Below are 144,179 nucleotides of genomic sequence, written 5' to 3'. Positions count from 1 at the left end.
CCTCAGAGTCTCCCATTTGCAAATCTCAGAGCAGGGGCAAACCTCTCCCACATTCACAGACAAAGGAGTCACTTCTCTACTGGGCACTTCTGATAGCCAGTTTTCACTCACTCAGTCTTTCTTGGTCTTTTGACCTGGGTGTCTCTCTAGGAGACAGTTCTTGCTGGGCCCTTCTTGCCCCTCTCAGGAGAGCTTTAGGAGACAGAACAGAAGAGCAATAGCATTTATTTCAATATTTATTTTTATTTTGACTTATTTAAATCATTTTTCATTTTGCCTAAAATAACATTATGTTCTTACATAGTCTTACTCTTGAGTCAGTTCAAAAATTATTTGAAAATCTGATTTTTGTCAAAGAAAGACAGTTATTTTCTTTTTTAATGTCATGATATTAATCACTTCTAGAAGTCTCTGATATTAACATGTGGAGAGTATAATGGAGATATTATAAATCTGTATAAACTTACAGCAACCTATCAGATGTCTTACTCATATGTGCTCCAGAACATTCTCCAGAATCCTTATTGTATTATGTACACACTATTTTAATGTGTTTGTTGGGAGTTTACATTTTTTTCTTTCCTCTTTCTTTTTCAGCATTCCTTTCTGACATGTCATATGTCAGGAAAAACACATGATGTGAGTTTTAATTCTTCAGTAGCAGATGTATGTCCACTGGAGACCTAAGGTTTTGTTTTGTTAAACATTTATGTGACATTCGGCCCCGGGGTGCAGCCGTAGCCCCCAAGGCCGAGGAGGCGCTCAGCTCGCTGGGCCCGAGGAAGGGAGAAAAAGAGCAACAGGAAGCGATTGAACATATCGAGGAAGTACAAAATGAAATAGACAGACTTAATGAACAAGCCAGTGAGGAGATTTTGAAAGTAGAACAGAAATATAACAAACTCCGCCAGCCATTTTTTCAGAAGAGGTCGGAATTGATCGCCAAAATCCCCAATTTTTGGGTAACGACATTTGTCAACCATCCGCAAGTGTCTGCACTGCTTGGGGAGGAGGATGAAGAAGCGCTGCATTATTTGACAAGAGTTGAAGTGACAGAGTTTGAAGATATTAAATCAGGTTACAGAATAGATTTTTATTTTGATGAAAACCCTTATTTCGAAAATAAAGTTCTCTCCAAAGAATTTCATCTGAATGAGAGTGGTGATCCATCTTCAAAGGCCACTGAAATCAAATGGAAATCTGGAAAGGATTTGAGGAAACGCTCAAGTCAAACGCAGAATAAAGCCAGCAGGAAGAGACAGCACGAGGAACCAGAGAGTTTCTTTACCTGGTTCACTGACCACTCTGATGCTGGGGCAGATGAGCTGGGCGAGGTTATCAAGGATGACATTTGGCCAAATCCTTTACAATACTACTTGGTTCCTGACATGGATGATGAAGAAGGGGAAGGAGAAGATGATGATGATGATGATGAAGAGGAAGAAGGATTGGAAGATATTGATGAAGAAGGGGATGAAGATGAAGGTGAAGAAGATGAAGATGATGATGAGGGGGAGGAAGGAGAGGAGGATGAAGGAGAAGACGACTAAAGGAACACAGACGGTTTCCGATCTCTTCTCATTTCCTCCAATCCCTGGGAGCAAGTTGCAGCCTTTTTCTTTTCTTCTCCCTGCCTGGCCCCTCTTGTGCTCAGTCTCCCTGTTTTCGAGGTCTCTTTTCTCCTTTATGCCATGGTTCTCAACTTAATTTGGGGAAACCTTGAACAGAATTGAGTGGGGGAAAAAGATCTCTACCGCTTTCTGTTCCAAATTCGTTTTATCCCTTCTTGTCTCTGCAAAAACTATGGAATCAACACCACCGTGCTCTGTGGGAAAAAAGAAAACCCTCTGCTCCCTTCGCTCTGCTGGAAGCCGGAGGGTGCTAGGCCCCTGTGTAGTAGTGCATAGATTCTAGCTTTTTCCCTCCTTTCTCTGTATATCGGGCTCAGAGATCACACTGTGTCTCTATGTGAATATGGACAGTTAGCATTTACCAACATGTATCTGTCTACTTTCTCTTGTTTAAAAAAAGAAAAAAAAAACTAAAAAAAAAAAAATAAAAGGGGGTTATAGAACGGCAGCAAAAGGGTGGGTTTGAGATGTTTGGGTGGGTTAAGTGGGCATTTTGACAACATGGCTTCTCCTTTGGCATGTTTAATTGTGATGTTTAACGGACATCCTTGCAGTTTAAAACGACACTTTTAAAGATAAAATTCTCTCCTAATGATGACTTGAGCCCTGCCACTCGATGGGAGAATCAGCAGAAACCTGTAGGAACTTATTTGGAATTGACATTCTCTATTGTAATTTTGTTCCTGTTTATTTTTAAATTTTCTTTTGTTTCACTGGAAAGGAAAGATGCTCAGTTTTAAACGTTAAAAAGTGTACAAGTTGCTTTGTTACAATAAAACTAAATGTGTACACACACACAAAAAAAAATTTATGTGACATTCACACCACAAACCTAACTGTCAATAGGTAGCATTGATTTTCCCTCCACCCAGATTTTATGTAATAAATATATTAACAAATGCAGCACCTCTTGGGCACTTGCCCAATGTTGCTTCAATCCCTGGCACAATTTATAGTCACACAACACTGCCATTCTTTAATTCCAGAGCAGAGAATCACAAGTAAGCCCACAGCATTATCTGTTTGGCCCAACCTTCATCTCAAATGCAATTACTCTTTATTGTGCCAAATATTAATATCAATAGAAATAGCATGAATGGTTACTCTTTATTTTTTAACCAAAATAACCACCCAGATATTCTCAGGACATAATCCTGACTCTCTCAGGATCCCCCTGGTGAACCTCAGGGGACTAAATGGGGATCAAACCCCAGCTTGACCATGTGCAAGAGAAGAGCCCTTTCTTTTGTATTATCACTCCAGCCCACTGATTTTAATTCTAAATGTTTGGAACAAAAATTAGTAAAAACAAGAATAAGTGTGGCTGGAGTGGAGGCTCAGTGGTAGGGCATTTGCCTTGCATGCCACTGACATAGAAAGGATCATGGTTTGATCTCCTGGCATTCTATATGGTCCCCCAAGTCAGGAGCAATGTCTGAGTGCATAGCCAGAAGTAACCCCTGAGCATCACTGGGGATGGCCTCCAAAAACAAAAACAAACAACAAACAAAAGAATACCATTTTCAAAATTAGTGATATTATTATTAATGTTATGGAACATATTAAAACTCAGGTCACGTTTTTTCACAAAACAATTTCTATCATCGAAGTTTACTTACAATATATGAATTAAACTAATATATAGGCATGGAGGAAAGTGTCATGAAATTTTTTAAATTCTTATTTGGAAACAATAATGGATTTGGGTTGCATCTGGCGTTATTGAGGGACTACACCTTGCTTGTCCAAGAATTTCCCTTATGGGTGATTGGCAGGGGAGGTGAGTATATTTATGCTAAGGGATCAATTTGGTATCTAATGCACTTTATGCATGTACCTTATCTCCTAAACTATCTCTTGAGCACAAAATTTTAAAATTAAGATCACAAAAATAATACTTGTCAAGCTCTAGTTAAATTGATTTCTGATATTAAGAGTTAAATATATCAAGTTTTCTAAAAATTAATATCAAATAAGGCAAGTAAGTAATTTATTTCTCACAATAAGTTATATTTTCTGAGAATTTACACTACAGGACATTTAGTAATAGAGGATACAATAGTCTTAAATATATATAAAATATATATTATTTATAACATTAAAGAAAATTCATGAACACTATTTAACTGTTCATTTCCTCAAGAATCCTACATAGAAGGTATGTACTAAATCAACAAAGCAAAATAAGACAAAATTAAGACTACTTTTTTGATATATAGTCTTAACAATTATTTATTTAATATTTTAATTGCTTAAACTCAGAAAACATTTTGCATCAGAGAATAAAAATAAGGGGCTGGAGCTATAGCATAGTGGTAGGGTGTTTGGCTTTCACGAAGCTGATCCAGGACAAACTTTAGTTTGATCCACAGCATCAAATATGGTCCCCCAAGCCAGGAGTGATTTCTGATAGCATAGCCAAGAGTAACACTGAGCTGTCAATAGGTGTGGCCCATATATATATATATATATATATATATATATATATATATATATATATATATATATATATATATATATATATATATATATATATATATATATATATATATATATATATATATATATATATATATATATATATAAACCCTCAAGAGAGGGTTTAATAGACTGAGTTCTTGCTTTACATGCAGGAAGTGGATTTGGAACCCAGTATAATCCCCCCAAACAGCACCAGGAGCAATCTCTGACCAAAGAGTATTGACAAATCCTACACACACCCCAAAAAAAGAGCCCTGGCAAGTGTTGAAGATAGCCAGTAAGTGACCAACTCTTCTAAATAATATAGTTCTCCAGAGATGTTACTAAATAGGAATTCACAGGTTTTTAAAGCAGAAGCAAGAAAAGAAATGTCATCATTATGCTTTGAAAATTTTAATCATGTATGTGGTTATAAAACAGATCAAAATTATGTAATCATTGTCAATTTGATGCAAACTTATGCTTAAGAAATGACTGGATCTTTTTTAAAGGTGTTGTGAGAAAATGTCATAAGTGCTAACTTTGAACAATAGACAGGATAGTGTGTTAAATTACAAAAGCATATTGTGTTCTGTTTAACTCATAGAAAGTCTTACCTGTGTGAAGTTTATATCAAACAATGATCTGTTAACTTATAGAACTGAAAGAATGTTTTAATGCTGTAACTTGTCTACTGGTTAGAATGTTAAAGAGCACATATGGAATGCAATCATTTTTGATTAAGTGGAGCTGGTACTGATATGTCTTTCCAGACCTGAATCAGTCAAATCCAATATGCTGCATAAATTCATAGGCTTTTGTTACAGAAATTCACTAAAAAAGACACATGATAATTAGAGGAGAGTTTTTTTTAATTTGCTTTGTTTTGTTTTTGCTTTGGAAGACATTTTTATTAATTCACTGAAATTTCTACAGAGTGATTACAAAATAAATAGCAAAATACAGTAAGACAAAGATTGTAATTAAATCTGTTCATGATAGATATGATAACATATAGGATAAAAGATAGTAAACACCAAAATGATAAATTCAAATATAATCATAAATAAAAGGAAATTAATTGTGAATCAGGGTTCTAATAGTTTTCTTAAGAAATTGTCCTTATGACTCTCAAAAGATTACTTTTAGGAATTTTTGGATATTTTAGCTAGTTCTAAAAGTTGCTTTTTGTATCAACTCTAAACTTCTAACTTTTAAAGGACAAAGAAAGTATACCTATCCATTAGTCTAGATAAAACTATGTCTGCTTGAAAATGACTAACATTTAGCTGTGAGACTCATTTTTCATGATTTTATTTTATGATAAAATAATGTTTACATTTTGAGATGTGATTACTCAATTTATGAAGATACTATTTTATAAAAAAAACAAATCAAGTTTAGGCATAGGCTACAATTTAAAAAAGATAAATTTAAACATTTTAATGTCAGTTACAATAAATTCTCAGTATTTTTCTGTAAAAATAATATTGGATTTTTTTCTTATGTAATTTTAATTATCTTGGTGTCAACTGTTAGTTATGTGATTATCACACATTATTTTTGTTAGAAAAGAAACATAACTATTGCATTCATATTATTACCAAGAAAATAAATCATGATTTAAAAGTAATATTTAAACCCAAGTATTGTATCTATGTAGTCTCTGACAACTGTGACTACAATTAAAATATAACACAAAAATTATTCAAATAAAAAGGAGAAAGAGCTAAAAAATAAAAGGGCTTAAAAATTAATATATTATAGTCTAGTATTTGTGCAAAGGAAAAGAACTAAACTAATCCAAAGAATATGCATTAAAGAAAAAAGGTAGAGAACGCGCCAATGTGAGGGTTAGTCAGTGAAGTGAGCAGTGACTTAAAGCAAAGAAGGTTGGAAAGTTGCTCTCTTTTTAAATTTAACATTTAAATTTAGTATTGCATAAACTTTTGTTCATCAAAATATTTATTTGTTGCCATATTCACTGGTAGGATTTATCTTTTTCCTTTCTTTCTTGTTTCTTTTTCTCCCTGTGGTTTCTTTTTTTAAAAGGGAACAAGAAAATCTGCACTTGAATTTCCTTTCTCCAGTACACCCAGTATCTACACTAGAAACATCCTTAGGGAAATCCCAGTTGCTGGAACATAAATTAAATTTGAGCAAATGGATTTATCATGTATTACAAAATAAAATATACATGTTTATGAGCTTAATAGCCTGCACTACAACATTAGCATCACTTCCTTGATCATATTAATGGCAGGGACTACATTGTTTCAACAACCACCTTAGTTCTAAAGCCAAAAGAATTTAATGCATAAGATGGCTGTATATTTAAAACAGATAAATGTGCAGCACATTTGTGCTTGTACTTGATTGAAAAAGACATTGAATTATATGTCATTCGTTGGAGAAAATTTTACTTTTAGATTTATTTTGGGGAAAATCGAACAGCTGCTTTTAGTTTAAATAGTTTATTCTTGCTAAAAGCGATGGCAGTCCAGAAACATTTTTCTATCAAGGTTTATCTCTACTTGTTAAGTTTAGATAAGAGACAGCCAGATTTTCTGCTTCAAAAGAGATAAGAACAAATGTAGTCACAGACCCTACTCATTTATCACTAATATGTATGACTTCACAGAACAAAGTAAAAATGCATCTATCTCTGCTTATAAAGAGGAGACATTTGAATTAGGATGAGGGGAACATCAAATATTTAGTTTCAAAAGATAGTGTCTCAATTTTCACACAAGAGGAGAGAATAATTTGCAACTAATACAAAAATAATACTTAAAAATGAAGATGATCAGTTTTGAACTTCACTGGACTCACATGATTTTAAAATTTTTTAGAGAATATATATATGTCAAAACAATTCATTATTATTAAATGTTTAGTATCAAAACAATTATTTTCCCACATGAGAATATTTGTGAATAATTTTATGCCTATAGAATAAACTTATTCAACCATTAACACTTAAGAGCATAACATTTAGGCATATAAGTAACATTCAAAACATTGAGTAAACAAATTATTGATACACAGTGTCTGATTAGATGATCTAGTCGTGATGTTAAACATGAAGTGGTTAGAGCTAAAAAGAAGAAGAATTCCAGAGGCAAAGATACAGCATAAAAGGAAAAACACTAAGAAATTTTACATTGGGGATGGAGCGATAGCACAGCGGTAAAGTGTTTGCCTTGCATGCAATCAACACAGGACAGACCAGGTTTGAATCCCAGCATCCCATATGGTCCCCTGAGTCTGCCAGGGGCGACTTATGAGCGCAGAGTCAGGAGTAACCCTGAGCACCACCAGCTGTGACCCAAAAAACAAATAACAAACAAAACATTTTACATTTTCTCAGCATGTAGTAAATAAAAAATTTGAAATAATAATAAAGAAGAAAATTATGTGCAAAGCCAGATTCATGGAAATGAGATTTTGAACCTAAAATTAACCTAGGTTTGGAACCTAGGATTTTTGGAAATAGAAAATGAGAGAGAAAACAATATTATATTTAAAGGTCATTGAAAGGCAATGAATATAAAAAGTTATTAGATATTTGGACGAAATATATATTATGACTCAATCACAACCTACTAGTTCCTCATAATGAGGAACAATATGGGAATATAGATTTAAGCCAGATAATGTAAAATATTTCTATCATGGGAAATAAATTCCTACATCTAAAATATTAGAAATAACCAAGTTAAATAAAGTACTACTGATTAAATCAATAATCAGAATCATCATCAATAGTATCTTAAATTCCAGAACTTCAATAAATAAAAAAAATTAAATTAAAAAAGAAAAATAAAGGGGCCAGAGAGATACAGGAATTATGATACTTTTATGTAAGAGACCAACACTGGTTCAATCCCCAATATAACATGTAGACCCCAATAATTTCCAGGAGTAATCTGTAACCGTAGAGCCAGGAATGACCCCTGATCATCTTTGTGTGTTCCCAAATGAAAGCATTATAGGTGAGGGATCCCTCCCAAAACCCAAACTCAGATTCTTTCTCTAATTACTGAAATTAAAAGTATTTTGGAGGGTAGAGTTGAACAGTTACTGGCAGTGCTCATGGGTTACACTTGGTGGTGCTCAGAGGACTCTGCAGTGTGAGTGTATGGATTGAGAGGAGGGTTTAAAGAAGATTATCTGCATGCAAGTTAAAGGTTTAACTTGTACTTTCCTGAGTTCATAAAATCCAGAATTATTTTTTAGAAATGGTGGTTCAAAACATGTGTGGATAAACAAATTATAATATATAGAGGCACAATGGGATGTCATTCAGCTATGAGAAAAAAAATGCAATGCTAAGTGAATTAAGTAAAAAAAAAGACAAATATCAGATAATGTCATTAATATCTGTATAAGGAAAAAATGAGGGTTATATAATCTCCAATGCAAACAACCATGAAGACATGATATAGAGAATTTGAAACTGAAGTGGCTGAGAAGTAACCCAATAGAGAAAGGACCATAAAACAATAGTGATTCGATGGGATGGTGTAAAAGTTCTCAACTAAAAAGCAACAACTTCAATACAAGTATAAATTATGATGGCCCAATTAAAAAACAACACTGGGAGTTGTAGGGCAGGGGAAGTGGCTGTCATCACTATCCATCTTTCTTCAGGCCAAATCCATTTCCTCTATCCTACATGTATGTGTGTGTATCTATTTGGGAAAAGACTGGCTATTAATTTTTTCTTGTAATTTATTTGGAAAGTATGGGACTGTCCCATATGTCTATTTAGACTTTCCATTCAGTCTCTACCCTCATCAATTCTAGGAAATTGGTAGATACAGGTCTTGCCTCTACCCAAAGGGAATGACAGAAGAGAGGAAGGTTGGGTTCATCTCCTCACAAAGACATTGGGATTGACAATTAACATGGGGTAAATATATTTTCTCAAAGGAATATTAGTGTATGAAAAGAAAAGTGAAAATATAAGAGAAGGTGCAATTTTCTTAAATCATTCATGGTTCTTAGTACATTCCATATATTATACACTCAAATGTTTTTGAAAGATATATATACATCTGTCTATACTTTTTCTTATAAAATATATACATCTATCTATACATTTACTTAGTAATTTATAATTTATTCAACATCTGTTTCGTGCTCTTTGCTATGTTTTTATGTTTGTCTTATCAAGGTAATTAATCTAGTCTTTGACCATGATATAGCAAAGAATATATAATGTGCATATATTCATTAAGTATACATTTATGTATATACAATTTTGTACCAGAGAGATAGTAGGGTGAGTAAGATTCTTGCCTTACATGTGAAAGACTCAGTTTCAATCCCCAACACCACATATGGTTCCCTGAGCTCTGCCAGAAATGATCTCTGAGGGCAGAGTCCAGAGCAAGGTGTATGTTGTGAGCACCAACAGGTGTGAACCCAAATATATATATTTATATATTTGTGTATATATGCATATAAATGTATATATAAAATATATTTGCCATTCTGCCATTACATATATGTATATATTCTGCCATGTATATCTATATATTATATAATTATATATACATTTATATGTATATATAATGGCAGAATATTATAGAGGCATAATTAACTGTTGCTACCTTTTTTAAGTCCTCTTAAAATATAAAATATAATTTTTAAAAATAATATTAAAAATAAGCTACTAAATGAGCATCAAAGCAAAAGAAAGAAAACAATGCACAAATACATATAATTGTAGAATTATAGGAACAATAAATAATCAAATAAATTTTATCAGTTTTATTTCATTGCCACAAATTATTTGGTGGGATTTGTAATCAATGAGGTCAAAGACAAAGGCAGAGAGTAGATTATAAAGAGTTTTGCACATTACTAAAATGGATATTTATTCTATGGAGGCAGTTAGAGTAGTAAAACAATTGAAAAAAAGCTACCACATCATTTTTGGTTGTCTGTTTAGAAGGTTAATACTACTGTAAATAATTTATAATCCAATTTGGTCAAAATAAAAATTATTAAAAAATAAAAGAAAGTTAATTTAAAAACGGGGCCGGAGCAATGGCACAAGTGGTGGGCATGCTCTAACCTAGCACAGCACAGTTTGATCCCCCTGAGTCCTGAGGCCAGGAGCCATATCTGAGCATATAGCCAGGAATAACCCTTGAGCATCATCGGGTGTGGCCGAAAACAAAATAAGTTAATCTAAAAAGGCATATGTAGATAAGAATTAGAGATAGAGATGGGGGAAAAGACAGTCCAGGTAACATATTTTTCAAGCATCATCATTAAAAATTGTCAGGACACCTACACTAGTCTTTGATTAATGATATACTTCATCTCAATGTGTTTTAAAATTCAGATATATGCATAAGAAACTGTCAAAATAAATTGTCATAATTTATTTTTACAAACAATTTAAAATAATGTGCTTTAAGTAGCACATAAACAACTTGACAATGTTCTTGTCATTCCCAGTATTTACAAAATAAGTTCAGAATATACCAAAAGAAATATTCTCCTTAGTCTGGTAATTCATTGGTGATGGTATACTGTTAATTAATTTTAGTTTATTTTAGGATGCCACATATCAGTTCTCAGGATACTCATGGCTCTGTATTTAGGGGATTTCACAGTGCCAAAGATTGAACTGAGGTCTACCACATACAAAAGAAGCATCTTAAAGTCTGTTGAGGCACTCCAGATACTAAACTTACATTAGACATCTTACATATGTTAAACACTATTGTAAATATTTTACCCCCTGAGAATCATATTGGCTCAAGTTTGTATGATTTTTTACATTTTAAATATAAAATTATCATGAATATAAAAGGAAGGATCTTGGGAGTTTGTTTTTGTTATACAACTGGCAGAGAGTGATTAGGATCACACCTGAACATGATCTAGAAATCATATGAAGTATAGCGAATTAAGCTCTGGTCAGACACAGGCACCCACTCTCTGGCCCAATTCTTAAGACTGTTATCCCATTGAATTTTCTCTACAGATACAGGTGACAAGAAAAGAGAGAATAAACTTCTATATCAATGTGAATGTTAATTTTGACTAGTAATTTGCATATTAGTATTAGTGTTTTGCTCTAGAAAAAAAGCATAAGAACAAATGAATAAAATAGAGGGGCATTAATGGTGTGAACATAAGTTGTGAAGAATATCCATCCACCATACTGGCTGAAGAACAGCTACACAGAGAGGGAAAAGGAGGGTAAAGTAACCACAGTTTTTCAGGAACCTCAGATATATCATTAGAAAGAACAGTGAGCATGCACAATTGAGAAACATACAAAGAACAATCTTGGCCTGTACAGAAAAATGATGAAAAAACATTATTAGGGGTATGCACTTTTGTATAGTAATAAAGACTAAGAAGACTAGAGGTAAAAATGAATGTTACCGGTACATAGTTTCTACTAGCCAGTGAACCCAGGGCCCTGGGGTCCTTATCAATGCAGAACTGTTCCTAAGGTTTTATGTTGGTAAGATCAGGGCCAACAGAAAGTAATGGGCAGTTTCTCCTAGAGAGAGGTTCTCAGCTTCTAAATTATAGACCTAGTTTTAATTTTTTGTTTTATTTTTTCTTTAAGCCATGAATTTGTTTTGTTTTGTTTTTTTAACCTATGAATCTTTCTAAATTGGCTCATCTAAGGGTAGGGTGTGGAAAGGATGGGAGAGGGGAGGTTGGGATGGAGAGAAGGCACAAATTAAAAACAAAATTTAATATATAACATTTGTATTGGTTTGGTGATATTAACTTGAGGAGTACAAATAACATATTCTCCCCAACTTATAAGACAAAACTTATAAGAAAAAGCTCTTATCTCCCATTGATACAAGAATTTTCTTTTAAAACTATTCTTAAAGTATGCATAAACTAATGTATTCTTTTTATCAATAGTCCATAATTCAAAAGGTGGAATTATAGATATTGAATTGAAATATTGATTTAGGCATTCTACTTTCTACCAATTTTTATTTTTAATTTGGTGAGTACTAAGCACCTACACTTTTAGTAAATGTTAGTATTACAAGTCTGAAATTACATGTCTCTACCTTTTGTTCTAAGAGAATAGTAAAATAGAAGTTAAGAGTGTACGCGGGAGTCCTGAATGGAATGAGAAAATGAGCAGGAAAACAACAGTGAGATAAAGCACTGGGAGTGAGGTTTCTAATAGAGTAGGCAGAAGGACTCTGACAGCAGCACACTTTGATGAAGAGCTGAAGTATCTCACCATAAAAGCATTGAAGTGAAAGTAATCTATGCAGAGATAGAGAGTGAGAGCTAGAAGTTGATTAAAATCTTATGCACTCCACTGCCTACTGAGAAGAAGTGGAAGACAAAGACGCAAACACCGCCAAATCACATTTTAAATGAGAGAGATCCATTTGCTGGTCACTCTGCTTTATCATATGCTAAAGGAGAGTAGGCAAGTTACCATCTTGCTTTTACTTTGGGGAGGTGGGAGTAGAAATGGATTTAACAGATGCAGGCAAGGCTTAAAGCATCAAAAGTTTTCTTCCTACCCTGAGATATAGATTACTCCTAGGTGAATAGAGATTTTTTTTTTGTCCCTACCAAAAAAAAATGCCAGTTTGTGCTAGGTTGTGTTAAAAGTATTGCCTTTTCACAATCTTGCCTTTGTTATCATTGATCATGTAACCACCTTATTGAATTCATGACTGAAATAACCAATGCTAAGCTCATATACATAACAGATGTTTACTAGAATATTATAGAATAATTAAAGGTAGGAAGGTTAAACATTAAAAATGAAATTAAACACTTTTGGTTAACTCTACCACTTAAATGAAGTCATATTTCAAGAAGTTATGGATTCAGTTTATAAAAATTAGAAGCTGGTGCTGGAGAAATAGCATGGAGGTAAGGTGTATGCCTTTCATGCAGAAGGTCATTGGTTCGAATCTTGGTATCCCATATGGTCCCCGGAGCCTGCCAGGAGTGATTTCTGAGCATGGAGCCAGGAGTAACCCCTAAGCACTGCCAGGTGTGACCCAAAAACCAAAAAATAAATAAATAAATAAATAAATAAATAAATAAAATAATAAAATAAAAAATTAGAAGCTCATTAAAAATAATTTTTATTGTACAAATAGGCATCCAACTAGCAAAATTGTTCAGAAGAGGAAAACATCCTCCAAATAAAATCTATTATAATAATGAATTCCATGGATCTTCAACTAGGATGGTTGTTTCTGAAATCACAAGCAATGGACCTTATGATAAGTGAATATTGCACAAAAGCTAGTAAAATAAAATAACAAATGCTACTTGACTTTCCAACATTAACTTTCTAAGAACTAGAAACTTACATAGAGATGGGTTATTAAGCTGCACAAAATTCTCATGCTTTTACAAAGTACTGCTATAGGCTGAGCAGAGGGTTTTAAGGACTGGAACTTATATTTTTTTAAGCAGGATACCTTGGTTGGGTTTCAGATCTCCCTGGTCCTTCAAGTACCACAGGACTAACTCCTGAAAACTGATCTGGAAAGAATTGTCCAGGTGATTTCTTCCCATCTAAAACAGGGAATAATATTAGAAATAGCTAAGGATAGTCAGGGAAATAGCACAAGATCTTTAATTCAAAGCTTTAGATCACAAAAATTAGATTAAGTTAAAATAAAGAAGAATAGAGGAGTTGTTATTTAGAACTTCTTGAGCCCAATTAAAGGATACATAGAATTTGAACTTTGTATTATAGTGACATCTAGAAACATATTTTGGATCATGTGAGTTTCCTTTTAGTGGCAAGAGAAGTCTGTTCTGCCTTGTAATCTTTTCCTTATCAGCTTTAAAGTAAAATAGGACAGTATGACAAGGTTTATGTCATAATATCATCAAGAAAGTACAAAAATAATCACTATGAAACGATGTAGATGTAGAATAGAGAACATCAGTTTTCTTTTTGTATAGTTATAATTTATTTTCTTTATTATTAGGTGCTGCAGGTGTCCTGCGTCTCAGCAGCTCTAGTGGGGATGAAGTCCTCACGAGAAAAAAGTGGGAGCACGGGCGGACAAATGGGATAATTTTGAAATAATAACCACACACACACAGAATATGTGGGGTCAACACATCTTCCATCAGGAGTGTGATGACTTTATTCTGGAGACAGAGGTTTTTAAAAGGGTAAGCCAGTCAGAGGTGTTAAAGGTATTAGTTATCGTAATAAAACAGTTTTTTTTTTTTTAAATCAATTTAACTTCAATTTTGCCCCAGAACTTCAGCTGCAAGAAAGAAAAAACTTATAAGGTCCTAAAAGGGGTTTTATTGTAATCTTTGGTGCTGGAATTTCTTTAGCTAATTATTTAATAGAGACCACATTTTGTCCATTAAGATTTATAAAGGAGAGATAGTCAAATAACTAAAAATGCAATACCAAGCATCTCTAACAAAATTCCTCAACCATCCATGCAGAGGAAAAAGGCGTCCACAGCTGGCCTTTTGAGGAATCCCGTGGGGGGATATTTTAGTTTACCCCACCAGGAAAATCTAATGATACATCTGGTGGGCTGACTTCCCCTAAAAATTTATGGGGGCGTGGCAATTAGGAGTTATTGGTGGGCACCCTATTGTTTTGGTACTTATTCTTCACTCTATGCTAAGAAATCAATCCTGGTGGGGATATAGGAACAATCTGTGTTGGCTGAGTGCAAGACAAGTTGCCTTAGCTAAACCATTTCTCTAACCCTTCCTTGTGTTCAGAATTCATATAGCTCTGAATTCTCCATACTTCTTTGTCTTGTTATTCTCTTCAGAAAAAAAATTACTTAACTTCATTTCATAACATAACATAACATAACATAACATAACATAACATAACATAACATAACATAACATAACATAACATAACATAACATAACATAACATAACATAACATAACAACATAACATAACATAACATAACATAACATAAACATAACATAACATAACAAACATAACATAACATTAATTAACATAAGTATGTCCCTGTAAATTAATTTAAAAAAAAAAGAAAGTGCTTCCATTTTAGCCAGATCCACCCTTTTTTATCCTTCCAGTCTACTGGTATAACCTGGGGGACACTGGTATAACCTCAAAGTAAGCTTTTTGTGTTACTTCAACTTGAATTTCTTGAGCACTGAAAGTTTGCCAGGTAATATCCTAGTCTGTGAAAAAAAATATTTCAAGCAAATTTTATTTTACAGAAATTTGTATTCTGATGGAAGCAAACATAATTGTAATGTAATATAATATGTGCAACTATAAAACAAATACAAATTGTTTTAGTGATGAAAGATAGAAGCTATTATGCTCTCTGATGAAGTTTGAAAATCTCAGAGATGATAGCATTTTAATTGAATATCAAATAGGAATATAAGTTCAATACATAAATCTATAGAAGAGGTTAAGCGGTTTGAAAGTTATGATACTATGCTATGTGATGAATAAAAATAAACAGTTTGATTGTCTTTTATACATTGTATTTTGAGACTAGATTTTACGAAAGGTTTTCTGTGTTTTTTTTTCTTTGTTCGTTTTTGTTTTTTGGACCACACCCGGTGACACTCAGGGGTTATTCCTGGCTATGCGCTCAGAAATCGCTCCTGGCTTGGGGGACCATATGAAACGCAGGGAGATCGAACCTCGGTCATCCTGGGCTAGCGCGCACAAGGCAGACACCTTACCACTTGCAACACAGCTCCAGTCCCTAGATTTTAAGAAAGTTTTAACATATAGGAGAATTTGAATTTAGTTTTATATTTATTTATCTATTTTTATTTATTTATTTATTTATTTATTTATTTATTTATTTTTGTTTTTGGGCCACACCCGGCGGTGCTCAGGGGTTACTCCTGGCTGTCTGCTCAGAAATAGCTCCTGGCAGGCACGGGGGACCATATGGGACACCGGGATTTGAACCAACCACCTTTGGTCCTGGATAGGCTGCTTGCAAGGCAAACGCTGCTGTGCTATCTCTCCGGGCCCTAGTTTTATATTTTAATAGGGTAATAATTGTGTGGGTTTTATTTTGTAGGTTATTTTTACCTTGTTTTTTATGGTTTTATTTTGTTTATTTATGGTCTCACAGATTAAATACAGGACCTATCTACAAAGCCTACAAAATCTATACTCTCTCACTGAGCTACATCTCTGACCTTATAATTGGAAGTTTATTAAATAAAATTATAAATTTACTTTTATAAAGATGAAATGTGAGACCATGTGAAACTTTAATTTAATAAATGATTATACATATCCAGTGAAATATAAATTTTCATAAAACATAAATATTTTATGTATAAAGTACTTTATATAAAGACATAAATAGATATAAATATTAGTTTACAGATAATTATATAGAGATATTTTCTAATATCATTTTCAATTTCATCTATACTTATTAATTTCTTAAAAAGCAGTTTTTCTTTCCTTTTATAAATCAGTGTTAGTATATCAAACTTCCCTAATATTTATACAACATTTACACACCAATAAATTCAACGTATTGGTACATGATCATGTACCACTAATTTATCAATATTCACAGAATTGTAATGATAAAATTTATTCATGAATTTTAGGGTTTCTTGTTTAAATCTTGACATATTTCATTTTTATATTTAATATTATTTTAAAATAAAATAAATGAACCTCTAATAATTCATGAGAAATAACACATTTTAAAAGTACCACAAGAACATTAATGGAATTAAATGTTGTAATTGCAAAATAAAGAAGAGGGGATAGTGATAGTTATGATAGACTTCGTTGAAAAGTAAAACTTCTCAATTTAAATATCCCTAAAAAGGTATGGGATGATTTTAGTATTGGAAAGAGCAATTCTATAAATATTTCTATTTCTGCTTCTGTTACTGATCATAGAATAACTCGTGACAGTTTTAAGTTTACAAGACAAACTAATATGTTGGCTGGTCACATTGTAGAAATGAAATGCATAGTATTAATTGAAAACTATCTGAGTGATATGTCATTTTTAATGTCACATTAGTATTGTATTTTTGCATTTTTACTTATATTATAATATTGTTCTTCATTCTTGAATTTCTTATAGACATGCTAATCTACTGAATTTTTATTACACATATAAGACTTTGCAAGACATGCATCACTCAATGAGCTTCTTGTTTCTATTCTATTATGCTAACACAAAGAGAACATTAAAAAAATAACCAATTCTTTTGACACAGGAACTCAGCGCACAAATATGCAAAAGGGAAGTGGTGGCTTTACCTTAATGGAGATAAAGCTGACATTGAGCTAGTCCAGGGAACGTGAGTGAGAAGGAGTGTTGAGGTATGCCTCATCTCATTTATGTTTACTGAACATTCAGCAACTGCTTGCATGGGCAGCAGAGGCCATCTGTGAGGCTTAGAATTAAGTAAATAAAGATAAATCTTTCCTTTTATTCCATACAAAATTGGAAGAAAAACAAGTCACAGACCAAGGTGATAGATAGCATAAAATTAAATTCCAGCATATGACACCTACAACCACACAGGGTATGTATCAAACACTCCAGCCAGAGCTAAGAAAAAGCATGTCTTTCTAAATGATAAATTGAAGGCACAGATTATGAAAAGAATAATATGTAGTAAAAAAAGCCCTCAGTATAAATTTACACAAAGCAATTGGCAGTGTTCTGAGTAGGGAAATTCTGTTTTTCATATAGAGAACTCATACTTACTCTTTCAAATATTTAATGAGCATATTTTATTTGTATGTAGTGTGTTTTCTGCTTACACAATCCCAAAGCCAAGAGGGAATATTTGGAAAAACACAAACTAAAATTACTTGCTAATTCAATATATCATGCTTAGTTTCTTGTCTCCCTCAATTCAATATTGTATTACTAATATTAACCATGACAGTGTACCTGCCAAATTCTATTGACTGCATTTTTCTATATTAAATGTGTGTTAGTATACATTATAAAGTAATTAAATTTAGCTAAAAGTAGCAAAATTAATTTAAAATCTCCATCAGCCATCATTCTGTGACTACAGATGTTAGCATTTGATTTCTTATATAACCAAGAGTTTTCTTTTAGCTTCATTGTGTAGTACCTGTTTTTCATATCTATTTATTAATCTTTGTATATGGAAAGCTATATGCAAATTGAATATTTATATAACACAAGCATTTCACATTTAGTCTTAACAATATAACATATTTATAGAAAAAAATATATCTGTGAAATTTTCCTATATATTCTATATATATATATATATTCCATATATATTAAACAACTTTAATCCTCTAGTGATGATAGGCTAAGGTCCAAAGTAAGGATCTTCATCAGAGAAAAGTGTCTTAAAAATGGATAGACATTCTTGCAATAATAACTTTCAGACACAAAAGAGAAAATAGCTAGAAGTTACAGCTCACCTCATGAAGCTCACCACAAACAGGGATGAGTTTAGTTAGAGAAATAACTACGTTTTGAACTATCCTAATAATGAGAATGTATGAGGGAAATAGAAAGCCTGTCTAGAGTACAGGTGGGGGTTGGGTGGGGAGGAGGGAGATTTGGGACATTGGTGATGGGAATGTTGCACTGGTGATGGGTGGTGTTCTTTACATGGCTGAAACCCAAGCACAATCATGTATGTAATAAATTTGTTTAAATAAAAAAAAAAGAATGGATAGATATAGACCTCCAGCTAACATCATGGAAGAAGGTAAAATCCAAATGGATTAAAGACTATGATATCAGACCTGATACCATAAGGTATATAGAACAACACATAGGTAAAACACTCCATGACATTGAGACTAAAGGCATCTTCAAGGAGAAAACTGCACTTTCCAAACAAGTGGAAGCAGCGATAAACAGATGGAAATACATTAAGCTAAGAAGCTTCTGCACCTCAAAAGAAATAGTGCCCAGAATAAAAGAGCCACCCACTGTGTGGGAGAAAATATTTACCCAATACCCATCAGATAAGGGGCTAATATCCAAAATATACAGGACACTGACAGAACTTTACAAGAAAAAAATCTAATCCCATTAAAAAATAGGGAGAAGAAATGAACAGTTTGTCAAAGAAGAAATACAAATGGCCAAAAGGCACATGAAAAAATGCTCCACATTACTAATCATCAGGGACATGCAAACCAAAACAACTATGAGATACCATTTTACACCACAGAGATTGGCACACATCACAAAGAATGAGAACAATCAGTGCTGTTGAGGATGTGGAGAGAAAGGAACTCTTATCCACTGCTGATGGGAATGACATCTAGTCCAACCTTTATGGAAAGTGATACAGAGATTCCTCTAAAAACTGGAAAGTGAGCTCCCATTCGATCCAGCTATACCACTCCTAGGGATATACCCTAGGAACACAAGAATACAATACAAAAATCCCTTCCTCACACCTATATTTATTGCAGCACTCTTCACAATAGCCAGACTCTGGAAACAACCAAGATGCCCTTCAACAGATGAATGGCTAAAGGAACTGTGTACATATACACAATGCAATATTGTGCAGCTGTCAGGAGAGATGAAGACATGAAATTTTCCTATACATGGATATACATGGAATCTATCATGTTGAGTGAAATAAGTCAGAAAGAGAGAGATAGACACAGAATAGTCTAACTCATCTTTGGGTTTTAAGAAAAATAAAAAACATTTTTGAAACAATCCACAGACGCAAAGAGAGGAGGGCTGGAACTTCCAGCTCAATTCATGAAGCTCACCACAGAGTGGTGAGTGCAGTCAGAGAAATAACTACACTGAGATCTATCATAACCATGTGAATGAATGAGGGAAGTGAAAAGTCTGTCTAGAGTATAGGTGGGGGTAGGTGGGTTGGAGGGAGATTTGGGACATTGGTGGTGAGAATGTTGCACTGGTGAAGGGGGGTGTTCTTTACATGACTGAAACCTAACCACAGTCATGTTTGTAATCAAGGTGTTTAAATAAAGATATTATTTTAAAAAAATAATGTATAGGGAAATGATTATTGCTGAAAGAAAAAACTCAAAGGGATAGGGATAGACATAAAATAATCTCACTTATTTGTGAGGTATAAGAAAAAAAAAGATAGTATAGTAATAGTATATCTAAAGTCTGGAAAACCAATCCATGATAGGAAGCTTGCCACAAAGAACAATGAGGGCATTTAGGATAGAGAAGATTCCACTATGACAATGAAAGTTGGAATTGATACTCTGGATAAAGCGATATGCATCGTACAACTTCATTAACAATAGTTATTGGAACAATAGTTAAGCAAACCACAGTGTCATAAAAGAAAATGAGAGAGAGACAGAGAGAGAGAGAGAGAAAGAGAGAGAGAGAGAGAGAGAGAGAGAGAGAGAGAGAGAGAGAGAGAGAGAGAGAGAGAGAGAGAGAGAATTTCCTCCCCAAAACAGGTGGGAGTGAAATAAACATTGGTGGTGGAAAAAGTGCACTGTTGAAGTTTGGTGTACATCCTACGACAGAAACTCAATCATGAACAATTTTGAAACCACAATGCTTAAATAAATTAAATATATAAAAATTAATATTGTGTTATTCTTTATAGTAAAGCACAATGAAACAAAGACAATAATTATTTATTATAAACTAATAAAAAGTGTTTATAAAGAAAGATTCTTAACAAAACTGTGGCCCACAAATATTTCCTGACATAGTCTTGTCTTATTTGCCTAGAAACCTTTTCTTCTAATACATTCAGATTTTTGTTTTGACATGCAGGTCTCTAATTCTCTCATTCTCCAAGTACACATTTCCTTTATTTTCTTCATGTATTTCATGGCCTTTGACTTTTTTCATTTAATATTTCCTCTCTCAACTCTACGAAAACAACTTTTCTTGATCTCACTACTAGTTCCTCACATGCTTTTTTCATTTTTTCTCAATTCTCAAAAGATTGGTTTTGCTCATTTGGAAGCCATATTTGGAGCTAAAGGAGCTACTTTTGACTTAGTGCTTGAGGATTATTCCGGATTGAGCCTTGGGGGGCTTTGCAGTCCTGGGGATCTAACCTAAATTTCTTACTTGCAAAACTTGTATTTAATCTCTTTGAACTATCTCTGAGGCTGCTGAATTTACTCATCTTTTAAATGTGTTTACTTATTTGTCTGCAACATTCACCGTGATATTCTTGGTGCATAATGAATATCTCACACATATCATCTGTCCAATAAATATGGGCATGTTAAATTCATTAACATGTATCATAATTTATAAAGGACCAATTTGTACATTTTTAATAAAAATAGTTTATTGTCTTGCTGTAAGGGGTTTTTGTATCAACCAGCAATAGTCCAGCAGCAACACTTGCATATAAGTCAAATTAAATATTTTGGTTATGTCATACTCAATTATAAAAAAAATAGGCCATGGGGACAGAAATGATGTCACAGTGGTAGGGCATTTGCCTTGCATGCAGCTGACCTAGGACAGACCTGGGTTCAATATCCGATGTCCCATATTGTCCCCAAGCCAGGAGCGATTTCTGAGAACATTGTAAAGAGTAACTCCTGAGCGTTACCGGGTGTGGCCCAAAAAAACAAAAAGGGAAGGAAGGAAGGAAGGAAGGAAGGAAGGAAGGAAGGAAGGAAGGAAGGAAGGAAGGAAGGAAGGAAGGAAGGAAGGAAGGAAGGAAGGAAGGAAGGAAGGAAGGAAAGAAGGAAGGAAGGAAGGAAGGAAGGAAGGAAAGAAAGAAAAGAAAGAAAGAAAGAAAGAAAGAAAGAGAAAGAAAGAAAGAAAGAAAGAAGAAAGAAAGAAAAAGAAAGGAGTAAAGAAGGAAAAAAATTGAAGAAAAAAGAAGAGAAAAAGAAGAGAAAGAATAAAAGAATATAAGGAGAAAACAGAAAGGAAGAAAAAGAAAGAAAGAAAGAAGAGAGAAAAGAAAAAGAAAGAAAAGCAAGAAAGCAAGAAAGCAAGAAAGCAAGCAAGCAAGCAAGAAAGAAAGAAAGAAAGAAAGAAAGAAAGAAAGAAAGAAAGAAAGAAAGAAAGAAAGAAAGAATAGAAAGAAAGAGAAGAAAGAAGACAAGAAAGAAAGAAAAGAAAGAAAGAAAGAAAGAAAGAAAGAAAGAAAGAAAGAAAGAAAGAAGAAAGAAAGAAAGAAACAATGAAAGAAAAAGAAGGAAAGACAGAAGAAAGAAAGAAAAAAGAAAAAGAATGAAAGAAAGAGAAAAAGAAAGAAACAAACAAACAAAGGAAGAAAGGAAAAGAAAGAAAGAAAGAAGAAAGAAAGAAAGAAAGAAAGAAAGAAAGAAAGAGAAAACCAGATGGTGCCGAAGAGATAGCATGGCAGTAGCGCATTTGCCTTGCATGCTGCTGACGCAGGACGTACAGTGGTTTGAATCCTGGCATCCTATATTGTCCCCTGAGTCAGCCAGAGCGATTTCTGGATTTCTGAGCGTAGAGCCAGGAGTAACCTTTGAGCGCTGCCAGGTGTGACCCAAAAGCCCACCTACCCATGCACCCCCAAAAATAACATGGACCAGAGAGATAGTATAGTAGCCTACTCATGGATTTTTAGTTGTTTAGTCTTAGTTTTGTAGATATAGATCTAAACTGCGAAGCAAATGTCAACCATAACTGTTTGAAATTACACATGATTTTGTTTTCTTTCCTATTAGCCACATGCTAATTTTTTGTTTGCTTTGGGCTCACCTCGGTGGGTGTTCATGAATTACCCCAATTTCTGTGCTCAGCGGTCACTTCTAGTGCAGCTCATAAGATCACATTCAGTTCTAAGCCATAGATAATGTCAGGGCCAGCCACTTGCAAGCCAGTTGCCTTACTCCTGTACTACTCTTTTCAACACATGCATGTCAACTTCAAAAAAAATGTTACTATTTTTATTTAGAGGGTTAAGGAGATAATATCAGCTTCAGTGGGGCATCAGGGAACCACATGCAGTACCCAGAATTGAGCATGCATAGGCTATTTTCAAGGAAAGTGTCCTCTCCATTCTAGTGTTTCCCTAACTTCCCCAAAAATGCTACATTCTATTTTAAGGCCCTGTAATAAATTTTCCCATACATTTCAATTAATTTAATAATTAAATATTATTAAATAAATAATAATAAATAAACATTGCAATAGTAAATAATATTAGTTTATTTTGTAATTAAATAATATTAATTAAATAATATAATGATAATTAAATAGCAATAAAGATATTTTCCATATATTTTAAATGTTTAAATTAATAATTTTGTAATTAAATAAATAAAGTAATAAATTTTAAATAATGTTATATTTTCAATAATTCCAAAGTAATTCTCATAAGTACATAATATGTACTTATGATTCATATATAATATTACACATTAGCCATTCATTTTTATGGGCAGCTTTATCACAAAAAAAGAAATATATTTTATTTAAACAGAAATTATTGTTTCATTATATAAAAATCACTATTTCTTTTACTTCGGTATAAAATTTTACTGTCATTAATACACAGTAGTTCATCAAACACATTGGTTTTACCTTAAGTACTCATGTCTAGTTAATAAATACAATTTTGTCAATCTAACCATAACAAAATTGTTAGGTTTCATTATGTTTTTTTTACAATCTTCATGCTAATTTTTCCAATATTGATATTAAATTCTTTCCTTGTGTTTTCTGTTTCATTCAGTGGAGGGCATAGTTCTCTTCTTTTGTTTTCTGCTATGTGGAATACAAATGATGTTAGAGCCATATTAGTCATTTAGACATAAATGGAGTTGAGAATGATAATAAATACTAAAAAATAATAACCTGGCGTCTGAGTTTCTGTTGAATTCTGAATTTATCAGGTTGTATCTGAACTCCTATCTTCAGATTACTTTAGGATAAGAAAGAGGGAATAAAATTATTACTTGATTTTTCTAACCGATAATCAAAATTAACTGATAAATCTTGACTCACTAAATTTTATTTTATATAAGACACTATCAAAATATTTAAGATTAGTCACAAATCTGCAAAGGTTTAGATTGCTTAACATCAAAAAGGTGATATTAAATAGTTAAATAGAGAAGAAATTTAAATGATTCAAACTGCTACTGATCATCTGAAAATATAAAATTAAAATTATAATAAGCTAAAGCTTATAATTATTCTTAAAGCCATATAGGTATGTTGTTTTCTAATTCCATTTCACTGAAAGAAAAAAAATGGTTCTATGGTTCAATGGTAAACTCATTGCCCCTGCAGGTAATGACTGCTTTAAGTAGCATTTGACGTTAAAGCTCTAAGAAAAAGGGACCAACACTGAAAATGTCATGGGAGTTTTATATATGACATTTCTATCTGTAAGGGTCCAATCACATACACAGAACTAAAATCTTGTTGCCTGAAGAAAAGTAGGTTCTTTAAGGATATTCATCTTCAAACAGATGGAACAGATCTAGAGCTGTGTTTAGCTCCCAGACAACAGGCCTGGCAGGGACTGAACAAGAAAGTGAGACCCAGCCAGCCAGCTGGTTGGGATAAAGGCCAAGAGGCAGCCATACCTAGGGTCAAACTCCAAACTAAGTAAAATTTAGTAACGAATGAAGATGGTAGGCAGATCTATTTCAAAAAGACAGAACACCATGGTGAACTTATTGAAGCAAAAATAACAAACAAATGAAAACAAACTATAAAAGGAGGAATTTGTGAGCCTTTCAAGGAGTTTCCATGGTATCTGTTTGCTTAAAGCAAAATTAATGAAATGTGTATGAGGGTGAGGGAGGGTGGTGATAATGGATAATATTAAAGTCATTGAAAAGCTTAAGATTCTATACCCTGGGCTACCTGCTTCATATGTCCCTTTTATTGATCACCCTTTTCTCTTTTCCCGTTCTTAATATTGTTGTGATGATTGGGAGATAACAGAAACTCCTGGCTCTGGTGCTCATGATTTCAGTTGTGGTAAGCACTTAGGGTCACACATCAGTTTCACAGTTACCATACAGGATCAGAGTACCTGCTTAGGATTCTTACATAATGTTTTTTAGAATTTCAGACCCCAGTCATGATGCTCATCTTTTAGTTGTGCACATTTTACTTATTTAAACACATTCCAATTTTATAGATTACAATCACTTGTTACCAGAGATGGTTTGTAGTTCCATTGAGCTCAAACAGCAGAGCTGCTAAACTGTACCCTATTCATGCAGCACCCATAAAAATTCAACTTTTGCAAGACAGGTGTTATATGCCATGAAGTGATGTCACCAGACCCCATGTGTACCTTTTAAATATACCACATTGATAGTATGAGAGACAGTGACTCAAAGCTAAGGTAGTTGTGAGTTTGCCTTTTAGAATATACAGCAATGATAAGAAATAATGACATTAAGCAGGGCAAAGGGAATGTTCATTTTCAGTTATGTTGCAGTTCAGTGGCAAAATTAGTAACACCAGAAATATGTGTAATAGTGAAATGGAAGATTAAAGTGTGATTAACCAGAGTTTTTGAAATTCAGAACTTAGGGTGGTTTTGTAGTGAAATTACCATTATTAGACTAGAAACTTGAAAACACAATAGGAAAACCATGTTGAAGAGCAAACATGCTTTCAAGATAGTATTATAAGTACCAACTGGACAGTCACCTGGAGAGAAGGAAAATAATATAACTTTCCAAATTAATTGCAAAGAGTATTTGGAAATCTAAATATAAGAGGAATCCAGAAAAGCAACTTAATTGAAAAAAATTGGGCCCTGTTATAGAGACATTAATTTAAATAACACTTTATCAACTTGTCTTTATAATCACATACACACAAAAACCCACAAACATTTTACTTATTCAACTGGATAATCTCATGCTGAGTTGACAAAGATTTAGATTATCAGAGGTCACATTGGTGAAATATATGTCATACCCCACCAAGTTTATTATTTGAAGGAAAAACTTGCCATTTCTTGGTAGACTAACATGGACTTTGATAATGCTCTTAGACATATGCATATTCTGACAAAATTTGTGACTGTCTAATTACATGTACATGAAGTTTAAAGATAAAAACTAATGATTCTTGGAGACTATGGAATATATAAATTGTATTTATTATATTGGGAATATAGTATTTATGTAATAATTCTTCAGTTCTAGTTATAGTCTTGTGTTTGGAGAAATGTAGTACTAAAATTTAAACTCATCTTTTCATAGGTTGTATAACAAAAGAAAACAACTCAGTACTATCTGAGAAACTGAAAATAATTCTGACTCTGAAATAAAACAAAGATAACCTTTTAAAATCAAAATCATATCTGTAGGTCAGAAACCCTTGCAGATTTTTTAATTGATTAGTTCAGAAAGGCTTATTTCCCTTCGGGCTGCAAAAGATGAACTAAGTTTTGTTTTCCACCTTATGCTGCTTCTTGATAGCCTGTGCTTTTAATTTTTCTTTGCCCTATATTTAAATTTTATTTAAACCAAAATAATAAGATAAATATTAGTAATGACCTTTATTGGAATAAACTTCTTTACATACAGGATTAGGGTTGAAGAAAGAAGCCAACTGACAGCCACTCTAACTCTTTTCCTGGAGAAGTCTGTTAAATTTTTGAGACGAGTCTATTATCTACTCTGTCATGATTCTCTAATCCTATCAAGGAAATTCATCCTCTTTTACTTGGCCAGTGTTCAGTTCTTTTTTAAAAACTGTTTATTCTTCTTAAATCTATTTTAAATTCTACCATTTTTAGGAGATTTTACTACTTTCTTTTTTTATACTAAAATTTTTATTATGGTATCATGATTGACAATCCTAATTCTTTTGAAACTATACTTACAGTGCTACTGTACCACACCCACAACCAAAGTGCCAATATTCCTCCACAGTGTTCCTCTGTTCCTCCCTTGGCCACCTCAGTTTTCAGTTATGTTACCAATATCTCAGGGTTTATTTTCAGTGGCCATTGGCCATTATCTAATCCATCTCCCTTTATCTTTCTCCTTCTGACTCATTGACATAGAAAAATATTGTTTATATCTCTTCCAAGCTGAGCTGAAATCCGTGATTTCATATTTTCTCATAGCTGAGTTTTAGTCTATTGTTGATGTGTACCATATTACCTATATCCACTCATCTATGTTGGGACACATGGATTATTTCTAGATCAGAGAACAAGGATACTCATTTATCTTTGAGTATTAATGCTTTAATGTTCTTAGGATAAATACTCAAAAGTGGGATTTTCTACATCAGGTGAAGCCTTTTTCAGAGGCTAAAGAAGATACATTTCCATCAGCATTGAACCACAGTTTATTTTTTATCACAACCTCACTAGCAATTACTTTTTGTTGCAAAACTGTTCTTGCTGGTATGAGATGTTACCTCAGTGGTGTGCTAATTTGCATTTCCCTAATAATAAGCTTTGTTGGAGACTGTTTAATATGCATATTGGACAGCTGTATGTCTTCATTATCTAAGTATTGGCTCTGATATACCCTCCATTATTTGATGGGCACATTTGCTGCTGTTCTATTATTGAGCTCTGTGAGTGCTTTTCTGTTTGGGGATATTAGCTCTTTATCAGATATATGGTGTGTGAATATTTTCCTCTGAGTCAGTGGAGTGTCTTTAATTTGAGACACTACATACTTCTGCAATGCAGGAACTGTTTTTGTTTGTTTGTTTGTTTGGGGGGGTCACACCCAGCGGCGCTCAGGGTTTAATCTTGGCTCTGCACTCAGAAATCGCACCTGGCAAGCTCAGGGGACGATACGGGATGCTGGGAATCGAGCTGTGGTCTGTCCTGTTTTTGCTGTACATAAGGCAAACACCCTACCACTGTGCTACCTCTTAGGCCCCAGAAACTGTTTTTGAATTTAAACACCAAGATTATAAAGTTGTCCATGACTGAGTTTCAGTCTTAGAATATACACCTCCCTTCACATATGAATGTTCCCCACAACTAATGTCCCTGGTTTCCCTCCCACCCACCTCTCTGCCTGCCTCTGAGAAAGGCATTGTATACCTTTATACATTGTATACCTTTATATCTCACACCCTATCCCTTTCTCTCCTTTTCTCTCTGTCTTTATCTTGCATATACTTTATCTTTATCCAATACCCAGTTATTGACTTAAGTGATCAATTCCATTTATCATTATCATAGTGGTTCCTTCTCTCCAGAATTTTTTTTAATTTTAAATGGTCAGTCTCCCAAAAGAAATATAAAACAATTCAATAGGAAAAAAAAAAGAGGGCCTTCATTACAATGAAAATAATTTAAAGTGTGAAGATTTCTACTATCATGGGCTAAAGAACAGCTTTAAAAGCAGAGGGATAGTAAAGAAGAGTTTCATTTTCCATTTCTAAAACGGGATTTTTTAGTAGTTTTTCTTATAGGTAGAGACACCTTGTTTTTTAGGCCAATGGTATTTTCTTTCTACTTTCCCCCAAAGTTTCCTGTGCCTATATATATATATATATATATATATATATATATATATATATATATATATATATATATATATATAATTCTGCCACTTATCACCCTTTTAAAATTCTTTTATTTGTATTTTCTAGATAGAAGCCCTCACCTTTTTGATAGACCCTTAAGGCATGAATTATTTTGTTTTACCTCATATTTCTGCATTTTTCTAAAAACTGAAAAAAATAAATAAAAAAATATGGAGTCATGAGCCAACTGGTCTCAGAATGGATACTTAATTTGATTTTAGTTTGTCTAAGTATTTTGTTAAATGCCTCAAAAATGAGTCATTATTCTCAAATAACATTTCATATCATTTACTCACTTGCTTGGGAGGGTTCTATATATTCTAATCTATACCAACTTTACTAGGTTTATTATCTTTTATAATGTTCATCCTCTATTATCCTATTAAAGTTAATCCAAAGTGGTCTATCTACTCTATAAGTAAAATATTAAAGTTTCTATCTATTATTGTTTTTATCCTATTATTACTGTATTATATCTATATACTATCTTCCTTATTCCATATATTATTAAAATGTTTTTGTAGTCCTACAGGAAAAAATAAAAATAAAAAAGACATAACTAAATACCCAAGTCAAAGTCAATAACAATAATATCAAGAGACCCAAACGATAACAGTCTGTACTTAAAATGGGCCTGTTACACTGGCAAGCCAGTGGACTAAGGGTGGAGTTATTGGGAACTTCGGTGGAAGGAGGTCAACACTGGTGATGGGAATGTTATTGTATGCCTGAGATTCAACTATGAAGGACGAGTAATTCACAATAGTTTTAATAAAAACATATTTTTAAATAGAACAGTCTTTTAACAGTCCATAGTTATTCCAGTAATATTTTAGGAAGCTGACACAGATTCATGAGGGAGCATGTTGATAAAGCAATACAAAAATGGTGGAGAAATATCATCTGGAGTATTCATTTTAGTATGGTAATGAAGAAGAAAGAGACTGAATGTTTAGATGGGCTACACTGCATGGTCCAGGTATCATTAGACCCATCTACCTGGGATCCTTATCAGTGATAAAGGAGCAGAAACTGTGAGGGCTCTGTGGTCATCCACAGTTCCTACTTTTTCAATAGTAAAAATATTAATATTTTCAAAAGTAAAAATCTTGAATATTAATTATACTCAGAATCAGAGTTAAGAAAGAAGAAAAGTTCATAGTAAAGTATGGGAGAAAGAAACAGAGCTGCAATATGGCTAGTGTGGCAAGGGCCGTTATAAGAAAACTGAGTCTTTGTGCAGGATTTAAAAGGCTCTTTTCAATCCTATCAATTGATAAAAATGTTACAAAGAATTCAAGTAATCTACAGACCTATTTGACTGGTGTGAATTCTTGAGGTTTGGCCATTTGCTTTAGGTCAAATTTACATTTGCCTTTGTCTCATCCTCCTTGATGGTAAAGAATTTTATGGGCCCAACTGAAATGTTACTGGGTGAATTGGATCAATAGGGACAGAGAAAAGAACTGGCAAGGGGAAACTGAGGCTTTCTTTTTCACTTAGGTCTTAGAACAAAAGTGAGCTTCAAGTTCTGCTTAATGTAATCAGGGATGATAGAAAGCTAGTTGAAGCTTCTCACTCTAAACTGCAAACTTCAACTTCTCCTAACCACAGAAAGTCCTCTAATATTTTTAGAAATAGAATGGAGGCAGGGAGGAGAAGCAGGAGTAGAAAAATAATATGCAAAGTTGCAAAAAAGTATTTTATTTCTTATTTTGTGTGATTTGCCAAATGCATCTTCTCATTGAAGAATTAATCTGAAGTCAATACAGTAGAGTGTTCCTCAATATATTTTTAATTTAAGACTAATATAAAAGCCTTTAATCCATATTTAAATTAATTTTATATATAGTATAAGAGAAGAGAAGGCTTAGTCCCTCCACTATCTCCTTCTTTCCCTCCATTCAGTCCTTCCTTCTTTTTTTCTCCTTTCTATTTTTTCTTTTTTCCTTTTCTTTCTTCCTTCATGTCTTTTTCCTTCTTCTTTTCCTTGCTTCCACCCTCATTTTGTACCTTCCTTCCCTCCCTTTCTCCCTTTCCTCCCACTCTTCCCTTTCTTTCCTCCCTCCCCTCCCTCTCTCCCTTCCTCCCTTCCTTGCTTCCTCCCTTCCTCCCTCCCCTTTCTCGCTTCCTCCCTTTCTCCCTTCCTCGCTTCCTCCCTTCCTCCCTCCCCTCTTTCTCGCTTCCTCCCTTCCTCGTTTCCTCCCTCCCTCCCTTCGTCATTCCCTCCCTTCCTTCATCCCTCCCTCCCTCCCTTTGTCTCTCCCTCCCTCCCTTCCTTCCTCCTTCCCTCCCCTCTTTCTCGCTTCCTCCCTTCCTCTCTTCCTCATTCCTCCCTCCCTCTTTCTCGTTTCCTCACTCCCTCCCTTCCTCGTTTCCTTCCTCCCTCCCTTCCTTTGCCCCTCCCTCCCTCTCTCCCTTCCCTCCCTCCCTCCTTTCCTTCCTCCCTCCCTCCTTTCCTTCCTCCCTCCCTTCCTGCCTTCCTTTCTCCCTCCCGTCCTGCCTTCCTCCCTCCCTCCTTTCCTTCCTCCCTCCCTCCCTCCTTCCCTTCCTTCCTTCTATATTATATTATAACTTATTTTACCTAAAACAAAAATAATCCCAGGTTTTTTTGTAAATTTGTTTACGACTTAAAATTACCCCAAAACAGAGATTGTCTTATTTGTAAACCTAGGTGGTGAGACTGGCTCAGGATAGCCTAAACTATCTGTATTTACTGACTCACCAAGGGGTGATGTCTGCATTCAATAAAAATGGCAGTTCTAGCAGGCAGTTTTCTCTTTATTCTAGGTAGAAGACTGTCAGACTACAACTATTTCTCCCTTAATCAGGTTTGGATTATTTCATGTGTGCACCCTGATTTAGACTCGTTCACTTGGGGTTGGAGATATGGAGCACTTGGTGATTTTACAAATGGACCCAGAGACCCAACAAAATAGCATCGATTGTAAGTGACTTGACACTTAGTGAATTATTACCGTGATGGCGCCCTAGAGCTGGAATGAATGTGCCACGACTTTCACTAGAACATCGGTGAATATGACTCCTCTTCTGAATGACTTTATGTTGCTCTGGTCCATCTCACTGCATTTCTCTCTGGACTGTATGTGCCAGGCTTCCTAGAGATTCTCCTGCACACATGCCGCATGAGTGGAAGAATGCCTTCTCAGTGTGATGAGTTCCGAATACAGAGGCCTTCTCAGGGCTGATAATTTATGGTTTATTACTGGCACTGACCACAGAGACCCTCATCTCCCAAGAATGATGAGCCAGCTACCATCTCTTCAGACTTCAAGTCTGAAAAAATGGCTCAACCAGATACTGCCATGCCCCAAGCACTAAGTCAAGTAGACAAGCCTGTGTTGGCAATCCATGTTCTGGGCACTGTCAAATGGTTATGGATTTATCAACAGAGATGACACCAAAGAAGATGTCTTTGTTCACTGGACAGCTATTAAGAGAAACAATCCCAGGGTGTTTCTGTATAGTATTGGTGATGGGAAGACTATGGAGTTTGATGTTGTGAAAGGGGAAAGGTGTCCAAAAGCTGTTAATGTATCCAGACCTGGTGTAATGTCAATGAAAGGTGACAGACATGCTCCCACTAGACATAGGTTTTGTAGATTGTTTCCCCAGTCTCGCTCAGCTGCCCCACCACCTATGGTGGTAGAGGCCCCCTCAGGAGGAACAAAAGCAGGCATTGAAAGGGAAAGAGTTGAAGACTCTGGGCAGCGTCCCAGAGGCCAATATCTACCATCTTTCCTCTACTAGACGAACTTATTCCCAGGACCATGGCCCCCTAACCTGCAGCAGTTTATTGAGGAGACTCCAGTAGCCACCACAGAATATGGAGAATCTAAGCCCAGCCAAAACCCAACAGAAGAGAAGCTGCCTTCAAAACCTCTTGTAACTTTTTCTTAGGTTAATCTCTTGACTCTTTTTGCATCAGTCACTATATTGTTGGCTAAATTGGTGGGTTTTTTAGGAGGGGGGAAAACCCGGTGATGCTCAGAGGTTACTCCTGGTTATGTGCTCAGAAATCACTCCTGGCTTCGGGGACCTATCTGGGACACTGGGAAATAAAACACAGTCAGTCCTAGGTTAGCTGCGTGCAAGGCAAATGCCCTCCAGCTTGCACGAACACTTAAGTCCCTAAATTGTGTTTTATCTGCATGAATCTTAATAGAAATGTTTTTCTATACCCATCTGCAAACAAAAAAAAATGTTTCTAACATTAGTGGTTTAATATTTGTGCAACTCCAGGGAAATGCATAATGTTAGATTTTTAAAAGTTCTCAGTTATCCTAGTGAAAATTTCCCAATTGCCATGATGTTTTATTGTGAATATTATTTAGCAATTTTTTCTCAAATTATGTTTGAACATTGTTTTTATCTCTTTGTCCACAGAAGTAAGTGGAAAAGAAACTTGGATACTATAGACTCTATAACACTATAACATTATAAGAATGTTTAGCAAACTTATTTTTAAAATGTATATATATAGATATATATCTGCAGAAATTTCTTGTGATTTTGTTTAAAAAAGTTTATGGATAAGAACTAATATATTCCAGACTTGTATTACAGTGATTGGTGTAAGACTGTTTAAGAATTTTCAAATTAAGTGTATATGCAGAAAGTTTTTAATGTTTATATTTAGAGAAGTTTATGAAAAATTGTTGTGATAATAATAAGACAAAGATATGGAATATGCTGATTGCTTTGAGAATGATACAGTTTAAACTTTGATGCTATTACAGTCAACTTTTACTGTGCCTATGCAAAATAACAACCACTTCACTTTTTTATCTCTTTTTATATATTTTAATATTTTTATTTAAACATCTTGTTACAAATGATTATATTTGGGTTTCAGTCATGTAAAGGAAACCCCTCTTCACCAGTGCAACATTCCCATCACCAATATCCCAAATCTCTCTCCTCCCCACCCCACCCCTGCCTGTACTCTAAACAGGCTTTCTACTTTTCTCATTCATTCACATTGTTATGCTAGTTCTCAATGTAGTCATTTCTCTACTGCACTCATCAATCTTTGTGGTGTGCTTCATGTTGTGAGCTGGACTTTCCAGCCCTCCTCTCTTTGTCTCTGAGAATTATTGTAAAAATACCTTTTTTTTTTTCTTAATACCCATAGATGAGTCAGACTATTTTGCCTCTATATCTCTCCCTCTGGCTTATTTCACTCAGCATAATAGATTCCATGTACATCCCTGTATAGGAAAATTTCATGACTTCATCTCTCCTGACTGCTGTGTAATATTCCATAGTGTATATGACCACAGTTTCTTTAGCCATTTATCTGTTGAAGGGCCTCTTGGTACAACCACTTTTCTAAGTTCTTATCTGGGGTTCCTGCTTCTTTCAGAGAACAATAGAATACAAATTATGTACCTTCTCAATTTTTTTGAACAAAGAAGGGACAGTTGTTAGGTTATACCTATTTTACCTAAAACAAAGATTATCCCTGGTTCCTTTGTATGTTTATTACAACTTGTATTTACCCCAAAACAGAGATAGTCTTATTTGTAAACCTGGGTGAGACTGACTCAAGATAGTCTGAGCTATCTGTCTTTACTGATCCACCCAGTGATTGTGTCTGTATTCAATAAAAATGGCAGTTCTGGCAGGCAACTGCTCTCCATACTAGGTAGAAGACTGTCAGACTACACGTTTTTCACCTTTAGCCAGGTTTGGAATATTTTATTGATTCAGATAGGGTTGTAGATATGGCACATGGGGTAATCACATTACATTACATTTCATTACTTCACATTACATTTCTGATTTGTGCTCAGAAACTATTCTTTGCTATGTATTTCTAAGAACCATGAAGTGCTGAGAAATGAACCCTCCTTTCTACATGCAAAGAATGTATTCTAATCCTTCAAACACAGCACTTAGTATCTAAATTTCAGTACCTTACATATTATATTCATTAATGAGTTAAAAATAAGTAAAAATAATTAACCCAAGGTTTTACATTTTAAAAGTAGATTTTGTTTTCAGATCTGAATGCTTCTAGAGATGTGACCCTAAGCAAATCATTGCAAGTTATTTCTTTCCTCTGTAATCAGAAGCAATTTTTAATACTTTGCAGCTGTACAAGTCTATGGTTTCATGTAATATCACACATAAATAAATATCTAATTAAATAACTCCAGAATTGCTGCCATCCTATGACATGATTACAATTTCCTTTAGAAGTGTTTCTCTTTCATAAAACAGATTTTTGTATCTAGAATAAAGGTCAAGAACCATTGTTGTTTTTCATTCTTTCAAAATAAAATCTGAGCCCCTCCCTCCCAGAATCCCTTTGAATTCTTACCACTCCATTCTTCTCTCCAGTTCTTATTATCGTTATTTCACAATTCTGTTGCTTTTTACTGTAAATAGCTATTTTCTTCCCTCAAAAAAATAGAAAGGAAAAAAGGGGAAAAAAGAATAGCTTTCTCTGGGAAAACCTGCCATTAAACCTTACTAACCTTGGTTAGAGTAATTAGCATTGCAAGCAACTTTTATTTTAGCGATTCAGTATGTTTGAGGATAAGGGGCCAACTCCTTAACCAATGCCTTACAGAGCTTTGGGCAAAGCTGCTTGTGAAAACAATTTGATCTCTGAACAGTTTCTTGCTCATATCCTGCCCAGATGATGACAGAGCTTCCTTATTTAAATAGGAGTTTTCTCTTTTTCTACTCTTCTGGAAACTAACCAAGTGGCATAGATCAAAAAGAGCTAGCAGAGGTAATATTAAAAATCTACCTTGGTTATCAATTTCTTATCCTATAGAACCTGCTTCAACATTAAAATCATGCTTAAATGAAATAAAACAGATCATGGTAAAAAAAAAAAAAGAGAGAACACTGGATTAGAATTATCAGTTGTTATTAGGTCATCTTCAAATATAATTGAAAACTTATGACGATAAAACATTTTCAATTGCACCAGCAAAATGAACTTTAATATAATTTGATTTTAAAAATTCCTAGTGTTCTCACCATTTGAAAAATTACACTAATCCCTCTATATATCTACTAAAAGTGTCATGAGATTCTTGGGAATATAAGGAAGAAAGATTAGGAAGATGGGAAAATCAAATGAAGAAAGTAGATAAAAGTAACTTTATACTTAGTTAAATAATTAGTAATATGATGGTAGTGTTCATAAAAGAAAAATAAATCAACTTGGCAGAACCTCGGTCTATATCAGATTGAAAGATTATGGAAAAAATGAGCTAAAGAGTTCAGTAAAATCTTGCTATTTATATGATCCAGGAACTATTTAATCTTAGTTAAAAGTTTTATGTTTCTTTATTCTTCCAATATTTCATATCTACCTGTGGTGTTATAAACTAAGGTTAGGGACCAAGTTTTGTTTATGTGCTATTGAATTTCTAGTATCTTTTAAATAGCCCTTTTTAGTAAGTGATCTATGAATATGTGCACACAAAAAACAAAAGTGAATGACAGAAGTAGAAACCTCCCTCATACTTTCAGCAAGGAAGTTTGGAGATTAAAAATTTTAATAGTAAATTTAATTTGGAGCTAATAATCGGAGTAAATTTTTGGAAGGAATTAAAATAAACTTTAATCGATGCATTGTTGATACTATTGTTCAAAAAATAGTTATCTTAGTTATCTTGTAGTACTCAGTCAATGTTGAAAATCTTTTTGTTTTGTTTTGTTTTGTTTTGTTTTGGGTTTTGATCCACACCCAGCAGTGCTCAGGGTTTACTCCTGACTGCTCAGAAATAGCTCCTGGCAGGCACGGGGGACCATATGGCCATATGGGACACTAGGATTCGAACCAACCACCTTTGGTCCTGGATTGGCTGCTTGCAAGGCAAACGCCACTGTACTATATCTCCAGGCCAATGTTGAAAATCAATATCAACTTTTTTTTTTTTTTTTTTTGGTTTTTGGGTCACACCCAGCTGTGCTCAGGGGTTACTCCTGGCTCTATGCTCAGAAATTGCTCCTAATAGGCTCAGGGGACTATATGAGATTCCAGGATTCGAACCACCATCCTTCTGCATGCAAGGCATGCTATCTCTCCGGTCCCGATATCAACATTTTAAACAGGGTTTATCCTCTCATGAAATTCATAATATAACAGAAGGGATTATACTCATATGCACTAAGAACAAATATTTAACTGAGGTAATTTTTCTGAAATAGAAATGCATCATTGAGATGTGTAATTCATCAGGAGTTCATTAGAATTTGTGAAATTTAAACTGAACTATGAAGTAGGCATTAGTCAGAACAAAACTTGTGGGTGGAAGAATAGTTCCAGGAAGAATAACAGACAGAATTTATTTTTTTTTAACTTAGTAAAATGGGGTGGGTTTTTTTTTTGTTTGTTTGTTTATTTTTGAGCAAGCTTGTATTTTGCTTATTTGGTTGGTTGTTTGAGTTATTTTGGATGGAGAATTTTAATTTTTTAGAAAATGCTGAATTCTCCAGAGAGCAAGGGAGAAGAAAGCTCAAGCATATTCAAGCCCTAAAGGCCATGAACAATTGTTGAGGGATGGAAAACTGTATCATAAAAGAGATTAGGCACCCACTGTTGGGATGATGCTGGCAGCTCCAGAATTGAGAACCATAGATGGGAAGTTCTGACAAAAGGAAGTCTGGCCTTTTAACAAAGTGGAAAGTCAGATGTCGCTGAGATATAGAAAGCAAAAAGAAAAGAGGTGTGATGAATGAATGGAACAAGCCAAAAAACAAAACAAATATAGAGAGGCTAATTGTTATCATTGAAGAATATCGTACAGGATGACTATTATATATTAAAAGTCATGCTATAAAAATGAATAATAAATGGATTGATATAAACATGGGGAAATTACTTTTGATACTGTTGTACTGAAATTAGAAGAGAATTATGTCAGACTCAGCTAGTCACTGGAATTGAGATATCTGATAAAGTCATGATATTCAAGAGGTAAATTGTTGTCCTTGCATTTGCTAGTAGTATACAAGAACTAAAAAAATAGTTTGGGAGTGGAGAGAAGTACAGCTGGTAAGACACTTGTCTTGAATGCAGTTGACCCTGTTTAATTCTAGAAATTCAACTGAGTCCTCAAGTCACTCCATGAATAATTTTTAAATACAAAGGCAGAAGAAACTCCTGAGAATTTCTGGGTATTGTCCCCCCCACCAAAGAAGAGAAAAATATATGGATAGAAAAATTAAAGGAACTTTTTAGAACTTTTTATTTTTCTTAAACCAGATCTATATGCCTTTCATTCAAAAGAATTATAGGGGAAGATAGATTGAGGTGCAGTTTTGGACATATTTACTCTAAATATAGCTGTCGGAAATTTGTAGAAATATTAAGTAGACTGCGTAATTTTTAATATTTCTCATGACTCCACCTGGTTCTTCCATTTCCATTTGGTTGCCTTGCTGAATTTTCTGCTATGTTATGTCAAGCAATGCAAAGTTGCACAGACCCTTAAATGTGAAAAGAGTATTGCATGTAATCTTTTAGAAAGCAATATAGCCAGAATATTCCATTGAGTCACAAGTTAACTATAACTTAAAGAAACAAATATTTAAGGAATGGGAAAGAAAGAATAAAAACAAAACATGGGCTATAAATGTGGATGCTCTGTGCTTAGTGTCTTAGGATATCTCTCCTTGAAATAAAATGACATCCCCAGAGTCATGTGGAAAGGATTGGGTGGGAGAAAAGAGGCATTAGAGAGCATGAGAGAGAACGGGGTACATTGGTGTTGAGAAATGTGAACTGGTGAAGTTTTAATACATTTTATGACTGTAACTCAACCATAAACAACTCTATTTGAGGGGAAAAAAACTGGATTATGAACAACCTTGTAACCACCTTGATGGTTTAATTTAAATTAAATTTAAATTAAAAATTAATTTAAATTTAAATTTAATTTAAATTAAAATTTAAAAATTTAAAAAAACACAAGGGAATTTTGGAAATCCAAGTATTGTGACTAAAAAGTCAAGAGGCTAAAAAACAAAAAGCTTTCCACGTTGTTCACTTTACTTCTAGGAGACATGTAAACAACTCCAGAAAATTGCTCTCTAGTATAAAAAATTCTGTTAGGAAGTAGTGTAGATAGGGAAATTATGAAAGACCAATGGTGAAGAGAAAGGGGCACTTTGTGCAGAGGATAGTGTTCAGACAATCAGTGTATACATGTAACCTTTTCATTGTTAGTATTATAAATCAGAGTTACTAAAATAAATTTTTTTTTGTTTGGGTTCCACATCCAACAGTATTCAGAGGTTGCTCCCAGCTCTGTGCTCAGGAAACCCTCCTAGCAATGCTCGGAGAACTATTTGGGATGCTAGGAATTTAACCTAAATTGGTAAAGAGAAGCACTTTAACTACTATACAATCTCTCTGGCCCTAAAAATTGTTTTAAGTATATACTGTCCTTCCATTATTCACTTTTCCTTTTATAGTTTTTTTTATTTATCACACTGTGATTTACAGACATATTCATAGCACAGTTTTTTCATGCATTTCATCTTCCAACACCAATCCCACCATAGGTGTAACCTTCCCCCACCAATGTTCCCAGTCCTATATGTTTCCACCCATCAATTTAATACACATATATTAATTTTACTTTATAATGCTTGCAAAAAATAAATTTAATTATCAGAAAGTTGATTACTGGGGGTCAATTTGTGAATATTGATGGTTATAGCTCACAATGGAGTTCCCAAAGTCATTATTTGAGTAGATACTGAGCTAGTTGGTACTAGTGGAAATTTCTGTTATTGTTTTCACTCATTGAGTTTGATGAGCTTCCAAATAACTTTCCTTTCAAATTTGCTGTGCTTCCATTAGGCCTTAAGTATTGTGAAATTTGGAGGAGGTCCCGAAACCACATAAGCTGCAGCTTGCTTTAATTTCTATAGAGCTGGACCTGAATGGTGAATTGGGGAGTCTGCTACCCCCATTTCTTGTGAGATATATGTACCTGGAATAATTTCACAGTTTGTTGCATTGTTTTCTGTGCAGCAAGACCCTTTTAAGTGGCAGGCATGGCTGCTAGTGGGAGTAGTTAAAAGGGAGTTCTTACTTATCTTTTTGCCCCCTCAGTCCCTCATTTGCAAAGATGGAAATTTTAATATGTGTAGAAATATTGTAAAGACTAGTAAAATAAGAAAAATTAAAATTACTTTGTGCTCTTTTTAACTTTAAGTATACAAACAATTAGTATGACTTTATGATCTTTTGCATAATCAATTTTATCTTTATACTTATATCATGAATGGTCAAGTAGATGCTAAATATACTTTAGAAAAATATTCAAAAATAACTCATTTCTAGGGATGGAACAGTAGCATAGCAGGTAGGCCATTTGCCTGCATTGGCAGACCCTGTTTCAATCCTGGGTTTGATCCCTGGCATCCCATATGATCTCCTGAGCCTGCCAGGAGTGATTATATTATGTGTAAAGTTTACCTAAATAATCTATCAAATGGAAAAATTGCCAGATGATTCTATAGAAAAAAAATGTATTGCTGAGTATAAAACATCTCAACTATATAATATCACTGTCTCCTATTCGATAAAAATGTTAAACAAGTTTTAGTAAGTTTCATTTAATATAAATTTATACCAAAGTATAAATACAATGTTCATGATGTTCTGTTGTTTTTTTTTGTTTCTTTTGTTTTTTGGGGATCAAGCTAGTGGTGTGTGGGATTTACTCATAACTCTGTATCAAGGAACACTTCAGGAGGTCTTCTGGGGACGTTATGTGGTACCAGGAATAAAAACTGGGTTGTGGCATGCATCATGAGCTCCTTAAGTCTTATACTATCTTCCTCCTCTTGTCTTTCTAATTATTTTTGTTTGTTTTTGGGCCACACCCAGTGATGCTCAGGGATCACTCCTGGCTATGCGCTCAGAAATCGCTCCTGGCTTGGGGGACCATGTGGGTTGCCAGGATAGAACCCAGATCTGTCCAGGTCAGCTACGTGCAAGGCAAAAGCCCTACCACTGCACTATCACGCTGGTCCCTATCTTTTTAATTTTAAGAAAATTATAATATAAATTTGAAGAACTTAAAAATGCTCATGCATAATGTCCACAAACAATCAAGATGTTCGAACCAGAACAGCCCATAGACTCACTTTTTTTCTTTGACATAGATGTAAACAAAGTCATAAAAGATCCTGGAGACACTTCACCCAGCAGAACACCAGTCATCTCTGGAGAAAAGAGAAGGTCAAGCCCTGCCTTGCTGAAGCCACTCCTGATGTCTCCATCACTCAGAATCACTATTTTTCCCATGGTCCTGCCTCATCACCTCTGTATGATTCCTTTTGAGGACACCAATCCAACCAAACTTGAGGTATGCAAATTTGGGGGCTGAAATAACCAAGGTATATTGGCTTGATTGCAGGCACCCTACCCCTTTATCTTCCTTCTTCCAGGAAGCCTGGCAGCTGAGGTCATGCCCCTAAGAGCTGCAATATCAGTAACGGTGCTTTGAATTTCTGGACAACTTCTTTTACTTTAAGCTGTCATCTCTATAGAAACAGACCAGTTTAACAGATCGGACAGGTGACAACAGTTTACTAAACCTTCAGTGATTGTATTAATGTTTTCATTGGAGATACAATAATTTTCACCAATTTGCTTGCTGCTGTATACTTTTTCTTTTCCTCTTTTTTTTTTAAACTTTCTTCTCTTCCTTGTTCTTTTTCATTTATTTTCTATTATTTTTCAACAACTTACCTAGAAACAAATGTATTATGGTCAATTATGTGATGTATTTTCATTAAATAAACTACAAAAATGCTCATGCATGCCGCAGAAAAACAGTTCAACAGGCTAGAGTGCATTCTTTGTATACATGATGCAGTTTTGTTATTTGTGACCACATTGCCCTGAGCACGACCCCAAAAAATTATAGGTGTGGCAAAAAAAAGCAAAAATTCAAAATACACATGTATATCTGAAGGCTGTTAGCAATTCAATATAAAATTGTCTTTTTATTTAATGCATTCTAGTAGTATTAAAACATATTCAAGACTTTAGTATGTTCTTTTCAGCATAGCTTTTGGTTTGGTTTTGATTTGTGCATGTGTGTGTTTGTGTATGTTGTGTGTGCTATATACACCTGGAGGATCAAAAGGCTTATTTCTGTTTTGCACACAGGGATCACTCCTGAGGTGCTCTAGGGACCATAGGGAGTGCTGGTGATTTGAAGTTAGGTCTGTATGCAAGGCAAGGACCCTACACACTGTACTATCTCTCAGGCCTGAAAGATAATTTCAGATATTTTTACTGCTTTCTTTTTATTTTCTTTTGGGGTCGCACTCTGAAGTTCTCAGAGCTTAATAAAGGCTCTGCATTCAGGTGTCACTTCTGGTTTGGCTCAGGATATCCAGTGCTTAGGAGCTAACCTAGGTCATCCTACTACCTGTTAATTATTTTTTCTATTAAGAAAATTCAAGGGGCCAGAGCGGTGGTGCAAGTGGTAGGGCATCTGTCTTGCATGCACTAATCTAGGATAGACTGCGGGTCTATCTCTTGCATCCCATAAGGTCTTCCAAGCTAGGAGTGATTTCTGAGCACCTAGCCAGACCCCTGAGCATCACCAGGTGTGACACATTCAAAGATGCTCAGGGCTTATTCCTTTGAGCTCAGGGATTCCTCATAGCATGCTTGGACAAATCTTATGGAGGACCTGGACCAGCTACAAGGCATATTTATATGCTTTAGGTACTTCACTAGTGCTCTGGCTCCTAGAATTTCCTGAAGTCAATAAAATCCCAAGTTTTTGGTCACACTGATATATCTTCTGGGAAAAGGCTCAGGAATGAGAATATGGTTCAATGATAAAGTACACACCTAGGACATCTGTTTCAATCCCTAATAACACAAAAACAAATAAAATGTAAGGAGAGTGGATAATTGAATGTAAATAATTATAAAACAAATAGAGTAGAATTATGATGACGTTCTGTGTAAGATAAAGAGTAGAAAAATACTACTGGTGTCTACAAGTAAACAGCTTAATAAGAACAATGTAGAATGAGAGGTAGAGCACATGTCTAGCTTGCAGGAGTGTAAGTTCAATGCTCAGACCCTTGAGGCCCTCAAGCACTTCTATACAACACTTTCATGTAAAATTCAGATAACTTAGACTGTATATTGTCTTTTATAACTATCTCAATCTCTTATTATGTAGATAAATGCAAATGCAATGGAAATTAAATTTATTTTTAATTTTGTAATTTGGAGGCTAGTGGGCTAGTTCAACATGCTGAAGCTTATGGTTTGTATGTAAAACCCTGGATTACATATCCAGCTCCACATGGACCATCCTAACCATTGTGTATAGCCCTGGTCCCTAAGCACCAAAAACCCACACACTGAACCAACCACATTATCTTATAGGTCCACATCATTCTATAGGTCCACATTATCCTATATCATTGGGAGAGGTAACACAGGGATTGTTTCCTTTAATGTCCCAGCACGTCTATGTTATCTCCCCTTTATAAAAAGCTGAATAGGAGTTGAGGGTGCTTGCTCAAAGGACTAGAGCACAAGCTTTGCATAAGAAAGGCATTAGTACAATATTAGCTTTACATGATCCCCTGAAAGCTACCAGGAGTAACTCAGAAGTTCAAGAAGGTCCTTATATACTAGTAAATGTAGTAGTATTTAAACATTTTAAAATATTAAAGAAATGAAAGGAGCTTGCCTGGGACCATATATGGCCCTCTGAACAACACCAGTGCTCACTCCTAAACACAGAGCCAACAAAAGAATTGTGTATCAAGCCAAATCACTCCTAAATAATATAAAAGCATGTCCACAAATAATAAAAATAAAGTAATGGAAATTCAGGAGCATTTGGGAGGAAAGTATCTGAAGTTAGTTTGGAGTGGTTATCAAAGATGTGTTTTGTTTTGTTTGATGCTGTTGTTACTTACATTGTAAAGCATAATACGTATACAGAATTAAATAAATGTTGTATAATATGTAATTTTTGGTATTTTCTGTTCTTCTTAATATACATTAGGCAGTAGTTTTTATGTTTTGAGGGATGGGAGGTCATACCCAATGATTCTCAGCTACTACTTATGTTCTTTGCACAGGGGTGAAACTATGTGGTACTCAAGAGACTAAATGTGATAAAAGCAATGAAGGAATGGAACTCAGATTTGTCTTATTCAAAGAAAACAACATAATCCTACTATTCCTCTAGCTGTAAGCAAAGCATATTTTTGTTAAAAAAATTTTTTTGGACATCTAGGTCTTGTGCTGTTCAGGGTATGTGGGGCTGGGATCAAACTTGGGGCTCCAACATCCAAACTATACAATCTAACTCTTTGAGATATTTTCTTCACTTCTACACATTTTTTGTTTGGGGGACAAAAGCCAGTTCTGATCAGGGTTTATCCTGGCTCTATGCTCAGAAATTACTCCTGGCAAGACTTGGGGAGTCATAGGGGATGCCAGTCATCCACATGCAAATCAAGTGCCCTATCTGCTGTGCTATCGCTCTGGCCCCTCTACACATTTTTAAAATAAAAATTTCTTTAATATTTTACCTTTCCTAAGTAACACATGAAACAAATTTCTTACAAAGAGCAAAGAAATATGTAGACTTTTTAGAATAAAATTTTTATGAGGTGTTACAGTAAAATGCTGTAATTTGAAGAACAAGTTAAAGAAAGCACTTGTACAATCGTTTTGATTAAGGTGGTGGCTTTGAACCAAGTCTGTACAGGGTCCAAAGAAAGACCCTTATTTAGTTAATGTTCATTGTGATAGAGCAGAGGTTTTTATCTCCTTAATCTATGAACCAGCATCAGTCTGTGTTGAAAAACACTGGATTATGGAAATGTGCTTGATTAGCAGAATAATAAAATTAAATTGTTATAAAATTGCAAAAAGCATAGAGAAAATGCAGGCCAAGGTGATTTGAAAGAATGGTCAATGAGCTCTTATTAAATCAATCCAGATTTCTTAATTGGATTGTTTATAATTACATTTGTAGAATATAATGACATGGTAAAGGGACTTATCATTAATGATATATATGATGTATTATATATAAATATATATAAGCAAATTAAATCATGACCAATTTAGCCATTAGGGAAAGTAACTAAATTATTATATTTTACTGTGGTATGTGAAGATAAATGTCTTACTGAGCATCATTGTCATTGCTATTGACTTTTTTTTTTGGATGGCTGGAAGGTTTTGGGCCACATGTCGCCATGCTCAATTGTTACTCCTGGCTCTGCGCTAAGAAATTACTCTTGGCCGACTTGAGGGACCATGTGGAATACCTGAAATAAAACCAGGTCAGCTGGGTGCAAGGCAAAAGCCCTACCCTCTATACTATTTTTCCAGGCCCTAAGAGTTGAGATATTTTTGCCTGAGTTTTAGTAATAACAGGCTAGATGACATTTATTGTACCTAATTGTATTCAACTTTTATTAATGAGATCATTGGTCTTTTCTACTTTAAACCATAGAGCTGACTCATATAGGTCCCACATATACAATTACAATATGAGAAAGGGAGCATTTTGATAAAATATTTTATTGTTATTCATAATAATAATATAATCATGGCTATAAAAATAACAACTTTATTAACTACAGAAAATGTATATACAAGTCATAACCACAGTGTTCCCTTTATAGGTAATCATCCATCTACACCACACAATAGTCAGCTTATCCATTTTCTATTTACACATAAGAAAATATCCACAGTATTCCATTTTAGTTTCCTAAAGACAAACTTTCTGTGTAAATGGAAATGAACCTACTTAAAATTACACTGTCAAAGTTTCTTGGAAAGAGAATTTTAATTTTTTACTATGTCCTTAATTTAAGATTGAAAGTTAAATTCTTTCAAACTTTTATTGTGGAAAGTCATTAATAAATACACTTTCTCTATTAATTCTATTTATAAGTTACTTTCAAAGAGAGATATTGATTGAAAATCATTATTTTATAATTAAAAGCTTTTAGTATGACAATTTATTAAAAGAAGATATTTTATCTCTTTATCTCCATTTTGCAAATTAAACATTTATTTTTTAAGACAGTCAGAAATAAAAGAAATTGTCTAATAGCAATTTCTCACTTCTCCATGGCATTTTCCCCCCAAGAGAATGTTGTGGCTATTCACTTTGTACAGTACCATTGGTACCAACAAGAAATATTCACAGGAATAAGAGAAATACAATTTTGCTATCACATGCCTTTATTGTTATTTTTCTTGCCATCCAGTGTCACATATTTCTCATCATCTGAAACACTTAGATAGCAAGCAAGAGCCTGTTCAAACTAGAGGTTGAGTCAATATAAACCATTTTACTGAGGACCTGCCCACAGCAAACAGGTAAAAGTTATTACATAATTTACAATAAAATTAAAGTATAAAAAGTATTATCATACTTTCTGCACAGCAGAGACATTATGACACATACTCTAATTTTACATTTCTATTTGAAGACATAAGAAAACGCCCACAATTATAAAAACAACAATCATTCAAATAGCCCAAACAAAAAAAAAGCATTGGAAACTTCTAATTGAAATGAGTATTTTGTCTATATGCTAATAAAACACTTTTTAAAATAAATTGTATCTTTTGTCTTTGTAGTTTAATAAGAAAAGAATGCCCTAGAAATAATTTATTTTGCAAGTAAAAGGGATGATTATACCCTATCTACCAGCTAAAATAGTATGAGTTGTTCACCTCTTATTGCCAGTTCCAGTGGTTTCATAACGCAAAGGAAATCTGCCCATGACAGAACTGCTTTCTTCACTAAATTTAATGATTTTATTGGTGGTTTTATTTTAATTTTTAAATAAAGAACACTGAGTTCAAAATAAAAAATAATTAGCTGAATCTTGTAAATAGATCATCTTTATCTCCCTATAAAAATTTAGAAAAGACAAAAGCAATATTTTAAATATAAGTACTTGAAAGTATGACATTTTTATGTTTTATAAATGTTATTAATCTGACAATTTAAAAACTAAATTTTGATAGTTTGCCAAGATTAAACCAAAAAATATTTTATTATCAGGACATATGCCTTGAAAAGTTTGCTTTGATTTTAATGCTGTATTATAAAGAAACAGAAATACAGAAATACAATTCAGTAAGATGGTATGGACCAATAGTTTGCTGGATGTATTTGTTATAACTTTTTGGTTATACATATCTTCTTATTGAAAAATAATATTTCAATGACAATTTAAGTGACATTCCTGGGATTAGGATTTTATATTCTGTATAGTGTGTTCTTAATTAAGTTTTAAAATCATTTTACTTAAGATGAACAGTGTTCTACTGTGCTTTGAAGCACCCTTGAGATTCCTATCTTTAATAAAAATCATTTTTAAAAACCAATTAGAACAATAGAAATGCTGGATTCAAGTTTTTGAATACTTTTTTTTTTTTTTCTAGGTCACACCCAGCAGCGCTCAGAGCTTACTCCTGGCTCTACGCTCAGAAATCACTCCTGGCAAGTTCAGGGGACCATATGGATCACATAAAGCTGGGATTTGAACCACCGTCCTTCCACATGCAAGGCAAACGCCTTACCTCCATGCTATCTCCTGGCCCCTCAAATACCTCTTATTTTTTTTTAAGATCACTTGTACAAGGATATCTTGTGAAAATTCAGAACCTATTCTATTACTCCTTCTCCTTTTTTATTTTACTTTATTAAGGAAGAGGGGTTGTTGGTGTTCAAGGATCAATCCTGGCAGTTCTCATGAGGTGCAGAGGAATGAACTAGATTTGGCCACATATAAGGCAAATACCTTAACTACTATGCTATCTCTCTGACCACCCTGTAATCCTACTTCTTACAATCAGATGCACTTTAGAAAATACAAAAAGAATTAATGATAAAATTGATATGACTATTACCATACAGAAAACAATATTTAAAAACATGTATCACATGATATATTAAAAAGATGTATGTAAAATGAAGTAAATAAAGATGTTTGAAAGGTTAACTCATCAGATTTCACTTCTTTTTAGAAAATAATTGAATACGAGATTAGATAAACTAGTTTTTTTATTTCTTTAGTATTTTTAAATTTATTTTATTTATTTATTTTTAAATTTATTTACTTTAATGATTTTATTAGGCTAAAAGATTTTCAAGTTCAGAAATTAATATTGATTTTTTAATATGTACCTTAGTGCATAAATTGATGAAGCTTAGTTGTAATTTATTAAATACATGGAAGATTTTAATCTTAACTTTTTTTTATTTTAATGAGGCTGAGATAGAAAACAATCACAATATTGCCTTAAAGTTAATCTTCCTAAATATATTTTAAAGGCATAATTTTAAACTCCTTCAAGGAAACAGTTGTCTGAAAATTTAAACTATACTTTGGAAAACAAGTTATAATATTTTGTTTATATTTTCTAAAGTTGTAGAAAATAATACTACTTATATAATTATCCTTTCTTTAATAATTAGAAATTACATAAAATAACTAGAATGATATATTTATATACACATCTAGATTTGGTGTTATCAAATTTTTGAGTCATAGCCTCACATATCTTTAATGCCAGCCAAAAAAAGATAATTTACCAAGTATTTACGAAGAATGAAATACCATTTTATTTCACATTAACTGACTTTGCTTTTAATATTTTTACTGATTATTAGAAATTTCTCTTTTTACTTTTATTTAGAAAAATATAGGTACACATATTCAGAATATTTAGGGGTTACATTAGATACTCTACATTTTTTTGACTGTTCTGCATGCACATGGATAGCCAGGCAAGTGTATAGGGTATGTGTTGCTTTTCTAAAAAATATGTGTACCAGCATTACAGCACACAGTGCAGTGAAAAGAATGAAATATATTTATGAAATACAAAAGGTAATATAATTCAGTATAGAGTAACAATTTAAGGACAAAGCATAAATTTTGAGATTAAAATGTTTAACTTATGATCTTTTAATTATTAAGAAACTAACCTTGGAAAGCAGCAGAAATATTAATTGATCTTTTCCCATTAAATCTTTTATCATCCAGCAATTATACCTTTGCATTTTTTATTCCATTCAAGTATCTTCAGGAGATTTGTTACTATACTTGCATGTACCTTAAATCACTTCAATATTTACAAAATAACACTGACAAATGGAACAACAGAAAAACTCATAAATATCAATGAGTATCTTAACAAACTTAACACTCAAGTAGTTTTCTTAGGATGGTCTTAAATGACATTTTAATTCCATATTCTCTGAATATCTTCATGTGAAGAAGAGTTGTGTTGAACAAACTTCAGCCACACGCCAGCTATGATTGTGTTATCTTATAGGTTAATATGATTTTGTGTATCCATTTTGCATAATATGCTACTCGGACAAAAATACCAGGGCGATTAGGAATGGCACATCCACGACCAGGAACAATGACACCAAGGACCATTCTCATTTTATGTTGTTCACAAACAAGTGGGCCACCATAATCCCCCTAAAAAGAAGACAGGCAACAGTAGATTATTGGCTGTATCAGAAATAATCAATGATATTTCCTATATAAATTTATATTTAAAAGGTGTATATTTATATAAATGCATACATATGATGCCATAGAAAGAAAAGTGCTAATTACATTCATAATTAAAGAAATCAAGATGTGAGTAAAGCAGTTAAAAAAAGGAAAATTGTTTATTCTAACATTAATTGTGACATGAGTTAATTAATCTAACTTGGGAAAAAGAATGGGAAGGAGGGATCCATGAATCCACACCTTGTGGTGATCAGAGGCAACTTCTTGATCTGTTCTGGTATCATTTCCAAGAGTACTCAAGGATCATGTGGAGCCAGGGATAGTGTCAGTCGCATGTAAGAAAGGTACCTTAATCCCTCTGCTATCAACTGTCCAACCCATAAACCCAGTTTCAGCCAATAATTACTGATATAATCTCTCAAGAAAGCTATATGGAAGGATCACTCTCTGGGATGTTACTGCTGTTAAACAAACATTTGGAGGATGTTTTGAAAGATTAAATACTAATGGTCTCAGAGGTTTAAGTGCTCTGTTTCAAATATCAGTGGTATTAAAAAGAAACACTGTGGAGGAGGATTGCATTTTTGAGAAATAGCAGAATCAAGTTGAAGTCTTGTCAAAAAGGATAAAGATAACACGCATATGACAATGTAATGAAGACATTAAAGTCAAACCAAGAATGTCTCTACAATAAACCAGATTAAAGGCTACTGCTAAAGAGCAGTTGTAAAAGAATTTTTAGTAATGGTCGTAGTAAGGCAAGGATGGATAAGTGAGTTGCTTCCTAAATGACCTTTAAGATTAGATTTGCTCAAGACATTGTGTTTATAGAACTCTTAAGATGATAAACAAAATAAATGATGGAATAAACAAACATAAGTAATCAAATCTTTCTCCTAGAAGATTTTGACTTGTTATAATAATATATAATATTATATAATGATAATAAACTCAGCAATGTTAATTTACTGAAAATACCAATTTTGTAAGTGGTTTTAAACATAAAAATCTGTTTCTAATTATATCGTTTTAAATTAGTTCTAAAAACATTTTTACTTAGTAACTCTTTTCTTTTCAGAAATAAAGATTTAAGAGCCATCTTTGCTAATTATGTATAAAACATGCATTCCAACAAAATTTTATGTTCCATAACTTAGGATATTTCCTAACATGATAAAAGACATTTCACTATAATTGTACTAACTCTATGCTTTGCTAAACATAAGATCTACCAAACCACAACTCGTAAGTTTAGAGACCATGTCTTTTTTTATTCATAATAACTCTAAAATAACTTTTAACAGCTTGTCTGTGTAAAATAGAACTAGGAATGCTGCCAAGTTGAAACAACAGTTGTCTAACAAATGAAAATGTCCAAGCTCTTAAAATCACAAACTTTGACCTTTTATATTTTGAAGATAGGATTTGTTTATACACACACTACACAAACATGCTTGTTCTTTGCCTTAACAACTAACCCATTAACAAGTTTCAAAAGTAGGCAGTATTTTAAATAATATTATTAATAAAGTATATTCTTTTAGAGAAAATTTGGGAAGTTAAGGCACATTTAGAAAACATCAGAAAAATGCAAGATATTATACCAAATTGTATATTAGATACTTCTATTTGAATAGTTCCCTATTAGATTTCTGCTTGTATTTATTTAGTAGGATTTTTCTTCAGCAGATAGGTTTGTCATAGTTTTTTGCATTAATACAACAGACTGCCTCAAATTCTTCAAATAAATGTACAAGGATAAAAGGGTTTTTTTCTAATTTATCTCTTAAAACAAGTTGGTAGTCATTTTGATATGAGAAAAAAATAATAAACATGTAAACTATGTTATCTACCACATATTTTTTATTTTAAAAAATTTATTTTTTTACCTCACATGGTCCTGAATTAGTGTTTTCAGCCCCAGCACATATTTCAGATTCATTCAAAGTCACCTTCCCTTGATGATACTGGCTACATTTCTCATTGCCCATAATATAGAGATGTGCCACTCGTAATAGACCATCAGAGTTGATCACTAGAATGGTGCAAAAAAGTGGTGAAAGTGATTACCACAGTGCAGGGTAATGAGGACAAGAAACAAAGAATTTTGTTTCTAAAATAATCATAATACTTCTATGTATTTGTCAAAATTGCTTACATCCAGTGTAACCCCAACCATAAACACTGCAAGTAGTTTTTTCAGGGATTGTGCATCCATAATTAGGTAAATCAATGGTATTAACAAAATCATCCAGGATTGCAGGTCTGAAAAGAGAAAACATTATGACAGGCATTCTTTATTGCAGAGGCCCTCCAAACTAATTTGGGCTATCATTGTTATTCTAGACATAAAATTACTAAGCACTACTCTAGAAATTGACCTTTTTATGGCACAAATAAAATGCTCCCCAATCACAACTGATGCCTGTACAAGCCCTCTGGATCTTTCCAGTGACACCTCTTCCCAACCAACCCCCTCACACAACATCTTAAACCAGGGAAGTATTACATACTTTAGAAACACTGCGTGCAATAAGATCTTCTACTCATTACTAAATTAGCATACTAAAAGTTAGTATTTAATATATATACAAAAAATAAGAAATTTTAAATTTAAATTTTATTAAAATGACATTGCAATATATTTCAGTTTTATATCATTAAAAAGTTAACAAGAACCTATACTGCATCTACTGTTGTTCTTCCCCATAAACTAGACTGTATCTTAAAGAAACACTACAAAACACTGTCTACAAAATGATGTAAATATTGAAATAGGTAGTTGATAAATGAGTAACTTACTTGCCAATATTTAAGAAGTGGCCTCTGTTATTTTTAAATAATGATTATTTTACCTATTAAATATATAAATCATTTACTCATTAAACTTTAGTTTTAAATCTGGCTGATCAGATTATTGGTACTTCATTTATTCATTTTTGCATATATGAAAAAACTTCAGTCTGTGTCTTAGATATATACACATACATAAACATTACGTGCCGTGTATTTTTGCAGTACATTTCCATAAAGAATGCTTGATGAAGGTAATGCTTCAACAATTATAATTAAAATTATAATCTTCTAAAGGAACTAACCGGGCAAGCTTCAGTAAAACCAGATCCGATCCTTCAGGCCCATATACCATCTGGGAAATATTTAGAACCTGTTTTCTTTTCTCATCACCTCTTCCATGGACATCATGAATTCCAAGCCAGGCTTCATAGTCTTTCAAGTCTTTATTTCTAGGTTAAAAAATTAACATGGGTTGTGATTTTATTATGTAATATTCACATATTTAATAGTTATTTTAGTTTGTAAGGGCAGATAAATAACCAAAATTTAAAATAAAGAGTAACAATATAGGAAATTTTGAATAATAATTAGACAGATAAGTAGGAAGAGCATATTAAATTGCATAAACTGTGCTGGAGAACTAGTGTGAATATATTCGTTAGGTACTAGAGGCCTGGGCTATATCCCCAGGTATGAAAGCTCCTCTGAAACACTGCAGGGAGCAATGCTTCCCCAACCCTTCTGCACAGCAATGTTTAGATTATAATACCTAAGTAGCACCATGTATGGCCTAAAAACCAAAAGATTTAGGAAACATTTGTTATAGCTAAAATCCTAAGTGTCTATTTTTCTAAAAATAATTTTTATTTTTGTTTGTTAGACAGTATTTTGTTAAAAAATAATTTAAGCCAAACATACAAATAAAAATGTGTTATAATTTCCATTTTATCTCAGCCATGTAAGTATTTGGTTTGTTAAAGGACAGCATGAAGATTCATACTTAAAATCTTAAAATTATAAAAAAAATCATAAATATTATAAATACTATGTACTTATTTTTCCTTAGATTAATTTTAATTTCTTAGGATAAATCTAGAGGTTACTGTTTTATAAGAAGTATTAAAGAAATGTTTGTTAAGCAGGATAAAAAATTGCTGACAATTCAGAAGTATTTCTTTCTAGGAGCAATAGAACAGTGGGTGGGGCATTTGCTTTGCATTTAGCCAACCCAGGCATTTCCCATATGGTCCCCAATCCAGCCAAGAGCAAATTCGGAACAGAAAGCCAGGAGTAACTTCTGAGCACTGCTAGGCATGGCCCCAAAACAAAACAAAACCAAAAATTCCATTAATGAAAACATCCTAGATAATAAATATTGACAAAGTACATTTTACAAAACTTACAAAATCTAAAATATTTTTGTCCTATGCTAGTAGGACTCTGTTAAATGAGTACACATTCTAAGACTGAAAGGTAAATTGTACCCATACATATTTTTAAGACACAAAATAAATAGTGGTTTTAAAAACACTTTACCGAGAAGGGAAGCATTGTCTTGCAGTAAGAATCCAACTTTCCTTTATCAATGATCCTCCACAGATATGTTTATTTCTATGCAAAGGAGGGAAGAGAAACAAGTAAAGATCTGTGCAGAAAAAGAGCTTGCCAATTAATGCAGAACCTATGCTTCCCTTTAATTAAACATCAAAAATTTGGAAAAGAAATTATGGCAATTAACCCAAATGAAGTGAAATGAGAAGTACTTTTTGAAAAATGGCATTTTATAACCATACTTTAAAAAATAATATAATTACAACGTTATAAAATCAACTTTTGTATTATTCTACACTCGGATAAAGAGTACCTTCCAACATGTTCATGTGTTAGTCTATTCTTGTGAAAGAAAGCATGTGTTAAAATTATAGTGTAATAAGAATGAACACAAAACACCAAAGAACAAAAAACAATTATCACCAATTTTAGTTCAGTGTTTGATTACAAGAAAGTGAATATCTAAGTTTTCTTAATGAATACTTAGAGCTGTATTCTTCTTTCATTGCCAAAATTTCATTTTGATATATTAACTTAGAAAATATTTGATAGAAGGAGCTGGAGCGACAGCACAGCCTTAAGGTATTATTCCTTCATGCAGCCAACCCAGGACGGACCCAGGTATGATTCCCGACATCTCATATGCTCCCCCTAGTATACCAGGAGCAATTTCTGAGCATAGAGTCAGGAGTAACCCCTGAGCACCACTGGGTGTAAACTAAAAACGAAAATAAAAAAGAAATCTGATAGTATAGCTGCTAGGGTGCTTGCATTGCATGCTACTGACCCAGTTTCATTCAGAGCAGTCCATATGGTTCCTCTATCCTTAAGAGCAGAACTAGCAATAACTTCTGGTTATTGCTAAATGTGACCCAAAATTTAAAATCAGAAAATAATAAAATAACTGTTTTGATCATCTCAGCTATGTCCAGCAATATATTTTATGTATAAAGTCAAAACAATTTTGCGAGGCAAGTAGAAAACTATAAAACATATAGAAACACAAATTAGTACATTTATTTGCTAATAACTAAATTCTGTAAATTCATTATTGCTTGGCAAAACAATAGAAAATGTACAACTCTTTATAATTTACATTTCCAAAGAGTGCAGATGTTCAGTGTTTCCAAGGGTAATAGAAGATACACAGACTAAGATCACAATTATTTATTGCCTATACCACACAGGAAGATAGAATTATATATTGATTTTTAATTCCTATCCCTCTCAGTATATGTTTTGAAAGAATAAACAGCTGCTGTTGCTAAGAACTAAAAGGAAAATGTTTCTTTATTACAAGTTTAGAGTTCTCTGGTGAGTTTCTTTAAGATGGAGACTTTAAAAGAGACTGTGTATCTATATAAAATATATCAATATTTTCCCTCTCCTCCAAAAGAGGCCAGATATAAAGGAACAGGGGAGATTTCTAAATAGAAGTTTTTTGTTTTGCTAACTAAAGAATGGGAATGATGTAGGCATAAAACATGGAGGGAGAAAGTCACTAGATGCAGAGGACTCAAGAGTACAGAAGTGTAAAATTAGAGACAGTTCTTAGAAAATAAAGTAAAAAGATGCTAGATCACATGTGTATTTAAAGCAATGTCACTCGGTGAAGACATAGTTTCCAAAAATTTAGTTTTTATTTAACATATCTATAACTTAGTGTCTTATATCATATTTTAAGTTATCTTATATTCAAGATATAATTCTTATAGCTACTAGGCTTGATTTTTCAGTAACATTTATTTCAAAGTGCTTTTATACAAAACATGCTATTCGTTCTTGAAAACATTAAAAAAATAGACATGCCAAATTGTTTTTGCTTGTTTTTAGAACCCACCTAGCACTGCTCAAATCCAATACCTGACTCTATGCTTGGAGGTCACTCCCAGCTGACTAAGTAGTACGTGCAGTTCTGGGATTGAAGCATGGTTGGCTGTGTGCCTGCCAAGCAGCTTAAACCCTGTACTATCTTCCAGCCCTCGAAATAATTGTTTATCTTCAATGAATAGTTAAGTGGAAAATTGCACGGCTCTCCAACTGTCAGTGACATTTTCCTTAATGAGAATGTATTTTAAAATATAAATTCTTGCTATCTTTATTAGAATGGCAATGAAAGAAGTCAAAAATTAAGAATATTAAAATGCTGACATAATCATACATAGCCTTATTAAAAATAAATTCATTCTTTATCTCTTAATCTCTCTGTGTCTCTCTCTCTCTCCCCCCTCTGTTTAGAATGAGAGTGAAGTAAAAAATCTGCCCCAGAAGCAGGCAAGGAAATGTGGGTGGAAGGGAAGATGATGTAGGAAGGGTACAGGCTTTTTGTTATACATTGTATGACTGTAGCTCAATCATAAACAACTTTATCTGTGGAGGCAATTTGTACTATGAACAACCTTGTAATCATGGTGTTTAAATAAAACTTTTTAAAAACAGAAATCTTTGCTAATTATTAAATGAATAAGATTGATAACTTAAGATTAAGTCTGCAAAGAGAACTTACCATCCATCTAAAAAGGATGGTGTATAATGGCGTATCTGAGACTAAAAAAGAGATGCTACGTCTCAGAAACTGTCTGAAGAGTCATTTCTCAGAGAAAATTACCCTATGGAATCATATTCATAAAAGTCATATAAGCTCAACAAAACAAGTGCGATGATTAACACGTGATGGGGTTAGCAAGAAGAAAAACTCCCCAGCTCTGTATGCTCAACATGTAATACTAAATCTGAATACTGAAGAAATAAACGAGGGATATATATCTTTAAACAGAACCAAGTTCAGTACTATCTCATATGTATTAGAAAATCTTCCTAGTCCATGGGGCCGGAAAGACAGCATGGAGGTAAGTAGTTTGCCTTTCATGCAGAAGGACGGTGGTTTGAATCCCAGCATCCCATATGGTCCCCCGAGCGTCCAAGAGCAATTTCTTAGCTTAGAGCCAGGAGTAACCCCTGAGTGCTGCCGGGTGTGACCCAAAAACAAACAAACAAACAAAAATCTTCCTAGTCCAAAGAAGGGCTACTGGGAGAAACAACTTTAATTTTTTAACCTGTTAAAGCATAAATAGGAGCCAGAGTGATAGCGCAGTGGTAGGGCATTTGCCTTGCATGCTGCCAACTTCTCACAGACTCTGGTTCTATTCCCAGCATCCCATACGGTCCCCCTAGCCTGCCAGGAGCGATTTCTAAGCACAAAGCCAGGAGTAACCCCTGAGCGCTGCTTGGTGTGACCCAAAAAACCAATAAATAAATATATAAGCATTCCTCTCTCAAACTGAGGTTGAAAGCCTCTAGAAGGAATCCGTCCATTTTCAGCTTATTTGATTTTTTATCCCATTCTATTGCTTTTCTTTCCTTCAAACAAAACCACATAACTCAAACTATCTAGCTCCGCCTCTCAAATAAAGGGAGAAACAAGGGAGGGTAACAGGACCAAACAGATATATGATCACTAGTAGTAAGCTAGACACAGAGGGGACCACTACTTACTCCTCGGTGGGGTTATGGGTTGTAGGAAGGGAATGGGGGTGGAGGGAGGACATATTTGGTGCTGGGTATTCCCCTGATTCAATGTTAATATGTACCTAAAATAGTACTGTGAAAGATAAGTCAATATGGTCAAAATAAAAATTAAAAATATATATAAGCATAAATAAACATAAATAAAAAGAAAACAAAATTATAATTTCTGAGTTTGGTAAATTAAAAACATGAGTTAAAACATCTTGAGTAATATAAGGTATAAGAAACTTTTCTGTGCAGTTGTCTTTTTCTTAATCAAAATACAGTTTCATTATGATAAGGACTATGACACATTTAGAACCTTTATGAACATGAAACATTATAATTCTCAAGGTCTAAGTTGCAAAATTCCAGGGGAGAGTGTAAAATGGATAAGACACTTTCCTTGCACACAGCCAAACTGGGTTTGAAGCCTGCCATTCCATAAGTTTACCAAGCATTCTAGGAGGTTTTGTGAGTGCAGAGCAAGAAGTAACCCTGAGCATTGCCAGGTGAGGCCTCAAAAGATAAGAAAATAAAAAACCACAACCATCATCAAAAAAGAAAAAAAAGTTGCAAAATCTAGATTTCATAATACTAGAAGAAAAATTGTGAGTCCCTCATAAAGTTGTTTGAACCAAGGATACATCCATTGCCACGCATGATCATATTTCTGGGAATATAACTCTCTAATAATCCAAATGGTCTGCATATATTAACAATTACCTGTATTTCAAACTAACCATCCATCCTACATTTGTTCGTGTTGGAATCCCATTTACAACCCGCAATTGTTTTGTCTTGGCACATGATATCACAGGATCTAAAAGAGGACCACAAATAATATTTTGACAAATTACTTTTAAATAATCAGTGACTGCCAGCTTATTTCAAAGCAATGACCACTAAACAAGTGTCCCTAATATTATTGTGTACAGATATTCAATCATTGGCCTGTGATATTGTCCCCTGAGACCTCCCAGGATGATTCCTGAGCACAGAGCCAGGAGTAAGCTGAGCAGGAATAGCCCCAAAACAAACAAACAAACAAACAAGAAAGACAAAATTTGGTAGGTAAAAGATAAATATTATGCCAAAATGCCAAAATATTATGGTTGCAATGCCAAAAAAAAGCATGATCCACATCTAATCAGACAAATTAACATTAAAAACTCTAATAAACTTAATGCTAACATATTTCCATGACAGTACTAGTGTTTTGCTCACTAAACATGTGGCACACATTTGTCTTTCCTTCACTAACTTAAGCATAAAGTGACTAATATTAATAGTTATAATTTCTAAATATTAATGGAAAACATTCTAAAATAAAAACAAGTACTGTATAAAGAACTTTGTTTATACTTCTAAATTTCTACAGAATTCACACACAGCATATATATATATATATATATATATATATATATATATATATATATATATATATATAAAATGCATCCAAATAATGTAATTAGTATGTCAAAATAATTATGTCTAAGGGACATAAATCAGAATTGTGTGAAATAACTTTTTCCTGTATTTTATTCCTTAACTTCTATGTTAAGGTTTTCATCCATAGTTTTCCATTTGCTTCCTTCACTTGAGACATGGCAGGTGGTCTCTTAAATCAAAAGAGTTGAGAAACTTCCTAAAGCCCAAGAATAAGAAATATGTGAAAATAAACTAGAAGCAGCTCCCAAAAGATTTTCTTGATTTGAGGATTAACTGAACCTCTTAAATTGTGTCAACTTTGCCGAGTGGTCTAGAAAACAAGCAAAAAGCCTTAATGACAGAGCACGATAGAGAGCCACATGATTTTACAACTATATGTCTTCACACTTTCTAAATTTGCTTCCCAATTTAATATAAAGGGTAGTGAATTCTCACTCTGATATATGTCACTGAAATATAAATTCTTTTAAAATTAAATGTAAATTTATATATATTTTAATAAATAATTCAATTTTGATATGGAATATATACTTTCATATTCCTTTATATATATTCATAGGCAAAAGTGATTAAAATTTTAATGTAATTAGATGATGGGTAGGAGGTAATGTTAACATTTTTTATGAACTAAATAATAACACATAGGAACTCAAATATGTTCTACATATTTGAAAGATTACTTACGGTCTAAATTGACTATTGTGGGTGTGGTATCACCCTCACCTGTAAAATGAACATAAACAATATATAAATTCAACCATATAATTTTATATAGAATGAAATGTTTGCTAAAATCTAAATATTTATGGATTTGATCATTTTTGTATAAAGTATTGACATTTTATTTAATTATAAAATTTAATAGTACTCCTGGGGCCGGAGAGATAGCAAGGAGGTAAGGCATTTGCCTTTCATGCAGAAGGTCATAGGTTCGAATCCCAGCGTCCCATATGGTTCCCCATGCCTGCCAGGAGCAATTTCTGAGCATGAAGCCAGGAGTAACCCCTGAGCACTGCCGGGTGTGACCCAAAAACCACACACACAAAAAAAAATAGTACTCCTTTGAATAATATATTTCTTTCTTACTAGACAGTATACCAATTGGATATAAGTGATGTAAGAAAAGTTATTCTTCATGATTCTACTGGTACTCTAGGTATAGTTTGATGGGTGTTGACTTGAGTTATACAGCTGGGATTAAAAGCTAGCTCAAGGGACCGAAGAGATAGCATGGAGGCAGGGAGTTTGCCTTGCACGCAGAAGGACGGTGGTTCAAATCCAGGCATCCCATATGGTCCCCCGAGCCTGCCAGGAGCGATTTCTTAGCATGGAGCCAGGAGTAACTTCTGAGCGCTGCCGGATGTGACCCCCCCCCCACTCCAAAATAAAAATTAAAAAAAGCTAGCTCAAGGGCCAGAGAGATAGCACAGCAGTAGGGCATTTGTCTTGCAAGTGGCTGACCCAGGACCAATGATGTTTCAAATCTTGGGTCCCCCATGCCTGCCAGGAGTGATTTCTGAACAGAGAGCCAGGAGTAACCCCTGAACACCGCCTGGTGTGGCCCCAAAACAAATAATAATAATAATAATAATAATAATAATAATAATAATAATAATAAAAGCTAGCTCAAGATATGTCTGTAGAAGAGGGATTCCTTGTAGTTGTCTGACCTCTGACAAGGACAGCAGGACACCCACTCGCGCCTTCTTACCTGATCCCACTAGCAGCCTGTCATTTGACCTTGTTATGTTTTGTGCCATTTTATAGCCTCTTGCCCCCCAATAAATGCCAACTTGTAATAATAAAAAGATGCTCTTCAGGTTGTCTTAACTCACCACCTAACAATAAGATGAAATCAGAATACATGTCATCCTTTGATCTGTGCAAAAGCCAAGATCGCATTCTAGAGAAGACTGACTGCGACAACCGTGAGTGGGCAGAACTTATTCTGGGACCAATAAAAAAGACCCTAGTCTAGGCTTTGGCCTACAATCTGTACAAAAAACCAAGATCTCTAATTCTAGAGATCTGATTGAGACAACTGCAACTGAGCAGATCTTCTGGAAACATAATGAAAGACTCTATCCTATGCTTCATTTTAGGATTGGGGCAAAAATCAAGACCACCAACTACAGAAGACTGATTAAAACAACAGTGATGGAACAGAACTCCTAGAACCATAAAGAAAGACTAGACTCCATCCTAGGCTCCATCCTTTGACCTGTGTAAATACCAAGATCTCTAGCTACAGGGCCTGATTTTATCATCCACAATGGAGCAGAAAGTTTCCAGACATCACAAAAGGACCTAGGGGAGCATAAAAGAACATATACAGAGCCTGTAGTTATTCCCATGACAGTATACTTCAAGGATGGAGAAATCCTGTATTTCTGAGGCCAAAGGAATTCCCTTTCTCTTCTCCTTAATATTTACTGTGCCTATGCAAGAAAATAAAAGGAAGCACAAATTAATATTTTGAGTTTTTTTTATTGTTGTTTGTTTTTTTCATTGTTTTTTGTGTGCTTTGTTTTGTTTTTATTTCAGGACCATGGTTATTGTATGGTTGTTGTCTTTATTGCTGTGGTGCTTTTCGGGATTTTTGTTTCATTTTATTTTTGTATTGTTGATATATTTTTCTCCCTTTTTTCTTCCCTTTTCCCTTTCTTCGCTTAAATTGATATTTATGGCCTCTAGAAGGACTCCTCCTATTTTTTGCTTATGTTATTTTTGCCCCATTTTATTTTTTTTTTCTTTCCTTCAAACAGAACCACATAACTTGAACCATCTTGTTCTACCACACAAATTGAGGGAAAAATAATGGAGGGTACCAAAACCAAACAGTTTTATGAACATTAAGTAGAAATAAATAATGATCATACTTAAACACCAAATCCAAAGCCAATGGCAACAGAATTGATACCCAATCTACAACAAGCTATAAGAGAGGGGACTACTTATACTAGCAGCTGGGGGGGGGGGGGTAAAAGGAGGGGAATATGGGATGCATGCTGGAAACAGGGGTGGAGGGAGGACAACATTGGTGGTGGGAATGCCCCAGATTCAGTGTTGTTATATACCTAAAATATTGCTGTGAAAGAATTGTAATCCACTTTGGTCAAAATGAAAATTAAAAGAAAAAAAAAGATACTCTTGGGGCCAGAGAGATAGCATATATAGAAGTAGGGTGTTTGCCTTGCAAGCAGCTGATCCAGGATGGATAGTGGTTCCAATCCCAGCATCCCATATCGTCCTCCAATGCCTGGCAGGAGCAATTTCTGAGCGCAGAACTAGGGGTAACCCTGAGTACTGCCAGGTGTGATCCAAAAACCAGAAACTAAAAAAATAATGCTCAATATTACAAATAATGATTACTTCACTGAATATTATAAAATGCTTATTATTTTTTGCATAGACTATTTCATATAAATTCCTTTTAAAACTTTTATTTGGACTATTTTTTAAATCAAATTTAGTTTCACACTTAATGTTTGCTTAATTGTTTGATGATGATCAAAACTCCATACTACCTCAAGAACATGATCAGAAATTTTAAAGATAGAAATCAATAATTGTCAGTGCAAAACAGAATAATAAATTATAGCTATGTTTTCTTATAATATTCCAGAGATTTTTTTATGATAGTTTAAAAGTACTATAAAAAAGAGAACACTGAATCTTCATAAGTTAATTCTTTCATAACCTCCCTTCTGGATTTAATTCAACAAAGAGAAAGCTTCAAAAGATGCGAGAATTTGAAAATACTTACATGCAATAATAAATGAGACCCATGATATTTTCTGAATTTTAATATGTGACTATTCAACATTGATGGCATAGAATTTAGTCAGAAACTATTCAGATTCAATTGGTTGTTAATATGAGAAATTTCTTGAAATCAAATAAACTAGCAACAAAATAAAGGCTTAGGTTCCTTTGTTGTAGATGTAAATTTTAATGTTTTATGTGAAATATTAAGAGATTTAATACTTGCTAAAGGATTTTATTTATGCTTTTCCCACATGTAGGTATTATAAATGAATAAAGGTAAAGACAGCTTAAATTTTATCATTTCTCTTTTCCTTTAGTTTTTCCTGTGGGAGGCTTTTGTCTTAGATTTAGCTGAAGCCAGCATTGTAGTTCATTAGGATTGATGCTAAATGTTGTTATAAAACATCAAGATTTTATCATAGTAGTCATTTACTTGAAAATTCAAACAAAAACATCAACAACAATAACAAAACACAAAACCCAGCTATAGAAATTTATTACTTAGTTGTTGTAATGGGAAAGAATATACTGTTCCTGACATTTTAATTTGCATTTTAATAACCTATTTCTATGCATCAAATAAATAGGTAGGCAAATAGTTCTTTATCATTCATTTCTAAAAAGTTCTAATGTTTAAAAGTATATATATAATTCATATGTAATGTGCACTTATAGTGTGAAATTTGCATTTTGATTATAAATAGTTAATGCTTAATACACTTAATTAGTTTCCTGTAAGTAAATATTTCTCATATTTTAATATAAGTTTAAAATAAGATTCTACAGATCTGAAGATTCTGGTTTAGTGTAAATGTTATGAATTTTTAAAAATGATTCTAAATTCTCCTGTAACATGATTTTAATTTAATTTTTTGACAGTTCTGGGAATTGAACCTACGGTCTCTCACAAACAAAGCATCTGATCCAATACTGAACACATCTTTGGCCCTCCAGCATAATCTGAGCAAAATCTCAAGAAACTTAATACACTCTGCTTTTTCCCTGTGACCATTAAATGCCAGTCTTATTTATAGCTTCCTTTCCATTACTATCTTTAGCACAATATTCAAATATGAAAAATAAATATGCTATAAGTATTTTATGTTATTTCACTTTAAAGTTGGAAACAGAAATATGTCAGTTACAAAAGTTTCACCTATAAAAACATCAAGCGCCTGTATGCAGCTATTTATATACCCTCTGAATCAAATATGAGCTCTCACTGAAAAATGAAGAAATATTTCAAAAAACATATTCTTTGGTGGCCAGGAACATGATGCAAAAGACTAGAACATGTATTCTGCATGCAGAAGGCCTGGCTTTGATTCTAAGCACTGCATGGTTTCTCAAGCAAAATTGAAAGTGACCTCCCACTCAAACAGTAAGTTTGGGGTAAGTCATGAGCATCTCAAAAAAGTATGCTATCTGAGGAAAGAGAGATCGTTCACCAGATATTTTGCTTGCCTAGTGCTCAACTAACCCAGGTTTGATCCCAAGCACTACATGATTCCCAGAACCCAACCAGGAGTGATCCCTGAGCATAGAAACAAAATTGTACAATGAGAACAGCATGTACCCAAAACCAAATAATAATAATAATTATAACAAATTATTATTTATAGGTATATAAATAACAAAATAATTATATATTGCTTGGAAAGGAGCCTCTCATGTTGCTGTTTCCTGTACTAATGGTGTGCAGTTGCTTTCATAATCGAACACAGTGATACTTGGGCACATGGAGGCATGTACTTTAACCCATATACAATCTTTACAATACCTATATATGTGAATTCTTGGTGCTAACACAAGTCAAAACTTTATGGACATCACCTATATCCCCAGACAGAAATTATGTTCCCATTCTCATCTTAAATTTTTATGTTTATCATGTTTATTAAATGATTAGTTTTTACAAGAATTTAAACATCTATATCAAGAAAGAAGTTGAGGGTAAGAAACATTGCTTATATACCTATTATGTTTTATAGGATTTTGCATATAAAAGCAGTTCAATTTAAAACACATAAATTAATAAATATATACATATAATATGTCAAGGCATAGCAAATAAACTGGAATAATTGCCTTGGATATTGCTTTTGAAACTATTCTACTATACTATTAGTAGTTAACACTTGAAATTTTTCTAAGGTCTGCTAAGTAAGATTTATATGAACAAAATTATATTTCTTCATTTATCATATTTAATTGTTTTAAAATATGTTAAATACATTTTGTAGTAATTTTTTAAAATAAAAACATTTATATCTTGAGGTCTGAGCAACAGCACAGTGGGTAGGGTGTTTGCCTTGCATGCAGCCAATATGGGTTCAATCCCCAGATCCTATATGGTCCCTTAAGCCTACTAAGAGTAATTTCTGTGAAGAGCCAGGAGTAACCCCTGAGAGCCTCTCGGTGGGGCCAACAAAAACAGAACAAAAAATTTTATATCTCTTGGGCCCGGAGAGATAGCACAGAGGCGTTTGCCTTGCAAGCAGCCAATCCAGGACCAAAGGGGGTTGGTTCAAATCCCGGTGTCCCATATGGTCCCCCGTGCCTGCCAGGAGCTATTTCTGAGCAGACAGCCAGGAGTAACCCCTGAGCACTGCCGGGTGTGGTCCAAAAACCAAAAAAAAAAAAAAAAAAATTCATATCTCTCAAATATAAATGACATATACATTCTTTGTGGTTTAAGTAAATAATAAAAATGCAGATCTTTCAAAGATATATTGTATTAGCCTTTCATCAAGAGGAAAATTTTCAAAACTAAATCCTGGCTATAAATAATCCTTAGTAAAATGACATTGTAAAAATATTTATTGAAATTAATGTTCAGAATATATTGAAATTAATGACTTATATGCAATAACATTTAACCAAATACTATAAACATCTAAATTCATTCAACAGCACACTATTAATTGTCAGTTTTAAAATGTTAGTTGAAGGTATTTTTTTAAAAGATAAATTATAAGAGCTTTGTGTCAGGTAGGTTTATAAACTAAATCACAGTTTTCTAAAATTCTATAAGTGTTTTTCTCTGAACTATATTTCCATGCTAAAAGCCAGTTGTAGCTTTTACAATTCCCTCAGGAAAGCAATCAAACAATTTACTCATTATTCTTTCTAAATCACTTAATATTCTATGGCCTGCCATTTTTTTGTTTGTGTTTGTTTTTTGTTTTTGGGTCACACCCGGCAGTGCTCAGGAGTTACTCCTGGTTCCATACTCAGAAATCGCACCCGACAGGCTCAGGGGACCATATGGGATGTCGGGATTTGAACCACTGCCCTTCTGCATGCAAAGCAAATGCCCTACCTTCATGCTATCTCTCCAGCCCAACCTGCCATATTTTTAATAGTGGACATATAGTGAAGTAAAACTAGTATTTAGAAAAATAATCATTTAGCTACTTTTAAAAAACTAAAAAAAAAAAAAAAAAAAACCGAACAAAATATATACACAGTTATTTCCCAAGAGTTAGACTTGCCTGTTTGTTTTAGTATTAAAACTTAAAAGATAACTTTCATAAAAGAACATTTAAGAGCCTGTATAGACACTAACATGGAGAAGTAAATGGACATTAGAAAAATACTAATAACTTTAAATTGCTATGATTGTAGCTGATGAAATAAAAAATATTAAATTGGCAGGCAGATAATCAATATAGTATAATAAAGAACTCTTTTTTTAATAAAGAACTCGATTAAAATTAGGCTAAGTTCCAAATGAATTATAGGTATGCATGATTAAAATGAATTTTCGAAGTTTCTCTTAATGCTCATATTCTATGAAATATAATTACTATTTATGCTGTTAAAAATTACCTCTTTAATATCATATTAATTGTAGAATCTATGGGTTTGTGTTATATTTTAGATCAATATTGTCTTTTCTTTTCATCTCTATTTGGGGTGATGAGGAGTGTGATTCCTTCCAGTCACATCAGATGGTACCAGGAGCTATTCCTGACTCTGAGATCAAAGTGAATCAAGGTAATGCTTGGGGAATAATATGCAATGCCAATATGCTTAGTAGGTGTGTGGTATGGGGAAGCGGGGAATCCAATCATGGTCAGCTTCCTGCAAGGTTCTCTAATCTTTTTTTTTTTTTTTTAATAATATCTGTATTTAAGCACCATGATTACAAGCATGTTTGTACTTGGGTTTTGGTTATAAAACTAGAACACCTCCCCCTTCACCAGTGCAACCTTCCTACCACCAATGCCCTTATCTCCTTCCTCCCCCACCTTGCCTGTATTCAAGAATACAGGTCTACCTACTTCTCTCACTCACTCAATCACTGTATGGAAATAACAATGCGAAAAGGAAAAGAAACTGAGAACTAGTGTTTAGTAGAAAGCTTACCACAGAAGAGGTGGATGGCACTTGGGACTGGTTGCAGGAATGCAGACACTGGAGTATATGGAGTTAGCACATTGCAAATGAAGCCCAAATAAGGCCATTTGTAAACCACGATGCTTTAAATTAACAAAAGTGATTCTCTGTATCCCTTTCGTGTGTGTGTGTGTTTCTGTGTTTCAGTACCTGTGTGTCTGTGTGGTGGGGGTGGAGGAAACACATGGCATGACGGAGAAAATCTAGTTCACAACATGCAACACAAAAGCAGTACTATCTCTCTAGTTCCTATTAATTTCCCTTTTAGTTTTATTTTTTTTGTGGGGGCGCGGTGTTGGTTCACACCCCGCGGTGCTCAAGGTTACTCCTGGCTCTGAACTCAGAAATGGCTCCTGGCAGGCTTGGGTGAACATATGAGAAGCCTGAATAGAACTGGGATCGGTCCATGGAAAAGGCAAAAGTCCTACCGCTGTGCTACCCCTCCGGTCCCTATTTTCCCTTTTTAAAGACTCTTTTGTTTTTTTTTTGGGGGGGGGGGCACACCCGTTTAATGCTCAGGGGTTACTCCTGGCTAAGTGCTCAGAAATTGCCGCTGGCTTGGGGGAACCATATGGAACAACGGGGGATCAAACCGCGGTCCTTCCTAGCACTTGCAATGCAGACACCTCTAGCGCCACCTCACCAGCCCCAAGGAAGGTATTTTTTTTTTTCCTTTTTAAAGACTCTTTTCTACTTATTTCAAGGAACTTTATGGGTTTTTCTCACAGAAAAACTTTCTAAAACAAAGCTCTGAAAGAATAATATTATATAAAACAATATTTAAAGATGTTTGCTATGATATATTGCTAAGGGATATATGATATAATAAAATGGTTTCTAGCCTTTGACACAGCTTTATATGAAAGATCAGAGCATTCTTCCATTTCAAGACATTAGTCTTTACCAGTATTCTCAATGCTTGATGCAAGTGATTTTGAACCCAAGTGACATAGAGCAGTGTCTGGAAATGTTTTGAGTAAAATGACTTGAAGACTTAGCCAGCAAGATAATCAAGAACCCAAGTCAACATCCTACAATTCTTTACACAGCCTACTAAACAAGATTTATCAGACCAGATGTCAATAAATCACAAGACTGCAAAGCCCTGATACATTTCCCAAAGTTATTTCCAGACCCAATTGCTCATTGAAAACATAGTGCAGTATTGAAAGAGCCTAATTACCCAGGCTTTCATTAATGTTGTCATAAATAATTATTTCCTTCTGTCCCAACCTGATAGATAAAAATGGTTTCTCTATGTTTTCATATCTATATCTTATTAATAAGTTTAATGTCAGTTTATTAACTAATATTCTAGATGGCTCATTTTCCTTTACTTATTAACAATTGTTTTGTATTTTAAATAAATGCTAATTTACAATTAAATATATCAAACAAACATGTATAATACAGATCTTTTACTATTATAGTAAAATATAATATAGCTGGGATCAGGATATCAAACTACAGTTTCATATGTGGCATGATATATAGCCCCCCCTTCTCATAAACAGTGGCAAGAACCCCCTCCCCAACAACAACAAAAAAAGAATGTTCCAGGTTTCTTTGTCTTCGGCTAAAGAGTTGAGAATGAAATGAAAGCACAATTCTTTCAAATCTATTCATGGGTCTGTTTTTGGATGAAAGACTTTGCAGAGAGTTCTACTATGTTCAGAGGCTGAATAGGTAATATTGTTGGTAACTGGTGGCACATTCTAGCTCATTTTAGAATCATGGTCAATTATTGCATCTGGCTTCCAAATGGAAATCTTTAAAACATAAACAGAAATTATCCTTGTCAAAAAGAAAGATGAAATTATATATATATATATATGTTTAGCTGTCCAAAGCTGCTCCACACTCACCTATATTATTTGTAACAATGAAAAGGAGTTCAATGTGGCAAGATTCAGCATATTTAAAATGTTTCAGCTAAAAAAGAATGAAATATACTTACAACGAGAAATAGGGCAATAATCCCAAGGTATGAGAGGATTCCCTGTGTAACACCAGGGACCATGGGCATCTTCGTCAGGGTTTCGACAATAATTTTTATTCAGCTTACTAGCATCTGGTTCCCAGAAGATGTGTCTGCATAAACAACAAGGTCTTAACATCACAAGATATTCATTTCATCCATGAGAAACAAAATACTACTGAGAAAATATAATCTTAACAGACAACTTCCATAAAAGATACAAAATTCCATAAAAGATTTTAAAAAAGCTGTAACTTGGTGTGAATATTAATGATGTCTAAAATTTACTTTGTTGTTTTAGTAATCAGAGATCTGGATTTGTAGTAAATGTAACAAAAATGCTATTTTGTGTCTGTTGGATTTAATAAATACAGAGCTATGGCAACAAAACCATTAAGCATAGGCATGGTAAAACACTGTAAAACAAGGATACATGGCAAAGAAAAGCAAGGCTATAAAAACACAAGGAAAATGGGGCCGGAGAGATAGCATAGAGTTAAGGCGTTTGCCTTTCATGCAGAAGGTCATTGGTTCAAATTCCGGAGTCCCATCTGGTCCCCGGAGCCTGCCAGGGGCTATTTCTGAGCAGATAGCCAGGAGTAACCCCTGAGCACTGCTGGGTGTGGCCCCCCCAAAAAAAAATGAAAGAAAAAAGACAAGGAAAATGCAGGCTACTGCAAAAGCATCTCTTCATGTCATAGATGCATAACATTTCATCAGCATCATCATTATGACAAATGTAGGAAGAAACCTAGAATATAATAATATGCTAGCAAAATAATAGAATTCTAAAATTTCATGGGTCATATAATAAAACACATTATCAATACATACTGAACATTTTACATCTTAAAGAAAACCTCATTTTACATTTTAACTGCAATGAAAATTGGATCATGGCCATTCTGTATTAGTATTTATATTTACTTCAATAACATTAATGAAGTCTAATTTTACTTTCTGATCAAATCAAGAAATATATCTACCTAACTGAATGTTTGAATTCCAAGTGCTATAAGCCATATATAAATATAACCATATTTAAATATAGAGAATTTACCATACATTTAAATGGCAGGAGCTTAAATGTGAGGTTTGAACTATCTTTCCCAACTCATTTATTTTTTAAACCGGTAACAATAGCAATATATAATACTTCATGCCAGATTCCATTATTTGTGACATATATATATGCAACCTGTTGAGACAATATCCATATTATGCTTTTTAATAAAACTCAATTTTGAAGATAAGTATTTGGCCAAGGTCACATGGCTTAGCAGCAGTAGAGTGAGAGTTTGAACACATAGCTCTTTCCTGAATCAATGTTCAAAACCAGATATATTCGACCATCTTTATAAGTTTCAATCTTTTCTAAAAACAAAAATGATACCAAGTAATTTATTCATTCACTAATTTCCTACAGAGTAATTCCAAATGATTTTTTTATTGCTTGAGGAAATCAAAAACAATCTCAGTGAATTGAGTTATTACCAGTATGATTCTTAAATAAGCATGACACATATTTCCAATAGGATAGCAATAAATTTCTAATACTTTACATTGGCATTCTGAGGGACAACTAATTTCTAATGTATGAATACTTTTACTATCATTGAATTGAAGCAAAAGTTAAAGAACTAAACTCTACTTGCCTTTAGAAGTCCTGAGTTTAGACTGGTCCTCTATGCATTACCTGAGTGACTCTGTGGACTTGGGAATAGCCCCAGGGCACAAACTAGTTCGACTCAAAGTTATTTCACTTAACAAAATTAACTTTTGATGTGAAATCACAAAGGTAAAGTTTTGTCCTACCCATCCCATCTTTTTTGTTGTTGCTAATCTTGGTGCTTTCAAAGATAAAATTTTAAACCAGTATTTAATTTGACCAATTCATTTTTAAGATCTTGCATTTCCTTTAATGCTAAACACAGTTTAAAAGATTTTATATACTCTTGTCACTGAAAAATTTACCTGATGACTTTGACAAAATTTTTGAATGTTCCAACTCAGCAAAATCATAGATGCTTTTCAAACATTTCAATATTTAGTTGTCTTCACAAGCTAATTTTTCTGTATTTTTCTTTTTCCAGCTCCTACTTACTTTGTTTAGCACATATAATGCTTCCTTTTCTAGGATGCCTTCCGCAGAATCTAAATCTGACTTAGCAATTTCTATTGACTGTGCTTGATTTTAGTTTGGGGACCCATACCCAGCATTTTTAGGACTAAGCTCAGGAGTCACTCCTGGTTGTCTTCCAGGACCATATACAGTGCTGGAGATTTAACTTTGATCAGCTACATGCAAAATGAACACGTTCCCTGCTTTACTATCTCTCAAGCCAGTTGCACTTTTAAGCACTTGTTTTTATTTTCAACTTTTACAGGTTGAAATGGTGGTTTGGGAACATGATGCTCAGTGAATACAATTGATTCATTGCTCAGAAGTGACTCCTGTGATGCTTAAGAAATTAAGATCTGGATATCAAACTGGAGTGAGCAACATACAGCTTTACATTACAAGCCCTTTTTCTCCTTGGGTTTCATTTTTCTGCACTTCCATAACATAAATTACTTTGCTTTTTATAGACTTGATAACATAGTATTTACATTTGCTGTTTGCTAGCATTTATGTTAGAATCTGTGTACAGAATTCTGTCTATCTTCATAGTCCTAGAGTTATGGTGCACAATATTATTAGCTATGTATAACTACTAAGAATTTGTATATGATTAGTCTAAATTTAGAGGTAATATAATTATATATACCTTATTATAAGCCTCAACATAAAAGTTAAGATATAATAGCTTCTATATTAAATATTGAAATTGAAAGAATTAGATTCAGGGATTGGAATGATAACACAGCAGGTAGAGCACCTATCTTGCACGTGGCTGACCCAGGATTGATTCCCAGCATCCTGTATGGTCTCCTGAGCCTACCAGGAGTAATTTATTTTTTAGGTTATTTTTTTATTAATAATTTTTATTTTGACCAAAGTGGATTACAAATCATTGACAGTAGTATTTTAGGTATAGTGACATTGAATCAGGGGCATTCCCACTACCAATTGTTGTCCTCCCTCCACCCCTGTTCCCAGCATGCATCCCATATTGCCCCTCCTGTGCCCCCGGGCTGCTAGTATAAGTGGTCCCTTCTGTGTCTAACTTGTTGTCGATTGGGTATCGATTCTGTTGTCCTTGGCTTTGGGTTTGGTGTTTAAGTCTGATCATTTTATATTTCTACTCAATGATCATAGGACTGTTTGGTTTTGGTGCCCTCCATCATTCTCCCTCAATTTGTGAGGCAGAACAAGATGGTTCAAGTTATATGGTTCTGTTTGAAGGTAGGAGGAAAAAAAAAAAAGAAAAAAGGGGGGGACAAAAATTCAAACAAGCAAGAAACCAGAGGAGACCTTCTAGAGACTATAAAAATCAGTTAAAGAAAATAAAGGGATAGCACAGTGGCATTTGCCTTGCAAGCAGCCGATCCAGGACCAAAACTGGTTGGTTCGAATCCTGGTGTCCCAAGGAAAAAAAAAAGAGTAGAAAATAAAGGGAAAAGGGAGGAAAACATAAAAATCAACCCCCCCAAAAAACAAAAACAAACAAACCTGAAAGGCACCACAGCAATAAAGACAACAACCAAACACTAATCACAGTCCTAAAATAAAGATGAATCAAAGCACAGGGTAAAAGAACGGCAAAGAAAAGAAAAAAACAAGCAACAACAATTACAAAAAGAAATTAATTTGTGTGTTTTTGTTTTGTTTTGTTTTGTTTTTTTTTGCAGAGGCACAGTAAAAATTGGGGAGATTAGAAAGGGAATTCCCCTGGCCTAAGAAATACAAAGTAATTTCTAAATGCAGAGCCAGGAGTAAACCCTAAACACTATCAGGTGTGGCTCAAAAACCAAAGAAAAAATAGATATATTGAATTAATAAGCTTTACTATTAAAATTAATATCACTACTTTTATTTAGTTTCTTTAATGTGGATAGTAGAAGATGTGGATACTTCACTGTGGAGACTAGGAGATGTAAAAGTGCAGTGCAGTTTACATTTGTAAATTGCCAGTGTTTGTTAAAACTGCTTTAGAATTATCACTGTTTTCTGTGAAACACACTCATTAAAACTATCATCACTTGTCTGTCACACTGGAAGAGAAGACTTTAAATTAAAATAGCATTGCTGCTAAGTGATTCAGTTTCTATGTGCTTTCCTACATTAAGAAATATTTTCCATATGGGAATGTGTAAATTAATTACATTGTCAGTGCTTCGTCAAAGTAACTAACCTTTACTTTTATATTCTAATCCATATATTACAGAATACTTACTAAAATATCTATTTTATGTAACAATATTAATCACACTTCCTCTTAATTTTTTTATACAGTATCACTGTTGCTAAATAAAAAGAGATGCTACCTTTGGGGCAAGAGTAATAGCATAGTGAGTAGGGAATTTATAGCTGATACAGCAAACCAGTATTTGCTCACAGCAACCTATATGGTTCTCTGAGTCCAGCAGGCATGATCCTTAAGCACAGAGCAAAGAGTGAGCCCTGAGCACTGCCATGTGTGGCCCCAAAACAAACAAACAAAAAATATGCTATCTTTTTTGTGAATGTGTATAAATTTTGTTGTTGTTGTTGTTGTTAGGCCACAACCGGCGGCTCTTATGGGTTACCCTGGCTCTGCACTCAGAAATTGTTCCTGGCAAGCTCTAAAGACATATGGGATGCCAGGATCAAACTCAGGTCTATTCTGTGTTGGCCACCTGCAAGACAAATATCCTACCGCTGTGTTATCATTCCTGCCCTAGTATTGTTTTATAATTATATATATATTACTTAATTTTAATGAAATTTATGTCAACTATAAAGATACCTAAGAAACTATGATTGTTTTTATTTAAATATTTAAGATATGTAAATTATTATTTCTATAAGTCAGTATTAATAAATAATAAGAAATTCTAAGCATATTAATATAGTAGGTCCCCTTTAAAACACTAGATTTACCACTTAAATGAAATTAAGTTAATATAAATGACAATTGATATTAGTTAATTAAAAATATTTTAGTAATCTTCGTAGTATCTATCACAGTATATAAGTAAATATACTTTAGACCAAATCACTTATTCTGATTTTTATCTAACATGGCATATAAAATAAAATAGCAATCTAAATATGAATTTACATACCTGCTGTTAACACTATACAATCTTATATTCAAAGAAAGAAATTTACACACCTATGTAAGTCTTCCATGTTCTTGTTCCACATTGAGCATGTTAGTCCAGATCGTGTTTTGGACAAGCTGCCCATATAATTTTTACCATTCCCACGATAACAATCTAAAAGTGAATTATAAGGAAAGAAAAAAATAAATACTAAGAAATGTACAACAAAAACTTTTTAAATATTGTTTTGCTTTTGACCACAATTTGCCATGCTCAGTGTTTATTCCTGGATCATGAATTCAGGGATCACTCCTGGTAGAGTTTAGGGGACTATATGTAGTGCCTGGGATTGAACCTATGTCAGCCACATGCAAAGATGTGTCTTACCTGCTGAAATATCATTCTAGTTACAAGCATATAAATTTAATTGACATAAAAATTGAAGCAAAGTACTATAAAATCATAAAAGTCAAATATTAGAATAACTCAGATTAAAGTATAGTTTTTAGCTAAATTTTCCTTCATTCAGATGAAAATATATGCATCAAATTAAATATGCCATATGTATTTTAAAAATAAAAGGGACAATGTCATGGGCCTGCTTCTAAGAGTATTCTCAAAAAAAAAAAGCTGAAAATAAAAATGGTATGAAGTGCAAATTGACTGAAAAATTAAAAAAAGAGTACATAATTGTGGCTGACACTGAGCAGTCATGATAGTAGCCAGAGATGAGGTCAGAGAATAATTGGACTATAATAATTGTACCTTGTAGAATATGGAGGGGTTTAAACAATTTTTCTAAAAAGGAAAGAGATTGGGCCAGAGAGACAAGAGTTCAGTGGGTAGGACACATGCCTTGCACACAGTAGACCTGGATTCAATCCCAGGCACCCCATATTGTCCCTTTAGCACTACCAGGAGTGAGAAGTTAATCCTGGACACTGTCAGGAGTGTTCTTCCCCCCAAATTAAATACAAACAAACAAAAAAGAAAAAAGAAAGAACTATGTTATAAAATTTTTGTTTCTGAAAAAATAAATTAATTGATTCATGTGGTGTTAATTGACAGAAGAACCCTAGAATTGCTTGGGATCCGCTTCAGAATTATAAAGTATTGTGGTGCAGTGGTGCTGGTGGTTACCAGGGCCTGCCTGTGATGCTAAGATCTCTGATCAACTCTCTGACCCTACATAACTTAAAATGTTAACTACACTATTCCAACTTCTATAAGGGAAAAAATTTTATGACAAAGGTCAAAGCAAAACTGGCTATTTCAGTAATTAGTTCAGATTAGGGAGTGATAGGATCATGGGTGTTAGTAGGTAGTGAAGGGATTTGGAATAAATGACCTTTGTACTTAGAAAAAGATATCCATCTGTTGTGTATGTAAACATTTTATGGGATTATTATGTTACTGACCCTACCCTGATCGGTGATTGTGCCCTACCCTAGGGTGTGACCTGGCATTCTGCCCCCACCCTAGGGTGGAACCTGATTCTGCTTCCACCATTGGGTGGTATCTGATCCCACCATTGGGTGGTACCTGATTCTGGGGGATAAAAACAAGGGTCTGTGGAAGGCGGGGGACTTTTTGGCTGAAACTGATGCTGAGACTTTAAACTTCAGTCTTGTCCACGGAATAAAGCTAATATTTCCACAAGCCTGACTGTCTGCGAGCTGTTTACCCGCCTTTTCACCTCAGAACCGCCGGCTGAACAGGGTGGCAGAAGCGTGCTCTGAGCTGGAGGGGAAAGACCTCATCCTCCATCCCTCCATCGGTCAACCTCTTCAGGGGCTGACTTGCAACATCCATCAAGATGTTTTTGATGAAGCAGAGAACAGCAAATGTTTTGTTTGTTTTTTTTAATTTAGGTATTTGGGTCACACCTGGCAGTACTTAGGGTTACCTGGCTCTGCCCTCAGCAATCAATCCTTTTAGGCTTAGGAGACCATATAGAATGCCAGGGATGGAACCTGGGTTGGCTGCATACAAAGCAAATGTCCTACCCATTTTGCTATCATTCCAGCCCTAGAAAAGTTATCTTTCAATTAAATTTTAAAAAGTAATAATTTATTAAAATAAATAGTAATTTTGAAACTTGGACATATCTGGTATAATGAATTGCAGGTATTAATTTGTAAATAATCATATTTTTCATGTATCATTATAACAATTCTCAGCCAAATTTAAAGTCTTATTACTTCAGATTTGATAAATGCTTTTACATCCTTCAGCTTTTCGTCACTGCCATTTTTTCATCAACAATTCTGAGTGCAGTGATAGAGGACAGAGAAGAGTTTCCTTTTAATCAGTTTCACTGTTTTTTGGCAGATTTAAAAGGTCAGTTGGAAATGAATTTGAAACCAGTAATTAAGACGTTGGTTACCAGCTGGATCTTTTCTGTCTCTGTCTTGCTCTCTTAATTGCTGCTAATTCATGTGGGTATGGGGAAATGAGAACAACTGCTGTATAAGCTTCTGGTTTATACTAAGCTATATAAAAATATCTATAAAGTAATTACAGAAATCTATTCTTACATAACATGTTATTAGATTTTTATATAATAATCCTTACAGTTAATGCAGCAGTATGAGAATTTTGGATTTTGTAAATTAGCATATTATTACTGACTACATTTAAGTCTCTATATTAATAGATTAAATATCTGGGGAGGGTAGTACAGGGACAAAGGGGGATATGTATGCCTTGTATGTGGTTGAACTGAGTGAATTCTGGCACTACATGTGGTTTTCCCACCTCTAGAGGCATGAATACCCCTAACCATTGTTTGGTGCCCCAAACTTCCCAAAATAAATAAGCAAATAAATAGAATAAGTTAATGTTGGCATACATTTATAAATCATATTTTAAAGTAAAATGCAATTTTCATTGATATAAAATGAATTTTTAATAGTCACCTCTTAAATATGGCATATATCAGGATTATCAACACTATTTAGAAGTTTGTTCTAGGTTACAGCTAATGGCAGTCAAGGTTTATTCCTGACTCACTGCTCAGAGGAACGTCTGTGGTACCAGAGATTCAACTGGAGTTGGCCACATGCAAGGCAAGAGCCATAACTCTTGTACTACCTTGTTGGCTCAAGAAAAGCTTTTTATTGTTTTAATTTTTTATTTTGAGTATTTTTTAAATGCAGATCTAAAACAGTCCAATTATTCTCTGACCTTATTTCTGGTTACTATCTATCTTCATTTTTCTGTGCCAACTTACAATTACATGCTTCTCTGTAATTTTTCAAGCTGTCTCCCAACTCATGCCCTTTTCATTTCTTCCTAAAAGACTCTTTTAAAACTCATGAATCTGACACAGACTGATTTCTAACATATAATATGTATTATTTCAAAATTGATTTATATTATAAATATTATCCTATACTATGTAAGATCTCAAATCATTTAAATCTGAAATAGCAATATCCCAACACTATTCTCAGGGCATTTATCTTTCTAGCACTTGCCACAAATGAGCTTTCCTCATCACTGTGCTTGTTTTTCCTGTTCTGTTTTCTGGAAATTAGTGCCATGAGGTTAGAGAACTTTGTTCTATTTATTGATTTAGTCCAAGTGCCTAGAACTGTGTCTGGAACTCCTAGACAAACAGAAAAAATGTTGAGTGAGTTAATATATTTAAAAAATCCAACTTCAGGCTTGGTATGTTTGTTTCTTGATCAGTTTCACCAGTGCAACAAGTAGATCTTCTGCTGTTACGAGAATCCTTCACTGATATTTCCTCAGAATACAATCAATCCCATACTGCAAATGTTTAACTATTACCTTGTCCATTTGACACGTCACATTTTGGAATTTGGGAACAGTAGCCAACTCGGTTGTTTGGATCAGTAGTAAAACACCAAGGTGACTCAGCCCCATCTGGATTTCGGCAATAATTTTCTCTTAGGTCCCTATTGAGAACAAGATAATATAAATGGCCTGAGTTTTCATCAGTGTGAAACCAACACTATTATATTTCTAAAATCGCAGAGTGTATGGAGAGTCATAAACAGTTATAAGTCTTGGACTTAAGATAGTCTTTAGAATTTAGTATACACAACTGACACTCACTGCATGAATGCTGCCAAATATCACTATTCTTCTATTTTAGCTGTCTAAAAATTTGTTACAAACACATCTGCTTCCTAAAAAAATATAGTGTTACATTCTTCTCACTCATTCTAGAGATTTGGACTCTCAAGTCTTAGACTACAAAAAAAAAATGGCCTGTTATTTATCATATTTTTCTCTGCCCATACATAATGTAGAACAAAATACAACTCTCTTGGCAGGATTATTATTAATAATCATTTTCTACTCTCCTTTAAAATAGCAGTGAATATATTTAATTTGTTACCAAAAATAAATTCTTCCTTAAAGTTCATGTTTATTTGATTTATTTAATTTGCTGCTTTTATTTGTTTGTTACAATTCATTCTTTTAATTTGGAATTATTTGCTATCTCCAAGGAATTTTAGTTCCATATCTTCCAGAGATGAAACTAGAGTCACTGCATGCAAGGCTAGTACTCAAATACTATATTATCTCTCTAGCCAGTAGTTCTTTCTTGAATGAGAAAAGCAACCTGAGATTTTTCATAAGTATTACTATAAAATTATAGATTAAATTATAATGAAAAATAATTATAATTATAATAATATATATTATACAATTTAGACAATGTACATACTTTATTTTAAAATTAATTGGGTGTTTAAAGCTCTGAATATTAAAAAGTCTACATATTAATAGCTGGAAGTGATCATTTGACAAGAACTAGGAATTGAAAGAAAACACAGTGATTAACACGATACCCCTTCAAAAACAGTCTGGCAAACTACAGTATGCAAGAAAAAAAGTAAATAAATAAAGAGAGAGAGAGAGATAAGAGAAGTATCCGCCATAGAAGCAGGCTGGGGTGGAGGTGGAATGAGAAATGGTAAGGTAACTGGAGAAATTGGTGTTATTTACTCTGTATCCATGATGATTTAATGAAAGAAAGGAAGGAAGAAGGAGGAGGAAGGATAGAAGGAAGGAAGGAAGGAGGAGGGAAGGAAGGAAGAAGGAAGGAAGGAAGGAAGGAAGGAAGGAAGGAAGGAAGGAAGGAAGGAAGGAAGGAAGGAAGGAAGGAATGAGGAAGGAATGAAGGAAGGAAGGAAGGAAGGAAGGAAGAAGAAGAGAAAGAGAAGGAGAAAAAGGAAAGAAGAAAAAGAAAAGAAAGAAAAGAAAGAAAAAAAAAGAAAGAAAGAAAGAAAGAAAGAAAGAAAGAAAGAAAAGAAAGAAAGAAAGAAAGAAAGAAAAGAAGAAAGAACAGAGAAAGAAACAGAGAAAGAAACAGAGAAGAAAGAGAAGAAGAAAGAAAGAAACAGAGAAAGAAAGAAAGAAGAAAGAAAAGAAAGAAAGAAAGAAAGAAAGAAAAAAGAAAGAAAGAAAGAAAGAAAGAAAGAAAGAGAAAGAAAGAAAAGAAAGAAAGAAAAGGAAAGAAAGAAAAAAAAGAAAAAAGAAAGAAACAGACAAAGAAAGAAAGAAAGAAGAAAAAGAAAAAGAAAGAAAGAAAGTAAGGAAAGAGAAAGAAAGAAAGAAAGAAAGAAAGAAAGAAAGAAAGAGAAAGAAAGAAAGAAAAGAAAGAAAGAAAGAAAGAAAGAAGAAAAAGAAAGAAAGAAAGAAGAGAAAGAAAGAAAGAAAAAAGAAAGAAAGAAAGAAAAAGAAAGAAAGAAAGAAAGAAAGAAAGAAAGAAAGAAAGAAAGAAAGAAAGAAAGGAGGTAGAGAGGGTGGAAGGCGTTCTATATTAATGCCCTATGTTAAAGGCACTTAACCTAATATAAAGTTTACATTAAATAAAATGTATTTAGTGATTTATTATCCTAATATGCTCTGATTTGAAGCTAACATTTTTATCCACAAATCTCTTCATAATAAATAACATTAATATTAAATATTATGAACAATTTGTAGTTGTATTATTTAGATTTACTAGAAAGACTGATTTTTAAAGCCAAAGGTCTATTAGAAAATGAAAATGATCTAAGAAAGAAAGTTGGATTTGGTTTATGACTAAATCAAATATACTATTTAGTTAAACAAGTCCTGATACAAGTTATGTCATTGATGGTTGTGAGAATATAGATTGCCAGTAGTTAAGACCATTGTACAAAAACTATCCATTCATAAAAAAAATGCTGACTAGAAAATTTATTTTAACAAACTACTATTAACTAAAGTTTTTAATTTGGTCAATATAAAAATTGTGTACTTAATTGTATATAGAATTAGGTTGCCCTACCTTAACACCTAAGAGATGAAATCAGAAGACACTCCATTCTAGGATCTGTGAAAACCAAGATCTCTACAGAAGATTGAATAGGACAAGCACTACTGAGCAGAACGTTTCCTGGGACGATAAAGACCTTGGAGTTGGACAACTAACATGTCTGGAGCATGTAGTCAATATTATTACAGTATGCTTCATGGAAGGAGTCACTCTGTATCTCTTAAGCCAAGGGAATTTCCTTTCTAAATTCCCCCAACGTTTACTGTGCCAATACCAAAAAAAAAAAAAAAAAAAAGCTACATCTGCTTCTTCCTTTTTTTCCTTCTTTTAATTTTGCTTTGTTTTGTTTTGATTTTGGATTTTGGGCCACTCCAGGGGTTACTGGGAGCTCAGGGGTTACTCCTGTCTCTACGCTCAGAAATAGAAATTGCTCCAGGCTGGGGGGGACCATAAGAGACGCCAGGGATGGAAACAGGGTCTGTCTCTAGTAGGCCACACACAAGGCAATTGTCCTACTGTTATGCTAACTCACTGGCCCCAGTCTTCTTTAATTTTATTTATATCTTCAAGATAAGGGCTTCTGCCATTTTCAACAGAATCTTAGAACATGAATCATTTTGTTCTGCCTCATATTTCTATGTCTTCCTACAAATTGAGAAAAGAAAAAAAATTTAGATGGGACCCAGGGGCCAAGTGGTCTCAGGAACATTGAGTATGTGGGGGAGGGGGAGTAGGGGAATCAGATCTAAATACCCAAGCCAAAGTCAATGACAATAGAATCAAGTGGCCCAAACCATAACAAACTAAACACAAAATGGACCTGTTACACTGGTAGACCAGGGGGCTAAGGGTGAAGCATACTGCAAACTCTGGTGGAGGAAGGGTAGCACTGGTGGTGGGAATGGTCCTAAATCACTGTCACTATGTGCCTTAAATACAACCATGAAAGACTTGTACTCCTCATTGATCTAAAAAAATGTTTTTTAATTTATTTTAACAAACTAGTATTAACTAAATTTTAAATTTGAATATAAAATTTGTGTAATTAATTGTATATAAAATTTACACAATCTTATATTTTAATGGATAATAGCATAGTAGTTTTGTTGATAATTTTGTTGATAATAATTTCACTGATAACTTTGTTAATAATAGCATAGTAAATTTGTTGATAACTTAAGGCAACATAGCAAAATAAATATCTAAAGTTATCAAAAACCTTTGTATAAATCTCATTTAATGTATATTAGGTGAGAGATATATTTGATAGTACTTTTCCATGCCTACTCCCAGGTTGGTGATTAGGTGTTATTCATAGAACCATGGGAAGCAGATATCAAAACTGGGTTCCCACATGTAAAGTATAGACTCCAGAAGATCTCTTACTATCTTTGAAGTTATAAATCTATTTTAAAACCTATTATCTTCAAACACTTCATTAATCTATATTAAACAAGAATGAAGAATAAAATTTGTCCACATAATTTATTTGTCTTCCCTTGAAGAGTATTACTTACAATTGTTTAGACAAATTGAGAGAAGTATATGATTTATGTGGATTCATCAAGGAAGTGTTTCATAGTTCTAGTGTTTAAAAGTGACATCATTTGTAAGAAATCTAAGGATTATGGAAAATATAGCTTTATAGTTTACCAGCATACTATTCTCTACTAAAGAACAGATAATAAATATTTTAGTACTCTGATAAAAATGTTACATAGAGTTACATAGATTTTTATCACACTGCCCAATTTTTCTTTTTTATATTTGAGTATTGTTTGTTTTTCTATGACACTAAATTAAAAAAGAATAGCTTTAATTCTGGTAAAATGACACAGGTAAACTATTGATAATTACATTTCAACTATTAAGTATATGAACCAAAAGGCTAGCTATGATCATTTTTCCATACAAATGAATATCATTGGATTTTTAACATACAGGAATTCTTATTTAAGAATACCTGCCATTTGAAGTTAATAGAAAATGCAATGGCAATCTCTCATTTGTCTTCATTAACAAATGTTTGATTTCTATAATTTTATTGCTGAAGAAAGTATGCTGTGAATACAATGAGGAAAATAAACCCAGAATGTCATTTAATGTTTGTTCTTATGTAAAATTAAAAAGAAATTTACTATCGAAGTAAATATTGGGAAACAGCTAAGCAAAACAAAACAATTACAAGTTATCTCCCTTTCCAATGGATAAGCCAAATAGTTCTGATAGTTCTCCATCCTGAGATGTTAATCTTTCTTATTAAAAGCCGATTATATATACCAAATTAAGAAGTCACTATTTAAAACTTGCCTGGTTATTGTTATTATAAATTGGTTTATTTACTACATGCACTATAATCAGAAACCTTGAAATGCTACACAAATTATGGTACCATAAATTAAATCAAAATCCATACAGTGCTTACTAAAGAAATACAAGTCTGAAGTTAAAATTTCAGATGTAAGGAATCATGATCTTGGGATTTGGTAATGTCACACAATGGTAGAACACATGTCTTGTATGTACAAGGCTCAAGTTTTGACTCTCAACATTGATTAAAAGAGAGTAAGAAAATGAGTTTCTGAACCTAGTCAGGCCTGACAACCTGAGACTGTCAGTATTCTCAGGCAAAAAATTACAGAGCTAAGGATTTAGCTCAGCAACAGAATATATAAACCTTACATATAGAAGACTGTGGGTTTAGTCCATGCAACTTGACAAAATCTCTGGGTGCGTGAACCTTTTTTTTAACTTTGGGTTGTCCTTTGAAAGCCAATATTTTAAAGATTTCTGAAAGAATTAATTCTCATTTTCCCCAGGTTCTACAGAGATTTTATATTAGCCCCATTAACTCACTTGCACTTGAAATTTTCAGGAGTAATGTCATGCTGGTGAGGATACTGGGAATCCCAACGCTGACATGGGATTCCATTCCAGATGGTATTAATGATTCCCCGATAACCTTCTCCTTGACCTTGAATGCAATCAGTTGTTTCCATAGGAACATCTGTGTCATTCACAGTACTGTGAGCTATTGGCAAAAAGAAATATAAACTTAAATAATATATTTTCATCTACTCCTTAGGGTCCATTGGTATTACCAAAGTTTCTACCATGTAAGTTTTTTAATTGAGAAGAATAAAAAAAAATTGTTATTATGTTCATGCCACTCAAGTTAAATATGATCATATAATAATTGCAAACTATAAATCTTTCCACTTGTAAGAGTTTTCTATTTTATCTTTATCTAGACAAGTTTGAAAAACTCTTATTTATTGGTACTTGATATACCAAAATCTGTGTACTTAGTGATTCAGTTAAAATTACTTGTAAAGTTTCTCTACTTGTTAAAGTTCCAATATTACCATACATATATTTTATTAAAAAAACATATTTAACAGGGCCGGAGAGATAGCATGGAGGTAAGGCATTTGCCTTTCATGCAGAAGGATGGTGGTTCATATCCTGGTATCTCATATGGTTCCCTGAGCCTGCCAGGAGCAATTTCTGAGCATAGAGCCAGGAGTAATCCCTGAGCACTGCCGGGTGTGACCCAAAAACAAACAAACAAAAACAAAACAAAATTTAAATCTGTAATTCACTTTGGTCACAATAAAAAATTATTAATAAAAAAAAGCTTTCTGTGTATCACCTCAAAAAAACTCAGACATTTAAAAATAAAATAAAAAATATTCATAAAAAAACAAAATGGGAAGTTTTAAAACACTATGCTTCAAATTCGCTCATAAAATATTAGGAAACAGTGAGACAACTCAAGTGGTTGAGCATTTGCCACCCATGAGTATACTCAGCAAAAGAACACAACTGTAAATTAATACTTCATGAAGCACCTTGGGGTGAGGCTCAAAGCCCCCAAGCACTTCCAGGACCAAGCTCTTTACTGCAGGATGCTTATCACCAGAAATAGCCTGCACTGCTAGATGTGGACTCTTTAAAAATAGCAAAGTAAATAAAATTAAGGTTAGTTTAAATTATCAAAAATTTGCCATTATACTATATCCAATTTTATTTCTACTTTTTAAATGTATTTGGGGCAAGGATGGTAATCACTCTTTTAACTTTCCTGACACTCCAATTTTATTCAAAACACAGAAGTAGCTTATTCTTTTGGGGAGGAGGGGAGAGGGAGGTTGAATCATATCTGGTAGTGAACAGGGGTTACTCCTGGCTCTACACCAGGGATCACTCTTGGCAGGTTCAGGGAACCATATAGAATATCAACATTGAATCCAGGTTGGCCACATGCAGAACAAATGCCTTACCCACTTCAGCCCAGACATATTATTCTTAAAATAAAATTAGAGCATTTTACCCTTGTTTCCCACTAGAACATATATACTGAATATGCAATGTTTCTAAAGTGAATTGATAATAATTCTTAAATGATTAAATATATAAAACGTTACATAAATTTCCTAGGCTCTTAAGCTTATTTGATGCTAATGTTATTTTTTTCTTTCTAATTAGTAGCTCTTGTTAAAAAGACAAAATGTTCGCTCCTAAGGAAACTCATTTCTTGTTTTATTCTAGTCCAACTTCAGTGTTATCATAAGAACTAAAGGTCAAAGAATTCAAAGTTAAAAAAGTGCAGAATTAAACTTCCAACACAACTTTTCGAATTATTTTTTGTTCATTTTTTCTTAAGCAAAATTTTAACTTTGAACATTCTGTTATATGTTTTAATATTTTGGAGAAACTTAAATTCATATATTTTCAGACCACACATAAAAATATTTATACTTCAACAGTGTGAAACTAATATTACTAAGTTTCAGTTATCTCCATAGTCTAAATGGTCATACAAGATGTCACTGGATAAAATTCTAGTTGATATCCTCTATGGCAATTTAATATTTGAATGTCTTTGATTTATTCTTTCCTTACTAGCTGTATATTTTTCTAAGGAAGGAGTCAAAGTCAGGTGTGTCATAAAAAGTGAGAGATGTCTGAAAACTATTCTATATTTAATAATATGAATCCTTTCCTTCTGCATGTACAAGTTTCTTTAATAAATTTCCTTTTTTTGTTTGTCTTTTTTTTTTTTAATCCACACATGGTGACGCTCATGGTTTACTCCTGGCTATGCTCTCATATATTGCTCCTGGCTTGGGGGACCATATGGGACACCAAGGGAGAACCATGGTTTGTTCTAGGTCAGTCACTTGCAAGGCAAACACCCTATCACTGTGCCACCATTCCAGCCCCACGTAATGAATGTCTTCCTTACAGATAAAACTGCAGTTTAGAATTTTTCTATAAATCGATGTGAAATACAAAGAGATAACCATTCCAAATACATTGTACATATAGATTTCCATAAATTGTCTTCAGCGCCTTTTCTTCAGTTCATTGTCAATGTATTTTAGTTTCTTCTGTCTTCGTTAGAGTGAAGAAAAATGTTGTTCAGAAATGTTCAAAATCAAAAGGAAATTAAAATAGAGAAAGAAAATGGCAAGCAACTGACCCATAAAACTGTCATTGAGAACCGATGTCTTAGGTTAATTTGCATTAGTATATACAATATAATATATATTATCATATTCTTATATAACCAATTTTGTAGAAATAAAATATACTGGGCTTACAAGTCTTACATGTAAAAACTTATTGATGATTAATAAATCTTTTAATTTTGAAGGCCTCCAAATCAGAAATTTGAGGCATCATTCCTAGAAATACTAGACTATCTAGTCCAGAAAGTTTAATGCTAGGGCCCAAGGATGTAGGCCTGGGAGTGCTTAGCCATCATCAAAGCTGTATCTAGTAGTATTGGGGGGGGGGGGGCGCATATGGTGCTGGGAGTCACATTTTCTTGTTCAAAAGATGTATCCTGATCTCCATGCAATCTCCTTTATAATTTTAATGTCACCTAAAAGCTTTTTATGAATATAAAATAAGACGGATTTTATAAACCTAGGACTCTGATTCACCAAAACAAAGGGTACTAAACTATCATATAACTGGAGTTAACTGCTATGATTTTATAAGACTCTTGGACCGTGGGTAAGAAGAGTATTTAAAGATTGACAACTCTAAGGTAACTAAATGGTCAAGCCTTGTAATTACATTTTATATTTAGCTACAAAACAGGTAATTATCTCTAGGATTCTATCAAGTAATAAATTTAAAATTTTTTGTTTGTTTCTCTTTGGGGGGTCAAAACAGGTCTGTAGAACTAGCTCTGCATTCAGGAACCTCTTTTATTGGGTTCCATGAGCCATATGTGATACTGGGACTTTAATCAGGTTAGTTTTGAAAAAGACAAACACTTTGCACAGTATGTCCCTGATTTTAAATTTTATTTACTTTTTTCGTTTATTTTTAATTTTAACTTTCAAAAGACCTGTTTTGCTTTATTTATTCCTTGGGAATGTGCTCCTGCACAGTAAATCTATGACCTGAGGTCTGAGTCAAGACATGAGAAGCAGGGAAGAAATCAGACAGCCATACAAAATTACTTCCATTTATCTCTTGAATTCTGTTAGGCATTTCAGTTTTCTAACTTTCATGTATGTATGTATGTATGTATGTATGTATGTATGTATGTATGTATGTGTGTATGTGAGTGTGTGTGCTAGAGAGAGAAGGAGAGAGAGACTGTAAGAGAGAGAAGAGAGAGAAAAATTGTTTATAGCTTATCCATTCTCTTAAGGATGCTGAATGAATCTTACTCTGTCAACACGTAGCCAAGTGACCAAAAGAAAAATTTGTGATGAGTCTCAATGCCAATCCAATCCACTTTAAAGTAATTATGGGCCCATATCTCACTGAGAAGCAAATTCAGTTGAGCCCATCAGTGATAATTATAATGTGCTTTTGAACACTAGTATAATTTGCTAAATATTAAAAATGAAAAACAAGTAAAATGACATTTAAGCATGATCAAATATTTGACAGCCATATGATAATCAAAAATATTAAAAGGAATAACAAAATGAATATATAATAAAAAATAGACATTTTCCTAATTTAATAGCAAATGGCCACGAGAGAACAGATTCAAATATTACTAAAACAGTAAATCAAAGTAAAGATCAATTACCACTGACTTACTTTAAAATAACAAGAATGTCTGCTTATTAATCCTTGAAAACTTTAATATTCCATTCCCTTTAACGGAATGCTTTTATTTGGGGGGTGCACACACAATGGCACCCAGGCGTTACATCTGGTTCTGTGCTCAGAAATTATTCCTGGCAAGCTCGGGAGATCATATGAAATGGTGGGGATCGAACCCGAGTGGAAGACAGGAAAGGCAAACCCCCTACCCCTACCTGCTGTACTATTGTCCAGCCTCCTAAATGAAATGCTAGATTTTGCATAGCAATTACAAAAAAAAATCAATAACATTTATTGAAAGCTTTTCATTTTTATATTTGTTATATTTTTATTTTTTGTTTTTGTTTCATTTTGTTTTGTTTTTGAGGGGCACACACAATGGTGCTCTGAGGTTACTCCTTGTTCTGTACTCAGGAATTACTCCTGGCAGACTCAGAGGACCGTATGGAATGCCAGGATCGGGCACATATGGGACAAACACCCTTTGTCCCACTATACTATATATACTATACATTCATCACTAAACTATTTTGCTCAGGCCCTAGATTTTCACTTTAAAAACAAAAGCCAAGTTCATTATCTACAGAAGACTGACTGTGACAACCATGAGTGAGCAGAACTTATCCTGGGACCAATAAAAAAGGCCCTAGTCTAGGCCTTGGTCTACGATCTGTACAACAACCAAGATCTCTAATTCCAGAGGTCTGACTGAGACAACTGCAACTGAGCAGATCTTCTGGAAACATAATGAAAGACTTTATCCTATGCTTCATCCTAGAATCAGAACAAAATCAAGACCACCAACTACAGATGACTGATTAAAACAACAGGGATGGAACAGAACACCTAGAACCATATATAAAAAAAAGACTCCTTCCTAGGCTCCATCCTTTGATCTGTACAAATACCAAGAAAGATCTCTAGTTACAGAGGCATGATTTTATCATCCACGATGGAGCAGAAAGTTTCCAGACACCATAAAAGGACTTAGGGGAGAGTAAAAGAACATGTACAGAGCCTGTAGTTATTCCCATGACAGTATATTTCAAGGCTGGAGAAACCCTGTATCTCTTAGGCCAAGGGAAATTCCTTTCTAATCTCTCCAATATTTACTGTGCCTATGCAAAAGAGAGAGGGGAGAGAGAGAGAGAGAGAGAGAGAGAGAGAGAGAGAGAGAGAGAGAGAGAGAGAGAGAGAGAGAGAGAGAGAGAGAGAGAGAAGAACAAATGAATATTTTTAGGGTTTTGTTATTTTGTTGTTTGTTGTTTATTTTCCCATGAAGGTTATTTTTTGTGTGTACTTTGTTTTGTTTTTATTTCAGAACCATGGTTATTGTGTGATTGTTTTCTTTATTGCTGTGTGGTGCTTTTCTAGTTTTTTGCTTGACCTTAAAAAAAATTTTTTTAGTATTGTTGTTGTTTTTTCTTCGCTTTTCCCTTTCTACTCTTAAATTGATATTTATAGCCTTTAGAAGGACTTCCTGCTTGTTTGATTTTTACCACCCATTTTATTTTTATATTATTTTTCTTTCCTTCAAACAGAATCACATAAATTGAACCATCTTGTTCTGCCTCACAAATTGAGGGGGAAATAATGGAGGGTACCAAGAACAAACAGTCATATGAACATTAAGTAGAAATAAAAAATGATCAGACTTAAATACCAAATCTAAAACCAATGACAATAGAATCGATACTGAATCTACAAAAAGCTAAACACAGAGGGAACCATTATACTAGCAGTCCCTGGGGGTAAAGGAGGGGAAATATGGGATGCATGCTGGGAACAGGAGTGGAGGAAGGACAACATTGGTGGTTGGAATGCCCCTGATTCAATGTCCGCTATGTACCTAAAATATTACTGTGAAAGATTTGAAATCTTACTTTGGTCAAAATAAAAATTAAAAAAAAGTAATATCAGAAAACACATAATTCTGGGGTTGGAGCAATAGCATAGCGGTAAGGCATTTGCCTTGCATGCTGCCAACCTGGAACGAACCCAGGGACAGACTCGGGTTCGATCCCCAGCATCCCATATGGTTCCCCGAGCCTCCCAGCAGCAATTTCTGAGTGCAGAGCCAGGAGTATGCTCTGAGCACCACAGTGTGTGGCCCAAAAGGAAAGAAAATAAAAGAAAAGGAAAAAAAAAGGAAAAAAAAAAACCTCTCTCATTCATAATTCAAATCATTATATTGAAAAGATTCATCTCCTAAACTTTTATTAGTTTATTTTAAATACAATTTTGATATAAAACATGCAGCTATTAGACATTCATTTAAAAACAAATTAAGTCAAAATGCTTAATAAAAGCCATAATTTAGTACTTACACAGTTTGATTTACTTAATAGATCCAAATTCTGAGGTAAAAATTAAAACCTTTTGAAACTCCCATAATTACTGAATGCAGATTATTACTTCACATTAACTATACAACTATTGGAAGAATAAATAAAATTTCCTAAGACCTTAATCATAGATTGTAATTATTACTATAAAGTAGATAACTCCCCATTAGGGCATTCTATTAAAACTTGAACTATCATAGTCCAAAAACTAAAAAATCACTATAAAAATTATAAAACTTGAGAGCAGTAGCGCAGCAGGGTAGGGCACTTGCCTTGCACACAGCTGACCCAGAACGGACCTCAGTTCATCCCCGGATGTCCCATATGGTGTTTCTGAGCCATGAGCAATTTCTGAGCCCATAGCCAGGAGTAACCCCTGAGCTTCACCGTGTGTGACCCAAAAACCAATATATATAATATATATGTATAAACTTTTATATTTTGTCTTTTATTTTAAGAAACAGTAATAACTTTAGCATGTCTAATCTCAAATGACAGTTTACTTTTCCTTGTGTTTGTGTGTTTCAAACACAAGTATTTCAGTGGAAATACTTTGATTTTTAACTATAAAATAATAGCATTCAGCTAGTAATTTTAATTACAAAAAGTCCCTCTATGGTTAGTGCAACTATATTTATGACAACTAACATTCTGGTGCTAGAAATGACCCTATAAACGAAACCTACATACTGTGTTAACAAAGCTTAGAAAAAATAATGAAGACAAATAAAGATATATTAGTATGATAAGGTGACTCGTGTTTAATCCATAAATAAGTGTTACAAGAGTTATTACACTTCATGCAGCTGTTTAATAAATATTATCAGATGAGAATTCTGATGAATGATTTGTCCAGAGACATTTAAGTGTGATATAAATGTATGATCTTCGCTGCCCACATGCATACTTACTGCTCAAATGATGAGTTATTCCTGAATTTCAATAAAATAGACTCCTTTTGCTGCCATACTGAATAAATATCAAAACTGAGTGCAAAACCAAAGCAAATGGCCCATGACAACCGATGTGGAAAGAATTATTAGATGTTGAAAAACTACATTTTTTGAGTAATATTTTAGTAATCAGCAGACTAAGGTACAGTTTTGAAAAGTCATTGTGGGGCCAGAGCCATGGCGCTAGAGATAAGGCATCTGCCTCGCAAGCGCTAGCCTAGGACAGACGGCGGTTCGATCCCCCAGTGTCCCATATGGTCCCCCCAAGCCAGGAGCGATTTCTGAGCGCATAGCCGGGAGTCAAACGGGTGTGCCCCCCAAAAAAGAAAAGAAAAGAAAAGTCATCGTGGCCAGGGAAAGTCCTAGTAAAGCACAGAAACATCCCTGAGTACCAGGGAATCTAATCAAATTTAGCCAAAACACGTTTTTAAAATGCTACATCTACAAATACTGAAAAGTGCCAAGACTCTGCTGGGAGTTCCTCACCAATAAAACATTCTGCCAGGAGTACTATTACTGACCATTCTTTTAGGGCAGTACTTCTCAAGTAGTGGAGCAACCCCACCCCCCCACACACCCTCCCGTAAATGGGAGCACATTTGACATCAGCAAACGCTGCCATCACAAGCTAAGCCCCGTGTTTATGTCTCTGGAGCTGAGAGTTGCTGTATGCTGCTTCAAACCCCGCTTCGAAAAGCTATGCATTGCAAAACGTGCTCATTGTAGCCATTAGTCCAGACATCACCTCTGATTAAAAAATCAGCTCAAATTATTTTATATATTTTTGTTTTGCAGGTTAAAGTTTTTTTTTTAATAAAGATATTATTTACAGTCACGCAGGGGGCACGAAGAGTGTTTTCTTCTTCCTAAGGGGGGCATGACAGAAAATAATTGAGAAGCACTGTTTTAGGGACTGATGTAGAGATTTATATGATCCTCAGTATTTTATGAGGAAGGAATGTTTCTTTAATGACTGACACTAAGTTTTCTGTTTAAAGTGCTTTTAGGAGAAACTTTGATGTTGGAAATTTTCAGTATACTATTCTAACACTACCAAATACAGTGAATATCCTTAGTCCTTTAATTCCTTTGTTTTATGTGGTTGTGTAGTTTTCTGCTAAGATGCTTCGTAGAAAATTTTAATTTCACATTTTTTAGTTATTAGAAACAAAGTTTAACAAGTATTTACTTCTTGGGACAAATATCTCCTACCTGAAAATACTAAGATTAATAGTAATGAAAGTATTGTGTTTTTTATTTTGTGAAAGCTAGTCACATTTTTGCAGAGACCCCTAAATCCTGAAGCATATGAGCTGGAAAGGCCGAGTGCACAAGTACAGCCAGAGTTAGGCAAGCTCTACGTTAATAAGTAAATTCTTATCTTCTGATTCCCTTCCAAAAAGTATCTAGGTTTCTGAGTGTTGATAAGTCATTACCATTGTTTTTCCTAAAGCTAAGAACAAGATGCTACAGATGTCATTAAAAATACTTGATTTTTTTTTTTTTTTTTTTTTTTTTTGGTTTTTGAGGCCACACCTGTTTGATGCTCAGGGGTTACTCCTGGCTAAAAGCTCAGAAATTGCCCCTGGCTTCGGAGAACCATATGGGACGCCGGGGATCAAACCGTTGTCCTTCTTTGGCTAGCGCTTGGCTTGCAAGGCAGACACCTTACCTCTAGCGCCACCTCACCAGCCCCTTGACTTAAAAAACAAAACAAAACAAAAACAAAAACAAAAACAAAAAAAACAGTTATTCTCAGCTACTGAAGAGTACTTGAAATTTAGGATTTAATTTATAATGGTCCCGTGAAGATTGAGAACAGTGTATAAAGCTTTTTCAACAGCAGTCTTACACTTTGGGAGCCACAAAGGGCAAAATCACACTCAATGTAAATTTTAATGGGTTCCTGTTTTAAAATTGATATGGGAAAGCAGTATAAACTTCAGTGTAAACTTTGTAAACTTTGCAGTGTAAACTTCAAATTGCTTACACGTTTGTTTGCCATGTGAACTTATATTCCTATATGAAACTTTTTCTTGGACTTATCAAAGTCTTTTTCAGGTAAAAAATGCCCAGGATAAAAGACTTTCATGAAAGGTTTTCTACTCTATACCCTTATTTCTTAGAAGATGATTTGAAAAGTACTTTCACATATAAGACTTTTCACTTAGAAATGGTATTAATGACACTGTTATCCTTACTCAGAAAACAATAAGATAGTTTTTATAAATCTTTGAGACCTTGGGTGAACTAATGAAATGCTAAAACTAGGTCAGTTTTCTTTAAAAAATAATGATGTATTAAAATAATGCTTCTAATATATAAACAAATATTAAAATACACTAACGTACAGTTTGTTTCTAGAAAGTCAATTTTATTTTCTTTATTATCAATGACAACTTGCATTAGTAAATTTGAAATTAAATAATAAAGTATCAGAAATTGGATTGCTTAAATCAATGAGTTTCAACTGCCCATCAGCAGACACTCTAAATGGGCAAAATATTTGAAAAACATGGAGAACAACAGAAATGCCTTTTCACACAGTACTGAGACTGGGTACTCCAAGACCAAGGAGCCAAACAATCTGGTTCATAGTGAAAGTTCTTTATACTCGTTTGGGATGTAAGATACTTCTGAAGGTGAAGAAGACAAAGATCTTATCCTTTGGCCCATTACTCCTATTAGACTAAGACTCCCCCATTATGATCTCATTCAGCTGTACACCCTAAAAATTCTATTTCCAAATGCAATTACTTTACCCTTGCCCTTTTTTATTTTGTTTGAAACACCTGATAGTGTTCAAGGGGGTACTTCCAGCTGGAGAGTCACTCCCAGAGGTGCTTGGAGAACTGTAGATTGCCACAGATTTAACCCAGGGCTCCAGTTTCCAAAGCATATAACCCAACATCCAAATACAATTATGTTTGTAGCTAAAGAGTGAAGACATTGTTGTATGAATGAGGGGATAGGCAAAGAGGGAGCAAACAGCAAAAAGAGAACTTAGCAATAAAATATTATTGTTTTAAACTGGAGTATTATTAATGTATCAAATTTTACAGGTAGGTATAATGAATGAATTCTGCAGATCTTTTCTAAAGCATGGGGATTATAGTTAACAATACAGGGCTGTGCATTAACGAATTGCTAAAAGTATCTGTACTTTTCTCAAGATAGACATTGATGTCTTGTTACTTCGTTACACAAACACATGTGCATATTTGCATACACATATATGTATTACGTGCAACATTTGCATATGTCTAGTCCAACCTTTATGGAAAGTGATATGGAGATTTCTCCAAAAACTGGAAATTGAGCTCTCATATGATCCAGCTATACCACTCCTAGGAATATACCCTAGGAACACACACACACACACAAAAAATACAAAAATCCCTTCCTTATACCTATATTCATTGCAGCACTATTCACCATAGCAAGACACTGGAAACATCCAATATGCCCCTCAACAGATGAATGACTAAAAAAACTGTGGTACTTATATACAATGGAATATTATGCAGCCGTCAGAAGAGATGAAGTCATAAAATTTTCCTATACATGGATGTCCATGGACTCTATTATGCTGAGTGAAATAAGTCAGAGAGAGAGAGAGAATGATGCAGAATGGTCTCACTCATCTATGGGTTTTAAGAAAAATGAAAGACACTCTTGCAATAATTTTCAGAGACAAAAGAGAGGAGGGCTGGAAGTTCCAGCTCACGACTTGAAGCTCACCACAAAGAGTGATGAGTTTAGTTAGGAAAAATAACTACATTGAGAACTACCCTAACAAAGAGAATATATGGGGGATATAGAAAGCCTGTCTAGAATACAGGCAGGGGTGGGGTGGGGAGGAGGGATATTTGTGACATTGGTGATGGGAATGTTGCACTGGTGATGGGGGGTGTTCTTTGCATGAACTGAAACCCAACCACAATAATGTTTGTAATCAAGGTGTTTAAATAAAATATTTAAAAAAATAAAGCATCTGGGACCAATAAAAAAGCCCTAGTCTAGGGTTTGAACTAAGACCTGCACAATAAGCATGATCCCCAGTCCCAAAGGTCCGGCAGAGACAATTGTAACGGAAAGGGGCTTCTGGAAGAACAAAGAAAGACGCTATCCTAGATGCCTTCCTAGGTTCAGCGCAAAGACCAAGATCACCAACCACAGAAGATGGATTAAAATGGCACTGAGGTAACAGAACCTCTAGATTCACAAAGACTGACTTCACCATAAGTCCCACCTCAGGATATGTACAGATACTGGGACTGCTAAACACAGAGCTCTGACGGTATCACACTGGACAGAGCAGAAGCCTTCCACACACCAAAAAAAAAAAAAAAAAAAAAAAAAACCCACAACCTGGAGAGTAATGATCCTGAGCAAAGACTAGAGCTGATTCCATGACAGTATACTCCAAGGACGGAGAAACCCCATATCTTATAGGGCAAGTGAATTCCTTTTCGAATGACCCCAATATTTACTGTGCCAGGGCAGGAGGGAAAAAAAAAATACAAAAAACACAAAACCTTGGTTATGTATATATATATATATATATATATATATATATATATATATATATATATATATCTTACCTTCATTTATTATTGTTATTATTATTTTTATTTACCTAGCTATTTTGGTCGATTCCTCAGTTTGGATGTGATTATTGAAATTGTTGGCCCCAATTATTCTTTTTTTTTTTTTCTTCTTTTCTTTCTCTTCCTTTCTTTTCTTTCGTTATGTGCTACGCCATGTTTCTTATTTCAAGACCACGGCGTGTTTTTTGTTTGTTTGTGTTTGTTTTTAGTTTGTTTTGGTTTGTTTTTTATCTGTTTTTTTTGTGGTGCTTATCGTTATAGCTGGAGTCCTCACTGGATATTTGACACTTCTTTTGGTACTGGTGGAGTGTTTCAACTTCTTTTTCTCCTTCATTTCCCAAATCGATGATGAGAACCTCTAGAAGGATTCTGCCCATTTTCGGGGTATTAAACTCTTACCCCGGTTTATTTATTTTCTCTTTTTCAAGCAAAACCACGCAACTTGAACTAGCTACCCCTGCCCCTACTTAGAGGGGGAAATAAGGGAGGCATCAAGACCAAACTGATGCAAGACTACTAAGTAGTTGGTTAGAGACAGAGGGGACCACATATTCTAGCCGCCCTGGGGGTGAGGGAAGAGGAAATGGGAGGTAAGACAGAAACGGGGGTGTAGGGAGGACAATTTGGGGATGGGAATCCCCCCTGATTTTATGTAAATATGTACCTAAAATATTATTGTCAACAATATGTAAGCCACTATGATCAAAATAAAAATTATATTAAAAAAAAAATAAAGCATCAAAATTAGCTGTTTAGCAAAGATGGTAATGTGAAATATATAGAAGTTCAAGAACCAAAGAGACAGTACAGCAGGTAGGCACTTGCCTTGAACATGGTTGACCCAAATATGCTCCCCAATATCTTGATGGTCTCCCAAACACTGCCTGGAGTGATTCCTGAATGCAGAGACAGGAATAACCCCTAACCATCAAAATACAATGGATCAAAAATTATTTTCATATACTAAGATTATTATATAATCTGTCTACCTGAAGCCCATATATATTTTTCCTTGCTTATTTTAGGAGGTGGGGTACAGTCACTAATGCTCAGTGCTTATTCCTGGCTCTGCTCTTAGGTATGATGATGCTACCTGCTTTACTATCTCTCCAGCCCCCAAAATTTATATGTAGTTGTAAACTAATGTAGCTTCATAAACTTACATAAAATAATGACTATAGAGAAGAGATTTGTATTCATTAACTAAATCTTGTAATTGTTATTTTCCAAAAATGATTACAATTACCTTATGATATAAGATTTATAAAAAATCTCTAACCAAAGAGATAGTATAGTAGAACCAGTAAGTTAATTGACCTGTACAGGACCACCAGAATTAGCTCACCAGATATAACCAGATATAACCATGTGGTCCCCTACGCCTGCCAGAAGTGATCCCTGATTGCAAAACCAGAAGCAAGCCCTCTAAACTACTAAGTGTGGTCCCCACAAAGCAAAAACAAACAAAATATCTTTCATGGCATGTGACAGATTTCAAGTGGTAAATCATGTCCTATGCATATATGAAATCTTGAGTGTGATTCATGGCAACACATGGCACTATAAGCTCTGTTGGGTATAAACGTAGTGACCCCTAAACACTATTAAGTTCAACCACTGAACCATCAGCTCATACTTTCTGGCAGAAAAACTTCAAGAATGAACTCAAACTACCACCCTTGCACAACTAAATTTCAATTCTATTAAACAAACAAACAAAAAAAACTTCCACATTAAAGACATTCATAGTAATCAACTATGGTCTTTAAATTTATTGAGAATCAGAATAAATACAAGTTGTTATTAATAAGAAGTAACAAGAAGGGTCACTCTAAAATTATATGATACAAAAAATATCAAAAATTAATATTCTGTTACTACCAGGTAGTATAAACATAGATGTAATACACAAAATCTAATATGACCCCCAAGATTTTTCACTACTGAGATGCTCTTTATTTTTTCGGGGTATAGGATGGAAAGTGGTGGTCCACACCTGGTGGTACTCAGAGGTTACTCCTGATTCAAAACTGAGGAATTACTCCTAACTGTCTTGGGAAACTATATGGGATGCAGGGGATGAACCTCAGTCAGCATTCTATCAAGCAATGACCTGTCTGTCCTGCTATCACTTTGGCCCTTATATAATTACTTTGGCCCCTTTATAATCTCTACCTGTACAGGATATGAATTTGTAAATATAGGGAAGAGAATGTGTGTGTTTAGTTTTTATTTACATCAAAAGTGAAAGTGTTATAGTTCTAACTAGTCCTTAATCAATTTGCTTTTAAGAGAAATTACCATAAGAAGGTGAGTAGTTTCAATGAGTTGTAAAGATCAGTAGCCCAAAGCAGTAGAGAGCTAACCTTTGATCTTGAAGAAATAAATGGCATATTATCAAAAAAGCAATATAATAATAAATATCAGGCTGCCTCTAGGATTTTAGGATTTTAGCACTGAAACCGCAAAGAACTAAAATCTGCCAACAACTGGAGAACTTGGAAGCAATAGTCTTAGATGTGACAGCTGGTGTGGTGAGAATTGATCACAGCCTGTGAGATCCTAAAGAGAAAACACACCTGTGCTGACTCACAGATACCAGGAGATAATAAATGTATGATGTTTTAAGCCATGGGGTTTTAATAATTTATTATACAACAATAGTCAATGAATACACAATTAAAAATACCACCAAATTACTTGGTTTAAAATAGTAAGTTTTACTATGCATGTAGGCCAAAAATTTTGGTAGAGTCTTTTTAAAATATCTCTCATGCTTTCCAGAATCTAGGATGTCAATGCTTTATTTATGTAATTTTATAAACAAAATACTGTTCTTTAAAAACATATTTGTAAATATTTTTAAAACTCAAAAAAAAGTAAAAGTTCTTTTATCTGGGTTAGAAATCAACTAAAGGGTAGTTATGGTGCTTACCTAGTGTGTGGCCAACTGCAGTTCAATCCCCAGCTCCACATTTGCCCCCAGAGCACTGAGATGGGAGTTAACCCCAAGCACCCACTACAAGGTCTGACCGAAGGAAAAATACTAATTTTAATTTAAAGTACATAGGCTTAGCTCAGACTTCTAACAACATTTTATAAACTTAATATCCCCTAATTCCACTTTGTTTAACAGTGATTGAATTATTGCCTGAGCTAGGTAGGAGAGATCACAGGCATAAAACAGTTCTCAATAGAAAACAAAACTAAATAATGTTAGTAAATTTACTGCACAACTAACCAATTCCTCTCTGGATAAAAAAGAAAAACCTTATAGTAGGAAAAGTAACATTCATTACATTGTATTTCCTTTCCCAGTATTATCTAAAAGTAGCCATACATTGGTTTAGGAAAGTACCAAGCAACATATTACACTTTTCATTATATCTGCCAGTTGAAAGATGAATATACAAGAGAACATGAATGTAAAGAAAGGTTGTGTAAATCTGGATTTATTTTCAGAGATGATTGTACTTATAAAATACACACACACAAACAGACACACACACAAACATGCACACACACAAAAGAAAACAATGGCCTAACAGTGGTCCTCAAACTATGGCCCGCAGGCCACATACTGTATTTGTTTCTGTTTTGTTTCTTCATTGCAAAATAAGATATATGCAGTGTGCATAAGAATTCGTTCATAAGTTTTGTTTTTACTATAGTCAGACCCTCCAATGGTCTGAGGGACAGTGAACTGATCCCCTGTTTTAAAAGTTTGAGGACCCCTGGAGAATGATCAACAAGATTTTTAAGTCAATGAGTGGATCTAACCCAGTTTTTATAGAGAAATACTGTAATGGGATTTCTAATAATTCTAAATAATTTTGTTAATTATAAAAATCTGTAAAAACTGTCATCTTTTATTTTAAAGGACCAAGCAAATGATTCAATTTTCCTTGAACATCGTGTTCACTTTGAGAGCTTTCCAGGTTCTGCTACAATTTCACATGCCAGGCACATCCCTTTTTAATGTATTTTATTTGAGTTGTACAAAACATTTTCTTTTATTAGCAGATCTAAGTGAAGAGATTTACTTTTGTAGTATTATAATGTGACTAATACCCAATTATATCTGTTCAAAGGAAGTTTCTCATCCCTGCTCTAAGAAAATATAAATATAACTATACTTAATCATCATTGTGAAAATTAATAGTGATCTTATATAGATTATTTGTCTTTAAACATTTCTATCTATAAATATTATCTTTATAATACTCAGGTAATTTATAACATTACTAACATATACAATTCTATAAATAAGGCATTTTAGGATCCGAATGGAAAAAACCTGTATTCACAGAATTTCTTTTTAATTTTTATTTTGATCAAAGTGGATTACAAATCTTTCATAGTAATATTTTAGGTACATAGAGACATTGAATCAGGGGCATTCCCACCACCAATGTTGTCTTCCCTCCACCCCTGTTCCCAGCATGCATCCCATATGGCCCTTCCTTTGCCCCCCAGGCTGCTAGTATAAGTGATATCCTCTGTGTCTAGCATGTTGTAGAATGGGTATCAATTCTGTTGTCGTTGGCTTTGGATTTGGTATTTAAGTCTGCTCATTTTTTTATTTTTACTTAATGTTCATACAGCTGTTTGTATTCATAGAATTTTTTAAAGTCTATTTCTAATTATTAGCCAGAATCATTTCACAAAAAACACAAATGTAAGTTAATCATGAACGAAAGAGCTAATAAAGCAGATTTAAAGGAATCCCACAAAGCAAATGAGAAAATCTTATTGATGATCAGTTCAAGAGAGTTGATGATCAGTTCAAGAGAGTTGAATAAATGATAATTGTAGGACTGCTAATAGTCAAATTGAGGGGACTGGAGGGATAGTACAGTAGGCAAGATATTTGTCTTTCATGTAGCCCATCTATGTTCATTCCTTGCCACTTAATATGGTCCTACAAACAGCATCAGGTGTTACTCTGGAGTACAGAGCAAGCAGTAAGCCCTAAGTATGGCTGGAATTGGCAGGGGTGGGGGGAATAAAAGAGAAATTTTCTGCATGGTAAATATCCAGAGGGTATTACTACAATCTCTTAAGGATTAAACCTGACTATAGCTCCTATTAGACTTATTATTTTATTATTTTTTTGCTGGAGCTTCTGTGATTTGCCAAGAGAAGTTCATAGTCTGTTGACAGCTCACTTATGTCACTGAAGTGAAAAGGCAGTACAAGGTTAAATGATTGGAAGGTAAGAATCTAAGGTCTTAGCTTTTACAATCCTAGTGATACCAGGCTGCTGTGTTCCTTGATTTTTTACCCATTTGAGGATGTTTTTCTTTTTTTTCTTGATAGCATGGAAATGCTTAGGCATTTGTAATTAAGTATAAATATTGGGCATGTATATGTTTACTTGAGTGTTTATATTTTAAATAATGGCTCTATGAAAATTCAAAAGACCGAGTAGGATTATCTAATGCATTCTTTAAAATATTAAAACCTACCCACATTAAAGCATCAAGTAAAATAGTTGTTAACCTGTCTCACTAATAATCGCCTGCTACAATCCAGTCTGGGAGAGGAAAAGGAAGCAATAAATTTGACCTTAACTTACCACACATTTTAATTGCACAGTACTCCCAGGGGGTGTCAGGGTCAAGAGTATAGCACCATGGCCTTGGCTTGCCATCAGGATTGCGGCAATAATTATCATCAAAGCCCTTGTCAGGATATCTGCAAACCACACCAAGAAAAGTGTCATGTAAATCTGCCTGGTAACACCACCCAGTTTTTAGGTCACAAAATAATTTCTGGCTTAGCTCAGATCCTACAAACTGCGCGGAAACAGTATCTCTTCTTTACTCTACATGGGCAACTAATCTCTAATTAGCAAATTCATGGATTTACATATCATGTGAATTAAAACACCATCCCTTTTGCTAGTAAGGTCCACCTGTACTGTGGTGAACCTGTTCACCAGTACTGAGCTGAACCACACTCCTTCTCATTAGGTGCAATTCAGGACAGATTACATAAACAGGACTTTGTGTAGCATGGTCATTAACAAAACAAATCCTCTTTTCAGGCATGCATAAAGTTCAAACTACAAGTTAAGTTTCAATAGCTCTGTTACTAATGAGACCTCAATTTTGGAACTAGAACCTCTCTAGGTCATGCCCTCCCCTCCACCACCAGTGCAAGAGACAAACTCCAACATTCCACTTTCTCTCCCTTTAAATTAAGTCATGAATTGGTGAGTTGATTTTAATTGCTACCATATCCCTTTCTGTTCTCACTTAAAGACAAGACATGCCACTTAAAATTACTAGATAGCAATTTTACTTAAAAAAGCAAACAAATGGTAGCAGAAAAAGGAAAAAAAGACACAAAACAATGATTTTCAAAGAATCATAGATAATCAGTTTCCTCTATTTTATGTTTAATCCTTATTATTAAAATAAAGAAAATATATTATTACTTTTTTAATCGACAATAATGCCAAGTGGAATGAATAAAATTTGGGATTTAAAGTAAATAGACATATAACCTTTAACCATTTAAAATAAAAACTTGGGCTGTAGCAATAGCACAGCAGATAGGGCATTTGCCTTGCAAGATGCCAACCCCCGGGATTGACCTGAATTTGACCCTTGGTATTCCATATGGTCCCCCAAGCCTACCAAGCACTCCTGAGCAAAGAGCCAGGAGTAACCACTAAGTACTGCTCGGTGATTTAATAAATTAATTAATTATATAAATTTAACGTTTATTTCAGGGAAGTAAGGAAAATGTTGTTGACTGACTTCCCCAGACTGACAATTTTAAAACACACCATGATAAAGCCACAAAAGAATGATTGGATCAACATTTTATTTCCTTTCTATTGCATGACCTGTATCACCGTGCCAGGCATGTGACCCCTCTTTTCCTAAGAACTGAGCATATGGTTCTAAGAGGTGACTGGTGTGGAACTAGGTCTCCTCACACAGCTCAGGCTGTCAAATTGGTCATTACCAAAAGAGCTTATTTCTGTTCAAGAGAAAGAGGAAGCTTCTGTTTGTTATTCACTTCTGTAACAGTCTGATGGCTTTATGTTAAGAACTATCTATTTCTGAAATTTTTATCTAGCCAGTAAAAACCAACTTCTAATTTATTTGTGTCATCTTCTCTCTCCCCTTTACTCTATCATTTTCAAACATCTTGGACTCCATCAACTAACAGTACTAAAAAAAAATCCAGGGGATTCTAAATTTCATGTTCATCTTCAAACAGGAAAATGTCATAAAAAGAGATATTGCATGGCAGTTTGTCATGGACCCTAAATTACACTTTATTTTAAACAAAAAGAGAATCATTGATAACAACTTTTGGTGTTCTTACCTTTCTGGTAAGAATTTGTGCCGGTGTGGAGACTGATGATCCCAACGTTGACAAATCTTGCCTGATTCTGTATGATCCATGGGACCTCGATAACTTTCTCCATTACAGGTCATGCATTCCACTAATAAAATTAAATTATGGCATGTTAATTGCTTTAGACAGCAAATTCAAGAACACCACTGTTCCATTTAAAGAACAGTAAATCACCTGGTTAGTAAAGCAATTTTTTATAAAGCCTTACATACCACTTTAACTTTATATATGGGCCTTATGCTAATAAATATGGGCATAAAATGCTTCCTATAGAACTTTTAATTCATTTCAATGATTTTTTAATAACTAGTGTCATTTAGATTTACCATAGAGTCAAAAGACTATCTAAATTTCCAATCACTATCCTAAAGTTACCAAAAAATCTGAATATGATAAGATTGGCCCTTGGAGACATTCCACTTGTAGGTTGAAAAAAACTGATATTTTTTCATCATTCCTCTCTCAACTTACCCTCCCAAAATATAAACTTTGTAATTTAAAGTCATTTTGATCATATAGATCGATTTGAGAGACCAACTTTGGTAAGAAATCTGGTCCTCTTCAAATAACAGAGAAATTCTAAAAGAAGAGACCAAGACTTTTTTCTGATAGTGAACATCCTTATTGAATAAGCTGTTCAGTCTTACATTCTTATCTATCTTAAGCTAGAAGGTGACCTGCTATTGAACTCCTTATACTCACTGTTTTTAAATAGTATAAGCTGATCTAATTATCCAGGATCTTACTGATGATTCTATGAGGTTAATTAATAGTTCTCTCTGGCTGGCCTCTTGTGTCACACTGACAATTCTGAATTATGTCAACTAGCTGAAAACGAGACTTCTCAAGTGGACAGGTTGATTTGTAGTACCGCAGGCATCATGTGAAATAAATCATTGCTTGGCTTTCCTACAAATCCGGCAAACTTCCCCAAACACATCATTTGTATATGGTGTTTACTGTCCGTATAACCTTATCTGGAAAGGGGAAAAGATATCAGTTGTTTAGTTTATCCACCAGAATCTCAGAATGAATGTAATGATTTCAGCTATAATATTGAAATAATCACTTTTGTCATGTTGGTTTTTTATACTATAAGGCATCACCTATTAAAACTTGAGACCATTTGACTTGATCCATCTACGGCTCTCATGTAATCTATAAACTAAGAAAAAGGGACTAATTTGGCTTCCTCTCATTTGATATTGAGGTCCCTCAACACTAAGTTCAGTACTTGGGCTACAAAGAAGAGTGGTCTAAGGGTAAAAATGACTCTCATTGACCACACTTAATATATTATACATAATCCTTAAGCTCTCAATTTAAGTGGATATGGTACTATTTAGCTTCTTTTTTGAAAAAATATAGAGTTTGGGAAAGTGATGTCCCTGTGTTGAATAAAAAATAAAATATTATAATCAATATAAGAGATAAATGTAGTTATTCACTTTCAATCTTTCATTTTTGTAAGATTAAAGGATCAGAATTTACTGATTTTTCTTCCTTTGGCAATAGCAGTGTATATGATTATCTCTTTCCAATTAGGTTGAATAAAATCATTTTCTGGGAAAGCTATGCTATGGCCATTTCTATAAAATGTTTCCCTTAACTTTATTAGGTTTTATAGTATTAGGGGAAACATTGTACAAATGAAACAGTCCTTATAAAACTTGACTACCTTTCCAAATAAGTGTGATAGGATCAATGCTTCTTTACTTTAATGTGCATGAAACTCACTTCAAATTCTTTTTAAAAGACAATTCGTGATTCAGCAGATAAAGGCTGGGACATGAAAGACAACATCCCAGAAGAGCTGGTGCAGTTTCTTGAACATCAGGGTATCAAGATTGGAGATGAATTGTGCTATTCTAAATATCCCAAGTATTTGACAGCAAGGCTCTTTAGGAAAGAACAGATTTCATGTGGTCCTTAAAGGATGGATGAGTCATATTATTTAGAAAGAAGGAAAAAATAACTTAAAATGGTAACAGAATAAAACCTTATGTTTTACCTCCAGTAAAGTGAATCAAAAATTGCTGATGCAGTTACAGAGCCTAATAAATAAGGCTTAGAATATATGTTTTTTATGTGCAACATATACAAATAAATTAGCAAGAATGCTGTTAGCTTTGGAAGGGAATGAAAGCTTTTTTGGGTGAAAATTGAAAACTCTTGAAATAGAACTGATGAGATGTTATATGTATTGTAGCTACAAGTTCTTTGATTACGTGCTTCTTTTAACATAAAGAACATTATTTTATCTTTGCAATGAAAAAAAACATAGCTCACAAAGTTTTAAGGAACTTACCTAAGACAGAAAATGTCAAACCTGTGCCTGGGACACAGGTCTTCTGACTCACAGTCCAGTGCTCTTTTCCTTTTCCCTAATTGGAATTGTGTCTTACAGATTGTAACTTGTTTCCTAGATATCTGAATCAGTCATTTTAAAGGTAGCAACTTAGCAACAATTTTTAGAAAGTCACTTTTTTTGCCTTTTCCAAAGTTCCCATAACCCTCTGCATTCTGGTTTATAATAATAGGTTTCCATCCTGTTCAGTCTCACCCATTGGGGAACAGAGAAATGAGGCAGCAGAAAGCTACTAGCTTGACAACCTGATCCAAGCAAAGATCTGTTGTTTTATCATCACATCAAACCATCTGGTGAATAATAAAAATTATCTCACATTTTAGTATTTTAAAAATATTTCTGTCTTCCTATCTCAAAGTCAGGTAATACAAGAGAAAACCAAGTCTACCTACTCTACAAACTAGGTGCAATTATGATACATAGACTAGAACAAAAGTATAAGGATTGCACATACTCATGTTTTCTTTTGATTTGCTTTATAATTGTCAGTGAATAATTTATACATTCCAGCAAATACTTCCCTTTAAAAAAAGACTAAAAGAAAAGTACAGTCCCTAATCACATCAACTCAAAGTAAACAAATATTTCTATTTATAAATAGACTATCTTCTTTTTGAAGAACTCTGGCATAAACAGTAGAAGAAAACTACACAAATTAGAGTTGAAGTGTAAAAATGAGTAGGAATAGTTAATCTTTCTCACCATATTAGCCAAATATACTCAGTACTAAATTTTAAATGTTTAAGATATAAGAAAAATGTCAATTAAAGGATAGCAGATACAATTCTGTCATGAACCAATATTTCAGGTGAACTAAAAAGATGTATTTAGCCATAGCTTCATGTAGGCACAAAAATTATATGTACAATTATATGATGTTCTACATATATTTGTAAAAATAATATAATGGTTTGTATTTTATATTACATATACAAAACTATTTAATCATTGCTATACCATCCATAATGACATACCCATTAAAATTTTCTATTAAATAAATTAATAAAAATGACTCACCATTATCATATTTCAACATGCTGAATTTTGAGGTTTCTCAAATTAATATATATTTATGTTATATCAACATTATTTTGTATATTATCTACTATCTATTTCCCAGAGAACTCAGTTTCTTTACTATTATGCAAGCAATAATTTGTGTTTTATATTCTATTCCTCAAGATCCTATTTAAAGCATTGTTCATTTGAACATAAATTTTAATATTACAGCTCAATTCACACTATTCACACTTCCCATAATGTTTGCCCTACAGGACAGGTGGTGCTGGTTCCCTTCTTCCATAGAAGGGTTATTCTGCTGTCAGATCTTTAATTGTTTCCAGAAAAAACATATCTGTAACCTTTAGTAGTTCCATAGTACCAATAACATTATGTACCATTGATATTAATAAGCAGTGCCCTTTTCTGAGTGTGATGACCTCAAATTATTAGAGAATATTAAAAATACCCATCTTAACAAAAGAAGAAAAACTGGAAATAAGATACTTCTAATTATTTTTTTCTAGCATGTTTTTTCTATATTGCCTATCAGTTCTGACCTATGCCATTGTATTTTGATAAAAGCTATTCTTAAAAAGCAGGTTGTATGCTCAGAAATCACTCCTGGAAGGCTTACTGGACCATAAGGGATGCCAGGGGATCAAACCTGGGTCCGTCCCAGGTCGCCACATGCAAGGCAAATGCCTTACCGCTGTGCTATCACTCCAGCCCATTAAAGCAGGATTTTAAAAAATAACAGTTCCATAGAAATTGGAGTCAATAAGAATACTATATTCTCTTTAAACTTTAGTCATTACATTCCCTTGAAAACACCATCTCAGTTAAAACAAAACCAACCAATAAAATGCCTTGCCAATGACTTACAACTTCAGAAAATGGTGACAGTGGAAAGTTATCTACTAGAAGATTTTTATTTTTCAGTGTGTAAATTCAAGACAAGCATTAATTATAGACTTATTCATACAAAACAGACTTGTTCAAAATGTTAACACAGATCAGTTTATTTTTTTAAAGAAAAGAAAAACAATGAAGAACTTAATACCAAACAGAATATGATATGGAATGGAAAGTAAGAATTTACAAACAGATGGTGCTGACTCTAGCACATGAAGTCAAAAACTTTAAATTAACTAACAATAAAAACATCTTCACCTTCTCTGTGACAATTAGCTGACAATGACTTTGTTTATGTGATCAATATCCACCTAATATTCAATGGATGCTATGAAAGAATACTTGATTAATAACAAATAGATATCTTAGTATCAAACTTGGGCAACATTCTAGTAGCTCTCCCCACCCCCAAGTACTTCAAAATGCTATTAAAGTTGTTGTTGTTTTTTTTTAACCAGAATTAAATCCTTGTTTCATTTGGCTTTTAGAATTTTATGTTCTGAGGAAATTCAAAAGCCAGCCCATTCAGTAGCCAGATATCACAGAAAACTAAAACCACATACAATGCAGAAATAGTTACTCCTCTTCCTTCTTGACTATAAGTCATCCATTGCAAAAGCCTGGACTAATGCCCATTTCTGCTGTGTAAGGGTGTGAAAACAGACATGGATGTTACCTTTGAAACAGCTACTACTACTTTCATCTCTTTAGAGAATGATCTGAAGGGTATTTAGTTCCAGGCTTAGTTGTATATTCACCCAAACACACTGAGGTAATGATCTAGCTTCCAAGTCCTAAGTTTTCTTCAGGATTCATAGGCCCTTGCTTGCTACATCTCCTCACAACAGATTTGATGAAAATTTCTGCTGAAGCATTTGTTGTTAGAGTAGAAGTAACATTACTCACAAAAGGCTACATTTCATTTGGCTCCTCTGGAGTGCTGGATGGAGCAAATTGTGAGGTATCTGAGCTCCAGACAGTAGAGGAAGAACCCAAACAAACATTTACTCTTCCTCCGCAGGGATGCTTCAAGTTCTATGGCAACTTATACTGATAACTTGCTCCTTATTTGCATTAATCTGATGATAGTTCTCAAAAAAATCAAGTAAAGAATGTTCAAATACCTATAGTTGCATTTTAATGAACAGCATATATATTGTGATTAGTTTCTGTTAGCCTTTCATGAGAGTTGCAGTTCTACACAAAATGGAGGGCAGAGTGCCCCCCATGGCATTCAGGTTCATTTACCTTCTGAACACTGAGGAATGTCACAGACTTCGTAGCGTACCTCTGGATTGCTTGTGAAACACCAAGGTCCCCCTTCTTCCCCTCGAGGATTTCGACAGTAGTTTTCCTGTAGATCTTTACCCCGATAGCTCGAAGGCAAAAAGCTAGTTTTAAAATGATAATCATTGCAGTATATGAGCATGCAACTTATTTTTGGCCTATCAATTATACAGTTGGTCTTTTTCTCTTAAATGTTGAGAAAGTCCTTTATTCTATTTTAGACTTCCACATAATCTAACTTGAAATGTCTCATTTCTATTCATCCTGAACACACTTCAATTTAATAAACGTTCATTTAATGGAATTTTCAGTATTTCTCATCACTGAAAATGACTTTACTGTGTTTTTGTTAAGATCCAATCATTCTGAAATTTAAATGACACTCTTTGAACCATAATTTTAAAGTTTCACCAAAAAGCAGCAAATTATTAATCACGACCCACTTAGGAAAGAATGAAGAAACTTGAAAAGCTGCCTTGAAATATCACTATTAATTACAATGCCTCTCTAAGAAAATCACGTGTTTCTTTTGACTTTTCTTTTAAGAAAGGTCTCTATTTTGTTGCAAAATTGAGAAACAAATGATAAAGTATACAAAAACAATTAGAATTTAACTAATGATGGACTCAGACTTTAACTCTTTCTCTTTCACTTCTTACATTTACTTATTGGCTTACCTGTACACTAATTTTACCATAATTTATATTCTGTCATAAACCATACTTAAAACAACTTCAAATAAAATGTAGATGTGTTAAGAAGTTCAAAAGACTAACAGAGTTATTCGGGCCTGAGCAATACTACAGTATAAATGCACCTTCCTTGCTTGTGGCTTGCCTGCCATCCCATATGGTCCCCCAAAGCCACTGGAGGTGATCCCTGAGCCCCTGTGCACCACCGTGTGGCCAAAAAATAAAATCAAGAATGGCAGAGAAAAAAACGTGAAAATGTCATATTTCGGGGAGAGGGAGCGAGGCACATCCAGTAATGCTTAGGGACTACTCCTAAATCTATGTTTATGGTGGTGCTTAAGAATTATATTGATGGGCCCGGAGAGATAGCACAGCGGCGTTTGCCTTGCAAGCAGCCAATCCAGGACCAAAGGTGGTTGGTTCGAATCCCGGTGTCCCATATGGTCCCCCGTGCCTGCCAGGAGCTATTTCTGAGCAGACAGCCAGGAGTAACTCCTGAGCACAGCCGGGTGTACACCCAAAAGCAAAAAAAAAAAAAAAAAAAAAAAAAAAGTATATTGATGCTTCAGGGTGAATCTGAGTTAGCCACATGCAAAGCTAGTGTTGTACCCACTCTACTATCTCTCCTATTTATCTTTATCTTATAATGGTAAAGAACAAAACTGCTTTATTATGTTTTTAATTTCAATATGTTGACTTTGTGTGAGATTGTTGGCACTTCTAGGCCTGTCTATAATAATAGGCCATTGGACAAACCCAGCACATGCAAAATTTTCTTCACTAAAAACTAACACTATTTTATAAGTCTTGTCACTCGCTTAAAAATACTAGAAACTTATCAGAAGAAAACAAAGCTTTAAAAATTATTTGCACTATTTGTGACATTTGTCTCATAGTAATGCATTTATTTTTTAGGATATGCATGACAATAATAAAAAAACATACATCTATAGGCAACACTAGAACTTTTTTTTATTATATGTGTAATTTTTGACCATATTGGCTTACATATCTTTCACAGTAGTATTTTAGGTACTTATTAACATTGAATCAGGGGAATTTCCTTCACCAAATTTGCCTTCCCTCCACCCCAGTTCCCATCCTGCATCCCATATCCCCCACTCTCACCCCCAGGGCTGCTAGAATAAGAGGTCCCCTCTGTGTCTAGCTTACTACTTAGTGATCATATATCTGGTTGTTCCTGGTACTTTCCCATATTTCCCCCTCTGTGTGAGAGGTGGACCTAGATAGTTCAAGGTATGTGGTTTTGTTTTATTTTTGACAGGAGGCACAGCTAGCATTGTTCAGGAGCCTCTTCAGACTCAGTGCTCAGAGGTTGTTCAGGAATCAAATGATGTTCAGTGTTCAGGAATCAAATGATGTTGAACAAGGGGCTTCTGCATTCAAAGCAAGCACTCAAACCTAGTGCCCAATAAGCTAGCTATGGGATCTGCAAACATGGTTATTTTTGCTATTATCTTTTTAATCTGGTTATGTATCAATATTCAGTTCAGTTTTGTTATAAAATTTTATTTCCTGTTTTAGTCTTCTCTGAGTTCTAAGTAATATTTTAGATTAAAATCCAAACATCTTAGTCACAATATAAATCATTCAAATGTTTAACAATACCCATTGGATTTCTAATTAAGAAATCACCATTTGTCTTTATGCTGTGACAGAAAATGAACAAACCATGTATTGGCTACCAGATAACATTTATTATGAAATTCTTTATTTTGGATTTAAATGTCTATTAGAGATAAATCTTCATAAAATATGTTATCAGCCAAAAATATATTTTATTTAAGAGACTTACTGCCAGCTCCCCATTTGTAAGGTCACTACTATAAACATTACACAACTCCAATGTTTTCAGAAAGAGTCCATACTGTCTCCTTATTTTCACTTGCTTCTTTTTATTTTGGTTTTTGGGTCATACCCAATGATGCTCAGGGTTTACTCCTGGCTATGCACTCAGAAATTGCTCCTGACTCGGGGGACCATATGGAACGCTGAGGATTGAATCCAGGTCCATCCAGGGTCAGCCGCATGCAAGGCACTACCACTGTGCTATCACTCGGGCCCAATTTTCACTAGCTTTTTATTTCAAAATTTCACTAGCTCCTTTATTTTATATTGTAGTATAATTTTTGTTTGTATCATTGTTTAAATTTTATTTTAGTATTCTCATTTCTATAGCTTTTTAAAGTAGATTTATTTTAAAAATACTCTATTTTGATGGAATCAAAAATTTTAGACTATTACCTCCAGTTCTCTATTTCTTTACCTATAAAAGAGAATAAATGACGTGATCCTTTATTCCATATTTATTTTCTAACAGATGTAGCATATTAGTATGTATACACATATTAAATAAATATTATTTTAGAAAACGGTTTTGTTCCATACATGAAAACACATAAACACAGAAAAACAAATATGTGCTCAAATACCTTTCCAGTGGATTTTTAAAGCCCAAATGAGGCTGTGAAGAACTAATGAATGAATCAAAGATATAGTAGGAAAAATACAAATAGAAAGGAGGTGAAATAAAATAGAAAATAAATTTAGATATAGCTAAAATATATATGACATGTTCCCACTGGAATCAATAAAATTAGAAAGAGAACAAAAGAATGTGCTGCTTCTCATAATTTTGCATCATGTATATTAACTTCCTCTTTAGCTGTTCTGCTAGAAGAGCAGTTTAAGGTATCTCTTCTCTTCATTCTTGGATTATGGAATATTTTACCCAAACTATTTGTCTTCCGTTCTCTGAGATGTTTACTTTACCTTTATTTAATACTATTTGACCAAAGGCTGAAGCCTTATTCTGCTCATTATAACCCATACTTTTCATTCAACAAACACCTACAAATAGCTGTTTAATAAACATGCCAAGAGCCTGTAGTTGGCCTCATGAGAGTATGAGTCAAGGGTAGAGACACACTGTATCTCTTAGTGGATGGAACCCAGGTGTCAAGTGATCTCAGGAGCATAAGAGTGGAAATAAAAATCATCATCCCTAAATACCCAAACTGATATCAACGACAGTAAAATCAAGAGACCCAAACTATAACAAGCTATACACAAAATGGACCTGTTACACTAATAGTCCCGGGGCTATGGGTGGAGGTTTGGGATGTATGCTGGGAACTATGGTGAAGGAAGGTCAACACTGATGGTGGGAATGGCTTTGATTCACTGTCACTATGTAACTGAAATACACCTGTGAAAGACTTGTAATTCATATTGGTCCCAATAAAATAAAGAAAATTGTTCAGGGGCCAAAACTGTGGCACAGAGCAGTAAGGCATCTGCCTTATCAGCACTAGCCTAGGACAGACCACGATTCAATCCTCCAGCGTCCCATATGGTTCCCCAAGCCAGAAGCGATTTCTGAGCACATAGCCAGGAGTAATCCCTGAGCATCACTGGGTGTGGCCCCCCAAAAAAAGACTGTTCATTAGATCATATGCAGTAGGTTCAAAATGAATTTTTATTCATGTACACACTATTTTTGATTCTTTGACATTAATTAGAAATACATGAAGAAATATTTTAAATAGAGTGAGATGCAAGTATAGTTTGAAGTATAAATTAGGTCTGTGTACTAGCCTCCGTTTCTTTCCATATAAACTATGTTCATAGGAAACTTGACCTATTTCATTATCAGCTTCGTTAATGAAATTTAGGTAGCCATTGAAGGATATAGATGATGTAGATATCAGGTCACCTGATTTTCTGGTTAAGCTTCTGTACTAATTTCATCATCTATCATCATATTCCTATTAAGCCACTTGTAAAATATTTTCATTTAGGGAGTCAACAATAAATCACTCCACTAAATACAGGTACATATTCTTTTACCCCTTACCATAAAGTTAATATTAGCTAATTAGCCTAAATTTTAAAGTATTAAATATATTTAAATAAAATCTAGTTGATCTTATTTGTTTACTACCTTTAATTTCAAAAAAATGATTAACATGCAAGTATATTTTAGGAACAAACCTCTATATCACAAAGAATTGTTTATTGTTAAGATAGCTGATTGGACTGTGAGGCCCATTCACAGGGAGATCTATTTCACATTAACTCCTTGAGCAGAGAATCACAATCATAAAGAGCTTAGGTTGAAATTAGACCTTTACTGGGTTTGGCCAATACACGCACCTTGCTGGAATCGGATGGATTTCAGTGTTCTTTCTTGGGTTAAGAAAATCTTAGATCTACTTATTTAATAAATTTTAAATAAAATTATTTCTTTATTATAAGAAGAGTAACATCACACATATACTTAGAAAAGAACAAAACCAAAACCAACTATATTATTTATTTTGGTACTGTGTAAAATATGTACTCAGGCCCATTGAGCTATCTCTCTAATCTTGGGGAAGCTATTTCTTTTATCATTTTAAAATAGTTTATGCATTTGGTTATGTTTTAAGATGTTACATTATCAAAGTTATGGTATTAATGTTCAAATTCACAGCACTCACCACTACCACTGTCTCCAGGACCAGTGTCCTAATGTCCCTTTAGAGGGAACTTTTTTGTTTGTTTGTTTTTTGTTTTGGGGCCACATCCAGCAGCGCTCAGGGATTACTCTTGGCAGGCATGGAGGACCATATGGGATGCCAGGATTTGAACCACCCTCTGTCCTGAATAGACTATGTGCAAGGCAAATGCCCTACCGCTGTGCTATTGCTCCAGCCCTGGAGGGAACTTTTAAGTGACTTCAAAATTTTAAGTGACTGATAAAAATTACTTGTGAAATTAGTCTTTATGATCTATAGCTAAGTTTAGTTTTTAGTGGGGATTAGATAGCTATGTTTCACTTCAATAATGATAAAATTATTTTTGTGACTGTGGGATATAGGGAAATGCTCAAAGGTTCAGGACTACTTTAACACTCAGCCCAGCTCTGATGATATGATGGTTTGTGCTTGAACCTGGTAGTTCTGTGGGAACTTGAAACACTGAATAAAACTTGAGGCCTTATGCATGCCAGGTAAGTGTTCCAGTATTTTGAGAGATTCATTTACTTGTCTTTAGATAATATTTATTATAGTGAGCACAATTCTCTTAAGTTTACCACATAATTTCCAAGGAACTAATTTTTTCCTATGAAATGATAAAGATGAAATATATGAGGTAGAAGATTTAATCAGTCCAGGGACATTCTTTCTCCAACCCTTCTCTCTTACTTTCTTCTCTACCCTCTTCTCTGTGAAGGTGGGGGCTACCCCTAGTGGTGCTCAGTGAACCACATGAGATCAAACCAGAGTTAGCTGCATGCCAGGCAAGTGGCTTAGCTCCTATACTAACTCTCCAACTCAGGATTTCATTTTTTTGCTATATTTTTCTGCTGTGGGTTAAGGGATCTTATTTAACTGATCCATGGCCTATATTGACAGTTCTTTGGTAAATTCTATGAAGGGTTCATAATAGATATAGCAAAATTTAAGAAGCTACAACAGTTAAGAACACTCTGTGTTCCTATTAAAATCAGAAAATGATCAGCCATGGGGCTGGAGCAGTGTCGTGGAACAGTAAGGCATCTGCCTTGCTGGCGTTAACCTAGGACGGACCGCCGTTCGATCCTCCGGTGTCCCATATGGTCACCAAAGTCAGGAGCGATTTCTAAACGCATAACTAAGAGTAACACCTGAGCGTCACCCTAGCCCAAAAAAGAAAATGTTCCACCTCTGATGTATCTATCACAAAGTATCTCCTCTAGCTATGGACTGCAGTATCTTCTTAAAGAAGGACAATCTTTTATTTTAAACATCTTATACTTCTTCATACACACACATCGAGATCTTTAAGTTTTGTCTTGTAGCATAATATTTAGCCAATCTGAATAATAAATTATTTAATCTTTGGCTAAGTATCATGGATCTGGAGAGATGATCCAACAAACTAGAGCCCAAGGAGTCCCAAGTTCAATAACAGCACTGAATGGTCCTCTGAGAACTACTAGGAGTGATCTCAAGAAACAGAGAAGGGATTATTCTTTGAGCACCACAGGAGAGAGAGGGTGCCCTCAAAAGCAAAGCAAACAAAAATCTGTCATGAAGTCACATGAGTTTTGGACTTATATAGTTCATCAATGTTACATTACTGATTTGTAAAATACTTTGAAGGACTAATGTAAAGTTCATAACATACATAATAGTGAATGACTGTATCCTCTTTTCTTCATGCTATTCTTACCTGTGTTCATGTGGTATCATGGAACTCCAGGGTTGGCACTTGATGCCACTCTTAGTGATAGATACTGTTCCTTTATAGCTGCCTCCTTTACCAATGATGCAATTTCTAATATAATCTAATAGAAACAGTAAAGAAAAATGTAATATCTAAATATATATAAAAGATGAAATACAGAGAATTCTAGTCAGATTTTTATGTAATTAATGCTTAGTACCTCTAATAAAATTAATTTATCAAATTAAGTTTGACAGAAAAATATTATCCAAATAGGGCTAGAGAGCTAGTATTGCAGTAGGGCATTTGCCTTGCATGTGATGATCAAGATGAAACTGAGTTTGATTCCTGGCATCCCATATGGTTCCCAGAGCCTGCCAGGAGCGATTTCTGAGCGCAGAGCCAGGAGTAACCGCTGAGCACCGCTAATTGTGGCCCAAAAACAAAAAAATAAAATCCAAATATATAAAATATTTCAATAAAATATTAATATAAAATTTAGTTATATATAAAATCTATTATCAATTCAAGTTACTTTATTGTCATTTCAGTAATATTGTGTTACAATCACATGTTATAATTAACTTTACATTAATTAACATTAAAAAAAAGTACTGGGCAACCAAATTGCAACAAAAGATATATATATTCTTTTGTTGTTTTTGTAATACACTGGCAGGCCCCAAAGGCTACTCCTGGTTTGTGCTCAGGGTTTGCTCCAGGTTGTATTCATGGAACTATGCATTACTGGGATTGAACCCAGATATCTGGCATACAAATCATGTACACCGCTCAATGCAATTGATCTCCTCAAAGCTATATGTTCATATAAAAATATAGTAGATGGGCCAGGAGAGATAGCACAGCAGTGTTTGCCTTGCAAGCAGCCGATCCAGGACCTAAGGTGGTTGGTTCGAATCCCGGTGTCCCATATGGTCCCCCGTGCCTGCCAGGAGCTATTTCTGAGCAGACAGCCAGGAGTAACCCCTGAGCACCGCCAGGTGTGGCCCCAAAACAAAAACAAACAAACAAACAAAATATATATATAGTAGATACAATTATTAGCAATAGTGTTTAAAATCTCTCTCTTTTTTTTGGCCATGTCAAAAATGGAACCCAAAGCTTCACATATGCAAGGCAGATGCTCAATGAGCTACATTGACATAGATTATTAATTGTTTATGATATATGTCATTGAGTGTGTATAAGATTAACATGTTTTTTATACCATGAAGTGATTTATTCTTATAGTAAGCACCTATTAATGATGAAACATCAATATGTATTGCTAAATAGTTAAGTATAATAAAACAGTATGTTTAGGAAAATAAATACCACTTTTATAAAATGATTTATAAATGCGTTAAGTAATGGTTTATTGTTAATTCATGTTATTGTATTACCCTTCAATGTTGACAGAATTCTAATGAGCAATACAATTGTCCTATGAATGCAATATTGAATTTCTAAAAGACAAGTTAATAATGATATGATCTCAATCTTTTGAAGATTTTCATAAGTATATGAAGAGTAATAGAATTAATAATAGATCTAACAAATTTTTCAATATTTCCCCATTTTATTTTGTAATAGTCACCACTAAAAGTAGTTGAATTTTAAAATATAATTTACTATTATGTAAATTTAAGCTAAAACATAAGATGCAACTTTTTGTAGTAATCAGATAGGAGCAATCAGGGTTGTTGCAAGTTCACAGAGATTTTAATCACAAATCATGTGCAATCCAATCACCATATTCTATCTGCCCTCTGAAAAAAAAATCATGTAAGAATTATCTTGCCTGACAAATAAGATGCCAAATGTAAACAAAAAGAGATACGATACTATAGAAATAGAGTGATTTCATGTAACTGGTCATAGAGTGAAATGGTAACAGGAAGTTTGATGAAAGTTGTCTTTATTCTAAACAAGCATTATAAAATAAGTCAAGAATTTAGCGTCACCTTTCTTAAAAGATTGTCTACATAACAAACCCATTGTATAACAAAAATCATGGAAAAGAACATTATGGCAGGATGTTACACAAATTTCTGCAATTTATCTTTATGACACAGTTAGAGATAAATCAGTTACCTTTGTTTTCATAGAGGTCAAATTCATGGCCAAATGCTTTTTTCACTCCACTTGACATGCTATTGAAAGGAAACCACAGGCATCGTTTTCTTGTTTTATCAAAAACAAAGGCCCTGAAAAAAATATCTGAATGAAAAGAAGGAATAATACTATTTAAACAGTTCTTTGAAAACTGGGCCTATATGGGTCCAAGAGATAACTCTGGACTAGTGCACGTGTTTTACAGGCAGGAGGCCTGGGCTCTAGCCCAGAAAATACATGGTTACCCTAGCAATATAAAATGTAATACCTGAATACCTCACTGGGAATAAATAGTCCCGAGTACCACTAGGGATGAAAGCAAAAACAAAAAAATAAAAATAAAAAAATAAAGAGGGTAATATTTTAAAAATACATAATAAAAGCATGATGATAATTGCATCTAATGTTTTAATGGAAAAATACAAAAACATAAGATTATAGATATCTATTTAAATACTCATCAAATACTATTTAGAATGTTCTTGTTCTCATTCAATTACTGTGTAAATAATTGAAGGCTTAATTTGATTAAGGATAGCTTATTCAAATCAATAAATAGCACAATCACTTGGATTGTAAATATATAATTATTTAAGTACACAGTGTGTTGAAATATTTTGTGATTGTGTGCATCGTATTTTATTTGAAATACCATTATTAGTTTCCAAACTTCCTAATGTATAAAGAACATTCCAAAATGACATTTCCTGAAGAACATTAGACAAATCAATTGTCCAGGAGTTACTGATATAAAAGAAAGGTCTAAGATAAATTATTTTGTATAATATAATATATTATAAGAGTAATAAAATTTTGACGCTCTGAGCAAGAAATATAGGATAGTGGGCCAGGCATTTGCCTTGCAGGCATCTGACTGTTCGATCTCCAGCATCCCCTGAGCTCCCCAGGAGTGATTCCTGAACACAGAGCCAGCAGTAAGCCCTAAACAAAGCCAGGTGTGCCCATCCAAAAAAAAAAAAAAAAACAAACTGAAGCTATGGCATGTGCTGGAGAAATAATACAGAAGGTAAAAGTACTTGTCTTATACACATCTAACTGCAGTTCAATCCCTGGCAGCATTTTATGGTCCCCAAAACACTAACAGGAGTGACCTCAAATCATAGATACAGAAACAAGTGGATAAATCACACTGCTTGCTGGGTGTAATCCAAATTGGACCCTCGATAATATGACATTCTTGCTAAAGGCAAACAGATAATAGTTTTAATTAATATTTAATAACTATTAGACCTGAAATAAGGTACTGAATAGATAGATCAGTGGAAAACGTGCTTGCCTTGCATGCTGGCTGACCAGATTCAATTTTTGGCACTCCATATAATATCTCTAGTCTGCTAGAAATGATCTCTGAGAGCCTGGAGAGATAGCACAGCGGCGTTTGCCTTGCAAGCAGCCGATCCAGAACCTAAGGTGGTTGGTTCGAATCCCGGCGTCCCATATGGTCCCCTGTGCCTGCCAGGAGCGATTTCTGAGCAGACAGCCAAGAGTGACCCTGTAGCATCGCCCGGAGTGGCCCAAACCCCCCCCCCTATCCAAAAAAAAGAAATGATCCCTGAGACTTAAAACAAGAGTAAGCCCTGAGCACCAAGTATAGTCCAAATCATAAAATTAAATAAATTAAACTAAATTGAAATACTCAATTGATGTATCATCTAAAGAACATAACTAAATTATTCACACTTCCAACCATCATGCTTATAAAAATAATAATAATTTCTAATTTTTCACTAAAATGTCTTTCTAAACAAACTAGTAGAAACAACAATCTTTAGACTGAGAACAATAAAATACATTTAAAATTTTCAAATTATTAAATGTTTACATTTCTTACAGTAAAGGGAATTATGTTAGAATTCTAAACTATTATTTTACAATAGACACGGTATTAAAACTCCTTTTTACTATGTCATTCTAATAACATTGTCATTAAATACAAGTATATAATTTTAAGAATCACATATTTTTATGGTAAGAATTACTCCTTTTATTCCATATATTATATTTTGATAACATAATTTCATGTAATTATAAATATTTTAATTAACTATTCACAATTGTTAAAAATGCAAATCAAATTTAAGGGGAAATTAGATTTATAAAATACTTAAACTATATTATTAAATTATTCTTAATATTTTACCTATTGCTTGCTAATTGAATACACTTTATTCTATAACTAAATACTTCTAAAATTTAGATTCATAAATGTGCTTGATTTATATATTTAAAAATATTCAACTTATAAAGCATTTATACTTCAAAGATTACAGAGAAGTCATCAAAGTATATTTTATTGCTAAGGCAAATTTATTGATAAAATAGAAATAACTAATAATAAACTTGAATATTTTTGACAGACTAATTATATGCAGTGAGTTACATTCCTTATTTTCTTGTTATAGGGCAGGGGTCTCAAACTCAATTTACCTGAGGGCTGCAGGAAGCAAAGTCGGAGTGAGGCAGAGCCGTATAAGGGATTTTGCTTACCGAATATTCACAATAAAAAATCTCATTAGTAAGAAAAAAAAAATCGCAAAAAAATCGCATTAAACATTTGCATACTCCGAATGGAACTGCTCGGGGTATGCGAATGTTTAATGCGATTTTTTTCTTACTAATGCGATTTTTATTGCGATTATTCGGTAAGCAAATAATCGTGAATACTGCGATATTTGAAGGCCGGCCGCGGGCCACAAAATGTTGTACGAAGGGCCACAAACGGCCCGCGAGACGCGAGGTTGAGACCCCTGTTATACGGTATTGGGGGAGGATGCTAAATTGCCTTAAAAACATAAGAATTAAAAACGAATATATACAAGGTAAACACCTACCTGCTATGTTATTGCTCCAGTCCCACTGAGCTCCCATATCCCTATATCCCACTCTTAGGGATATACTTCAGGAACAGAAAAACACAATACAAAATGCCCTCTGCACTCTTATGTTCATCACAGCACTATTTACAATAGCCAGAATCTGAAAACAACCCAGATGCCCGACAACAGATGAGTGGCTAAAGAAACAGTGGTACATATACACATTGAAATACAATGCAGCTGTCAATAAAAATGAAATCATGAAATTTTCCTATACATGGATGGACATGGAAACTATTATGCTAAGTGAAATAAGTTAAAAAGAGAAAGAGAGATACATAGAACAGTCTCATTCATCTGTGAAATTTAAGAAAAATAAAAGATAGTATGTTAATAATACCCAGAGACAATGGAGATGAGGTTTGATATGAAGCTTATCACAAAGATGGGTGAATACAGTTAGAAACCAACTACATCAACAACTACCATAATCATGGTAGTGAGTGAGAGAAATAGAATGCCTATCTCGAAGACAGGCAGGGGGGTGAGGGAGGAGAGAGTGGGGGGCATTGGTGGTGGTAAGGTTTCACTGTTGAAAAAGGGGGTATATTTTTTTTATTATGGAAACCCAACTACAAACATGTTTGTAATCATGGTGCTTAAATAAATAATTTAATAAAAATAAAATAAAAATAAATAAACTCAAATAAATAAATGGGCCTGTTATACTAGCAGGCTGAGGGCAAAGAGTCATGGTTTGGGATGCACTTGGGAACATAATGGAGGAAGGTCAACACTGGTGGTGGGATTGGTCCTGATTCATTTTATGTCTGAAACCCTATATGAAGGCCTTTGTAAATCACAATGGTTTCAATAAAATAAAATAAAAGGAATATATATAAAATAAAATGTAAAAATATATTAAAAGCTATGTGAAGTTGTAGACTCAATAAATTGCCACTTTCCTTCATATTAAAATTAAATTGTATACATGTATGTATACATACTCCTTTCCTATGAGTAATATGGCTTGCCTATGAGTAAAGATACTTGCCTTGCTCATAACTTATAAGCCCTGTCACTAAAATGATGTGTCTCTGTGTCTATAAAGGTGATTTTATCTGGAAGGTGAATGACAAAATTTCCAGTTTGCTGATTCCATTTGCCGTTTACTCTCATCTCATCACAAAACCATAATCTCTCAGCAAAGTACATCATTCTATCTATATGGACTTGATTCAACACATCAAATTCCATGAGTTGCATTTTCTTTTAAGTTTTGCTTTAAGTCCTTATCTTATAATCTTCCTTTCAAACATTTATTTTGTCTAGTTATCTTGTTGTTTACGGTATATGGCTGTTTCCATACCAGTTACTTCATTACTGCTAGAAGAAAATCTTGTTTTCTTCTCAAGTCAGTTCATGAATAAAAAGTTTTGGAAAAACTTAGAATTAGTCATTCTCGTTATCTTTGTTATCCAGCAATAAACTTCAATCTCTGTAATCCACATTATGGATAACTTCTCAAAAAAAAATAAAGAAAAGTGAAACCATTTTAACCTTGTCTACTGAATGCTTTTACCATTTGTCGGTATTTTCCAAGTATTTTCCTATTTATGATTATTTTTCAATTATTTTAACACATATAACAAGTATGCCAAAGTATGTCCTTTAATTTATTAAGGGAGAGTTTCAGAATATAATGGCATATAACTTCAGTGCAAAATAAAATATTTAGTGATTCCAAGCAAATTTGTATATTTATTTGTGCCAGACAAAATGAACTCCCCATTTCTGGATAAAAGAACATTGCCTTTATTCAGGTAATATTAACATGTGATTTCTAGCACAGGTTGTCATATATTTGGTTACTAAAAATGACAAACTATTATGATATAGAAATATAAAATACATGGGATATGCAAAATGTATCAATTGAGTATATTTAATGCAGCAACATTGTTTCAGTGTCTCCTAAATAAAACAAAGACCTGGAGATGGAACAGAGTGGTAGAACAAAGGTAGGGTGCTTGTCTTGCACGTCACTGATGATTTGATCCCCATATGCCATGCAGAGTAGGCTAGAAATGGGTGAGTGTTAGGAGTAATTAAAGATAAAAAGTGGTTCTCCAGGGCCAGAGTGGTGACGCAGGCCGTAGGGCGTTTTTCTTGCATGCGCTAACCTAGAATGGACCGTGGTTTGATCCCTGGGTGTCCCATATGGTCCCCCAAGCCAGGAGTGATTTCTGAGCACATAGCCAGGAGTAACCCCTGAGCATCACCGGATGTGGCCCAAAAGCCAAAAAAAAAAAAAGTAAGTGGTTCTCAAATTCCCTTTGTCCTACACTTTCAGAACTAAACAGACATTTCAATAAATCCAACTCTACATTTTCATGAAGAAATCTACAAATGTTTACATAATTGAGATACTAAAGGATACCGGTAGTTTTTTTCTCTTTTTTATTAAAAACAAACTCTCTCATTTATTTTTAACTATCTCAACCATTTATAGAAAAGTCAGGGAAAGTAACAAAAAGTAGGAATATACTTGCAAAGGCAATTTCCCAGGGAACCATCTTCCTGAAGTTTGCCAGGGAACGTCTTCCAAAATGGCATTTTGGCTATAAAAAGACTTCCAGAAGACTATAAATAAATAGAAGGAAGATAGTCTGTCCTCTCCTAAATCTGGTAAAGTCTTTTCTTGATTATGTTCTCTCCTGCTCAGTCCCCAAGCATTGCTAAAAAGACTGTGTTCACCGTGCCACATCATCCTGACTTTCATGAAGAATATGCACAGATTACAGGATCTTTAACTACAGAAACCTGACACCAATGAGAGCGACTGTGTGAAAAATAAAATAAATAAAACGTTTATTGGCACTAGAGACAATGACTTGGGGTTGGACAACCTAGTATGCCTGTCTGGAGCCTAGAGTTGGTCTTATGCCAGAAAACTTCAGTGGTAAGGTCTCCTTGTATTCAGACCAAGGCTTTTCCTTTTCATGTTCCCCATATTTTGCTGGGCCTACGCAAACAATTGCCACTCTAACACCGTTTTTACTGTATTCTTTAACTTTTACCCTTAAAAAAAAAGAGAGGAAGACAAAGAAAAGCTTATTAAACCTTCTGCTGGGCCTTTGATGAGTTAATTGGTCACTCAATGATTTTCTTTTTTTTTTTTTTGGTTTTTGGGCCACACCCTGTGCCGCTCAGGGGTTACTCCTGGCTATGCGCTCAGAAGTTGCTCCTGGCTTCTTGGGGGACCATATGGGACACCAGGGGATCGAACCGCGTCCGTCCTAGGCTAGCGCAGGCAAGGCAGGCACCTTACCTCCAGCGCCACCGCCCGGCCCCCACTCAAAGATTTTCAATACTACACTTGCTACTGAACCTTTTCTTTCTCTTTCATCTCGTTAGTTTTTCTATTTTTTTTTTAATAACTTTGCCTTTGTTCTTCTTGAAACAAATGTATTATGGTCAATTGTGTCAAGTATGTGATATATTTTCTTTAAATAAATTTAAAAAAAGAGAGACAGACCAAAAAAGAAATGTTTGTGTCCACATCATGTGTCATTATCCAAATATAATATAGTTGAATTTAAAAATTATACACACATAGAGCCATGATTTAACAAAAAAGGGAGAAGAGGATGGAAATGGGAGGAATAGGGGAAAGTAAGGGAAAGTTTAAGAAGCACACTCATAAAAAATAATGTTTTTTTCTGGCATTGTGGAAGGATGTTAGCAACCTAAGAGCATTTTCTAATGTGAGGCCATATAGGGACTTGAAGAAATAAGAAAGCTTGCAAGTTGATACCTCTCCTCCAACTTCTTTGAAGAATCCAACACATTTCATGTGAAACTTCATCATCACTTCCTCCGAGCTCCTTTTAAACAGGCTCTGATACTGACACCTATCCTCTAGCTTTTTATCTAATTTTCTCAACACCTTTCACTTAAATTCCTAATGACAATGATAACTGATAGATGGAGTTGCAGTAATATTCTGGCCTTTGCCTAATTTACATTTTTCTTAAAAAAAAAAGAAAAAATAAGGTTTATGAAGAACAATATAAAACACTATATAGATAAAAATCCCCATATGTGCATATAAAAAACACTATATAGAAAGATAGAAAGTTTTCATAGAATGCATTTCTTAAAACCAAATGAATGTCCATTCTAAAATGAATCTAATTTATATATTCTCCCTTAATTAGAGTCCCATCCCCTGTTTGTCTGTTTGTTTGTTTGTTTGTTTTGGGGTCACACCCAGCTGCGCTCAGGGGTTACTCCTGGCTCTGAGCTAAAAAATCACTCCTGGCAGGCACGGGGGACTATCTGGGATGCTGGGATTTGAACCAGCATCCATCCTGGATCAGCTTCATGCAAGGAAAAAGCCCCAACTCTGTGCTATCTCTCCAGCTCTGAGAGTTGTTTTTTAATGCAGTAAGTAAACTTAAAGTTAAGTTTAAGAGTAAATATACTGAAATAGAAAAAAAAACACAACATATAATGCTATTAAATTTAAGCTACATTTTGGAAACTATCCTAAGGAAATAATGGAGCATCTTACTTGCAGGTGAATGGAAGTCCTTTATTCCTAATACATCGATTGGCACATAGGTCTGGGCTGTTCAGTTTCTTGGTTTTAATCTTCAGTAGTGGATCTTCTTTAATTAGAGTAGTCTTGGCTGACTTTTTGAATTCATGAAGTGTGTTTCTTCTTTTCTTCTGTCCTTCTAATGGTAGTTAGATCAATAACAAAAAACAAGAAGAACACTTTTAAGGTTTATATAGAAAGTTCCTAAGAATTATTTAGTGCCCCAACTGACAGTATAGTGGGTAGAATGTTTTCTTTGCATGCGATAGACCTGGATAAGATCCCCAGTATCCCATACAGTCCCCTAAGTAGGCCAGGAATTATTCCTGAGTGCAGAGACTGGAATAAATCCTGATCACTGCTAGGTGTAGCCAAGAAAAAAAAAGCAAACAAAAGAAAGAAACTTTTACAAACTTATTTTATCTAACAGCATACTACACCTCTGGGGTTTGAGGATGGAGTATATGGCAGAGAATTAATAGTTAATAATTACAAACAAGAGAGAATATTGTAATTAAGCAAAAACTAAAAACTTGACTTATAGAACTATTATGCTAATTATTTTAAATTAAAGATAATTTAAAAATCAGCACAGTGTTCACTCTAAAAGAGTTAACGGCATGATATTCTCCAAATGACATGGATTCAAGTACCAAGACATTTACCATGGTTTATAATTCAACTTTATATTTACTTCTACACTTAATCTTCTTGTAAAGTTTAACAAAATTAGGTAAGTTAATTCAATAACAAGTGAGAAAATTCTCACCAGAAATGGTGCAACAGATAAATACTTGTGAGCTTCTCTCCAAAGCAATTCATTTGGTTCATACTTCAGCACTTTTAACTTGCTATATAAATGTTTTTTGTGCTTCTGAGCACTATTTTTTAGTATCACTGAACTGTTTGTCTTGAAATCATGCCAAATACTATAACTCAAATGTTTGTTAAGTTTCATCCTTTAATGTAACAATATCATTTTTCTTCATGAAAGTATTCTACAAGGCCTCTAGATAGCACAATGTCTCCTTTTAAAAACCTGGAAAAATAACTAAATCATCCTAAAGGTCTTAGTCTCATATATAAATTTAAAGAAAAAAAAAACTTGTTACATTATCCTCAGTGTACTCAAAGTTACACAGTTTCTAACAATGACCATCCTCTTCAAAATGAAAATTAAAATGCTTAAAAGATTGCAATTCTTATACAGTAATAGTGAGTAGAACTATGTTGTTCCTCTGCCTGCCAATTATTTTGAACACCCCTATAAAAAAAAACAAAAACAAAAAAGATCATGTCATTTCCTTTGAAAATTAAGAAACAAGACAGGGGAAATGGACTCAACATCTGATTTATAACTCAACAACCAAGTTTTAAAACTGCTACTCTTACTTTTAATGCCATTTATTTTAAGATTTCTGAAGAGCACCTGCATTGCACAAAGCTGATATAGATTTGATTCCCAGCATCCCATATGGTCACCAGCAATTCCTGAGTATGGGCTTGTAGTAACACCTGAATAGCAAGTATACACCCCCCCCCACACACACACACACAAAAAAAAAAGAATTCCAAAGAAAGAAAAAATGTAGGAATATGGTTTGTTAAAACTTACTAATGATTGGTTTTAGCACTATTTGTAGACAACTTGATTATAGAAAAGAATGTGACTTTTTTATTCTTTGGTGTATATGGGGCAAGATGTGTCAAGAACAGAGTGAAAATATTTGTACAAAAAATTTAGAAATATGACAAGTAAAGGCATCACATTAATCATTTGCCAGTGACTACTGACTCCAGTTGGGTTTTTCCACATGCACATCTACTCACTAATGTCTACCTTAATCTGAAGTCCACAATAAATGAAACAAAACATGAAGTCCTCTAAATTTCTGGTTCTCTGTAAAGCCCCACAGCACAATCCCCCAAACATTAGTACAGAAAAGATCCATGATAATGCTTTGATTTTTAAATCATCTTGGTCTTCTAAAATGAATGGCTGTGGAAGGATAAATATAAGTAGCAAAACAGAAATGTAGCATAGAAACACAACCAAGCAAATAATCTGTCAACTTGCTATTTACTGAGTGTGAACCAAGTGACATGCATAATGTTGGCAGGCAGAGAAGAATGTGGGCATTATTATTGATTTGCCAAGTGACTTTAATTACCTGAAATGCTAATATCCCAATTATGTGATGAAAATTATCTTTTCTTTGAAATTAAAGAATTTTAATTATGAGTACTTTATTAAGTAAATATTTATAAATCAATTTGATTTAAAATGTTATGAATAAATTAAGTTTTCATTTTGAAATGTCTTATAATTGCTGGCATAAAAGAACAGTCATTCTCTAAGGAAAAAGTCATAGTTCTTTTCATATATTGCTGGTTTCTGCCATAGAGAAATGAAAATAGGCGTCAAGCTTCATTTAACTGTTTCTCCTTGTTTTATTACTTTTTTGGGGGAGACCACCAACAGTGTTCAGAGCTAACTCATGACTGTTTACTCAGGGATCACTCCTGAAGTGCTCAGAAGAAATTATGGAGTACCAGAGATAAAACCCTATTTAGCCACATGCAAGGCAAATGCCCTATGAGAAGTACTATCACTCTGGCCTTGTATTAAACTTAATTCACTTATTTAATTACTGTAAAATATTTATAGCATAAAAATCAATTGAATTTCTATGAAAATTTTAATATATCTTAAAAGTGAACAAATTAACATAGCAAAACTACTAAAAACTACTTTTTGCCAAATAAAACATCTATATATATGCAATGTTTAAATATACAATATATCTCAAATGGTGTTAACTGAAATTAGAATACAGTTGTCCTGATATGTAATGTTTTTATTATTTAGGCTCAGTGTGATTAATAAGAGCATAAAATCCAATTTAAAAAAATGTAAGACAAAACAAAAATTCATAGAGGTGTTTTAATAATTATTATATAAAATAGAATACCCTGTCATTGCTCTAATTGTCTTCAAATCCCATGTAATAAACATTCCATATGTTAAAGACTGTGTTAGTGAAAAAGATCTCTGCGGGGTCCTGGGTTGCCTTTAATTGAAGATCTTCACATCCCCAATAGTCCTATTGAAATGTATTAATGTGTGGCTGTACCTCATAAAAACAGTCTACTCTTGTTGACTGAAAATTTTCCCATCAAGATTCTTCTAAAGATCAAAAAGCATTCTGAAAAACAAAGAATTCTATGATTTCATTTACTAGATAATAAATAGGAGTGAAAAGTTTGTCTGGCACTATAGACTAATCACAGGCAATAGGAACCAGATACCAAGATTCTCCTTTCACTATTTATTTCCCTTGACTTAGAAGCTTTCCCTTACAATTTAGTCATTCCTACTAACTCAATTACTGATTACTCCAAAATGTGACGTCCAAGCTAGATGTACATCATGCTTTTCACACATTTATATGATTCAAAACAGAAGTAATGTTTAAACCAACATCTGAAAATAAATTATTTTGCTGAGAATAGCTTCAACTTTCTCTTCCATATGTATTAACAACTGATGCTTGTTTTCCTGAAAACAGTGAAAAAGACAAACTCAATTTGGAAGGAAACAAAAATATCTTTGGATCAGATTTTTCCCTACTATTTTTTTGTGCATGATTGCTTATAAACAAAATATTGAAAGGACATCAAAGGATGAGAGATCACTTGCAACTTTATCATGCTTTCCTGTATTTTAAAATGCAGCTCTCTCATTCCTTTTCTCTTAGTATAAGAAATATTCTGGAAGCTGTAAACTAAAGAAACTAAAGCCCCTTATATTGGCACTGAAATTATTAGGATCTTCAAGAAAATCTACAAACAGAAAGTAAGGTCAAATGTACCAAGATGCTTGAAAAAAGACACATTTCTCCCTCTGGCCCCTTGCCTCACACTCATTTCTCTCAGTACCTCATATATTTTCTTCTTTGTATGGCCTAACCATTGACTTCAAAGGAAAATCATGCAAGGAAAGGATTTGCAGGGTGTGGAAAGAGCAGGAATCTGGCTCCACATATTCTGAGAGACCTACCCACATGATTAGTGAGTGATTAACAGTTTGAAGCAACAAGATGTTAAGATGAAAGTATACAAATAATTAATGGAAGGGAATGGTCATGACTGGAGGTTTTAAATTCCTAAATCCAAGAATCATAAATATAAGTCCCTATATTCATGGCTATTATCTGGGATTTGGAGTTCACAAATGTACTGCCATCTACTTTTCTTTAGGAAAAGCAACAACATTGCAAATAAAGATGTCAAGAAAGAGCTCATACAAGATTTAAATCAAATGTTGGTCTAAATAGCATACCAATAAAACCATAATAATGTCTCCTAAAGAGATTTACAAAATGAAAAGATGTACAGTGGGAGATTTAGCTCATTCTTCATTCAATTACCCTGTTCTATTTTTTTGTTTCCTTAAAAATGCTGCCTGGCCTGGTCTATCACTGCCTCTGTCTACAGCTGTCCCTTTACATAGCAAGCAAAAGAGCCATAATATAGTGCCACTTCAGTTTTGTATCTTGCCAATTCAATGCCTACAGCAGATGCCCTTCATGTTCATTATAGAGATATCACAGGAATTACCATAACCCTCAAATGTGTGCTTGTTAACTTGCCCTATATTCCCCATCAGGAGTCATAATCTTCTTTCATGCATCCTATACAACAGCATCGGGATTACTTAATTTTATTTCCTATATTTTATCTTATCTTATATCTTTGATCACTTTGCCTTTAGCTAGCTGACTTCAATTTTGAACATTCCGCTAGTCATTTGTGCAAAACAATTATTATGTAAACATGTGATAGAGTTAAAAAGTTGTTAATAGTTGAGTTTCAGTCAAACATTGTTCTAACAGTTTTCTTTCATCAGTATTTACTATCACCAATTTCCTCAGTTTCCTCCACCTCCCAGCCTCCCTCTACTCATCTCTTCTTCTTCTTCTTCTTCTTCTTCTTCTTCTTCTTCTTCTTCTTCTTCTTCTTCTTCTTCTTCTTCTTCTTCTTCTTCTTCTTCTTCTTCTCCTCCTCCTCCTCCTCCTCCTCCTCCTTCTTCTCCTCCTTCTCCTCCTTCTTCTCCTTCTTCTCCTTCTTCTTCTTCTTCTTCTTCTTCTTCTTCTTCTTCTTCTTCTTCTTCTTCTTCTTCTTCTTCTTCTTCTTCTTCTTCTTCTCCTCCTCCTCCTCCTCCTCCTTCTTTTTCTTCTTCTCCTCCTCCTTCTTTTACTTTTTATGCTCAATATGAGTACCAGATCAAACCTTGTTATAACCTTTAAGCTAGATATAAATTCTCATAGTATTATTTTATCCCTAAAGCAGAGGTTTTCGTACATGATTTGGCAAAAATTGCGATTAACTTTTTGTTGTTGGTTTTAGCAAGATAATATAAATTAAAGAAAAAAGAAAAAACATATTTCATATAAATAGACTAGATGGAAATATCAGCTATATCTCTTATCTAGGACAATAACATAATGCCTTTAACATCAGTGTCTCCATGCAATTATGGTCAATAATTTCAATGCTATTAAAAATAAAACTTAACTATATAGCAGTTGCTCAGATCCAAATAAGTAGGGATATTTCTCATGCATTCATTTTTACAGCCAATACAGACTTCTAGAAAATAGGTGCTCATTTAGGAGTATTTTTTATTATAATTGGATTAGATTTGGGGGGGGTAGCCAGAGAGATAGCATGGAGGTAAGGCATTTGCCTTGCATGCAGAACTGTGCTTCAAATCCCGGCATCCCATATGGTCCTCCCAGCTTGCCTGAGTGCTCTGGGTGTGACCCAAAATGCAAATAAAGGGATTAATTTTTTTTTAGTATAGGTGGGAGTGGACAGAAAGTAGACCATGTAAATCAACTCTCCAAAGTTGTCTTTGGTTCAGGATATTGAATGTTACTCAAGATAATTGTCAATGTTATATGATCATAACCTAATCTAATAACTTACTATTACCTCATTATAATATCCATTTATTTTCTAGCAACATATTATTTTACATTGTTTACAAATATATAAATTCATCAAACAAGTCAAAAAGTACAGTCACAACAAGTAGAAGCTTTAAATATTCAGTCTGCTATTTGGCTTATTAAAAAATAAGCCATCAAAATTGATTTGTCACTCAAACAAAAGCAGAGACTTTTCTGATGACAATTTTAACTTTATCCACTTCAAGAATTAATCCCAGCATTTCTGTAACTCCCAATTGGCTTTTCCTTGCCTGCCAGCTCTCTTGGGCTGCATTCTCCCTATACTCAGGAAACGCAGTCATTTCAACATTAGCCAAAGTAAAATATAATTACAAATTTATATCTTCTGCCAACATTTCGTAATGCAAGCCAAAAACAAATAGACATTGTCTATAGTTGATCTACTGTTTGGATTTTCTACGCTGTGTTCCCCTTGCATTAGCATAGATGAGTTCAGATTATTATATTCTACTTCACTCCAGTAGCAATTTTATCTTCAAGTAAGAAAATCCTTCAAAATATTAAATGGTTCAATTGGTACTCAATATTCCCTAAACCAAAAATGTTTTAGAAGATTCCATGTTACATTAAATTTTAAAACCCAATAACCTTGTTGATCTGACTTAATTCTTCTTTACATCTTCAGAAAATAAATTAAAGTTTTCAAAATGACCTCCCTCATTCAGTAGTATCTTTCCCAAAGAGCAACTTCATAAAATAAAAGAAAGCCAGGAGGTGGTATCAGATTTCTTGTCACTGAGCAAATTTCTTGAGATTGCAAACTTCATATTTTGGAAGAAATTATAGAACAAGTTTGAATTTCTTAGTTAACTGTTCCCAAAATATCCAACCTACTCTCTCTCTACTCTATATTATCAGAGGGTCCTGTCTAACCATCTGGGCATTTGCTTCATTCTTAACCATCTGGGCATTTGTTCCATTCTTTTATTCCCCAGAGCCTGTGCATGATGCTTACTACCTTCTCCCGCTGGCATCCCAGCCACTACAATGATAATACAACTAAATACAGATGTTTCCTCTTGCCCTGATAACCACAGAAAACTCCCTGAAGCAGCAAGTGAAATTTCTAAACTTCCAGGCAAATTGAACTCCCAAAGCACTCTTACCTGACCTGAAAATTTAGAAGTACAGACCATGGGGGACTAAAACCAGCAGATCTGCAGCTTTTCTCAGATACAGAATCGCTGTCTCCCTTGCACTACCATTTCGAAAGAGCAGGCATCCTATCCAGAGGAATGAGATCTCAAAAGAGATGATTTCTCTTTCATTTCTACAATATGCCTATACACCGGGTTCTAGCTGCCCTCCCCAAACCAAAAAACTTGTGCATAAAGTCAATCTTATGGCTCTGAATGTTAACTGAGTGATGGGGGGGGGGGGGCAGTGGGTTGTCTTGGAAAATTGTTCTCTGGAAAAAATTAGTCCCTCCTGTACTGACCATCATCCTTCCCACTTCATACCAGCTTAAAACTAGTCTCAAACAGCAAAGTTGCAGCCAGGCTCAGCACTTCCCTCTAATCCCAATCCCGTAGTCCACAACTATTAGGTTCCATCAGCCCAGCAGGGGCTTGGGGGGGGGGGGGGTTTAAGGGGAAATACACTGAGATGTTAATTACAATTTCCATAGCTTTGTCAAACAGGGAGGGAAAAAGTCTGTAAATAAAGAATGTCAAAACACACTAAGTTTTAAAAAACATACCCAAATAATAATAAAGGCACAGTTCCTGCTGAGTTAAGAAAAGATGCTGGAACTAGGGTAAAGAGAGCGTGTTAGGAAAAGGAACAGCTAGGCGAAAAGTTAAGATAGGAGCAGTAAAGAGAAAACTAACCTGCATAGGGGATGGCGATGGGAAGCAGAAGGAGATGGAGGAGGGCATGCTGCAGCAGCAGGACTGGCAGAAGTTTGGTCACCCACATGGTGCGGACGAACTTGCAGGCGGATTCCCCTGGAGAAGATTCCTGGTGAGAGAAGCAGGTTCTTACTTGGTGCCTCCAGAGCCGGTCAGCTCGGAGCTGCTTTTTAATGCGAAGAGCTAAGTTTGTTGTGTGATTAACTGGCAAAGATCTAGGTCTGAACTCCCTCTGACGGTAAGGAACAGTTTAACAACAGCCCTCCATTCTCTTCCACCCCCCACCCACCCCCACCCCCCAACACCACCAAACTGATCCCTGCTCTCCGCCCTCCCTTCGTTAGGGAAGAATTTTGCAAAGAAAAGGTCACCTGGCCTGAGGCCAGCCTCAATTTGGAGGCTCGGGCTCCGGATCCCAGTGGCTCCTTTCCGAGTAGGGAAGGGAGGAGCGAGGCTCAGTCCAATAGCTAAATCAAGGCACAGGCAGAGGACCCACTCGCTCAATTCGAACAGAAAATACATGTGTTTACACATCTATTTGGAAAAGAGGAAGGGGAAGCGGCCTAAGAAGAAAGCAAAGAGCTGCTGCCTTCGGTCCGAAATGCCTTTGCTCCTACACTGTCATACTTTCACTGCTGGAGCAATCGAGGGGATCAAAAACACTGACAAGGGCTCCCTTAGGGCGTTAGAGACAGGGAGACTAGTGAGCAAACGAAGAGGAGATAGATAGAAAGAGGTTAAGAAAGGGGTGTGCTATTCGTGGGGGGTAAACGCCAGCAAAACCCGAAGTACTCACAGTCTCAGGTAAATGCCCTGGCCCGTTTTGCTCAGAATAGCAGCTCCCTCCCCCAAAAAAATATGCTAAACTCCCCAATCCCCACAAATGGAACTAAAAACTAAAACGGGGCTAAGGGAACAGGGAGAGGGAGGGCGTGTAAAGCAACAACCACCACCAAAATAAATAAATAAATAAATAAATAAATAAATAAATAAATAAAACTTGTCTGGGATTGTGATAAAATCTGGTAATGCTCTTTTAAAGGGTCTATGTCTATGAGATTGGGATTCTCTACTATCACCTCATAAATGTAGTTTCGGCTAATTCTGTGTGTGTGTGTGTGTGTGTGTGTGTGTGTGTGTGTGTGTGTGTGTGCCTGTGCCTGTGTCTGTGTGCCTGTGTCTGTGTCTGTGTGTGCCTGTGTCTCTCTCTCACACACACACTTTTACTGGAACTCTCTCAAGCTGTATTAATTCATAAATAATAAAGTCACCTCTCTTCTCCAGTTCATCTCCTAGCCTCCCCAAATCTAAATCATCTAATGAGGAGATGAAGTGCTTCCAAGGGGGTTTCAGGGAATTAGTATCGATTAATTCTTTATGAGTTCATTGCCCAGATCTCTCATTTTAATCAGGGGGTACTTTTTGGACCTCTAGGTAAATATTCTAATCTAGAATAGTTTGAGTTTCTTTGCTATTTTATGTTAAGGTGCATCTTAGAGAATAATTACCACGCCCAAAGTTTCTCTGGGGTGGATTCCAAATAAAGTTTAAGTTTAATGTTTCTATTCACAGAGGAAGAGAAAGTGGATAGAATGACTCTGTTGTACGGAAATGATAGTGACTATAACTAAAACCCTCTACAGAACAGCCCTCAAACTCTGTTCCTATCCCTCCTCATCCCTCTTCCTTTGAGTCCACCCATTCAGAACTGGGGGTGGGGTGAGGATACTGTTGAGTCCTGAGGCTGTGGAATATTTAAAAAAACTAAGGATTGGGGCTAGAGAGATAGCATGGAGGTAGGGCATTTGCCTTGCAAGCAGGAGGGTGGTGGTTCAAATCAGGCATCCTATATGCTCCCGAGGGTGCCAGGAGAGATTTCTGAGCATAGAGCCAGGAGTAACCCCTGAGCGCTGCCCGGTGTGACCCAGAAAAAAACAAAAAGAAAGAAAGAAAGAAAGAAAGAAAGAAAGAAGAAAGAAAGAAAGAAAGAAAGAAAAAGAAAGAAAGAAAGAAAGAAAGAAGAAAGAAAGAAGAAAGAAAGAAAGAAAGAAAGAAAGAAAGAAAGGTAAGAAGAAGGAAAGGAAGGAAAGGAAAGAAAGAAAGGAAGAAAGGAAGGAAGGAAGAAAGGAAGGAAGGAAGGAGGAAGGAAGGAAGGAAGGAAGGAAGGAAGGAGGAAGGAAGGAAGGAAGGAAGGAAGGAAGGAAGGAAGGAAGAAGAAAGAAAGAAGGAAAGAAAGAAAGAAAGAAAGAAAGAAAGAAAGAAAGAAAGAAAGAAAGAAAGAAAGAAAGAAAGAAAGAAAGAAAGAAAGAGAGAGAGAAAGAGAGAAAGAAAGAAAGAGAAAGAAAACTCTAAGGATTAAGAAAACTGCTTTTAAAAAATCCACTTAAAATTATCTTTTTCTGAGGCTAGAGAGATAGCATGGAGACAAGGCATTTGCCTTGCAATCAGAAGGTCTGTGGTTCGAATCCAGGCATCTCATATGGTCCCCTGAGCCTGCCAGGGGCGATTTCTGAGCATAAAGCCAGGAGTAACCCCTGAGCGCTGCCTGGTGTGACCCAAAAATCAATAAAAAAAAATTTATCTTTTTCTAAAGATAAATTACTTCTCTTAGAACAGTTTCTCCTTATAAAAACCGAACTAAGCAAATGTAAAAAAAAAATAAATAAATAAAAATAAAAGCATTCAGCAGCCTCTTCCTAGTACTCCAGGTATCCTTTTGATGTTTCATTATATTTTAGAGAAAATTTTTATTTTATTGCATTGCTGAACACAATCCATGCCTGTTATTCCTGGCATTTCTTATGCCTTATTAGGAACTTTAAGATTATTTTAAAGAAAACTAGGCTTTTCTGTAAGTAAATTCTGGTAGGTAAAGAATTAGAAGACCAGTCTCATGCTTTTTCTCTCAAAAAATCGACCTGGTGTTATAAGCATAGTTACAGTTATGCTTGAAGATTTGGAACAAAAGCTATTCTGAATTTAAGGCACAACAAGAGAACTTCTATTAAGCCACAGATTTTTTTTTTCTAATGTGTTCTTATTAAGTATAAGAAACACTATATTTTAAAGTGTTTATATATACACTTGCTTTATAACTAGATTAGTTTTAATTGACAAAATTTCACTATATTGAAATGACAGCTAACATTCACTGTCTCTAGTATTTGCTAAGACTTATTTAAAGTACTCCTAAAGAGGCCGGAGAGATAGCATGGAGGTAAAGCGTTTGCCTTCCATGCAGAAGGACGGTGGTTCGAATCCCGGCATCCCATATGGTCCCCGTGCCTGCCCGGGGCGATTTCTGAGCATAGAGCCAGGAGTAATCCCTAAGCACTTCCAGGTGTGACCCAAAAACCATAAATAAATAAATAAATAAATAAATAAATAAATAAATAAATAAATAAATAAATAAATAAAGTACTCCTAAAAACTGTCTAATTAAATATTTATGATAAACTTACTAAGAAAGAAATGTTATAAATCCTTTTTATACTTGAGGAATTCGAACTAAATACTTCTATTCTTAAATAATTTACTCAAGATACCAAAGGATTAAAGCTTCAGGTGTGGGATTCAAAAGTTTTTCACACTCTAAGGATAGGATGAATTTCTCTCAGCACTTTGAGAATAACCAGGTTTATTTTTTCAGGAGTATATTCTCCAAAATTGACCTAAGATCAAACATGTAGGGAGATGCTTAAAAATAATTTTAACATAAGCCACTATATAAATAAATTTAAATTTCCAACAACTATAATGAAAATACATACAAATAAAGTAAGCAATAACTGTGTAGTGCTATCATTTTACTGTGTCCTAAAAGTAGATCTCTTTTCTTTTTAAATCATAAAATGAGCTTTTCCTCATCCTTTGCTAATTCTCTTTAATTGCTTTAGGTATTAAACTGTAGAAATCCTAAAAGAGTGTATATGAACTTAAATCCTGTATGAAAAAAATTAAATTCTTTTTTTTTGAAAAAAATTAAATTCTACAGTTTGCATAATTACTTAAAGGTAGGTAGCTCATCATTCCCACATAAAAATAATTTTCAATATGTCATAAAATTGAGTTTCTATTACCCCATATAAACTAGATTTTTAAAGTTTACTTTCGGTTATTTGTCTAAAAGCTCTATTTGACTCTCTTCAAGCCACTAAATTCTCTGCTTGTGAAGTAGTCATTTAGTCATTTTATTTATTTAGTGACTGGCATAGGTATTGTGCCATTCTGTTTTCTGCTTCTACTTCTGTAGACTCAGTCACCTAGTTTCAAATGACATTTGTCTCACTTACTAAATACCTTATAAGCTGAGAATGTTAATAAATCTCTCTATATTTCAATTTCCCTCAACTAAAATGGAAGACTGTGTACCCCATTTGTTTAAACATTTAAATGTATTCTATGCTTTATCCCTCACCCCTCAAATATGAACCATGTATATTCAAGAGGTGCTTATTCTTGTTGTTACTGTTTTAAGGATAAGGAAACCTTGGGGTTATAAAGATAGTACAGTAGGCTTGGCACTTGCCTTAAACATGGCTGACCTAGGTTCAGTACACGATACCCCAGATGGTCTTCAAAGTACCACCAGGAGTGATCAATAAGAAAAATGTCAGGAATTAGTCCTGAGTACCACTGGGTCTGGCCTCAAAACCAAAGTAAATAATTAAGGGTAGAGATAAGTAACTTGGTAAGGTTAAATTGCTATTGTGTGTTTTCTACTTCCTAAACCATTACTGTCCAGAACTCAACTCACTACTAGTAAAATTAAGAATCTACAATATTCCTGTTGTCTTTAAAATCCTAAATTTTTTAGTTATCACCATACATATAAATATAATCTCTACCTTCTATATTTATGAAAGTATAACTTTAAATTGTTTCTCTCTTCCATTCTTTACTTCTTTTCTTTCTTTACTTCTTCATTTTTTTGAATTCTCAGCAGTCATTTTTATAGATAGACCTCCCCATAGAATTATTTGCAGTGAATATCTTAAAAGTGGAAAATAAATAAAAAATATAACATAATTTTTAATATAATTTTTATTTTGATCGTAGTGGCTTACATATTGTTGACAATAATATTATAGGTACATATTTACATAAAATCAGGGGAGTTTCCATCACCGATTTGTCCTCCCTACACCTCCGTGTTTGTCCTACCTCCCATATCCCCCTCTCTCACCCCTGGGGCTGCAAGAATATGTGGTCCCCTCTGTACCTAGCTTACTACTTAGTAGTCTTGGTCTTGGTGCCTCCCTTATTTCCCTCTCTAACTGGGAGGAAGGACTACATAGTTCAAGTTATGTGGTTTTATTTGAAGAAGAGAAAAGTAATAAACTGGGGTAAAAGTCTAATATGCCAAAAATGGGCAGAATCCTTCTAGAGGCTCTCATCATCGGTTTGAGAGACGAAGGAGAAAAAGAAGGTGGAACACCCCAACAGTACAAAAAGAAGTGTCAAATATCCAGTGAGCACTCCAGTGATAACGATAGGTACCACAAAAAAAAGCCATTGTCTTGAGTTAAAAAACATGGCAGAGCACCTAAAGAAAGAAAAGAAAAGAAGAAAATATATATTATATATATATATAATATAAATATAAATGGGGGACAACAACGTCAATAACCACACCAAAACAAAGAAATTGACAAAAGTAGATAGATAAATAAAAAATAAAAATAATAATAAATGAAGAAAAAATAATATATAATATATAAAAAATAAAAAATGTTTTGTGCTTTTTGCCTTTTTGTTTGTTTGTTTTCCCTCCTGCACTGGCACAGTAAATATTGGGGTCATTCAAAAAGGAATTCACTTGGCCTAAGCGCTATGGGGTTTCTCCACCCTTGGTGTATATTGTCACGGGATTAACTATAAACTCCCTTAAGGTTCATTTGCTCTACCGGTGGTGTTTTCGTGGTGTTTGGAAAACTTTTGCTCCATCCTGGGTGATAAAATAAGACCTCTGTATCTAGGGATCTCAGTATCTGCACAGGTCCAGGAGTGGGACTTATGAAGAAGTCTTTCTTTGTGGTTCTAGAAGTTCTGTTCCCTCAGTGTCATTTTAATCCATCTTCTGTGGTTGGTGGTCTTGGTCTTTGCACTGATCCTAGGATGAAACCTAGGATAGAGTCTTTCATTGTGTTTCCAGACGACCCATTTCGTTGCAATGGTCTCAGACAGACTGTTGGAAGTGGAGATTATGGTTGTTGTGCAGGTCGTAGCTCAAACCCTAGACTAGGGCTTTTTTTTTTTTTTTCGGCCATACCCGTTTGATGCTCAGGAGTAACCTGGCTAAGCGTTCAGAAATTGCCCCTGGCTTGGGGGGACCATATGGGACGCTGGGGGATCGAACAGTGGTCCTTCCTTGGCTAGCGCTTGCAAAGCAGACACCTGACACCTTACCTCTAGTGCCACCTCGCCGGCCCCAGACTAGGGCTTTTTTATTGGTCCCAGGATACATACAGTCCGGTCATGGTTCTAGCAGCCAGTCATCTCTAAATCGCGATCTTGGCTTTTGGACCAATCAAAGAGTGACAAGTCTTCTGATTTAGTCTTATCGTTAGCTGGTGAGGTAGGATAACCTGCTCTTAGGTCAAGTTGTTCCCATTTTCTTCATTGTCAGGATGGCACTTGTTGGAGGCCCAGCAATATTAAGGATGTCCCGGATGGGATTTGTTTCTTGTAGCTGTTGTGAAGAACTGTGTCGATTCTATGTCTGGGATCCATGGTTCAAGGCTGGACAGATGGTGTCTAATCACCTGAGGTCTAAGTTGGGTCCACGTGACTTAAAAAAATATATCATAAATTTATTAATTTATTTTAGATAATAAACTAATTTTAAAATGTTTACATGAAATGTTGGCTCGCATTAAATTATCTTGACTTATAAATGATGTACTCTTTTCTGAATACTTACATCATTAAAATGCTAAAAATAATCCTCCCTAAAAACAATAGTATTAGAAGATGAGGGTCTTAGGCGATGCTTAATTCATGAGGCAAGTACGCTGGGTTTTTTGTTTGTTTGTTTGGTTGGTTGGTATTTTGGTTTTTGGTTTTTGGGACACATCCAGTGGCACTCAGGGCTTACTTCTGGCTATGCACTCAGAAATCGCTCCTGGCTTGAGGGACTGTATGGGACGCCAGGGAATCAAACCACAGTTCGTCCTAAGTAAGCACATGCAAAGCAATGCCCTACCACTTGCGCCACTGCTCTGGCCCCACAAGTACTTTGTTAACTAGAGTGGATACCTTAATAAAAATTCTCCAGAAGGGGCCAGATAGATAGCATGGAGGTAGAGCGTTTGCCTTGCATGCAGAAGGACAGTGATTTCACCCCCCCCCCCAGCCTGCTAGGAGAGATTTCTGAGTGTAGAGCCAGGAGTAACCCCTGAGCACTGCTGGGTGTGACCCAGAAACCAAAAACCAAAAACCAAAAACCAAACAAACAAACAAAAATATCTCCAGAAAATTCCTGTCCTTTTATTACATGATAACACAGCAGGAAGGTGCCCTTTTTCAGAATGAAAGCAGGTGTTCTCTAGATAGATAAACTCCAGGCAGCCTATCTTCCAAGGTCCAGCCTCCAGAAATGTGAGAGATTAATATTTTTGGCTTATTTTCTTTCCAATCTCTGGAATTTTTAGCATAGCCCAAATGAGCAAAAGCACAGGTGGCTTTTGATGTTGTTGTTGTTGTTGTTGTTTTTGTGGTTTTTGGGTCACACCCGGCAGTGCTCAGGGGTTATTCCTGGCTCCACACTCAGAAATTGCTCCTGGCAGGCACAGGGGACCATATGGGACGCTGGGATTCGAACCAATGACCTTCTGCATGAAAGGCAAATGCCTTACCTCCATGTTATCTCTCCGGCCCGTGTTGTTGTTTTGATTGGGGCCACATATAGCAGTGTTCATAATCCTGGCTCTGTGCTCAAGGTTCACTGCTGGTGATGCTCAGGGGACATTATGTGATACCAGGGATGAAAACTGTGTTCTAACTGCTCTATTATTTTTCCTGCTCCAAGCACAACAATCTCAAATGTAGTAAAGTACCTTTTTAAACTTTTACATTTTTTTAATTTTTACTAAGTAAAAATATAGATTCCAGAGAGAGAGAGAAAAAATGATGATTATCTGAATGTTTTTTATAAACTAATATGTGTTTTATGTATAATACTAAGGTGTACCTAATGTCTCATTCAATAAAACTTTTAATCAACTAGGTAATATTTTAAAATATGTGTATCAGCACCAGATAGTATAACCCGACAGATAGAATAGACAGTTATTTTAATAAATTGTGCATGAATTTGCAGCAACCTAGTTGAAATAGGAAGATATGTTGAGTGATATAAGCCAGAAAAAAAAGACAAAATGAATGATCTCACTTATCAGTGACAAATAGTATGAGTGGATGAGGAAATGTTACATAGTTAAGGGGGGAAGGCCTAGATCACCCTGACTCCACTGCTTGGAGAGGAGAAGTACAGAGAAGGAAAGAAATCTAAACAGCAAGGAAGGTGAGAAAGAAAACAGAGGATTGAACTTCAGTTATACTGGAGATATGGGCATGGTATAACTATATATACAAAGCACGAACTCAAAAACAATGAAAACATGAGATTTAAGCTGAAATCACTGAACTTTTTAATTGACCTTTTATAAGGTGGCAGTCAGGGGATAGGAAGAAGTTGAATGTGGAAGAGATATACTCTTGGATTTGACACAAATGTTGAAATATGATATCCCTAAAACTCAGCTATCTATAACTTTGTAAATCAAGGTTCTTTAAACAAAGAATTATTTTAAGTAAAAAACTCCTATGTAACTGTACTACAATCACACAGAAATATGTAACTCATCTTTGCACAGCAATATATGTTATGAAAAATCAAACTTGAGTCTGTAATTTTTTTGTAACTTTTAATGTTGCCTTGGACATAACTTAACTACTCAGTAGCTAAATGTATGTTGTATCTTATATAGTAGAGAATTCAGATTTTCACCAATGATGAACATTCTATTGCACAAAATTGATCTAATCTAAGATGATAGGCATAAATATCATCTTAACTGTGACCTCTGCCTCCATCAAAAAGGCAGAACAAATGATTGTAAAGATGGAATAATAATAAGGTACTACACATAATATGTATGCTGGTGACATTTAGGTTGAATCCTCCATTCAATATTTTATATAGTTTGATCAAGGATAACAGAACTTCAGTTATTTTGTCTTTTGAAATAAAGCAACTATGACAGTCATTTGTTATCCATTGTTTGGAGGATATGTCAGGCATACAATACAGACAAAAGCCCAGGGAAATTCATCATGAGAAAAATGTTTTTAAATAGGTATTTTTTAACAAAACACCTGTCTACTAAGGAATGTGATGAAATCCATACACTCAATTAAAATAGGGTCTCTGGGAATGCAAGTCTGTCTATTACATAATAAAAACTGACCTAATTGAAAACAACTGACTTTAGAGCACATTACAGACCTATTGTAGTTTATTTCCCAAATTAATTCAATATTGATTAACCACCAAGTATACATTAATGATTACTTGTCAAATCATAGACTCTACTACTCACCCATGACTTTCGTCACACTCCCAGGAAATCTGTTGCAGAATTTGTGGTGAGACCACAAAGCAACATCCAGGAAAATGACAGTAACAGTTAAAGTATATATCATCTCAGTTTAGGAATTGTCAAGTGCATTTTAAAAAAGGGGGGCTTAATGCCTTTTTTTATAAATATGTCATATATACTTAAGCAGAGATCCTATTTTTTCTCTTTATTTTGCTTACTAATGTTCATTAAAAATAGCATGGTGCATATTAAAATAAAAACCTCCAGATACAAAAGGACAGTCAAGACGTAAGCTGTTCTTTGACTTGGGGAGTAAAAGAGAAGATGGGACTGGAGAACACAGGGAAAGCTGAGCTCAAACTGAAATCTATGATGCTGCATTTGCAGTTTTCTTTTCTGGGCCACAAGGGGCCATTCCCTAAATCCAGGGGGCCTAGTTAACTAGCACTCATCACCTTGTGCTTAGAGGTCCACTTTTATGTATTTCCAGGTGCTGGCAGCTTTCTTAAATCTGAGTGCCCTCACACTTATAAAGAGACGTATTCCACACCTGGTATGTGGGACACTAGCATATTAGTCACATATATGAATTAGAGAAATTGAATTGATATCTTTTCTTTTTTTAATTCAGAATTCAACACATTTAATCATTAGTAGACAAAAACACATATATTCACAATAATCAAAACAACTGTTAAATCCATTTATTTTGCATCTTTTAAATCACATAATAAAATTGAGGGGTTTCTTTTATTATATGTACATGTTGCATGTTTATTGTGATCTTGGGGATACCTGAGGGCAACTCCATTTACCAGATGGCACTCAGTACCGAGAACTGCATTTTAAACGAGAGAGAAAAAGCTTCACTTGGAAGAACATCGCTTCTGTTTGAATGTGCAAATGTGTGCTGCAGGTACTAGAGATGTACTCATTTTGTTAAACGATAGCTCACCTGGCCCACTGACTGGATTTATAAATTACTTAAAGGGATATTAAAATACTGCTCTGGTCCCACATAGCTTGGCTCTATATAACCTGACCATGATAATTTTTTTGAATAATTAATTTGTACCTAGTTAATTCACTGTATGACAATATGATTTAGATTTTTAAAAGTAAAATGTAGACAAGTTCCTAGTCTATGAAACTAGGTAAGATACCCTCATTCTTAGAGGTAAAGTTACTAGCAGACTATTTAACACTGTAAAGTTTGGAAGTATTTGTACTCGCTGGATCTTTATAAATTTTGGGACTATCAAATTCACCAAAAACATCACTTATATCAAGTCACATAGAACTAAATAGGAGGAAGGCAGAGTCATAGTTACTAAAAACTATGACTATAGTTTATAAATATTTATAATTCTTAGTTATGTAATCTTGCTATATTGATTGCATTTTACAAAAAGTATAATGTTAGAAATAGAAAAATTAGGAATAATATTAGGCTAAATGGACAAATGAAGGATATTACCCAATGTTTAATCTAGTAATAAATTAAGAGATTAAAAAGATTTTACTATCAACCCTACAATTCCAAAATGGAAAAATACCTTATATATGAGGGCCAGAGCTATACAGTGGTAGGGTGTTTGCCTTGCACACGGCCAATCCAGGACAGATCGGGTTTGATTTCCAGCATCCCATAAGTCTGCAAGAGGCATTCCATATGGTCTCCCAAATCTGCCAGGGCCAATTTCTGAGCACAGAGCCAGGAGTAACCTCTAAGCACAGATGGGTGTGGCCCAAAAGACCATTAAAAATACTTTATATGGTGACAAGCATTTATTAGAACACCTACTGTGAAAAATACCAGATAAGGGCCGGCGAGGTGGCGCTAGAGGCAAGGTGTCTGCCTTGCGAGCGCTAACCAAGGAAAAGATCACGGTTCGATCCCCCGGAATAACCCCTGAGCATCAAACGGGTGTGGCCCGAAAACCCCAAAAAAAAAAAAAAAAAGAAAAAAGAAAAATACCAGATAATAGCTATATTAAAATCCTCTCCCTCACTATAAAATAAAATACTCATAAAGTTTTCTGATTATTTAACACATGCATCGTAGTTTTGTGTTTTGATTCATAACTGGTTGTGCTAGGGCCTTTATTCTGGCTCTATGTTCATGGATTATTCCTTCAGTGCTTGGGGGACTATGTACAATGCTGGAGATGAAACCTGACTAAAACTGACTACATGCAATCTCCTTTTGTACTATTTTAAGGAAATGAGAGGGGTTATATCCTTCTATTTT

General features: G+C 34.3%; 2 protein-coding genes and 1 pseudogene across 3 annotated transcripts; 1 reads left to right on the top strand and 2 right to left on the bottom strand.

Annotated features, from left to right (window-relative positions):
- The first annotated feature begins 668 nt into the window (after positions 1-668).
- LOC126013667 (protein SET-like) lies at positions 669-2,438 on the top strand. The gene has a single exon (XM_049776886.1). The coding sequence runs from the start codon at positions 669-671 to the stop codon at positions 1,548-1,550; it is 882 nt and encodes a 293-aa protein (XP_049632843.1). The 3' UTR covers positions 1,551-2,438.
- Positions 2,439-48,754: 46,316 nt separating this feature from the next.
- Positions 48,755-132,417, bottom strand: HGF (hepatocyte growth factor). 2 transcript variants are annotated; one of them, XM_049772808.1, is made up of 18 exons: positions 132,306-132,417; positions 124,415-124,580; positions 116,981-117,093; positions 114,893-115,007; positions 107,943-108,085; positions 102,380-102,500; positions 100,614-100,732; positions 82,904-83,078; positions 77,560-77,687; positions 73,836-73,938; positions 68,557-68,690; positions 59,115-59,153; positions 57,705-57,801; positions 53,457-53,531; positions 52,223-52,369; positions 51,283-51,389; positions 51,014-51,159; positions 48,755-49,085 (listed from the first exon to the last, which is right to left on the bottom strand). In XM_049772808.1, the coding sequence occupies exons 1-18, from the start codon at positions 132,391-132,393 to the stop codon at positions 48,909-48,911; spliced, it is 2,193 nt and encodes a 730-aa protein (XP_049628765.1). In that variant the 5' UTR covers positions 132,394-132,417; the 3' UTR covers positions 48,755-48,908. The 2 variants fall into 2 exon arrangements, with proteins under 2 accessions (XP_049628765.1, XP_049628766.1); XM_049772809.1 differs by having other exon boundaries at positions 107,943-108,070.
- Positions 116,566-116,694, bottom strand: LOC126030273 (uncharacterized; annotated as a pseudogene).
- Positions 132,418-144,179: the final 11,762 nt, after the last annotated feature.

Source organism: Suncus etruscus, chromosome 1, assembly GCF_024139225.1.
Source record: "Suncus etruscus isolate mSunEtr1 chromosome 1, mSunEtr1.pri.cur, whole genome shotgun sequence".
In the NCBI taxonomy this organism is placed as follows: domain Eukaryota; kingdom Metazoa; phylum Chordata; class Mammalia; order Eulipotyphla; family Soricidae; genus Suncus; species Suncus etruscus.
This window is presented reverse-complemented; position numbering and strand designations above follow the sequence as displayed.

Coding starts and splice junctions, on each gene's coding strand:
- LOC126013667 (XM_049776886.1), top strand. CDS start 669: ATGTCCACTGGAGACCTAAGGTTTTGTTTTGTTAAACATTTATGTGAC.
- HGF (XM_049772808.1), bottom strand. CDS start 132,393: ATGTGGGTGACCAAACTTCTGCCAGTCCTGCTGCTGCAGCATGCCCTC. Junction 117,094..124,414: donor GGACTTCCATTCACCTGCAA/GTAAGATGCTCC, acceptor TATTTTTTTCAG/GGCCTTTGTTTTTGATAAAA. Junction 49,086..51,013: donor CTAATTCAGGACCATGTGAG/GTAAAAAAATAA, acceptor TCTTCTTTTTAG/GGGGATTATGGTGGCCCACT.